The sequence below is a fragment of the Corvus cornix genome, chromosome 13 (genome assembly GCF_000738735.6).
Source record: "Corvus cornix cornix isolate S_Up_H32 chromosome 13, ASM73873v5, whole genome shotgun sequence".
Lineage (NCBI taxonomy): Eukaryota > Metazoa > Chordata > Aves > Passeriformes > Corvidae > Corvus > Corvus cornix.
Window position 1 is genome coordinate 4,784,122 of NC_046343.1, and position 129,409 is coordinate 4,913,530.

General features: G+C 42.1%; 1 protein-coding gene across 1 annotated transcript; it reads left to right on the top strand.

Annotated features, from left to right (window-relative positions):
- The first annotated feature begins 73,270 nt into the window (after positions 1-73,270).
- On the top strand, positions 73,271-120,838 carry CLINT1 (clathrin interactor 1). Its single transcript, XM_039559641.1, has 12 exons — positions 73,271-73,371; positions 98,641-98,745; positions 99,422-99,518; positions 100,964-101,072; positions 101,931-102,095; positions 104,614-104,788; positions 109,625-109,868; positions 110,361-110,442; positions 114,533-114,610; positions 117,239-117,534; positions 118,239-118,443; positions 119,143-120,838. The coding sequence occupies exons 1-12, from the start codon at positions 73,331-73,333 to the stop codon at positions 119,481-119,483; spliced, it is 1,938 nt and encodes a 645-aa protein (XP_039415575.1). The 5' UTR covers positions 73,271-73,330; the 3' UTR covers positions 119,484-120,838.
- The last annotated feature ends 8,571 nt before the right edge of the window (positions 120,839-129,409 follow it).

The following is a 129,409-nucleotide window of genomic DNA, read 5'->3' on the forward strand; positions in this document are numbered from 1 at the left end:
CTGCGACTATGTGAAAAACAAGATCCAGCACCAAAGCCATATGAAAAGTCTGGACCAAGCTGCAGGAGGATCAGTGAATTAACCAGGGCTTGAAAATTTTCTTTGAAAGGTTAAAAAGTTTATGAAGCTTGAAAATCAAAAGTTTAAAAAATGCTCCTTAATATAAAGCCCTGTCCATTATGTTAAAAAACCTGTACCAATAAAAGCTTAGCTGCAACATGCCCAAGACCTAATTTACATTTTAAATTGCTTTTCACTGCATTTAAAGCTCTCTTCTTCTTTGCTGCTGTATTATTACTATTTGCAAATCATTAAATGTTGACTGCAAGGGAAGCAGGCGTGCAGGGTGTAACTTCTATTTCAACTCAAGGCCCTTGTTGTTCCTCCTTTGAGAATGAGGGCATTAACTACATCTGGACATAAATAGTGCTGGAGTTTTGCCACCAAAAAACACTAAGGAAGATTTTAAATTGTGTAAAAAAACAGGAAAAAAGAGTCCCTCCTCCAGAAACTTCTTGGGTGGGAAGTGACATCAGTCATACTACAAGGACAGGAGGAGCAAGCACATTTTATTGGAAAATAAAGATGTGAGTAAATCTACGATGATGAATATAAAATGCCTCTTTTGGATTTAATTAGGAGTCACCTTTTTAGGGCACTGCTTTGTACCTGAGTTTTCACACAGCAAAGCATATGGCAAAAGAGCAGGAAGTGGGATTAAGGTACATTTTAACGGGCAGCATGTTCAACCAGATGGCCTATTCCCTGCCCCTCAAGATCTGCATGCTTTTTCCCCCTCCAGAGTTATTTTGATTGAATTCCACCCCGAATAAAAAAATTTAAAAAGCCCATACTTTATGCTATTTTATTGCATACTTCTCAGTCCAAGTCACACACTTCCCCATGCACAGGCTTTTTAAACAGAAATCATGGTGTAAAGGTGGGCAAGGGTCCTTCTGGTTTTGAGGACAACAGGACCTCAAGACTTAAGAGTCTTTTTCAGGAGCACCCTCTACCTTTCCCTCTTTCTCTAAGTAGCAGCAATAGCACCATGATGCCATTATATCCATGGTGACAGCACCAAGGGAGGGCAACAAGGGGCTGGAGCTGGTGAAGTGCAGCACAAGTGTCCTCCTGCCCTGGACATGGAGTTTCCAGAAAGTTTGAAGCATGGTACAAATCTGGAGGGATTTTTCTCCTTCACTCTGCTGTTCCTCATTGCTGGCCCCAACAACGCAGAGCTGTCTGAAAAGACCCTGCCCACTCAACAGACTGGTCAGAACCAGGAATTCCCATGGCCAAGCCATCACTGATGGCACCACTGAGTGATCAGAAAAACATAAAGATGAGATAAAAGAACCATTGCTTGTTGAATGAGGAGAAATATATTGCAGTCAAACAATCTGGATGCTCTCAAGAATGTTCAGCCAGAGAAGAAATCTAGCTCACACAGTAGCTATGTCAAGGCACTTAAAACTATCCACCATTCCTTTTCAAATCCAAGAAATAAACATGGGATAAAAAGGCCTCCAGACTATGGTGAAACTAATTGTCAGCAGAGAAGATTACAGAGATAACTTGGGAAGAGGAGAACAAAGGAGCCCACATTAGGTGGTGAGGTTTGAAGAGTCCTCTGTTCAGGGATCTGGCTGACCAATGCCCCACGATGGCAAGGATCAGGCCTTGGTGCTGTTGGACAGCTTTCAGCAGCCTGGTGAACCTGTCCAGTTTCACTGAAGCATTAAAAAGGCACGTACCCAGGTCACCAGAAAGCGAGGGCTGGAGGCCCCAGCCTCCTGTCACGCTGCACTGGAGCTGCTCTGGAGCCTTTGGACAGGTGGAGAGAGGCAGATGGAACAACTGAAACCTCTCTAGTGCCCACCAGCAACAGCCCAGGGGCAGCAGAGAATGAAACAGAGCAATGCCCACATCCAATGAAGCACACATCACAGCGATTGTCATATATACCTATGCTTCTGTATACACACACGCACTCTTATGTGCCTGATAAAATACAAAGCAAGCAAGCAAGCCCATTTTAAGAGAAATACGCTATTTTTATGGCATAAAGAAAACGGTAATGATGATTGCACTTCCTCAGTGGAAACCTTCATGAATACAGTGTAAATTGTATGACACAAATACAAGAATAAGGCTTCAAAATCCTGAAAAATAGCTACTGGAGAAATTTGGATGAGACATCGAGGAGGGAGTAGTGGGGAACTTCCTGTGGCTTCAGCTGGACAGTGTGTAATGTGCAAAATTCATTATCTTAAACTTTTGGCTATGATGTGTAATTGTTAACCTCTGCTGTTAGTTCAAGGCTCCTTTCAGTAAAATATATGGGTTGCCATCAAAGCTGATTTGGATTAGGAGGCAAGCATGTGCCCTCACTTTTAGGTTATATTAATACACCAAAATCAATAACATGCCATGGCTTTCAGAAGTAGTAATAAAACACCCTAAAATATTCCCAGAATACTTCTATAAATTATTTGTTCAATGTACTTATGTTAAAAAGGTTGTCATTTACAGTGCTCTGAAAGACTCTAAAATTACAAGTCATCGTATTTGTATTTGATAAACCCCCTGCTGTTTTGGGTCAAAGAAGGCTCCAGAATGGTGGGGGAAAAAATCATTATTTTGCCTAATAAATAAATTACTTGCCTATATTTCATGTATCACTAAAGTCTGCCAGTATCGAGGGCTTAAATAATAAATAGCAAATAGCTCCATTCATTTATTAATAATAATGCATCTTTTCTTCCTCTTACCATATTTAAGGGCAATGGATTGAACAGTAGTCAGGTGGAAGGACAAATAGTCAGGCCACTGGGAACACTTAAAATTTTCCAGTTTAAGGTGAACTTGTCAGCACTGACAGCCCTTTTCCCTTCATCCTGGGCTGTGTGCTGTCAGTGGTAGAAGCTTTTGGGCTTCAAAACTGCAAAACCCCTTGGAAAGCTGATTAGTTAATGGAGTTTGTACGTGTGAGTGTTCCTCAAATGAAACCCCCATTTTCAATTAGTCATCACAATTACCTGTTCAGCAGAGCATGGAGGGACCTCACTGCCCTTGGCAGGTTTGATGTTTGTTGACACCTCTGGTGGGGCAGCCCCGCCCTGGGCTGGGCAGGTGGCAAACAAAGGCATTGGGCAGGCAAGGTGCAACAAGTAGGAGGCTGATCCAGATACAAGTCTCTCTTACCTTCCGCAAACCGAAGAGATATGTTTTATTTGTGGCTGTTCTCAGCACCAACCGCTCATTCCCTTTCTGACATAATCCCCATCTATGTCAACCTGACTATTTTTAACAGTCATTCCTTTTCATGGCTCTTCGATTTAAGTGAAAATAAAAACACAAGCAGTTTGCCAGAGAGGTGTGGGTTTCTCGAGCTCTGACACCACCAGACAAATGCCCTTCTCCCAGAAGGAGGTTATTGCAGATGACTGCCAGTGCAAGGAGTGGCATGAGTGTGTACATGAGTCTTAGAGATTAAAGCCCCTGACACCACCAGCCTGGAGGGATAGATGGATGAGCACAGATTTCACCATCATACCTTAATCCAACAACCTCCACGGAGAGTTAAGAGAACTCAAGCACAGGCCCACAGATGACCACACCCACCACTGTTCCTCCAGAAGAAAAAGAGAGCTGGAACCTCTGTATTCATGTAGGTCATGGCATCATCAGGCCTGGTGATGGAAAATGAACTCCTTTCTTTGTCCAAACTCCCAGTGGGATGGACAGGATGTAAGCAGCCTCACAATAACCACAAAGTGGCCTTTGTCACTTAACTGGAGGGTTACTCTTTCTTAAGGGCCAGGAAGAAGGCACTCTGAATTCTCAGTATCCCTTGACCAACACACACCCGTTTCTGACAAAATAAAAAGCCAAGAAAAGAGAAAATTGTCTCACATGCCACCACATGTATCAGACATCAGACCATGCTGAAATCTGGGAGCTTACAGCCTTGGATAGGAGTGCAACCAGTATTTCAGTTGTCACTGTTAAGAAAATAAAGTGTGGTGGCACTCAGTCAGGATGCAGTGTCTTCACAAACGTGCCCTGCTACCCTCCAAAGGAATTTAATCACATAGCCAGCTACAGGAACTTCACTTCCAACTGCCTACAGAGTGCAGGCTTGTGTTTAAAGCAGATTATTTCTTACAGCCTAACCCACTGTGAAGTGCAGTTATGTTTTTCTACAAGATTTAGCTACAGGGCAAAAGACTTCAAGCATCTAAAACTACAGATGAGAGATCCGGCATGATACTGCTGACCCAGTCTAATAGGACCCTTGATAGCCAGATGAGTTGGGTCACATCCTACCTCTTGTTTCCTTAAGCTTGAAGTGTCACTGGCTCTTTTCAGACCTAAGTAAATTGCTTCTTTTCTTTTGGCTACTCCTTAAGCTACCCTAGGCACCAAGCAAAGAAAGTAAACACATGGCAAAGGCACAATAGGCAGAACGGACTTGATCTTTGTTTAAAGCACAGGGTCAGCTCCTCGCTGTGAGCAGATTTTCCTCTTTGGAAACAGGTTCATGTTTATGTTTTAAGTTCCAGCAACATGCTCTGGATTTTCAACATGTGCAGCACATCTGCTCCAGCCCAGATTTATGAACAAATCTGCATATAATTGTGCTGGGCTAGGGTGTTGTTGTTGTTGTATTCCTCCACACTCACCCCCCCCCCTTATACCCACCCTTTAAATAAAATGGTTTTGTCCAGAGCTGTATAAACCCCCTGATTCCAAGCCATATAATTTTATGGACAGGGAAAAAAAAAAAAGTTATTTTGTATTGCACCTGAGCTCATTAAAACCCCCAAATTCCATAATTTTACACTACCATGTGCTGCATATCGCATTTAGTACCTAGCAGAGTAATTGCTTACAGTCCTCAGAGTGAGTGCACATAAGGTGGAGAAATGATGGAGCAGGTGGGAGAGCCACCCTGGCAACTGCAGGTTTACATCCCTGCCCAGCTGACGTGAAGCTGTGTGGATGAACAGTTCAGAAGCCCAGAATTAGGGTCCTTTGTTAGCCCTGTGGTGGGGCCAAGGCCCAGACGTCAGCTCCCAGTGAATGCTGTGGCTTCTGTAACAGACCAGGCAAAACAAATAAGTCTGTGGGATACAGACTGGGAAGAGGGAGAAACCAAGGATAAGGGGGTCAAGGTGAAAAGTCCAAGGTGTCACAGGAACCGGCAGCTTAAACAACTTAACTGGACGTCCCAAGGGAAAATAAGCCTGGAATAATTTAAGAGAAAGTGAGCTGCCCAAGAACTCTTCTGTGGTGACATTCAAGGTTTCCTAATTTGTTCTTGAAAGTAAACCAAAACCTTTTGTGCATCTTTGCAAAGGAAATTGTGTTAAAACAGCTGTTTCTAAATAAAAAAGGGTTTGCACTCTCCCTGTCTCTGTGAGCAAAGACTCTGTGAAACTGCTTTTGCCACCATGTCTTGGCTGCATGAGGATCTTCTGGGATGGGAAGAGGAGAGGAAGGTGCAAGTAGATTTATTGTGTGGTCACACACACTCTATTCTGGTGGCTGTACTATTTGGAGACCAAATTCTCCTTATTTAACATTAAGGGCTTGCTCAAGCAATCCAGTCACAAAGGTCACCGTGCTCAGTGCTCCAAGGGCACATCCCAGTGATGTTTGTCTCAGTCTATAGGCTACCCACCCTGATGTCTCAGGACAGATTTAGGCCTCCAGCCTGTAAGAGAGAAAGTTTTCCAAAAAATTGTTCATGCATGGGTTGCTCAAGGGCACATAGGAAAAGTGTAGCAGAGCAACTCATTTTAGCCATGGCTCCCAAGTCCCACCCATGTGCCCTAATCACTAGGCTGGTATCAGAGCTGCTGATAAGCTCTGAGTGATTTCCTTGTGCCTGGAACTGCAAGTGTGCTCTGCTTGAGATTCTCCAGTGTCTTATCTGCAGCCTCTTAGATAGTTAAGATTAGGAAGCCAGAAAAAGACAGAGAAAACAGTGTTCACAAAAAAATTGTGAGCAGGGGCTGATTGAAACAGGCAATGTGCCAATGTACCCCTACACAGACAGGGAATGCTTACAGGTTGTGCTTAGTAGCCTGGTTTCCTAAGGAAGCAAAAAAACAAAACAAAACAAAACAAAAATCTCTGGAAATCATTGAAACCAAAAAGTAGTTTTGCAATGCTCAGAGAAGACTAATATTTTGGTAACACATAACTATGCGCAGCATTAAATGGTGGGAAAAGTGGAAGGCTCTAACCTTGACATTAGGAAACTTCTGACATTTAGAGTTTCAGAAGTCTCTCAGCTAGGAACAACTTGTTTCCTTTTTTTTTTTACTGTAGTCCCTCCTCATTTAAAACATATAATGAATGTGAACAGTCATCAGTCTGTAAATACTGGGTTTAAGTTCACTAGAGCTTTGTTGAGATATCCCTCCTAGGTAACAAGTCTGTGGCTCATTAGTCCCTCATTAGCAAGATAGAAATAAAGACGCAAAAGGAAAAAAAACCATTCTCCGAAGATATTGTAGCAGTCTAATTGCCTGCAAGGAATTCTTAATAATGTTTACTAATGCCTTTTCAGCATTGCCAATTTTATAATGTTCCAGATGTGACGTTGCTGTTCCCTGCTGTGATATTACCAAGTCTGCTAAGGCACTACTAAGTTTGCAAAGATTTTAGCCCCATCTTATGTCACTGCCTTGAAACAACATCCGTTGGGGCTTTCCAGCATCATATTTGTACTTTTGAAAAAAAGGATCAGAAAACCCCTGTCTGATCCACTGTTTATACAGAACTAAGTAAATTCAATCCCAACCCGCACTGGCTGGAGCCAACAGCCTGGGCATCACAGCACTATCAGATACTCACAGTTCAGCCACATTTGCTTTTCTTTTTAGTTGTTTTTCTTTTAATATATTGGTTTAGACTTTTTGACATTAATTGGTTCCTTATTTGTAGAGAAATATCTTTTGTTTGGGATATGATTTTATATTGTAAGCAGCATTTGGAATATAAAACAAGCAGATGTTTGCAAGGATCTGAAAGAAAAGCTCACAGCATCCCTGTGTTATGCTTTACAGACAAGCAAAGGAACAAAGCAGGCAGAAAATATGCAATTTTGAAACAAATGAGTTTTAACCTAAATTTCACTGAAGTTTCTTGGTGTTCTGGGAACAAGCAGGCTCTCCACCTGAGTCAGATTTGTATGCCATTGGGAATATGTAAATAAATATCTTTTTTGGCTGAATTTACTAAGGAAAGAAAGCTTGTGAGATTATCATGTTTGTCATTCTTCCCATGTAACAACTTGTGTACCTGCTGAACAGCTACAGCCAAACTGAAAACAGGGTGGAATTCTCCATGATTTCAAATTCCTGGAAAGAACTTGGTAGAGAAAAGAGCCAGTATTAATGCTTCTAGGATGTGTGTGTGGTGTGAGCAATCTGTCCATATTCAAGGAGGAATCACAGAATCATTAAGGTTGGAAAAGAGCTCCAAGATCATTGAGTCCAACCTGTGACCCATCCCCACCATGACAACCAGCCCAGAGCACTGAGTGCCACGCCCAGTCATTTACGGAACACTTCCAGGGATGGTGACTCCACCACCTCCCTGGGCAGCCCCTTCCAATGCTTAACAATCCTTCCAGTGAAAAATTCTTCCTGATGTCCAATCTGAACTTCTCGTGGTGCAGTTTGACACCATTTCCTCTTGTCTTGTTACTAATTGCCTGAGAGAAGAGTCCAACCCCCACCTCCTTTTCTCCAGGTTAAACATCCCCAGATCCCTCAGCTGCTCCTCACAGGAATTGTTCCCTTCACCAGCTTCATTGCTGTTACCCACATTACCATATGTGCCCTTCTCTGGACATGAGAAGGAAGGAAATTTTATTTTGGAAAGAAACAGCAAGAACACCCCAACCGGAGGGAAAGCCTCTCTAGGACAGAGAATCCTGTCATGACACAAAATTCATAAAAAAGCATGTTTTCTTGTTGTTATTCACCAGGGACCAAGTTGTGTTTCTAAATTTTTTTTATTCTGGTTTCCCACATGGGTTGCTTATCTCCCACGTTCCCAGGCTCTGGAATGTTCTTCAGGGTCATGTTGGCCATAACCTGCATGGCCACTGTTGCACACCTTCAGAGTTGGCTGCACCTGCTGGCACTGTCCAGCCTGTCTCTGTCAAAATGATCCAGATGAGCTACACTTTTCCTGATAGTTTGGAGAAGGAGTAGCCAGGATCCTTTCACCAGAACTGGGTTAGGGAGGAAATGTACAGGTATTCCACCAGATTTAAGGGATATGGCTTTGGGGCAGTGAGAAGCACCTGTGTAGCAGCCTCAGCTCTAACTGAAATGGTAATTATGGTCATATCCTAATGCACAATCTCAGGATCAAAGTAAGGTCTGATTGTGAACAGTGAGGGAGACAAGAGTCTCATTATACTTTACAGTTCTATGGCATCAAACCCTAAAAGATCAGTAAGAACAATCTGCTTTCTGAGTATCTCTCCACCTGCTCATTCAAAAAGCTTTGACACAAAAAAGTATATATAGGCTTATTGTGACCTGTTTCATTAATTAAGCAATGCAAAACTCTTCTGTTTTTCTTAAATTTATCACCCTGCTCCTAAAATATTGGCTCTGTCAATTAATGCTAAGTTCCTTATGCCTGTCAGACCATGGTAATACTATCCAGGAGGGTACCCTGTCCTCTTCTCTCTTCCCACATCCACACAAGGGGGACATGCAGCAGTCTAGTCCCCTTGGCTGGTGATGTTAAAAAGTTCCCGTTTCCAGCTCTGAAGGTCCCCCGTTAATTTTCCCAGTATATCAGCCAAGATGGTGGTCCTCACATTTGCACTCTTTTTAGTAGTTCCAAGCTGACATCACATTCCCCTCTATTTACTCTTTTTCCAAGTTATATATATATCCTTAGCCTAAACCAGTGTTGAGCCAAGGTTCCTCCAAGCAGACCCAAATCAAGTGATCTGTGGAGCCAATGGGAATCTTTCTGCAGACTCCAGCCAACTCAGGATCATAAAGTACTGAACCCACCAACATCTGCAAGATCTGGAGGCATTCCAATATGGATTCAGATTGGACATCAGCCACTCAGGCCCATCTTAATTCATAAATCAACATACCCAGATTTCTCTTCTCTGGATCCCCTCCAGTTTGTTAATGCGGTTCTGTTAACGAGGTGCTTAGAACTAAGCACAATATCCCCAGTGCAGTCACATGAGAGCTGTTACATTCCTACTTCATAATGTTATGTCTCCACATCTCCCAGCCAGAACTGCACTGACTTCACCAGCTACCATGTTTTGTTGCAGCCTTGAAACCCTTACCCTGTCACTCTCATTCACTGAGGGCTGTACTTTGCTCCACAGGTTATTGTGGCACAGTCAGCACGGCTCCTCGCTCAGGACTGGCAATGCAAGCAAGGAAAGCAGAAACTGATCCCAGGGAAAGAATTCATATCTAGATTTTTGAACTGATAAACTGAGACAGCAGAATAATTGTAAATGTCATCGCTGCTGCTTTCCTGAGCAATAATCTATTTTCCTCATTGGGATAAATGATTTGGCCATCAGTCTCCCGGTTTAGCCATTTGGGAACTGGATTATTGCTTCATAAACTGTGCAACTCATTCCTATTACTGTTTAATTGCATTGGGCAGAGAAAGGGGGAAAAAGATTTTGCAATTTCTAATGGAAATCTCCCAGAAGCACTCTCTTCTTGTTACTTTCCTCAATAGTTAAGGCATTCCAATCCAAAATTTTCCTCTGAACAAAGAACATAATTTCTCTTAATACACTTCTGCCAGTGCAGCTCCTCCTTCCAGCACACTGCTCCTTTCCTGGACCTGGATGCTCAGTGTTCCTTACCACCTCCTGTAGTGAGATTACACTGTCTCCTAGGCAAACATTTGCTGTAAAATCTCAGCTATATATTTTGGTCTGAGTTTACATCTCGATTTCCTATCACTAGCAGCAGAAGCTGTGCTTGAAACGCTTCGTTCTTTCCATCCTTTTTTTTGTCGTTGTTGCCTGCAAGCTCTTCAGACCAGTCACTCCCTCCTGTTCTTCAGGGAACCTCCGTCCAGCACTTCAGTGGCTGCAGTCGTGGAATTATGACATATTCTGTCTCCCAAAGCAAGAGATGTAGCTGAGGGGGGAAAAATGGCTTGGTCTACAGTTTTTTCATTCTTAAACAGTGCAGAATTCACTCCTGTCTGTAGCATGTTTTCCAGCACTAATCTCCTCCTCTGACACAGCACTGAGAAGTCAAGATGAGTTCAAAGAAGCTCTGTTCAGTTGTTTGAGAAAAGGCTGAGTCCCTGGTTTCTAATTATCTAACACCGACACTTGTTTCCCTTTAGGAAACTTGGACAAATATCTTTTAATAATATTTCTTTCTAATTCCAGGAGGTGGTTGAAGTGTTTTCATCAGAATGATTCTCAGGAAAAATACCTTTTCAACAAACATGGAAATTTTTGCTAGCCAAAGCATTTAACCTGGTTAGTGCTTTTTACAGGTTTTATGAAAACCCAACAAAGGAAATGAACAAGGAGTTTCTTCGTGAAATGTTTTCCCTTACGATATTCAGTGTTTGCTTTTCAAAATGTGACTTTGTAATAAGTCTAAAAACCTGTACCAAAAGATACATTTTAAAATTTTGATCACTGTAATTTTCATAGGAAATATGAAACAAATAAAAATGAAGTTAGGAAACATTTCTGAGCAGAAATGAGAAGGAATTTGGTAGAATGAAATACCAGTGTTTTAAAAATAAAGCTATTTTTTACCTCTGCAGGAAAAAAAACTGAGAACTTCCTGGGCTTACTGTGTCCCAGACAAGCCTGAGAAGCTGCAAGCCAACTTCTCCCTTAAGCATTGCCATGTGTTCTCCCACACTGCTCCACCCACTTGTGCCAAAAACCTGTCCAATTACCTATCCTCTGGTAAACCATCTTATTGTTTCCTCATGCTTAGTGCTTACAGACTGCTCCTATCGCTGTCTATCAATCCAGCAGCCAGCTGACCTTTCTGTCAAACTCTGGGTATCCCACTGCAGTAAGATTTCCCCAAACCACGTCTGCCCAATTTCTCCAATTTCTCTAATTCATCCATTGCTGTGGGGTTCATCCCTGGCCCATGAGCTCTCTGGGGCTGGACCTGCCTTCTACAGCACCTGGCCAGGGAGCTCCTGTCCCCACAGGGCTGCAGGTCTTACCTGGGATTCCCAGGTGCTCTTCTTATATCAGTTAAAAAACAACCAACAAATAGGAGGAATCTGTGACAATGGAGAGCTTGAGCATAACTGGAGACAACTCATATTCTGATTTTCAAAGCGGGCAGTTCCCTTCTACAGAATATCAACGCTGTTATCACAAAGGAAGAGGGAATATTTGGCACTGGAGTTAATTGTTGATTAGTAGGTGTTGATTTTAACATGCTGCTGTGCATGTCCTAGTAAGGGAGGCAGTTGCAATAAGATATTGATAGAAAACTACCTACTTGAACTTAAATAAATAGAGAGGTGAAGAGAAAATAAGGTGAAGAGCATCTTCTGCATTAAGATTAGCTTGAGAAAAAAACCCTCCAGCACACAGTATCTTTAATCATAGATAGGGTTGGACTCGATCATCTTGGAGGTCTTTCCAACCTAAATGGTTCTGTGATGATGTGGGGAAGCAGATGCCTCTAAAGAAGCCCTGAGGTTGAAGGCTGAATTTCTGCCTGTCCAGCTGGCGCTGCGTTAGGGTGACAGCCCCTGTGGCAGCAGGGCTCTCCGAGAGTTTCAGCTCCCTGGGATACCAAAGCTCGCTGGCAGGATGTCCGGCCAGCAAGGAAACACGCTGGTATTTTAACAGGAGGTTACAGGGGTGACAGGCTGGGACAGCAGCAGGTCAGATGAAAGGCTCGGCAGGCCAAGTTATCAGACATGGTTTCCTCCGGTGAAATTCCGGCTGGAGATCTCCTATCAGGCTCTCCTCGCTCTGTTTCTGGGACACACACACTCCTGCCTCCCGCACAAGTTTGCAGTTTCCAAGGAGACCACACGCTGCTCACCCCAGAGCCCGGCCCCGATGACCGGGTGACTTCACTCGGTCAGGGAGCCCATAAAACAGCGCAGCCAAAGCGATAGCGCTGAGCCTGACTCACTGCCATATTACTGAATCCTAGAGGACATATGAACCTAATGATGGGTTGTTCGCTTTGCTTTTTCATTAGGGCTGTTACGATGAGACCTAGACATGGTGTCACTGCTTGGAGACAGCCCGAAGAAAAAACACTCCTGTGGAATCGCGGGCTTCAAAGAACTGATCCCAATAATTGTGTTACTCGGTTTCCTGGAGGAAGATAAATATGAGAAGTCAATTTCATAATTGTAACGGTATAAAAATACACTAAAAATTCAACATTTATAACATCAAGCAAGTTCACACCAAGATCAAAGATTAAACATTGGCTACATTCCTACAAGTATGAAATGTATCAATTAGGTAGTGTGGCTAGGTGTCAGGACATGGGAATCTGGTGCCTTTCTTAGTTGCTGACTTCCTGAAGGACTTTGGAAAACTCATACAGGACATAGATTTCATAGGGGGTTTTTGTAAGGCAATACGTATCTCCACCTGAAAATTAGGCTCTGGAAATAGCTTTTTCAAACTCCAAGCCATAAAAAGACATCAACATGTAAATTTTCCCTAGGAACCAAATAGAAATTAGAGTTCTGGATGCCTTTGTGTGTGTAACCTTCACTATTTCTGTGGCCTTAATTCCCTATGTCTTGAGTAAGAACACTGGAGTTTATCTGACTGGAGTGGAGTCAAAATAAGAATTTTAAACTAATTATGAAGCACATATAGTAGTGTGGAAAACTAGATAATAGTTTCTGTTGCAGCAGTGTTGGAAGAAGGCCCAATTCAGGACCATGAGAGAAGGAAGCAGAAATAATGCATATGGCAGGATAATTCACAGGTGCCAGTTGCAACCCAGCTGATAAAGAGTGCTGTACAGTTGGCAGCATTCAGTTTTCTCATGACATTGTATCAGCCATGGCTGTAGCAAGGAAAGGAGCAAAGGATGCTATTTACCCCAAGTAAAATATTCAGCTGTTTAGGAATTAAGTATTTCAACATTTCTTCTGAAGAGTGTATTAAAAAAAAAAACCCCTTCATGCATCCAGCACAGGAAAACTGAACATTTGTATTCATTCATTAGACATATGCTGCTTTCCATCCATTCAGGTTTTGTCTATACCAACATTTGTAGGGAATTTTGAGGTCATCTTGCACTTTCACCATATTCCTTGTCTATGGAATAGCTCACAGCCTTTGCCAAAATCATTCTCATGGTGCTTCTTGTCTAAAAATCTGGGCTGGTTTGGGTACAGGGCTATGAGCTACTTCTAGGCACGTCTTGATGGGGTGTCTGCTATCACCCAGCACACTTGGACATGTCCCAGACCAAGAGATAAAATGAAAGCAGCATGGGGCAGAAATTTGACAGAATTGCCATGAACCTGCCTGAAAAGAAACCCAGTAAGTTCAGGGTAATTTTGCAGTGGGTCCCAGCTGTTAATGTAGGACTGAAGCTGTGTTGATTGGCTAAATAAGCAAAAACAACACAATTTTGGAGTAAGTGATTGCAAGAGGCAGGTCTCGAGTGCTTCCACTGGGTCAGAGACATTTGCTCCCAAGTCTTGCCCAAACACCAACCCTAAATGAATGCTTCCCAAGCAAGTTCAGTCCTGACTGACTTATAGTTTATAACACTTTAATATTTTGATTGCTGGACAATTGCAACAACTCACAGTGGACAAACAGCTGAACAAAGCATGTCTACAACAATCACATCAATATCCCTTAACTGTCCTAGTAAAGAAGGCAGTTACAATGAGATATTGAAGGAAACCTATCTACTTGAACTTAAATAAATAAGAGAGTTGCAGAGAAAGTAAGGTGAAGAGAATCTACTGCATTGACATAAAGATTAGACTTGGAAAAAGAAAACTCCGAAGTATTAATTTATTCCTTCCTTCAGAAAGGATCCACTTTAAAAACCTATATCCTACACTAAAAGTAATGAAGAGGAAAATCCACTTCACTCTTCTGCCATTAAGGAAACAGTTAATGGGTTCAGCAAAAGGTGGCAGCCTGAGACCTGTGGAGCTCTGTTTGCTTTGTTAGTGACTGACAGTGTCCCTCTCAATTTGTTGTATGAATTGTTTTTTTGAAGATAAAATGCTTCTCTTTCCACTCTTCCAAATGTTGCTCCAGGAGTAGAGATTACCCAAAAAAATGTGCTGCATGCATTAGAAATTGCAGCCCCAGGAAAACAGCCCTTGATAGAGCAGATTTTCTCTCTTACTGTTGAGTTTCCCACGCTTCCCAGCCAGACTCTGCTGGCCAGGGCTCAGAGCCTGACTCTCGCTGTGAAAGTACGGGAAGCTGTTTCATCCTTGCAGCTGACTGACCCTGGGTGTCCGAGCTGTAGGGGCTGCACTGGACATCAGAAGACAGAGCTTGTCTCAGAACAGCCCTCCCTAACAGGCACTGTTAAGGTCTCCAGTCCCCTGGCACCGTGGCCACTTGACAACCCTGTAACACATCCCTGTGTGAGGAGAGGAGAAACCTCACTGTCCGGGTGGGGAACAAACACAAGGCTCCAGTGGAGAGGGCAGAAAAGGAAGCCCTGTGGCTTTCAATCCCAGGCTGTATCCAGCTCCTTCTTTTGTACATCAATTTGCTCCTCCTCTTCCATCCACACAAAATGACAAGGCAACTCAAAGGCTTTGTCCGTAGGAGTCTTTCTGCTATGGCAACCAGAGGTAGCACACAATGTGCTGGGTTGTCTGCTTATTCAGCTCACACTGGCTCTGGAATCTGTTATAACCTGGTGGAAGAAACATGTATTTTTGGGGACAGGGAGATGCTTGGGTGCCTACCAGCCAGGAGTGCAGGGTATGGGATCCCTTGTCCTTCCTTCTCCCTCTCTTTTAAAGCCAGCAACTCATCCTTAATTTTAGGTCTTCACTTCTCTACTTGCAAGATACAATTCTGCCTATTCAGTGGAGCCCTGTGAAATTTATCACCTAGCTAATATCTTGCAAATTATTCTGGGCATTCCTAATGTTATCTGTATAAGGCAGAACTGTCTGAGCTCTTATCACGAATCGGGATCCCATTGTGTTCAGAACAAATAAGACCCTATAAACAGCAGCACAATGGAACAAACACTGGCACATCTGCAGATGCAGCAGTGGATACCATTTGAACCTCACTTTTTTCTTAAGTCTCCCACACCACATTCAAAATATTCTGCAAAATCCCACTTCCTGTCCTGACCCTGCGGCAAGAAGGAACACGGAAACCAGGGAGAGCAGGAAATTCCACTCAAATTCCAGCTGCAATCATTTCTGTGAACAGGAGGGACAAAATGCAGCAGAGATTGTGGCAGATAAATGTCATGTCTCAAAGAGGCAACCAGTAAAGAATAAGGTCTGGGATAGGGTGCAGGTCACACATGGCAGTGGAAGTAGACAGCCCAAATCATTGCCTTACAGGTTCTACATCAATATTAATTAAGAATTTACTTTACATAAATAAGACTAATATTGCTAAAGGTGTCTGGTTGAATTTCTTTTTCCCAATGACAGCTGGATAGAACTTCACCTCAGCTTTTAGGAGGTGGGAGGAGAGACTGGAAATCATTCAAAGGCTTTTTAAATCATTACTGTAGATCTTACTGTTATAGTTACCAGAATGAAATTAAGAGTGCAACCCACATACCCTTCTTGAACAAAGAAAAGGAAGTATCACAGTTTTGCTTAATGTCTTTGCTGGGCCTCTCTTGGCCCATGAATCTGTCCTGGAATATGTCAAAAGCAGGAAAAGTAAGACCAGGAGCTTGAAATCAGTGCCAGCAGAAGACGTGGATCTCCTGACGTTATGAGAATTAACTTGGTGTATTTCTCTCCAATATTTTAAACCTAGACTTAAAAATATTTAGCTTCTGTTGGTGAGCATGAGTGTGCAAGGCAGAAAGAGAACTGCATAACTCTTGAGGTGGGGTCTGCATAGGGATTTGCCATGTTAGAAATGGGTCCTTTACTTAAATCATCACATGGGAATGGTGCAAACTCAACACACAGACAGGTCTGAGAGGGAGCAACCACCCTGACTGCACTGGAGATAACAAAAACTATCTCTTCCCAACTCTTCCAAGGCTTTGCAAATGGAATCACCACCACCCCATAGTCTATTTGCCTGCTAGAAGGCAGCCTTTTCCATCTGGCAGGGGATGTTGCCAGATCTTCCTCTGCCCTTTCCATTTGCCATCTTCCCAAAGGACTTGCCAAAACAATACAAAAAAAGGAGTCAACATCACTGTGACAAGTTGTCTCCTGCTACTATGCCAATAAAAATTGCCTTCCTTACACCACACTTCCCTGAACCTGACATCTGTCCTAAATCTCAAGTCATACATCCCACTCTTCCATTAACATGAGTCATCCTACAGACGCCCTTCTGCTACTCTTAGAGTTGTGTCAGAAAGAATCATTGACTTATTGTCAGCAGATTCAGCCTACCATGTTAATGGTGTCTGCAGAGCCCTCTTCCCTGATCATCTTGTTCTTACATCCCCAAAAATGCTGGAAAATACTTGCTGAGCTGTAGGATGTCAGAAGCAAGGAAAGAATTGCCTGTCCTATACTGCTACTCTGCCTGCAGCAGAAAGGGTAATTTGCCACATTTTGGAGTTCTCTACCTTGAAGCAGAGCAGATAAAGAGCCTTTTCTCAGGAATTCTCACAGCTTCAAGCTGCCTAAATAAAAGACCTGGTGCTAGGTATACTTTTGAGAATTTCAGGAAACATAGATGAATTTCTCTACAGAGATTATGGGCATTATATACAGGAATCCTAGCTCCAGATGTTTAAGAGTAAAATACCAGGACTTCAGAGTGGACAGTTGCATAAGAATAGAAAAGACAATGAATGTCTTATGCCTTCAACCATAAGCTATTTACAGCCCTTCTGTTTTTAAAGCAGAGACCAAATGGGGAAGAGGCTTCCTTTAAGGGGCAGGGGCCATGGCAAGTCCTGGTAGTTGTTTTCATTATTCCATCAACTTGGTGTCTTGAAAGATTTATTAACTCATTCTCTTTCTTGGTCTTTTATTTCTATTTTTAAGTCTCTGATGTTGCCTCTATTCTCATGCACTTCACAATGCCCTTTCTGCAAAGTCAGTGGAGATCAGTCTCAGCCTTCATCTTTTCCACAAATGGGAACCTAAATATTTGCAGAGCTGGGGGTGTCTGTGGTTGTGCTAAGATCCAGGAAGTCAAGCAATTAAGACAAATGTTTGCCTAGTGTAAATCAGCACTGAGACTTTACCTAATTTCTGATGGGAATAAGAAAATCCTTACAAGATCAGACTGCAGGTTAATATTGCCCTTTTCAGCAGGGAACTAATGCTGTGAGGGAGGTGCAAAAAACCTTTCAAAGCCTGATTTCCCTTAGAATCACAGAATCACTCAGGTTGGAAAAGGTCTTTAAGATCACCAACTCCAGCCACTAACCCAGCACCGCCAAACCCACCACTAAACCACGTCCCAGAGTGCCACATCTATGTCTTTTAAATATCTCCAGAGACAGTGACTTCACCACGTTGCTGAACAGCTTTGCCCAGTGCATGACAACCCTTTTAGTGAAGAAATTTTTCCTAATGTCCAATCTAAACCTTCTCTGGTGTAACTTAAGGCCATTTCCTCCTGACCAGTATGCCCATAGCTCCTTTCAGCCACAGGAATCTAAACACCATAAGGCTTCCATGCTTTCTGCCCTCCCCAACATCAGTGACTTCTGTCTAGAGTGTTACCTGGGGTAATGCAGTGCAGCCACACTGGTAGAAAGGGCAGTAGGGACCCCTCTGCCCTGACTTGGCACGCACAACATGAAAAGCAGCTGCCTGGCATCTCAGGGAAGCACTCAGACTTGGCAGAAGAGGACCCCACTCCAGCAAGGCTGAAGATGGATTGCAGGAAGGAGATCTGCTCTGTGACTGCTGGGGAAGGAATCCTAGCACACCTCTGTTCCCCGTGGCTCATCTGTGATCCCTCACAGTCCCATCCCCAAGACAAAAGCACAGGGTGTGGGCAATCAGTGCAGCTAATTGCACACACACAGAGAGCTCAGTGCTCCAGGACATTCCCACATGTCCCCCACCAGCAGCCAGTTGGGGACTTCGGTGTCAGCGAGGTTCAGATGAACCAGTTCATTCCAAACCCTCTCAGCAGTGGCCAGCAGGCTGCCATGGAACAACCCCGTCTCTGAGACAGGCAACCACCTTGGCTATAATTAAAGATAATTATTCAAAGGTACCCTGTTCATGTAGCTCAGAAGCTCCCTGCATGAGCATGTAGGCAGCAGGGCTGTTTTTCTTCATAAAAACTTATGAGGAACGCTGCGCAGATTAACAGCTTTAATGACAAAAATTACCGCTTACAACACTGACTTCAAATCAAAGAACAATATCTGCAGACAGATATTTTCATGGTTTTCATAACAATTCATTATAGGTGGCACCAAGGGATTATATTTTTATTTCCCTTGTGTCATTTCTCTCAGACTCAGGTTCATTTCTCTTAATGAGGCAGCAGAAGATAAAGGGCAGTGAAGGCTCCTCCAATGCCTCTGCAGAATGTGAGTTTAGGGGCAAAGTGATAACTGATCCTCTAAAGGAAGAGGGAGGGCTTCGAGAGGGGGGGAAGAGGGAGAGTGATGGGTTGGGATGCTCTCTGCCATAATGAACTAAAATTAAGACATAAATTCTCCTACCTTTGTTCCGACCAGATCTAACAAAAGGGATTCAGCTTTTTAATGAAGAATGGATCAGTAGCAAAATTATTAGCTAATTAATTGTAGAGGGAAGGGAAAGAAAGAGGAAAGAAAAAAATCTTTGGCTGAAAGGACAGGACTGAAAAATCTTCTAGTAGGCTCTCAGAATAGGAAGGAAGACCTTGAATTCTGGAAGATTTTGCTCAGACAGCAAGGCCCCTCTTCACACAGAGCTTGGGATGGCAAGGCAAAGGTTGAAGCAAGAAGGAGTAAGAATTAACCAGAGCTCAAAGTGGGGTCCAGGATTCCCCTGGTAGTACCAGCCTTGTCAGGACTGAGTAGAGGTTCCCAGTGAAACTGGATGGAAATTCTCCTGTGAAATACTTTTCTGTTGGAAAATAATGTGGAGACAGCACAAAAGGGTTCCTGGGAGTGTGGACTCCTGGCACAGACTCAGGAGGCCAGGCAGCTGTTTTGTTTCTAAAACCAAAAACATCAACTCAAATGCTTCAAAGTCTTCTGAGAACTAAACAAACTGAGAACTGGCATTTCCAATCCATGGAAAGCCTTCTCATTCCTGAGTTTTGTTCCAGCATTTGTTTGAACAATTTTGGTTTCCTGTGAGTGGGGCAATCTGTGTTTCAACAAGTTCTGCCCATCAGTTAGGGCCACAGGGCTCCCAGCATTTGTGGCTCAAAGGGGGGAAAAAAAAAAAAAAAGATTATTCAGGGTTTCCTCTATTTTCAGGATTCCATTGGCAGAAAAGATGCTATTTGAACTCACCCCTTTGTACTCAAAGGGGAACAAAACTGAAATTGGGGCTATCACAAAAACCCAGTAAAGGGAATTGCTTTCTTTGGGTTAATCCTAATTCAGATCCTCCTTCTGTCTGCTCTAAGTAGTGCTTTCCTGAAAACCAGTATTTTAAATGCTGCTAGAGTTGGGCAAGAGCCTGGGAGCCTGGATGGGTAAATATATCTGACAAGGCATAGACACAGGAGACAAAGGGGCTAGACAGGGAAAGGGGAAACCAAGGATAAATGAGATACAGTCAGTGGCATTTGTATGTGTTTGGCTGTGGGGAAGACAATCTTGAGAAAGAGGAAAGATGTATTTTTATCATAACCCCTTTCCCTCTACTTATTCTTGGCTCCCAACTTTTCACCCTCTAAATGCAAAGGGAATAGCCATCCTTTTGAGATGGGTAGGCTAGACTGAAACTGAGCCTCACTTCATGAAGTAATTATTTAAGGAGTATTTAGCCCACACTCTTTCTGCCTCCTTCAGATTATGAGGAATCCTTCCTGCCTTGGCAGGGCCCTGAGTCACACAAAAAGCTGTTTCATACCTGCCTTCCTGCCCTGCACCAGCACTAGAGAGCACAGGCTCAGGAATGGAAAAACACAGGACTAAGGACTTCTAAGGTCCCCTCCTGCCCTGTCTCCAGTGAGCTCCAGGAAACTACAAAGATGACCTTCCAAAAAAAATTTTTAAATAATACCTATATCTATATCTATTTAATCTCTATATATCTCACATGGGTAATTATTTGCCTTCTGCTTCCCATATTTTTCAGACTTTTCAGTTGAAATCAACAGGGCTTGAATCATGTCTCTCGTTTAATGAAGGCTGAGCTTCTTGTGGACTCACATGACAGCAGGAGGTGCTGCTCACTGAAAAGCCCAGGATGGTGGGAGACTTTGATAATATCACGAGAGTTGGTAACATGGGCAGAGGACTTTGAATAAAGCTGTCTGACCTCCTTGGCCCAAGTGCTTTTACAGCCAAGCAAAACAATTTCTCTGGACTCTAATGAATAGACTTCTGTCATTGTTCATCATAATAATGCCCCGATCCTGGCAAGATTACCTAGATGCTACCATAATCCTGCTAATAAGTGATGATTATAAAACACACACTTGAGGAAAAGGAAAGGTAGAATCTGGATCTTTTGCCCCAGTCTCCTCCCAAAGGAAAGCAGGATAATAAATGACTTCTGACTGTGATATATGACAAAGAGCCTTTACCACATCAGAGTCTGCTACAGCAAAATCCAGCCAGCTCACTCAGTTTTGTCCATAAAAATACTGCTCTATTCAGTGCGAGAGGCCTGATAAATGGGGGGGACCATACTGAAGACATGTCTAGTGACATTTTTTTTCTTTCTGGGAGAAACAGCTGGAGACAGAAAAAAAAAGATTAATTGTGTTTTTGTGAAACAAGCATTTTTTCAAGCCACAAAACTTCCTCATGGTACTATGGAAATATATGATTCTCTTATTATGTGTGACTTCCTATCCATTTTCAGCTAGTGACTTCTGTTCTCTGGCAGAGGCCAGCACCAAATATTTTACCCACTGGCAAAACTAAGTTGCATAAGAGAGAAAGTGTGACTGAGATGACTAGAAAAACCAATCAATCAATCAATCAATCAGGTGGGCTAATTCTGACAATTTTGTTCCTAGAACAGAGCTCCTGCTGTCCCACATCAACTAAGCTGCTGTCTCCTGACCGTGGAAGGTACTAGAGGCTCCTTATCTCAGGGCAGAGTTGCTGTTGAAAACATGAACATGGGAGTTTTTGCTTCAGAATTTGGTCCATCATAGCTGATGGGGGATGCACACAGCAGAGTTTTCCATGCTTGCTCTACTTCTTGTTTAAGTGTAACTACTGCTTCCAATGCTAACATAAAGGGACTGCTTCATTCAGAAGCAGCATCAGGCAGGTAAAATTCTTGCTGTATTCTGTAGCCTCAAAAGACCTTGGTATATGCAATAAATAAAGGAGAGTTAAGATAGTCCAAGTGGAAGACCTCCACAGGTACAGCATAAGGAGATCTGGGCTAATTCCATCCCGGAAAATATTTAGATACTCACACAAGAAATGTGGTTTTGTTATTATTCATTCCGGCTAACAACATGTGTGTCACCCCATTTGCACACCAGAAGTAGCTGGTGTGCAAGCCTGCATGAATTTAGAAAGCTCAATATATAGTTTGAAAAATCATCTTGCTTTCACAATTAAGTTATCAGCAGCTCAGCTACCGCCCAAGCTGCAAAAGCCTTTGTCTTAAGAGGAGAGCCTTTCTCTTCCCACTGGATTAGGTTTCAGCGGGAGCTAGGCCAGGAAATTGCTTTTATTTATATTCTCCACCCCTGGCAAAGTCAATGGCCTCATTAATCCACTGATGGGCCAGCACCACGATGGAAACTAGAGATGCAGAGGGGAAGGGTGCCAGAGGAATTGCTGCTTTTCTTCTCTCCCGAGCCTTCACCTTCTCCACACCCCAGCTTCACCTTCAGATCCCTCCTGCCAGCGTGCAGAGCTTTTATCACCACCTCCTCCTTTCCACCTGGATCTCCACCCTTCTTGGAGATACAAGGAAGAATATAGCCCCAAATTTCATGGACGCATCACATCTGCTAGGATGAATTGGAAAAGGTTGAAACTAGCACATTGCCTCTGGGACCAGGACCAAATAAACCTTCACTTTTTAAAATATGCAACAAAATAGTAACACAGCCTGTAGAAAATTAACTGTGGCACCAACTACAGTGAATCCAGGGAGCACTGTCTCTCTTTTAGACCACAGCTTAAATTCTGGCTGAACACCTTTTGGAGGGGCTGTTACCCTCTTCCTTCTTTTCAGCACATCTTTTTATGTTAAAAGTATTTTTAACCATGGACTTTGACACTGTGACTGGCTGTGCTTTGACTTTTATTTTCCATGTAATCTATCTTGCAGTGGAGGGACCATTAACCAGTCAAACAATGTTCTATCCCAATAACATTATCACTTAAAGGGAGCACCGCAAGAATTTCTTCTAACTAGTGGGCAGTAAATTTACTCTTCTAATAGGTTCATCTTTTATTAGGTATTTATTTCAGGAGGTTAAACCATAATTAGATTGCATTAGGAAGCTGAAAAAGAAAGGAATGGAGATTCCAGCCTGAGAATTTTATTTGCTCCTCGGACGTCCAGAGAAATTCTCAGGGCAATCTGTATTCCTCCAGATAGGGGGTTGCACAACTAAACAGCTCCAATATTTCTGCCAGGAGTTTGCATTTGTCTTTCCTGTACAAAAGTTATTGCTAAACTGTAATCCTTCCCTGAAATACAGTGTGTGGAGCCAAGGCTGAACCCAATTTACTGTGGCAGATGAATATAGCCAAGGTGGTGGTCTGAATGTTTGGCCTAAGGGCACAATCCAATTTTCAACTGTTTCAAAGCTATTATGTCAAAGGCTGTTTGCATAAACATAACAATAGGAGCGAGCCCAGGCAGAGGCGGCAGCAGAGGGGACGCTGCCCTCTCGTGTCTTCTGCCTGCATGTGCCCGGAGCATCCGCTGCGTGCTGCTCCCGGTGGGAAGAGCCGGAATTCCGGCAGAAAAGCAGGGGGGTGCGTGCGCTGCTCTACACACAGCCCATCCTGCGAGGGCAGAGAGACCCTGCACAGCGACCCAGACAAATCAGAGGGCTGGGCGATCATCAGCTGTTTGAGATTTAACAAGAGCAAGCACCGGATTCTGCACCTGGGACGGGGCAACCCTGGATGTCGGAACAGAGTGAGGGATGAGAGGCTGGAGAGCAGCGCCAAGGGAAGGGACCTGGGGGTCCTGGCCGATGGGAAGTTGAATTTGAGTCAGCAGTGCCCTGGCAGCCAGGAGGGACATCCCTGTCCTGGGGGGACATCGAGCACAGCATCGGCGCCGGGCCCGGGAGGGATTGTCCCGCTCTGCGCTGCGCTGGGGCGGCCTCGCCTCGAGTGCTGGGGCAGTTTTGGGCACTGCAATGTAAGAATGATACCGAAATGTTAGAGAGCGTCCAAAGGAGGCTGTGGAGATGGTGAAGGGCCTAGAGAAGAAGCTGTGTGGGGAGTGGCTGTTCAGTCTGGAGGAGACTGAGACTGAAGGTCTCACCAGGGGCTGCAGCTTCCTCAGGAGGGGCAGTGGAGGGGCAGCTCCGAGCTCTGCTCTGCGTGACAGTGACAGAACCCAAGGGAATGGCTGGGGCTGTGTTAGGGGAGGGTCAGGCTGGATTTCAGGGAAAGGTTCTTTCCCCAGAGGGTGCTGGGGCGCTGACCAGGCTCCCCAGGGAATGGTCACAGTCCCAAGGCTGCTAAAGCTCCAGGAGAGTTCGGGCAACACTCTCAGGCACAGGGTGGGATTGTTGGGGTGTCTGTAGGGCCAGGAGTTGGACTGGATGATCCTTGTGGGTGTCTTCCAACTCAGGATATTCTCTGACCCTATGATCCATCCCTGTGTCCGTGCCTGCAGGTGGTGGCTGTGTGCCTGTGCAGAAGTCGCTGCTGTCTGTCTGTGTGGGAGTGCACACAATCACACACACTCACTTCAGCTGCAGGCACACACACAAACACACACAGACAAGTTTTTCACATGCACACGTGTCTACACTGCCAGGATTCTGATTAAAAGAAAAAAAAAAAAAAAAAAAAAGTGGATTCTGCCAATGGTGGAAACAGGAGAATGTTAATGACTTTTTAAACTTTTCTCAAGCTTGAGAAACAGATGTGATTATTCAATTCATCACAAAAAAAAAGTCTTGCAGCAGCATGCATGTGATGAGCTGACTGATGATGTGGGAACCTATGAGAAAGCTGTTTCCCTTATTAGAACTGGAGCATTTTCAAGCCAATGTACAATTTCTCTTTCCTGTTACGTACACACATAGATGCTTTCTTAAATAATAGAAATATAGGCTAAACCTTTATATCTATTTCATTTGAATGATGAAAAACAAAACAGCAGACCCAAAGATTCTGTAACCTGGACTGGAAATTTCCCCAGACCTGCCATGCTCAGACAGTGTTTGGACTTAGGCCAAACGTATAGACTGGACCCAGTCCTGATGCTCATCTCTAAATTTGAAAGATGGGAAGAGGATACACTTATCAGTTTTCTGGAGGGTAGCTGGAGCAGGAAAATCCTTAAAGACAGAAGCTGCCAAAAATAAACATCCGCTGCTTTAAAAAATCCTCCTTATATAGAACTATAAATGCACAAGGCTTATTAAGACATCTGGCAAATTATTTTTTCTGATGGAGAGAATTCTCAAGGCCTCAAACACAGAACAATAGAGGATTTCACAGAGAAACAGATTCGCAGAGTCAACGTTGCACATTTGTGGGAGCCTGAGCGCACTGGGGTCCAGCAGTTCCGATGGGGCTGAAGCCAACACCAAGGGACACAACCCCACAGCCACCCTTGCACAGAGTCCTTCTCATCCAATATCTGATTTCCAGTCAAAGCTGGCATTGGATAACACTGATGAATATGATAGTGTGAAGCTGGATGTGTGTGACAGATACTGAATAACCGGGTTCCAAAATTAAAATTCTTTCTCAACTCAGATGTCTAGAATCTCAGACCAAGTAAGATTTTCCATTGTTCCAAATTTCCATTTTTGCACTGACTCCTGTTAGAAGCACACATTAGCTACAGCTGTGACTGAACATTTCTATCACCTTTCTACAACATGGCCTAAAAACCTACCTTAATTTTGACAAATTAACAAAATGTGTGTGATAGAAGCGAACCCTTTGCCATCAAAATATCAGCAATCTGAATGAAAAAAAATGCAACTCATCATTATGATACCTCTTTTAAACAACCCAGTGATTATACAAATAAAAAACAAGCAAACAAAACACCCCACAACGCCAAAGTATTTATCCAGTCAAAAATAATAGATAATGCAGAAGGTAAAGGGCCTGCCAGGGTTAGAGTGGGTGTTCAAACTCAGGATCTAATCAGCTAACAGACGGCAGCCCTTACACTATGAAGCCAGGTGCCTCAAGAAGATGAAGCAGATCAAAGCAAAGCAACAAAAAAACAAGTAAGCATTAAGTTAGAAATGTGAAAATCGTTGTTCTTCTTCTCTGTAAGTTAAAGCACATGATAAATTTCATCATATATTTCCTTCCAGAACCAAGGTAAGATTTGTAAACCCTGTCTTGGGCTTAAGAGGCACCCAGGCTCCCTGGGATCAACAAAGCACTGCTACAATACAGCAAGATGTCCCCAGGGTTTTCCTTGCCTATGAAATGGGACAGTGACAACTGAGATAATTACATTTTTCATAGGACATCATGATGATTAATTAGTTATGGAAGGAGCACGGCATACAGAAATTAAGGAGTAGATATTTTTATATGATTGAAAAATATTTTTATATCTCTGTAAACACTGCCTGATATTCAGAAAAGAGAGCAGAGACGCTTTGAGCTGTGCCCTGAGCAGTCTCCTCAAAGAGAGCATCTGCCTGCAAGATCTACTCTCTGCCTGCCCCCACGATCCTCCCAAGCCCTTCCACACACATGGAAACCCATCAACCACAGCTGCTGTGATTCATGTACATGAAACTAAGCATGAACTCGGGCCTTTGGGAGGTCGGGGTGATAAGAATCACGGGACAGGCACTGAAAAGGAAACGTGACACTGCTTTTGCCCAACTCAGTAGCAAAATTAAGTCTCCCAACTCCCAGCCTGTTGCTTCACCCACAAAAGCATCTGCCTTCCAGGGAAGGGCTGTAGGAGCAGACAGAACTTGGATGCACTGAAGCAGCAGTGGGAACGGCTGAGAGAGACAGCTGAGAAAGAGTCTAATGAAGACCAGCTTTGTTGGATATTTTTCTGCATCTTGTTGTTTTAAATGTATTCCTGTTTACATTGTTTCAGTTGCTGCTCTGTCCTTGGCTTTCCTGGGACCACTGTTAGATCCTCTTGCAGAGATCAGGATGTTTGGAATTGCAGTTGTGCTGCCATGACTCGGATGTTAGAAACCACTTAGGCATAAACAAAGCCTACAACCTTCGGAGTCACTCCCCCAGAAAGGGCTGTGACAGCCCCAGAAAGACATCCAAAGGCAGCTCTCAGCTCCATAACGATGCTCTGGGTGCACCAACTCCAAACAGGGCACGTGTATATCCTCAGAGGCATTCTCTGAAGAGTTTTTTGCAGACAGAGGTTTCAGTGCTTTGCTGAGTAAGGAGGGCTCATGCATAAGTGTTTCATTGAACTGCTGATGGATTAAATGCAAAGAAACAAGAAATAACTCACTGCAGGAGGGAAAACACACAGAGTTGTATGTTGTAAGGCTGGCATGTTGCATTAGGGACTCGTCAGTGAGACCCCACAGACAGCTCCTGCTCTCACACATGTTCCTTGGATGCCAGTTCAGCTCTGAGGGACAACTCCAGTGAAAGCAGAACTGGAAGGATGTGGGTAAAGCCACAGAGCCAGGACTGGTTCTGTGTAATCAATAGTTCTGCTACAATTTGCTTCACACTCTCTGTCATGTCAATTCACTCTACATTTTTAACACTCTCCTGGCTATCAGGACCCAATTCCTAGCTTTCTGAAGCACATGTCCAAAATGGAGGAAGCAAGAATATCCTTGAGCTCCTTTATCTGTATGGGCTCTGCTCCAGTCATACTCCCACACCCTGATTTTCAAGAGCATGAGTCAAGCAGGATTTAAGACAAAAAGAAACAGACTCCTGTCCTAGACAGGAGTGGAAGAAGCAGCCCCCAAAAACAGTTGCCAGCACCAGAAGATCAATTTAACAGTGACCAGAAACTCTGGAATAGAGAAAAGGGGAAATTAGTAGAAAGTCAAGGATCCTGTAATCCCATGATATAAGCCACTGTAAAATGAGGATAACATCTGCCAAAGATGTGCAGACACCTTTGCAAAGAGGTGCAGCATCCTACGTGAAGCCAGCAAGCCCTCACTATGTCTCCTGCTGGTCTTACAAAGCTTCCCTGATATTCATGAAATGCTGGGAGAGTCTCAGAGGAAAGATGATACTGGACTGCAAAGCAGCATTGTTCATCAGTGTTAGAATTAAGGCTGCGTGCTGACAGCAAAGTAGATGGAACGAAAAATGTCAAAGGCTCAAAAAAACTGCAAACTTCAAGATGCGTAAAGGGAGCAGCTGCTTTTCCCCTTCCCCCTTCTTCCCATCACGCTCAGATGTAATAACTTTCCCCGGTTCCGTGGCTCTCACATAGCTAATGCTGTGTTCAGTTGCTGGAGTCTTTACAGATGCAATGCATTAGCAAAGCCTGCCAGTCGGCATCCTGTTTTTCCAATCACTCTTCTGAAACTCCTCCACTTTTCTCAGAGGTTTTATCAGAAAGATGTTCCTCTGAAACATTTCAGCGAGGGGATCTGACAGCTCTTCAAACACCAGCTGAAATTCATTTGTTTTCCACTGCTTCCTGTTTTTACAAGTTCATTAGTGTTTCACCAAGATAGACTAAAGATTAGGGACTTTCACCAGCCATGCTGGATCCCTGACATATAAAGCCATGGGAGACTGTCTGAACCTACACTGCATACATAGACACAGAAACACATGGCCTGCATGCAGAGGTGTAAACATACAGACAGGCACATAGGAAAAACCTGTGTGTGAGCTCTGGGCATTTAGAAATGCCCTCGACTGTCCGAGATACGGAGGAACGCGCGCAGCCGTGACGTGCGCACGCAAACGCATCCACACACATCCCTAGGAAAAGCAAAGGCCCCATTGTGGGCAGCCTGACACTGAGCCTTTCTTTTTTAGTGGAATTTCTGAGGCCAACAAAGTAAATAAGCGCCTAAAGTATCTCAGCTGTGGTCCATAGGTCAGGGCTGCTCTCAGGACAAGCAGGAGGCAGAGCATGTACAGATACATTCCTGAGAACTTACAGGGGCTGAGTGTTGCAGCTCCATGAAGAAGGCACTGTGTGTGCTCAAGCATCCAGGCTTTTAGCGTTATCTGTCTGGCACATTAATATGCTAATTGTAAGAGAAGAAACGTGGAACTAATTCCATGTATCATTCATGGAAAAGCATATAGGTAGCAGTAAGACAGGGTTGTATCAAAAGAGACATAATCACATTATTTTTGATGTATTCTAGAACAGGAGTACAGAGTATGTTCTCCTATTTAAATAGGTTAACAGGCTGTTTAGTTACAACAGCAGCAAGAAAATTGAAATCTATTTTTAATTTACACACAGAAGCTGCTTTCTCCTGTATCCCTGAAATGCAGCCGGACAGCTTCTTCTTGTAAATTGCACTTGTGAAGAAAAGACTAAGGAGCAAGAGAGACAGCTTTCAGATTAGTAAATTTGTTTATTCCAAAGTCATAAAACACCATTTTGTTGCTAATAATGATGATTTAACAGTTAGCTCTTAAAATGTCTGTCTTCTGTTTCATTTTTATTACTACTTTCTCAAAATCTCCTATAACTGATCAATTCAGAAATTATGAGAAAAGGCAAAAAAAAAGGTGAAGGGAAGCATGTCTGCTTTGGTCTAATGATTTTAAACAAGCCTGATGTGTCAGCCAACAGAAAGTGCTGTTGATATAATCATGAAAGGTACTGGGTAACTTACTGTACTCCTACATTAAACTAAATCTGTATGATCCAGGAGCGGGAGCTTTCTGCTTGACTGCTAAGAAAATGTCAAATAACTTCATATTGTTTTTAAGTGGATTCTGAGGCTAGTGGTGATTTACAGCCAAATGTTTATGATAGAATCAAAAAGCTTTTGTTTGTTTGTTTGTTTTTGTTGCAGGTCAACTTCTATGATTTCAGGGCTTCATCACGTGAATAAGACCAGCCTCACTTTAAAAATGGTTCCCTGGATGACCAAAATATCAAATTCCTTTAAAATTGTGCTGAGCCCTTAACACCACAGAACCATTATTAACTTATTGCCAGAGACTATAAACCAGAATATTATTGCTTGGTTACACATTGTATTTGTTGTTTTATCTTCTGTTTATAAGGGAAGTACAGCAATTGCTGCATATCTTTCCACTTTGAAACTATATACCACCTCATGCTATTGTTAAATTTATTACTAATTTTTAATGACAAATGAATACTCTATTATTATGTAGCTGAAGATTACTACAGTGCTTGGTGCCTCTTTGTGTTCCCTCTAAGGTCTTTTGAGCTGCCAAACAGAGCTGAAAACGTAGCTGAAAACGTAGTCAGGTGTTTTCATGCTATTTTCATTACTGCTCTCCCCCTGGCTGAACCAGCACTGCCGCAAGAGTATTTTATTTGATATGTTTCACCTTCACCTTTCAAGGTTTTGCTGGGACCACCACAAAAGGACACTGGAGGGAGAAGTATTAAGTAAACTAGCAGAGGTTTCCTAGGCTGTGGGGAGAAGGCTTACAGTCAGCTCAAGCAATGGGGAAAGGTGCAGATCATCACCAAGCTTTATGATAAAAGATAAGAACCACCACCATCATGGGTCAGTGGGAAAGTTTTTCATCTGACATCACTGAAAATTTTACCCTGACAGCACAGCCACATAGCAAAGAGACAAAGGGCTCTTTGGCACCCAACAAGCCTTACCAGAGTACGGTGTTTTTGTTGGTCATCTGTGCTGTAAAAAACCTGCCAGTGTCTGCAAAGGAAATAGCAAACCTGACCCTCCTACCTGTTGCCTTTGTTTAGCTCCAGCCAAAATACTTTATTATTCATGACCTACATAATAAAAGTAGCATGTTAGAATCTATACAGGCAGGTGGAGAAGAAAGTAATACCGGAGGAAACCAAGATCACTGTTTACCTCTTCCTGGCTTTTTAGGAAGGTCTTTACAGAAACAGCAGGTTCCCCATTAGCACAAAGGATCAGATGTGCTGCCTTTTGCCGAACTACCAGCATGGGTACTAATGCCTTCAGTGCTGAGCAGGGAGATCAAAAACAGTTCTCAAGTCAGGTTGCTAAGACAAAACTCTACCTGGTGGGTTTAATCCATTCATTAGCTGTTGTAAATGAGCAATGTATCATATTTACTTGAATATAATCTTTTTCAGTCTTCCAGACTCTTAAGAAATAAGTGTCACCTTGGGGCTGGTATCCTTGAATCTGAGTAAAACCAATAGAAACATGGGGGAAGGGGAGGGAGAAAGGTAGAACTAGAAATGATAGCAAAGTTAGCATGTTTGGAAATGATTTCTACTGTTTCCCTTTGAAAATCCCCAGATATTTAATGTGGAGTCTTATGAGTGTATAAATTACCTTTTGGAAGGAATGAGTTTTAATGATGTGCTTGACAGAGGGGAAGCACAGGGGCACAGGAGAAGCCACCCGGGACCAGAGCACAGCATGACTTCAAAGAAAAAAGCCAAGAGCTGAAAGTAGGAAAATTCATCAGGCAACTTGGCCAAGGCAGCGGAAGGCAGTGGAAAGAGATGAGAGAATGGAGACAAGCTCCAGTAGATCTTCCTTCCTCATTGTTTTTCTGCTGCTACTGACCCCTCCATCTCCTTTCCCTCCTAGCAGCCAAGGCAAGGTGAGACCGTCTGGCGTCTGCAGCCCAATTTCCCCCCCCCTTCTCTCAACACCATCTGGGAATCCACACTCCTAATGGAGTTTCCAGATGTTCATGTCATTCTGGTATCTGTGTCATTCTGGATCTGCTCCTTCAGTTCTGATCTCCTGTGTCTCAGCCGTGGCTTTGGACATGCATCAAAACTTCGCACTCCACAGCAGAAAGCACCAGAATCTCAGCTAGAGGAAAGCCTGATGAAGGCAGGGATGACTGAGCCTTCATTACTGGTGTTCACACCAGTAGAACTATCTTGCAGACAGTCACAGATGTGCAGAAGTATTTAAGGAGTGCATCACCCCCGTTCCATACAGCCTTTATTTAACACTGGTCAACTTTGTGTGTACACACCTCAGTTATCACTACTGGGATGCGCATTGCCAGGAAAAGTTTCACAACAAATAGAGGTAAATCAACACATGAAATACCAGAAGGAATAATTTACCACTTTGTTGGAGAAAATTCCATCAATGGGTCATTTGCACCTACACCTTCCATGCTGTAATAGCAAAGTTATTCCACAACATGATATTGTAGGGATCCTTCCTCACTTTGCACCTGCACTGCTTAAGCCAGAGCTTCTCCAAGACAGATCATACCCCTGACATGGGTCTAATTAACATTTACTAGGTTTAAAAACAGAATGATTACAGATTTGTTTCTTCAGACTTACAAATATTTCCTGCAAGTGTCATTCAGGTGGATGTTCCCATCAAGATCTTTTCAGGATTGCTTTGAGCATCCTTCCTACTTTCAAGGTACTGCTTTGACAACAGGTTTGCAGTAGATGCTGCCCACAAGGGAGGGTTTTTTGAAGCCTGGGAACCGTGCAATACCTCTCTATCTACTAAAAGAGAATAATGTATCAACATTATTCTGGCCTACTAAAAGAGAAAAAAATACAATATGGTTCTCTGCAGTTACTCTAAAAAGACTCAATGTTGCTCTAGTAAAGACCTGACCATATAGCAAAGGAGCACTAAATAAATGAGGATTGAAATCTAAAACACAGTAGCCATTTCACAAACTCCTGAGCCACAAATGCCATTTCTGTAGTTTAAATTAATCCCCTTGGAAAGTGGATCAAGCCAAGTTGCACAAAGGCACTTTAGTAGAGGAACATCCGCTCTGGGATTTAACACAGAACAGTTACAGTGCCTAAAACATACCCCCAAACTTATTCTGTACTAACTTCCTGCTCAGATAAGCCCCAAGAGTTGAACTTTTTGCTCCTGATTTCCCCTGTGAAGCTGTGCAAAACCCAGAGTGGTGGAAGCATGTGCCTTGGAGAGCAGGGGTCAGAACTATTCCATTGTTTCCTCGCTTATACGACAAAAAAAAAAAAAAAGTTCCCTTAAATTCCCAGCCAAGGAGGAAAGTAACTTGGCAAACAGACTTCTTCTGAGTTCTTTTGCTGGAAAGATTTATATTTTGCTCACCACAAATATATGGAGCAGACGTATAGCACACTGCGTACATGCCTGTGCTCCTTGTAGCAGAAGGTTTTGGCAGTCCTTTCTAGTGCGAGGCTTAGAAAAACTCACGCTGCTGAGGGCAACCTGGCCATTGTGAAAGCCAAACCCAGCTTTTAACTAGATATATTAGAGACTTAGGCAGTTGTGATTTTAGGCCAGAAGGTACTACTGATCACCCAATCTAATCTCCTGCACAACATGGGCCATAGGGCTTCTCTAAATTAAATTCCACACTGAGTCCAATAGCTGCAGCTGAGTTCAACTATCTTTCAGAAAGCCATCCAATTGCAATAGGAAAGTTTCCAGTAATGGAGAACATACCACATCACAGAATACCATCTGTCCAGGATTTCTTGGACAACCTCACTATATGTGTGGTGTTTGCACCCCCGTACAGCAATCCAGACACTTCCAGAAAGCTCCAAGCCTGCTGTTCCCATGAAGTTATTGCAGCCCATAGCCCTTAAGAAGTTAACCTGCCTTTGGATAAGAGCTCCTACCTATCTAGAATCCTTAGACAAATGCAGCCACCCCCCAGATCAAAAAGAATTAGGGGAAATTCCCTCTCTGTGCTCTGTAGAGGACCCTCAGAAGAACAGAGGTACACAGTACCCAAATCACAGCCCCCAGTGCTTCTGAAAGGAAATTATCCTTAGCATCTTAGACATACCTTGAGGAAAGGCAAGTAAAATCAGAAAGAGAAACAAAACCCTTGCCACGGTAAAAGAGTTCTGACAAAGCCCCTGACCCCTTTTGTTCATTTTTTTTTAGGCTGTTTCTCTCACAAAGAGTCTCATCTGCATCAGGCAAATCAGGCCCTACAGCTGCCCTACCCTCTTCCCACCTGTGAGCAGACTCTCTCCCCAGAGGAACAGTGTTAACCTTTTCTCTACTGACTTACTGGGCTAATTTATTCTTTGGGGTCTGGCGCACATAGAAAGTGTCATAAAGACTTGCAAGAAGTCAGTTGAAAGCAGAAAGAAAATCACTGCTTCTTGAGGCCATGTCAAAATTGCTGGTTGCAATTGCTGGTGGCAATACATTTTGCAAATTAAGGTGCATTTGTGTGTATTGTGGGTTACTGAGAGGAGGGAATTCCAACTGCATAATGATGATTTAATTTGTTCTGCACTTTGTCATGCCAAATTCTAGTGCCTCTCCTGAGACTTCATGTTCTGTCTTGAAAGCAAAGACCTAATTATTGTTGAGCTTTACCTGTTTCATATAGTTCCTCAAAAGTTTGACAGCACAACAATCACCAGTCTTTTCAAAATGCCTGGTGATCATGAGGACTTTTATTCTGAGGGCTCAAACCACTCAATGAGTTTTCAAGCAGAGTCCAGCACCCACTTACTGAAATGTAGGCATTTTTCAAGTATTTCCAGCTGGTCAAGGAAGTCACTTTGGATGTCTCTCCCTGAGTGCCTGTCCTCAAGGTATTGAGTTCAGGGAGGGGTGGTTCCAATGCTGCTGGCATTGGCATAAATCTGCCTTCTGTGGGAATGGTTCTGAGCTCTCAGTGAGGGCAGAGTGACAGCAGTCAGCTTTTGAAGAGGGGCCACACAATTGCACAGCCCCTTTCCCCTTCATATCCTGCCTGCACCCACCCCAGCGAACCCTCCTGGGTTGTTAATTCTGGACTTTTAGAGCACTCTTGATGGTTACCAGGCTGCAAGTGTTTTAGCTGGTGTAAAGAAGTAACATACCTAATTTAACTAACACAAACATAAATGCAGAGCCCTACCATACAGAATGACTATGCTTTGGCCTAATGAACTTGGAAAAATCTTCTAAAAACATTGCTTGGTAAAAGTTACATTTTATACCTTAGAGTGAAGCAGTATTAGGGATATGGACAGGAGAGCAAGGGGTTTTTTTTGTCTCTCCTTTTATCCTGTGTTTAGAAACAGAATTTTACAGGCCAACCAGCCAGCTGGTGCAACATCCATTATTTACTCTTGTTGGACTGGGAATCTCAACAAGACCCAGCACCAGCGACCTGACACTGGCAGCACAGAGAGTGGAGGCAAGAAAGATGCTCCCCAATGTCCCCAGCAGACTGTTCCTGCTGTCTCAGACAGATGAAGAGCACTGCATGTTGCTCTTGTTTGGAAAGTAAGAAAAAAGAAAGTCTATTTATTTATTTATCCAGCAGCATCTTAGAAGATTCAGTCCCTGCTCAGTGGGCCTGATTTTCCATTGCTGCCCTGTAAGATGCAGTTTCTTACACCCACGTTGCACTATTTTGTACTGTTTCAAATGTTATTTTATATAATAGAATCATAGAATCCTTTAGGCTGCAAAAGACCTTTAAGATCATCAAGTCCAACTGCAAAAAAAATGAAGCAGCATAAAACTCACCAAGAACAAAGACATCAAATTTCTCCATAGGCATACAAGCTTTTCCAGTTTTAGCTAAGAATTCATCTCCACCCCTCCTCAAATATTTGCCATGTACATGTCAACTTTTAGGACTCAGGGATTTTTGCCATTGATTTTCCTGAGCTCACTTGCATGTACAACTTCCATTATAACAGCACAAACTGCACAGCCTTCAAGGATAAGATAAATGAAGCAAAGTAAAAGGAGAAGATGGTATAAAAAAAGAAGTTGCTTGTGCACAGAACAGTGTTGTTTGTTTTCTTGACTGGTTTTCTTTTTTCCTAAGAGAGAGAGATGTCTGGGCAGGGAGAAGCTGAGTCCATCTGGTACCATAGCACTGGTTTAAACTCCCATTTACACATTCCTGATGCAGGAGCAGAGAGGTGAGCATACAGTATGCTCCAAGCCTGTGGAAATCATGGACCTCTCTTTTAAGCTTGCCATAGGCAGGCCTGGCCCTGCAGCTGTGCAGGAATCACAGTGCAGGAGCTGCATCCTACAGCATAATTTGTGTGTGAGCTGCAAGAGAGCGTTGCTGGCACCAGGAGTCCAAGGACCCAAACATGCTGCCCAAATTCTTCCTCTGACTCCTAGTTCCAAGCCCACCCCATCCATTCAAGGTCCAAACTATTGCTGGTTACAACCACACTTAGGTGTTTTCATTTCTGAAATGCAGAGGTTTTATTTAGCAGCAGAATTAGCCTGAGAAGAGAGGGAAATTCAGCTTCAAGTCAAAACCCTTTCATTTGCTCACCTAGGTGAGTCCTAAGGGATCCTCAAAAGTTAACAACCAAAATTCCACTCTCCATATACTAAATTCATATGTGGGTGTTGGCACTTCTGAAAAAATGAATAGGATCATGATTCCAAAAGCATCTAAACCATGCTGCTTTGGGAAGATGACTGTAAGAAGCAGAAAGCACAAACCACAGGCATATCCTTCCAATGTATAGAATGTTAACAAACATAGACATCCAATGAGCTCCAGAGTAAAGATTCTCTTTTTTTCATTTTTTTTACCCTAGATATTTTGCCTCCCAGCCCCCACCTCACACAGGTTTTCTTGAAGAATGTGTCATTTGTGACCAGCTTTGGGTATTTAAAACATTTATAGGGGGAGAAAGACAGATTGATGCCTTTAGTTCAGCCTGCACTCATCAGGTCTAAAGACAGGTCAGGGAGATGACAGGAATACTAAGCTTAAGGTGACGGGCTTGGCGCCACGCTACATTTAAGCCGAGACTGAGAGTCCAGAATTTCTGGACATCATAAAGAATCTATTATCATTGTGGTCACTTTCAGCAACGCTGGTTTCATTACCATCTGTCTTCATCCACCGATGCTTAGGGAATAAATATTAAATATGGAACTTTTCCTGGACTCAAGTCACAGAAGGCAGAAGGCGAAGCCATTCTCTGGTAATACGATCTCGGACCACCTTGGAGTAGGTGGAGGAAGATAAAGAAATCAGATAAGATCATTAGCTCTGTCGAGTTGAAAATAAGGGTTCAGTTTTCAGTTGAGCAATAATTCTCTTTTCAAGGTGGGCAATATTTAAGCAATCATCCCTAGAAAATTGGTCATTACCACTGGCTAATAACCGATTTGTTAGTTAATAGCCCAAGGTGAAACCAAGGGCACTAAATGCTCTGGCAAGCCACCACTGACTGCAGTATTAACAGATTTCAAGGGCATCATTGCTATTATAAACCATGTTCATTGATTTATAACAACACTAATAAGTTTTATAAAAGAGCGGTGCAGTGTTCTGGAAAAATGAATCATTTCTTGCCAACCCACAGCTGACTGTCCACTGCTCTCAGTCCTGCAGTGAACTGGATACCATCACGTTTTGTTCTTAGGATGAGGAGCAAAAGAAATGGACTGGAGGAAGATGGGGAAAGGAAGGATTCTTTTCCAGACATGGAGACATATGACTGCCCAGTCTCCTCATCCACAATTGAGTTTTTTTCCCTTGGTCTTCCTGGTGTCACACTCGCATCCATTTCTTCCACACCACCCAAGAGCTGTTCATAGGTGGCATCTCCTCCAAAAGCTTTCACAATCATCCCTCAAAAACCAAAGCAGACAAGAGGCTCAGATATACATTCACACCACAAATTACTGCGTTCTGCTGAACTACGAGCCCAGCACACATGAGCTCCAGGCAGCATCATCTGCGACCTAATTTGACCTCACCTGACCTTAGGGAAAGGCACTGACACTAAACTGGCCTCCTTTGCTGCTGGAGCAAGGCAGGAGTGCACACAGGGATATTACTGGAGCTGAGCTGATGGGTTGTATTTCATTAAGTGACCACAGCTCTGGCACGTCAATGAATCCAAAGACTCTGCAACTGAAGATGGCAGCTATCACAGAGCTAATCAGATCAGAGCAAAACCCAAGCACACCCACACACCACACAGGGCTGGAAGGAAAAACCTACAGCTTCTACTTGACCTGTGTAGCAGTTCCCCGCAGCATCCTTCCCACACTGCCCCACAGGGCTGAGGGTGTCATACATGTGCATGTACTGCATATTATTTACTATTCTTTACCAGCAGCTGAAAGGGATCTACAGACCTGTGCAAACATCCTGCCTGTGTGCTCTTGACTCTAGTGAGAAAGGTGGGGAACTCCAAGAAAAACACTTTGTAGGAGTTTTACATCTTAGTATTACCACCTGGCATGCTGGGAATTCCAAGTGCTGTTGCAGGCCTGGTTGAGTCTTGACAGGACTCACTTGGAAAGAAGAGCGGTTAAAAGAAAAAACAAACAACTTTCTGTTAATCATCCCTTGTTGGCAAAAAGCAAGGTTTTCCTAATTGCTGTAGTACTTGAACTGAAGCTAGGCAGCTCACATAAGAAAACTTTGGGCAGGGCTATTCCTCATTTAGAAGGATGCTGAGAGTTCATTCATCCCTTCTGTTTGTAAATCTGCTCTTCTTGCCAGCAATGCCCCTCAAGCCTGAAGGAACCTCCATGCTTTCAAGGGCAGGACATGGCAGCTCATGCAAGCTTTCCCAAGCTGTAGCATGAAAGCCTCAAAGAGAAAAACTTGCAGGTGCTGGAGCTCAGCTTCCAGATGGCCAAGAAAACTCCTATGATCTCCAGTGATGTGGCACTCTTTAAGTAGCTGAAGTTCTTGAAGCTTTCCTAGAGCTGAAGCTGGGATGCCCAGCTCCTCAGTGCACTTAGATACTCCTAATACTTCAGTGGGAAGTTGGTGCCTAAATCCCATTAAACTCTGGAGTAAAGTCTTCAAGCAGGGAAGGACTTCACAATCTCTGCCTGTTCCCCAAAGGAAATTTGAATCTGAACCCAGCTTGGCCAAAAGAGATGGATAGATGAGTTAGAGCTACTATATGTACATACCTGCCTGTCTATATATTAATCATAATAAGGATCTGGTGTGGACATTTCAACCCAGTAATTTTAATGGAAATGAGGCTCTAAATCTGTATTATCGCACCAAGAAAAATGGAGTTATTTTCACATCTCAGTTGCCTAATGGACTAGACACACATTTTCCTTTGTCTTGGGGAATGAGCTGCAAGTGACAGGCTCTCCCTGAATTGTTAATGATGTTTTCTTCTGTTGCCTGGCCCATGACAGCCTGCTTGGTACAGCTGCTGTGAGAAGCACCATTTTCCACCCCAAAGCAGGTGGTGCACACGTGGGCAATGTGCAAGGACAGATGCACATCTTGGTGAGCAACCCCTTCTACTTCTGAAACGAAAATTCCTGGTGAGCTGAAACTTCAGTTAAATGCAGCTGTGAACATTTACCTCATGCAACAGTTAAGGACCCCATGACTTTTCCAGAGGTGAGTTTTTCCACAGAAAGGGGAACCTTTGATCACCCTGTTGATCCCATAGTAAAGACTGAGCAGAAACCAAGTCAGAGTTTTGGGATCTGCCCCAGTTTCACCAGGCACTGGAAATGTGTTTCCATGTATTACATTCTAAGATATGTTCTGAAGCTGGCCCTGCCCAACAGACCCAATAAAGATTGTCGACTGCAATAAAACTTCTTTGACAAGTTAGGAAGAACAATTGGAAACATAAATTCCTGCTGTGGATCCAGCACCTCGGCAAACATTTACTGCTTCTTTTTTTTTTCTTTCCCACGGAATGTTTCTTAAAAAAAAAAAAAAAAGGAAAGAAAGAATGAAAAATGACAAAGAATTAGCTGTACGTTTGTGGTTTATTGGTTTTCCTAGAATTTATTGCGATGCCAGAAATTAATTTATGAATAATAGCAAGCATGGGATCACAACGATCTTCATGCGAAGAAAAAAAACACCTAAAGAATGTTCCAGTTGGCAGGAAAAAGCCCCTGTGTCAATTTGAATGCCAAAAAAGGAGGGTAAATCTCACATACCAGCTTTGGAAATCATTAGGGGTTTGTAAATTATGAGACAATGTTACATTGTCTTCCCAAACATTTTTTCCCATTTACTTCTCTGTGTGCCTAAGCTCACAGTGTCCTGGAATTTTACTGCTTTATGGCCACCGATATGCAGAGATTTGGGGAAATGTCACTTTTTTTTTTCCCCCAACAGTTGTTCTTTCTTTTTCTTTGAATGGAGATTGCTATGTATTACTCATTCTCGTGTCTCTTTGACAAGGCTCATTACTTATGTTTATCATAAAAAGATGCTCCATATTACTGTCATATGGTTTCAGGATTTGTTATTAAAATGTTGCAGAGTCCGGAAATGGCACAAAACAAAGACCAGTTTTATTTGGCATTTTTGGGATAGTCTTTTACAGCCAAGCTCCTCCCTCGTTGCTTCAATACAAGCATCTCTAAGGTCTAAAATAGAAGAATTAGTTTTGCATAGGAGAATAAAAAATGGGCCAATTCTCATCTTGGAAAAGCAGGTAAAAATTCAGAAGAGACAAACAGGAGGTTACATGAGTTTGTAGCACAGTTCACGCTAGCATTGGCTAATACACAAAATTGTCGAGGCCTTAGAGCTGGGTAAATCCCACAAGCTCCAGGAGGAGTGTTTCTTCATCAGGAAGAGGGACCTTAGGACTGGTGTCCTTGACAGGCAGCTAAGCAGAGAGAGGAGCAGCAGGAAAGTGTTGCTTTAACCAGTTTAGAGAACAGAGGTAAATCAGTGACACCTGGGGGAGCAGGACTGGAAGTTATGTGCATGAAGGACTTTGCAGATATATGGACAAGCCTCCATCCCACAGCCAGAAAAATGCCAATGCACTGTGAGATCCTAAAGGAAGAGGGAATGCAGTCTCCTTTATTTTTCCTTCAACCTAGCAAATTCCTCCCAGACAAAAACTCTCCCATAGACGTGTAGTCACAGAAGCACTGGAAGCTGCCAGTGTGTTGCACAACAATGTACTCGAGAAAAATTTGGGGAAGATACAAGAATTTCCCAAGTGCGGATGTCTAAGTTCTGGGGAAGTGGAGAAGGAAAGGCTGGCTGGCCAGACAGAGTCCACAATCAGTTCCTGCATGTTCAAGTATCCACTCCAATTTCACCTGGTCAGGACTCATGATACTGGCACAGACACTGGGGCGACACGAGACCGTTTTTTACAACAGGTTCTCTTCCCGTTAAATTAATATAATATTTTCCTCACCTGAATTTTAGTCAGCCAGTGTTTATGGGGATTTTCACTATCACCAATCAATGTTATAATCCATTTATTAAAATAGAGCTTTCTCAAGAATTCACAGATATGGCTACATGCCAATAAATGCAATATTAATATTATTTTAAAGACAATCGTGGTCCTACTCTCTAGGAAAAACTGAAGTAGCAACATCTTGAGCATGTAGATGCCAGTATGGTAAACGTCTGCAGCTCTTGGAGAAAATTTAAATTTTTCTAAACATAAAAATGTGAAAAGGAAAATCAACATTTTTGAAGTTGTGTTTCATTCTGAATATGGAAGAAAACTAAGAACTTCAGACTTTCTGTTGAAACAGTCCTCATTTATGCTGCAAAACCAAGTTTTCCGTCAGAAAGGTCAAAATGTGTTCACACTGTATTTCTTTTTAATTTAATTCATACATTATAAGAAATTATATTGAAATTGAAAGGAAACATTTTGACCCTTTTGGAATTAAAGGTCCTTTCTTATCAAATGAAGCATTTCAGTCTTATCTCAGTGAATTTTGAAATATCTTCCCATAGTAAAGTTGATGAAGCTGTTACACTTCTGAAAATACTTGAGTTTTGTTAAATGGATATTTTCCAGTGGACTAATTCTAGTGCATTTGCCACACAGAAATATCTTTCAGAGTAAGACAGACCTAATATTGAAGTTCTTCTTTTATAAAAGCAAAAAGTACCCAGTGCCTCTGATAACTGTTAATTTGAGAGATGTTTGATTATATTCAGCAAAGCAACAAGATTTCTACTAGACAGCAGAACAGAAAACTAGTGAGATTCTGCAGAAGTCTGGAGCGACCTCCAAATTACAGCACACAAAAACCATCTTGTCAAGCTCCCATACTGCAAAACATCTCCAGCAATAGATCTCAGATGATTTCTGCAAAATCTTCTTAATATGGACAAATATTGGCTCAGCAAGCATGAGGCCAGGTAAAACCCAGCTAGATTTGGATCTCCACAAGGGCTGTGCTAGAGAGATTCCAGCTCATGAATCAAAATTAGGTTTCAGAGGCTCGCAGTCGGTGAATCCTGCAGCAGCTCTCTGGATGGCTGCTCGGGAAGCTGGGAGTGCTAATGAACAGAGAGCACAGTTAAGACTTCCTGCATTGGAAGTAAATGACAGAGGTGGTTTATCTTATTGTTTCCAATGGGTGCATTTGACAGGAGTTCAGCTGGAGCAGAGAACGAAAAGAAAAAAAAAAAAAAGAAAAATGTTAAGTCTGGACCAAAATAATAATGACTGAGAATCACAGCGCTTTCCTTTCAAGTAGCTCCAAAGAAACTGTCATCTTAAACAGGGATACATCTTATCAGGAATGGAGTGACAGCTATATAGGTGGCTGTAGTTATAAATGCTGGCTATAGAGTCACTGGAGTATAAAAAACACATTGAGAGGATGTTTTCATTACACATTTGCTTTTGTCTTCCTTTGTCAGGTTAGTGTTGCATTTGCTCTGTTGTGTAGTGGCAGTGACTTTCATTGATTTGTGTTTTTTCTACTGTAAACACTCCTGGTCAGGGACTGTCATCATTGCTTGGCATGACTACTTTCTGTATCGTACTTAGCATGAAATATATCAATAAAAATGGGGGAGCCCCTAGGGGATTCAGCTGTGGAGTGCTGAGCATGTCCCTGACACATCTCACCTCAGGATCCACAAAATAAGGACTCACAAAGGAATTCAAGAAGAGCATTTTGTTCTGTGTTCCTTTCTGAATGTATCTGCTCCTCTGTGCATATGGACAGGCACTGGCATTTGGGAAAATGGAGTCATGATTATATCAGCTTTTTTTTTAACCTTCGACTCTAAGAATTATAAGTTTTTTAAAGATAGAGATAGAGATAGATAGAGATGCAGAAATAGAGAGGTTTCTAAAATCCCAGGACCCTAGAGATTAATTGTTAAGAAAAAAGATCCATTAGCACAAGAGTCCTACTGACATAATGGAAGCCAGCAATGATCTGTTCGGGGCTTCCCTTATGAATCCTCCTCAGAGAAACTTTTCATCTTTACTATTTCCTCATGACCCAGTTCAGGATTTTCGCTGTGATCCTCTGGGGGCTTTTACACCACTGCTACTTGTCTAATTTGGGTCCTGAGTCAGCAAGATACTTTACATCTCTGCCTGGTAGCCCCACTGGCTGTACTGGGATTACTCCCATCTTTAAAAGTAATATCTTGCTAAATTGAAATAACATGCCCTACTTAAAATCCCATAAACCAGAATGTGCTGGGTCCAAACCCCAAAACCATCAGGTGTCTTTAAGCAACTGCTACTACCTAAGATCACTCATGTGATCAGCCAGAAATCAAGAATCTTGTGTCACCAGCTGGATGCAAGACAAGAAATGTATATCTTTTAGTCTATCAGTTTTCACTTTCAGGTCCTCGGGGTACAGAGGATGACAATATTTCTCTGCCAAAAAGAAGAAAAGGTCTTAACTGCTTTTAATTTAAGAGATTTCAATCCAGTTATTTGTTAGAGTGATGGAAGGGTAATGGAGCAATCCTGTTTTACCCAGATGAATTTCCCATGACAAATGATATTGGCTCATCATCTGTGGTCCTGATTGAATTCCAGCATTTTCCTTGCTCCAAAGCATGGATAGGGCTGTAAAGAGCTCTTGTTTTCCTTGGGACATTTGTTTCCAATTTTGCAAACACTGAGAATGTGGTTATTTTTGTAGTGCTGTTATGAAAGCCTGGCATTTTCTTCTTCATGTTGGAGTTAATTATAAATCATCAGAGTTGCACTGCCCACAACAAAGTTCTCAGACCCAGAAACCGAATCACTGCTGATCACTGCTCTCCCACCCCTGATCTCTCTCTCACTGTCAGTTGCTCTTTGAGGAAGGGAGGGGGCGTTATTTTAAGATGTTTTTATTGGCTTTGGAATATAAAGTGTCAGTTCCAAGGTCTTTTTTTCCCAGAGCAAGATAAACTCCTCTGGGCCATATATCACGGGGCTTTCGCATAACTTGACAGGACCTCACATTTAAATGCCTTTACAATACCATATCTGATGACTTATGGGACGACTGTAGTTTTTCAGGGGATGTATCATCAAAAGCCCCTTTCAGTAGCATTGGGCTTAGTCCCAGGTTTGCTTCTTTAACACTTTCAATAGCCACTTTTCTTCCTTAAAAAAAAAAAAAGCAAGAAAAAGAAGCACACAGGAGCCCACAAGCACACTCATACACACACTTGCACAAGTTAAATCAGCACAGGCTGACTGTGCCCAGTCCTAGGCTGGGGTTCTGTGTTTGTTTGGGGGGTTGTTATCGCTGTGGTGGTGTTGTTTTACATTAACAACTTAGCTCTTTTGTGAGTTTTGCTGTTGGTTTAGGTTCAAGCATGTTCTTTAAAGCAGATTAAGCCTGAAAATTCAGGTCAGAGGATCACATCAAGTTCTGTTAAAGGAAATTCGTTAAAGCTCCCCTCCCACTAACCTACTTAGTGTCAGGTCTGATTTGAAAGTAGGGCACTTATAAGTGTAAAGAGTTTAATCAGGTTTTCTTTTTTTATTAGAAAAGATGAAAATCCAGCCTCTCTTTAAAATAAACTGCTCTATTTTCATTTGAGTCTTGGTAAAGGCGTTTGTGTTCATTCCTAAGGATGAATGCATTTGCAGGAGCTGTTTCCTGCAGACTCGTGAAAGGGGATTGTCTCTGGAAACAAAATAATCATATTTAACTTAATTGTGCCCTTGTTCAGCAAAGCACTTAAACACAAGTATAAATCTAATCTTACTCAAGACAAGACTTATACAAGCACTTCAACCTGAAGTGCTTAATTTTCAGTGGAGTCAATGGAGCATTCCAAAATCATGACTCAGGTCCTAGAGTCATTAGACTGGCATGACACCGGGGGGGAAAAAGCATCCCTAGATGTTATTTTTTTCCTGTCACTATGGTGGCTAGAAAATTTTTTTTAAGTAAAGCTTCTTCCTTCAATCTTAGTGGCACACTTAACTTCAAGACTTTTTTCCCAAATTAGAGCCACGAAGCATGTCAGTGCATTGCAGTATAATGTCCCTTCAAAGATCTTTCCAAGGCCTGAGAAATCCATGTGTCACCAGAAGACGAATGCGCTGGCATAAAGAGATGTTGGCAGAAGACTTCGCTGGAGGTGGGGTCAGAGACCAGAACCATTACATGGAGGTTACTGTGTAGCACAATCCCCAGTGGTGATTGTGAAAAGAACACAACCTCTGGCTTTTAGACTGATGTGTAGAGTGGCTGGGGATAATTTACAAATCCTTCCACTGCCTCCTTTGAAATGAAAGGGAATCAGTGTTGAATGCAAATACCTGAACAAAATGCACATCTATAAATGGCGCATTAAGTCCCCTTTCATTTAAATAAACAGCTTTGTGTTTGTGAAGAGGAAAGACAAAAGACATATCTATTTTGCAGTTTCAGGTGTACTGGTACTAAAATATACCTTCTGGGAAATGAGCCTGTCAACTTGCATACATTGTATATTAAGGAAATAATATATTCAGTGTTAAATTACTTCCTGGCATAATGTGTGGAATCCGATTTCTGGCCGTACAGCTACATGCTCATTTACACCAGTGGGCATATTGGCCTTAATTCTACTGTTCAGCAGGCTCAGTTATTCCTATTTTAAAAGCTCAAACTCATGACAATAAACCTGTGGTTGTAGTAGTTATGTCTTTTCCTAACTTTTCCACGAGCCTAAGACATTTAATATTCCAGGCGACTCCAATAAACTGTTTGCATCTGGGGTAAATCAGCCTGATTCCAGGGAAGACAAAAAGGCAGTGGCAAATCCCTCTAGCTGAGAATCTGGCCTACAGTGCCTGCAACTTCTCTAGAGAGGCTAATGGGGAAAATGCCTGTCATTTTGCGGCTTCTTTCTCTCCACAAACACATTTAAGACAAGTTTGGTCAATTATCCCCATGTCTCCTATATCCATTTAGTGTAATTCCTATTAAGTGCAGTTCCACCTACAGCACTAATGGGAGAAATACTGATCAACCACAGGTCCCTCTTTGCTATATTTAGCGAACGCAAACGCTTGTGATTCCAGTGCATTGGCAGGGGAATGAGATCGTTGCAGGCTGCAGCATTTCCACTCGACTTCCCAGGAGGATAGACCAGCATGGGTGAAATCCAGAAACCTGCTTCAACAGACGTACAAATAATAACAGGCCTAAGTGACTGTGGGCTCTGCAGTCACAACACACTGGAAGCCAGGCAGCTGAGCTGAACTAGCACTAAACTAGGCACCAAGAAAGCTCAGTTCGACTTCTGCCACCATCCTGTTGTGTGACCCTAAGCAAGCTACTTCGTCACTTTGTGGCTTTCTACCTTATTTCTTACCATCTTTGTTTTCTCTCTTTGCAGCAAGAACCAGCCCCAGCCTGGAGTGTGTTTTTTGTGAGTCACACCTTGGTCTCCGTGCTCATTTTAGCTTCCCCCTCAGCTTTGCCTGTTAGGCAGTGGTTTCCAGGCTGCCTGTCAGCTGCCACTGTACACTGTGCCCCAGCAGACAGGGAAATGGGTGTTGTTTGCCCTCGGGGCACCTTACTGCCCTGTCTGCAGGCTCTGTATGTGAACCCAGGGAAACGTGGTCCTCTCTCACAGTGCTCTGGGCCATCACCCTTTCTGTAGACACTGGTGCCTGATATTCCCTGCGGCTCTCTGGGCTGAGACACCTTGGGATTACTTCTCTGATGCTGATTGGAGAGCTGTGGGGGCAAACTGATGGAGAGTTTTTGATGAAGAATCAACACACAACTGTGTTTTCTCCTCCTTGGAATGAACTCTGGCATAATCAAAAGCACAGCTTGTGATTTGACCTTACGTGTTTGAGCAGACCTTGGTACAAGTCTCAGACAAGAATCTGCCTGGAGGCTCTGTGGCAGAAAGAAGTATGATCTGGCTGCACCCCACACACCCTCCATAATCAGAAGCCACCCCAGTACTCCTGATACCCAGCTTCATTAGGTCTGCTAGGTTGCAGGGTTCTGCCATAAGTGCAAATAAATAAGAATACTGACTCAAACAACAGCCAATTAAATGTGTGGCTGCAGCTTGGGATATTTAAAAAGCTTTGTAGAGGTCAGCACTCAGGCACATGTGCACATCCGGCTCCAAAAATGGCTTTTTATTGGGCAGGAAGAGGATGTAACAGATAAGCATGCAAAATCAAGCCAGTGAGCAGGAGGGAAAGAGATAAGGAATCAGACCTCTAGAAGGAATGCAATGAACCTTGTTTTCAAAATTTGTCCCTGTATCTTCAGAGCAGTGGAAGGCCTGGGCAGTCTGTTCACACACAGACACCAGGATCCTGCATGCTCGTCCTGCTGCAGAGCCAGAGCACAGAATGGAAACGTGGCAACAAAAAACACCAACCCTGGCACATCTTCTGCTTCCTACCCACTGTGAGCACAGGTAGTATGATTGTCAGGAATCCTGGATGTGCACAGCCACATAACCTTCAATATTTATTCTCCTTCACTCTTCACCATGCTTAAAATTGGCCAATTGGCTCCAAAACTGCTGGAGAGGGGGAGGACAGACAAGCAGAAGGTCTGTACAAGTCCTATTTCTCCAGAAAATCAGTCTCAGATAAGGGCTGGAAAGGATCTCAAAAGATCACCTAGACTGTCTGGCTGCCCCAAGGCAGGAGCAGCTCTGCCTGCCTACATCAGTCTTGACAGATGTTTGTCTGTCTTGTATCAGGCATTAAACACTGGCTTGGGAGCGTGCCCAGAAGATGAGAAAACTAGCAATCTTCAAACTACCTGGCAAGCTTTTCCATGGGCTTGACACAGCATTTCTCAACACCTGGAAACTTGGGAACATCTGCTTTCCACACTGGCAGAGCAGGGCTCAGTTACATCAAATCCTAGCATCCATATTTTCACCTTATGCGGCTGACTACACTGCCATCAGCTCAGGAACACTGGAGCACGAGTGACTCCACACCCCCTGCAAACACCCCTCAGTTCCTGCCAACGTGGCTGTTCTTCCATACACCAATTGCCAGTGAATTCCAGCATTCCAGCAAAGCAGTTCATTGCAGGGTATTGTCCCCTCTCCCCCCACGCTGCTGGAACGGCTCTGCTCAAAGGCATCTACTGGTGCCATTTTGTCCACATACTCTGGCCCCAAATCAGTGCAACACACCACAAGACCAATTCCTGTAATGACCATCAAAGATTCTCTTAAGACACTGCACCTTTCTGTTGCCAGAACAGTAGGGGGTGGGAGTTATAGCCAAAGGAAAGGAGGTTTGGCTGGGCTGTCCCTGGGCTGATGTTGGGTTTTCAGCACACCCAAGGCAGACCACACATGAGGCAGCTCTGAGCTGTCAGATGGAGCTGGCATCAGGATTACAGTAATGTGAGAAGAAGCTTCAAATCCTCCTTTTCCAGATTACTGTTTGCCTTTTATATTTTCTATTCTTTTGCACCCTGAAATACAGCTCAGTTCATTTCAGTGCTTGACAATTAAAAAGAGAGGAGTTCAGCCAGGACAGAGTAGTGACCTCTCTTTTTTTCGTGAACTGCTGGGAGACTGCAGGTCCAAATCCAGTCACATGCTGGGTTAGTTAGGAATCCACTTCAAACCCAAAGTCCTCATTATACGCATGGGTCACTCTGTTGTCAAAAAGTGACCTGCATAACATGAGTAACTCAGTACATGTCAGAAATATTTCTGACCTTATTAAACAATCTCGGTGCTCGGAAAAGAGGTTTTCACTCATCAATCACCGTTTTATTCACGCACTATAACAGCCTCATTAAATCATAAGACAGTTGCAGGAGATTTTATATGCTAATTTAATACCAATGTAACCAATTACACAAACTTCACATAATATCTTTAAATAATCAAGCGGGTACTCAATTAGCATGCAGTGACCATTTATTAAAATCTCAATTAGTTCCTTGTTTAAGACTTGTGCAGTGATCAAACTGTGCAAATTCTAAATAAACCATCCAGGAGAAGCCCTGGCCCTGAGACAGAGGCACTGCCCAGCACATTAACAGCAGAGATGTCCCTGTTCTGCAGGAGCTCTCTGACACTGCCTCTCCCCTGAATTTCATGAAGAATCAAGTAGCAGACTCAAAGAGTACAAAAGCTTTGGCTCTGATTCTACTTCAGCTGTCTCAGATCAGACTTGTAAGGTCCAGACATGCAACCAAAAGCAGTCTAATAAGTTGCCAACAATCAGCACAGCCCAGTAACCAACTCTGTTGGCATTAGAGATGAAGTCAGGTGTGCCTCACAGGCAGAGTCAGATGATGGGCAGTAACTTGCCCCAGGGCCAGTCAGTCACGTGGCCAGGCACCTTGAAATACATCTCTGAGGAGTACTCCAACCTTGGGATAGAAATTCCTGGGGTCATGTAAGGCATTCCTGCCCCTTTCTCTGTGCCCCGGTTGGAAGGATGTAAAAGAATGAGGTTTGGCCTTTGTAAAGATCTGACTTGCACGTGGGAGGGCATGAACCTCTCAGACCCAGCCCCATGCAGGGCTGTCTGGGCATGGGAAACTCAATTTGTCTGTGCTGGTGATCAAGCACCACAAATGCAGAGTCTCTAAATCTTATGAATAAAGATTCCTCTTGTACCTCAACAACAGCTGGTCATCTTTGTTGCCACTGTCACTGTAATGCTTTCAGCTCCTACACAAAATGCATCACAAACATTCAACAACTTTCCAAGAGCAAAAAACCACATTTGGCCTCTCAGCTGCAATGAGGTTTTTATGTATTTCCTTATGAAAGACAATTATGTGCATCACTTCCAGCCGAGCAGTTGAAAAATCTGGTTTATATTGACAAAATGTTCCTGTGCACTGAGAGCTCCTTTCTCACCTGTGAAAACAGAGCAAGGGTTGCATGTGCAAACAGTGGTACTTACGTGTGGCACAGCTGTGTTCTGAGAAGCCGGGTGGAAAATTTAGCCCATAGCAATTTTGCATCTTTCACAGGGTTTATTATGAGCTCCCTGACAGTTTTACCCTATGGTCTCTTGGGATTGTGTCACAGTTGGTTTTCATTTAATGGTGTTAATCAAGAAGTAACTGTGAAACTGATGTTTGTCACTGCTGCAACGAGAAGACCATCCACCTGACAGCAAAAAGAAGTTCAGATTTGGAGGAAAAAGTGAAAACTACTACCCAGAGTGCATCCTCTTTGTTCATGCAGCGACCTCCTCCTTTTTTCCGCAACAAATCCTTTGGCAGTGTTAAGTGCGATAAAAGAAACGACCATACCAACGAATGGTTGCTCCGTCGAGCTTTGCAGGGAAGCAAACCCTGATCTTTCCTGCTCAGCTGGAGGTGCTTTAGAGGAATTGTTCCACTAGATGTCAGGGCCGAGCACGGAGCGACAGCCAGGACCCGGCTCTCCGCTCCGCCGGCTCAGCATCCCGCTGGTTCTTTATCCCACCCCGCTCAGGCAGCCCTGCGGGACTCGAGGGTGGCTCGGAAGCCGAATGGTTCTGTTTGCTGCTGGAGAAAGGCGCAGGAAACAGGAGGGGGTCCTTCCCAATCGGAGTTCTGCCTTCCTTAGTCCGCAGAGGAGATTTGCGTGCGCGGATGGCTTAGGGAGGGGAGCAGAGTTAAAAGTGCCGCTGGAATGTGCTGATGTCTTATTCCACGGTGTGCAACCTGGGGAGGTTTCCAAGCGCCCCTGGGAGGTTACTGAGGGTGCAGCTCTGCAGCAGCTTAAAGCAGATCTAATAACGGAGGGAAGAAACGCTCCTGGGAAAAGCGTACTCGGCATGGTGGAGTGTCAGGAGGGTTCATCCTACTCATCCTACCGCACAGAGCCGCCTGTGCCCTCTCACACGTGGGAATATGCATGTCGTGTATCAGATCTCCAGATCTGGATGGACAGAACTCTCAGCTGTGGTGCACAAAAGTGCCTCTGATGGGGATTATAGGGTGCATAAACTTCACTGCCCTTTCCTGCCCCTGAGCTGCCATTCACATCCTCATCCTCCTGCCATGACCACCAAGGTGTGAGGCTGAGAACCTGCATGGCTGTGAGGACCTGGTACACAGGGTTGTCTGTGGGAGAATATCATGGGGGATTCAGTCACTGGGAGTCCAGAGCTCCAGGTATGAGATTTTGGGAGATCTGTACTGGAAAGTGGCAGCTCTGGGAGTCACAGAGATGTTGGGAGACACCTTGCGAGAGAGGCTGGCTGTGTGTCAGACACCGAGCACTGAAACTCCAAGATGCAGGACAGCGTATTTAGGATTCACACACCTTTTAGCAGAGCTGTCCGCACCCATCTCATGGTGCCTTTAACATCTTGTTACCCTTTTACAACTTGCCCTGGCTAGACTGGGAGTTTCTGGACTCCCAGCTGGAATGAGCAAAGAGCCCACACAAGGGTGTGAGGTTTGTTTCTCCTGCTACCTGGAGTGAACGAGGGGCCTCTAGTATCATCAGAGATCCTTGCATACAATGCCTGGGTCAGGCCTGGGGGTAGGTGTGTCTGCTTAAATACATGAGCTCCCCCTAAAAGAACGGCAGAGCCACTCTGACTGGTTCAGCTCGTTTTTCTCTGGATTTCTGACAAATGCTTTGTATTCAAAAGGTCAGGCTCGCAATGGCACCTCATGCCCTGGAGCAGGGAGTCATTCCTCACTGCTTCGCTCTGCTCACGGCTGGCTGCTCAAGCTTGCCCCATCTCCCTGCATCTGACATCCAAACTCCTCTCAACGCAGGGGAGATGCAGCCAAGTCCTGCTATCAGCTGTCAGCTCAAGTAGAGGGGAACAGCACAGTGACATCAAAAATGTGTTGATGGGTATTAGCCCATTACCCAAGTCCTGCCTGGAACTCCCATGCAAACGAGAGAGTTTTTCTCTTCCAGCAAGAGCCTTAATTCTTTTGCTGCAGCAATCATCTCACAGTCCAGGGTTTGGAGGGGAAACAGGGAGGCTGTACTGTTTTTGTGGACAAATCCTGTAGTAAACAGCTGCAAGTCTTGCAAAAGATACGTGCATATTCGTGTAAGACAGAAAGAAGCGAGCAGAGTGTTCAGAAGGTGGGTATAGTCCTAAAAAGAGACAACTCCCTCCCCTCCAGCATTCTCTTCTCATGGGCTGAACTTCGTGTCAGGAAGTACCCACCATGATTTAACTCTTTTCACTTTCAAGGAGAAATCATTCCCCCCAGAGACCAGTTTTGATGACTCTTCCATTAGTAGGTGTGAAAGCGCCTCTAGCAACCCTCTTCTCTGTGTACTGGCAACCCTGGGGAGTCTGTGAGGACTCGCAGCAGAAGGAAATGCATTGTCAGCTGCCAGAGCAGAGGGCAGACCTGTCCCAGACAAGAAAGAGAGGTGTTTAAACAACGAAAAGCAAATACGAGTGTGTTTGCAAATATACTGGAAAACCAAAGCAGGAAGGTCCTAGCCCAGCTGACTGGATCAGACGTGTTTCTCTTGCTGACAGTCTCATACGCTCTTTGTCAAGTTCTGTCCTAATAGATATTGAACTCCTGTGCACATTCCATTTCGTTCTTGGCACAGGAAAAAGCACTCTTTGGATTCCCTCCTGCATCACCCAGTTCAGGTCACAAAGGTGGCAGAAAATTAACAATACAAAAAGAAAAAAGCCATTAGTTTGTGAACTCTGATCCAACGATGAGCATGGAGGGAATGCACAGCTAGAAGCTGTGCCAGTCCCAGCACAGACTAGCTTAGGTTGTTGTGAAGCCATGCTCCAAATGATCCTTACTTTTCCAAAAGACCAGTCTCCAGACAGAGATAGGAGGGCAGGACCAGTCCTCTTGGCGTTGTGCTGATTTAGGTCAGCTCAAGGTAACTGTGAAACTGCTCCCTGAGTGGTATTCAGCATCTTCATAAAGGTCAGAGCTGGGTGGTTAAAGAGGTACCCAAACACACAGACCAACTGCCCTGGGAACTGGGAAGTGCCCTGTGTCCAAGCAGAGCTTTCAGCACATGGAAGGCTTTCTTTATAAAACCAAATTATTACAGCCCAAGAAATAAAGGAGGTTAACCCAGACTTCAACAAAGAGGAACAAAGCTGCTCACCCTTTCTCCAGAGGATTAAAGCTGATTGCTTAACAGGAATCCAACTTAGGCAGTTTATTTTTCAAAATAGTTGGCAGCTGGTTTTATTACACAAGAGTTTGAGACACAGACTTGTTGAAAGAGGGAACCTTGCACCAAACTGTTCAAATGAAACCTTCAGCATCTTTCAGCATTGGCAATATTTAACACAAACCATCTCATGCCCTTTAAAAATATTTTTAAAGCATTTTTTGGTAAAACAAAGATATCTTCTTGTCTCTGCAACAATACTTATTCTCTGGCTGTTGGGAAGCCAAAATAAGAATAATGTCTTCACCACCATTCTGGTAAAAAAAATTGAAAAATAAGATTTGTGGAGGTGTATGAGAAACAAAAAGAATCTTTTCAAACTCCTTGAAGTGAAGGCTTTCAAATGATAGATTTTTTCCACAAGAATACTTTTGTGAGATGATATAATATGCAGTAAGCCTTTCAGAATTTGGGATCAGGTTCTACTCTCACCTGTACCAGCAAAAATAAAGAATAATAGCTATGTTATATTGATATGTATACACATTCTGTCTGACACTAAAACAAAACAGTGTAAGTATCACTGTTGCTACAAATTAATCTTATTTGATATTGCAATTAAGATGTGTTTTTCTCCAAATTATTATTTTACATTTCTCTGAAGGATTTAAATCAGACTGAGATCTTATTTATAGTTTCTAATAACTTATGCTAAAATTTAATCCATCTGAATACCAAAGACAAGTATAAGGACAATATTATTACAGTGCATAAGAAATTAATCTGGAATGATGAGATCCTTCAGATAAGTTACCACATGGCATTTTAAAATGACCTTAATTTCTCTCTTATTTTTATAATCTTAATTTTTTTGTCATCTCCATTGAGTTAAAAGGGCTATCAAAATGTTGGGTTGTGAAATCACACAAACTTATCACAGAGGGCCTCTAGAAACTGAGTTTACTAATCCTTTAACCTTGCCATATCACAGAAATCCTACCACTACAAACATCTGGGGCCACTCCAATTCTCATTAGTGATAGACCTGTAAAATGAGAGATGCCAAAGGCACTCCAACAGACCCACCCTTTGAGTTGCCATTTCTGCCACTCGCCTCAGGCTCTGTCGTAAATGTGTGACCAGAGCATCCCATTGTTTTGACTGGCTCGGGCTGGAAGTGTTGGCTATAGGCTGTGGGCATCCAACAGGCTGAGCACAGATGCATACAAGGCATTCTTTTCGTAAAAAGTAGCACTGCAAGCCTCATCTTACCTCCTCAAGTGTAGCCTCAGCAGGTTTTAGTAAAGCCAACCTCTGAAGCTTTTACAAATGTAAATGTCATAGAGGGTTGAAAATCATAATTATTGACATTTTTCATCACTGAAAGTAATTAAACAACAAGCTCAGCAGGCCTCCCTTTAATGCTTTAATGGTTTATTATGTTTTCAGGCTGCCAATCTATCCCTTTCCCTCCATACTTCAGTCACTTTTATGTTTGTAGTCCACCTATAAGGCAGTGTACTTGTTTTCTTTTTACAGTGTCTTTCCTTTAACAAGCTGGAGAGCCAGCAGGAACAAGCTGTAAATGAGATATGACATCGCAGTGTGGCCATCCTAGGAGCATATATTCAATAAATATGCAAATCAGTTCAAGTACCTCTCTCCTCAGGTGGGAAAAGGTATGGGAATATGGTCAAGATTCACTTTAAATTATCCTCTCAGTTGAAAACAATAACATTCTAAGGAACCAAAGAGAAGAGGAAGAAAGGAACTAAAATTAAGGGGGTTTCTTCCTTAAAAGGGGAATTTCTTATGCACAAGAACCTCACCTTCAAAATCCAACTGATGCGCTGATTCAGTGTGAATTACACGCATGAGAAGCATAATGAACATCTCATATCTCACTGTTAGAAAAACCCTTGTAAAGCCAGAGCAGCCACAGTGACCCCAGCACTGCCCAGCATGGCTGAAATGAGTCCCTCGCCCAGTGGAGCTGCAGGGGAGCAAATACAGGGAACTTCACTGATGTCCTTTATTCCTTTAATGGGTCAGATCTTGGTATCTTCTCATTGGTTACAGCTATAAATGAAAGGCAGAGTTGTGCCCCAGAATTTATTGGATGCCTCAGATGAACTCGGTAGAACACAAGTAATATTTGGAAGCAGAATACTCACTAATGCTGCTACAGAGTCATGGGGCCAATCCTGCTTTCAGCTACACCACTGTAAACCCAGAGAAAGCTTCACTTGGAGAAATGAATTCGTTCACATTTTATTAGGATAAATGAGGCAACTTCTGACAAATCATTCACCAAGCTGCCACAAAGATGATTTATTCTCCTTGATATTTAAATAAACACATAATAAATGTGCACCACCAATGCATGTGGGAACTGAGTGCAGTGTGGCAGCCAACTGACTTGTTTTCTCCTTGCCATACAGAGAGACAGGGAAGCCACTGGTGGGAATCAGGCTGCAAGGAGATGTGCCAGGTCATTTTGCCTCTGCTCCTAATCTGCTGTATAATTTTAGAAGCAGTTTTTCCCTGCCCTATGCCCCCATCTCCCTTTTTATCATGCCTAGGTAGACTGACAATTATTTGGCATAATAACATGAGGAACTCGATTTTAACTCTGACCCACCAAACTTTAATCTAAGAAGAACCTAAGAAATAAGGTCCCGTTTTAAAAGAGAGAGAGGCTTTTATTCCTGAAAATCTCTCAGCTGTGACACACAGTTTGGAGCACATAATTTTCAGCAATTAACACCACAGATACACCAAGTCTCTAAGCCAGTATAAACCAGCACTGCTGCTGAAGGAAATGGCCTTTCCTTCCCCACACCCGCAGCCCACATTCCTCCTCACTCCCTCTGCTTCTCCCAACCTTGTGCCAGCACAAGTGTTCTTGTGGCCCCGCAGTGAACCAGATCAGGGAACTCATCCAGGTCAAAACTAACCTGGGGAAAAGGAAATTGTTTAGTTCTAAGCTGGCAGAGTTCCCTGGCCTGGTTCACTGCACAATCATGTGTGTGCTGGTGCCAGCATGGGGAAAGGAGCAGCCCTGGGCCAGGAAGGGCCAGGAAGGAGAAGGCAGAGGAATGGGAATGGTGGACTGCCCTCTGAAACGGGTTGCTGCAGAGCTGGCTTATGCACGCAGCACATATTTAAAATCTCTCTCTTCACGGAATATTTGTCTTCAGAGGATTAATGCTTCCCAGGATATTCCAGCCTTGGACATCTGCGGAGCATTGCTTCTCCCTCTCTCCCCCCAGCCCAATATACTGGCATGGAATTAAAGCCTTGAGAAACTTGAAAGCGACAGGCCTGGGGATTTTGTGACAAATGCAAAAATGCTCATATTTGTCAAGCCATTAGCAAAGGGGCACAGCTGTTGTGAGAGCCTTGACCCAGTGCCAAGTGCTCTGGAGCCTGCTGAAGGCTGCGAGCCTGAATCCAACTCACTCTGGCAACTCCCACCGAGATCCCTTCTGCGGATCTGCAGCAGGTGCTCAGACAAGCACAGTGCACTCCAAGATGTCCAGAGGAAGGTTACTGCACATTACCTGAGCCACAGGCATTTCCTAAAACGCAGCTGTTGGCTACAGCACTTCCAAGGACGGTCGGGCTCCAGTGCTGCAGCTGCTTCTGCCCACCACGGAACCCAAGTCCTGCCAGGCACGAGGCAGCTCCTGCAGATCTGAGCAGGAGCTCTGTGCTGTGTGAGAGAGCCCGTGGGGCTGGAAAGCCTAGCACAAGAACAGTGGAGCAGCTCTGGATAGCAACAGCCCAGACCATGCCCAGCCCCAGTGGTGGCCCTGGAACTGGAGGCAGGAGCTGCAATTTCAAATCTGGAAGAAGACAAAATGAAGCCACAGCCTTCACTCCACGGGGCTGGAAATGAGGGAAGAAGGGAGGAAGGAGCAATGTTGAAGGTGTGGAGCAAGAAAAGAAGAGGCAGTGGTTGGTAAATCCCAGGGTGAGGAGCAGATGACAGCAGATACTTCTGTAGCAGCACTGTTTCGGGGTACAATATACTTGGCAGCTTCTTTCACTAACCCCACTGACCCTAAAAAATGGGTAAAGCACAGAATAAGCATCTTGGCCCCAGGTCTGACAGTCTAGGTTGAGTCTGCTACAGACAAGGGCATTAGTCAGGCTTCCTGGGTTTTCATGGAGATGATTGGTGCTCCACTCACAGCACAGAGCTCCAGACAGACACTCTGTTACTAGCTAAGCCCAAAGCATTTCATTTTGACTAATCGTCCAAAGTTCAGGGCTGATCCCAAAGTCCTTGGTCAGCAAAGCTGGCTAGAAATGTCATGCGATTTGGACTCCACCAGATTCCCAGAAATCTTTGGGCTGGAAATGCCATGAGGATTAGGCAAAAGTGAAATCTTTCTCTTAGATTATCTAGATATTATTTGTCCCTGCTCAGCAGAGCAAATATGTTTGCTTTCCATATTTGCCCATCAGTTAAAAGCTTTTTTTGTTACTGCTGCCAATTTTGGGGTACTTTAAAGCCTGACAAATCCTTCCTCTCTTCTGTACCATGTTATGTTTACTGGGAGCACTGATTAATCCCTTTCCACCCTCATTCTTCGAGAGCAACCTTCCCTGTTTGTGTTTAGGAGGAGCGGCTCCAAGGCTACAACAACCCAGACAGAGCAACATTTGAAAACGGAGCTGCCTACTAAAAATAATCAATTCTCATTCTGGTTGGTTTCCCTGTCTCTCTCAGACCTTTGGTCAGACTCTGCCACTTACTCTCAAAAGATGCAAATTTTTGCCTATCTCTAGGATTTGTACTTCCATTGTACTCTGCTGGGTGGGATGAGCACTAAACATTTTGTGTGCATAGACTGAGAGACACTTCCACAAGTTCTGTTTTGTGACGCAGGGAGAGGAATGAGGAAGGTTTGTTATGACTCAAGCCAGGGAGAGATTTCCTCTTTTCTCTGTGGTTGTGCCACTGGGAGACCTTGTCCCCAGCTATGTGACAATGACCTGCCCACCAGACTACAGCACCTTTCCCCCTGAACATGCTGATGGACCAGGCTCATGTGAGTGTGCTATAGTTTGCTTCCTGCAGAATCATTTGGATCAGTTCATCCAATTCACCTGGTACTGCCTGAATTCAGGATCATCCATGGGGTGTTTCACTGGCAGAAGGGCTGGGGCAGTAACCCCTGGCAAGGCAGATGATGAGGATCTCCTGGGAACAGCAACATCTTCTACCAGCACAGCTGCATTTGTTCACAGCTGTGTCAATTTTGACCAGCTAAATCCAGCTAGTCAAAAATAGACTTCCAGATGAATCCCAGGCCCCTTGAGCTCAAGTTGAGTGAAGTCTCCTCTATGCCACACAGCCCTTCAGCTGCTGGGAAGAGCTCCAGCAGTTAAAAACTACTGAGCATCAGACCTTGTTAAGCTTCTCAGTGCTCCCTTCTCCAAAGAGACGAAATTTTCTCTCAGATCAATCTGACTAAAAAGCATTAAAGTCATTGCAGTGCTTTAGGAGAGCAAACATGATCAGGAAATAGTGAGTAAAATTGATAATTACAGGTGGCCACACTGAGATCAAAGACAATGCAGGACTATCAGTGTTATCAAACTCCCCCTCAATCTTTCCAACAGTGGATTTAAGACTACTCTTTACAGCTACAAGTAAGCAAGTTAATAAAATAATTATTGTGTCAATGGAATGCCAGATTTTTCCCCAAATACAGCAACAAATGTTTCAGTTGTTGGTTAATGTGCAGTTCAAACTGCAGAGCCAAGGAAGAGAGATCTTTCATGGACATCCTACTCTCTTCACATGCATGCCCACGTTCTCACAAAGACACAGATCCCTCTCTGGGAATGGGTGAGCAAATAACCACTTTTTCAAGGATATTTTCCAAATAAAATCATGAAAAATCCTCAGGACTGAGAAAACACAGGGAAATAAAACTGTACACACAGGTGTCCCCACCTGTTAGCTAACTTTCTCTCACCAATTAAAGGAGTAAGTGAATTTTAAAATAATAAAATAATTTAGGAGATATCCCAAGTGTGGCACTTAAGAGGTATATTCAGAGGGATGGTTGTAAACCTCTTGTGAGGCAGGAGAATTGGCTCCTTGGTTTGCCAGTCAAGACAGGCAAAAGTCAGGTAGAGTGAAAATCATTGCTGTGATCATTATCAGGAGGGGAAGAGATGAGGTGAAACTAGAACCTGTATCTCCTCTGTGATGTGAATACAGCTCAGTCTTGATGGAGCCACCAGGATGATGTCTGTTCTTGTCAAGGGATGCTGAATCAGACTGACACTGAAAACAGAACATGCAGAGACTGGAAGGCACATGAACCACCCCAAGCAAAACTCATCTGGAGCACACACAGGGACAGCTGAAATTTCAGAGCCTTTTGTTGGAAAATGTCTACTGGAGGAGCAGGGGGCATTTAGTGGGAACTGGCTTTTTCATGACAATGTTCACCCATTATTATGCCAAGGATGATTTCCTTTTATTCAGAAAATGAAAAAGGATCTAAGAAAAATGTTGATGAAATTAAAAAGAAAAACTGTAATTGAAATATTTTCCACTGGAAATAAGGAACTGAGCCATTTGCCTGCTGGCTGTCAGTGTGCTCACTCATCCCACTGGAACTAGCCCTCCACATCCCACCTGATGCCTCTTCCCTCTTCTGCAGACTGGCCTCCCAGAGCTGCAGAGCAGCTCAACCCCCTGCCTGAGATCACAGGCAGAACAACCCAGTCTTTCCAGTCTGCCCCAGCTCCCCAGGTAATTTGGCTCAAGTTCACTGACAGAGGCCTTTTCACTTGCAGAGGGACTCAGAACTGGAAAAACTTGAGATATTTGAGGTCAGAACCGAACATGTCAGCAAAGCTGAGCTGAAAGGAATCTTGCACAATGTCTGTGTAGTCTGTGCCAGCAAGCAGTTAGTCCTAATGCCCCTCCAGTTCATTAGCATCAAATCGACTTACGAGAAAAAAAAAAAAAGGAAAAACAAGAGTAAGCTCACTGTCCTTATTCCTGATCAATTGGTTTCTCAACAAACAAACCCCCTCTCCTCTCTGTAATGGTGTATCCCCTGTGCACCTCAGTGCCAGTGCCTCCGGCAGAGGGTGTCTCTTTCACATGAGGGATTACACTGCCTAAGTGCCCTGAGCTATGGAAACCCAGTGTTCTGCTGGGCTGCACATCTCCTTGAACATCCATCCCAGCGCTCTCTCAAGTGCAGCTGGTGCGTTTCTCAAGAGCCAGTCTGGGCTGATCCCATTCTCTGGAAAAGGACACACATTGTTGCTCAGCAATGGGTGTGCTGGGAAGAAATTCTAGCTGTGGCAAGATTTCAGCAGGCTGTTGCTGTCTGCAGTAAAACTGAATTCAGCTGGCTACAGCCAAGGCTTGTGTGGGTTCCTGGTGCCAGTTCACTCCCAGATCCCAGTGCTGACTGCACCTGGGCACTGACCCATTTTCACAGGACATTCTTCCCTTGTCTTGAGCTCTGTCAGCAGGCATTACAGCCACCTTCAGTGTGTAACCTTTTCTGTCTGATTCAAAAAACCAAACTGAACCTCAAGTGAGGCCATCCTGCACCAAATTGACTGCTCAGCTCTGTGCATGTGCAGATGTGCCAGAACAGTAAGAGTTCTTGCCAGGTGATCAAGAAATTCTGCTAAGAATCACAGAATCATTAAGGTTGGAAAAGACCCCCAAGATCATCGAATCCAACCTGTGAGCAATCCTCACCCAGACCAGAGCACTGAGGGCCACATCCAGGCATTCCTTCAACACTCTAAGGGATGGTGGTTCCACTACTTTTCTGGACAGTCTGTTCCAATGCTTGACAACCTTTCCCATGATGAAATTCCTCTTGGTGTCCAGCTTGAACCTCCCCTGGCACAGCTTGAGGTGATTTCCCCTTGTCTTGTCACTAGTTTTCTAGACGTGGCCAACCCCCACCCTGCTACACCCTCCTGTCAGGGAGTTGTAGAGAGAGATAAGGTCTCCCCTTAGTCTCCTTTTCTCCAAGCTGAGCCCCAGCAGCTCCCTCAGCCTCTTCTCATCAGTCTTATTCTCCAGATCCTTCCCCAGCTCCACTGTCCTTCTCTGGACATGCTCCAGCACCTCAACGTCCTTCCTGAACTGAGGGGCCCAGAACTGAGCACAAGACTCAAGGTGTGCCCTGTACAGAGGGACAATCCCTTCCCTCATACTGCTGGCCACATTATTTTTGATACAGGCCAGGTGCCATCAGGTGCCACCTGGGCACACCTGGCTCATGTTCAGCTGCTGTTCACCAGTACCCCCGGGTCTTCCTCTGGGACACTTTCCAGCCTCTCTGCCCCAAGCCTGGAGCACTTCAGGGGTTGTTGTGGCCAAAGTGCAGGACCCAGCATTTGGCCTTGTTGAACCTCACACCGTTGGCCTCAGCCCATCGATCCAGCCTGTCCAGATCTCTCTGCAGAGCCTTCCTGGCCTCCTGCACATCAATACTCCTGCCCAGCTTGGTGGCATCTGTGATGCCCAGCAAGTCTCACCCAGCAATACATGTGATATTTTTAAAAGAGTTTTGGTTGTTAAAGTTTTCAGTGTCAAATTATTCTTATTGAACACAAAGAGTATTTTCAAATTCCACCAAGCTCAAAGAGCATTTCAACCACCTTGTTTTGTTCATACACATTTATTGAAGCCCTGTAAATAATTAGTAACTTTTTGCAGCTTCAGACAGTGTAGAAACCCATCCCAACTTTTTCCAATCCCAGTATGTCATTCTGACTCTTTTGTATGCTGACTGACTTGCACAACACCATTCCGAGCATGTAAAGTTAAGCAGATAAACAATTACAAGAAGTTCAAGTTGGGTTTAATGAAAAGTACATCACGTAGAAATCCAGGGAAATCAAGCTTTTCACAGCTTTTGCAAAGTTGTATGGATAGGGAAATTCTGGTTATTGTTTGAGTTTGAGCCTGACAAGAAAAAGGGAAAGGAATAGAGTGTTGTTTGGTTAAACTCTGCACTGCAGCCTGTGTCTGGGTTGCCTGAGCAAAAGAGGGTAACCAAAGAGTCCTTGTACTGCCCAAAGCTGTAAATTCTCTCCAGCACCAGATGGGACTTAATTCAATCCATGAAGTGGTGAGAAGATTTCAATGCTGTTCCTTGCAGGAAAAATGAAACCCTTTCAACTGGCTAGTCACAGCCTCTGGGCACTTATGATTTTGTTTTCTTTATTACTTTGCTGTGAATGAGCAGAATTTTCCTTCACCAAGCCACTTGCATTTTTTACATGACACGCATTAGAGCCAAGCTGACCAATACACAACCCCTTGGGAGCTCTCTGGGCTGGTTCCAGATGCAGTGGTGATATGAAGATGGTTTCAGCAGCTCAGTTATTCCTTCCTGACACTTCATATCCATGGCACACATCTATGCTTGGATTCACGCAGTTTTTCACTGAGCCTTCATACCAAGATCAGAGTTTAAGGAAATGAAACCAAGTATAATAATAATTCTATTCATTAAGGCTAAGGCTTGTAATGGTACTTAGCCATGAAAAGATGCAGCCAGTGGGATTTTCAAATTGCCTAAGCAGATTACACATCTAATTCCCATTGACAGCCAATGGGAATTAGGTCCCCAACTCCCTTAGGCACTTTTATAAATCCTATTAGGTGTCTGTCTGCATCTTTGTATGTTTAAATACTTTGTAAACCTGAGCAAGGGTGTGTTCCCATGCTCCTCATGTTGTTTTGCAGGGTTTTGGTAATAGAACAAAGTCAGATCTTCTAACTTATCTTGTAGAAGTAAAATCAGGTGATTTTTTGCTACCTTTGGAACCTCTGATGTTAGAGGACTCCTGCTGAGATGTGTTCAGAGGTTGCTCACTAGTGTTGACTCATTGCTGCTAGAGCAACTCTTTTATCATCAGCTCCCAATCCCTTCAGCACTACCAGAACAGGTCAGGGAGTCCAGAGCAGAGCCAGAAAGCTCAAACCTTGTAGAGTTGAACCTAAACACTCAAAAATGCTTCCTCTTTATTTTCTGGTGCCATAAACACAGATACAGATTACAATGACAGCAGAGTTCACTCGAATTTTGCTGTGGCCACAGCTGGTTTGTGTTCTCCTGGCTGAGGGGCACACGGAATATGTGCAGAGTGCTAATCAGACCAAGCCAATTCCCTGGAAGCACAATGGTGCAATTTTTAAAAGCCCACAGCCATGGTTTTTCTAAGTCTTTGCGAATGCATCCTTTACTGAAATGGCTCTGTCACAATGTGGAACCAGGCAGGCCAAAACGAAAGCAAATATTCCCCCCCTCTGAAAGGCTCCAGTGTCATCACAACAATACCAGTTGAACTCTACTCTAAGCTAGAGCAGTGCTGGTGACTATTTAGAAAATAATTAACTGAACTTTACATGACATTCAGATGTTTCTTGGCTCAAATACCAGCCTATTCCTCTGCTGAATTCTAGGGATTCTGCAAACAATGAGAAATATTTGCCTAATGGTAGACTTGCACACCATGCTCATGTTGTGCTGAGTCACTGTATCAGTGAAGACAAATGCTGAAAAGAATAGATAGAGAAAAAACTTTGCTGAATAGACTTTGAGTGAGATGAAGATTTGTCATAAATATGAAGCAAATATAGGGTGTTTTTATGAAAATGTGTTACTGGGTTGGAAGGCAGTTTTTTTCAGTCCCCCAAGGAGATTCTTCAAAGAATGTGGATTTTTTACTTGTTGAGATAAAACTGCTAATGTCATTGCTAGAAACAAACAGTCTTTGGCTGGAACAAGAGTTAAATCCAGTACCCTGTGCATATCCATTCACAGCATAGGAATAAAATTGTGCTAAACAGTTTTCTCTGAGGCTGGGATGATGCAAGACTTGATGGCTGATGCTCCTTCATCGCTGTTGCTTGACATAATAATGCCTGATAACTCTTGAGAGTGGGCTCAAACTTACATCAGGGTGACAGTATAAACAGATGTGCTACATTTTCCCTGAAAATCTGAATAAGGAGAAGCTTGTTGCTTGGCAGCCCAGAGAATGTTCCAAGACCAAATTGCCAGCTTGTAAAGAGAAAGGCAGACAGATTATGAAATGGTTGAAACAATCAGAGTAAAAAAGAAATAAAGACAAAAATACTGTGCAGCTTAGTCAACAGGACATTTTTCCTCTTATTGATGGGTGGAAGGGCAGATATCTGTGTTCATATCACATATATATGGGTACACAGTGTTGGTACTGGAATATCACATATCTGAGGGAAACTGCATTCTGAATTGTCATGAAAAACTGGATATTCAATTTATTCTAGAGAATGACAACTTCTAAGAAGCACCATGACAGATCTATGAGAACAGACAGACACAGCAGTGAACTAGATGGCTGGTAAAAGAGGGAAAGGTTTCGAATCTGGCCATGGCAACTAAGTAAACTTATGAAACACTTGCACATAATATACATGTTCTTAAAAGCCTCTGTTGTCAGCCACTGTTGCCTGTTTTCCCAAACAACAGTTGCAGTGTTTCAGTTTCACAAAGATGTTTTTGTTAGGAGACAAATATGTGTGCAGGTGCATCCTAAAACAAATGGCTTCGAGGCCAGTCGTGGGGCTGGCTTTCATTTCTGAATCAGAAAATAAAAATTACCCAAAACAGGCTTTTTACTAAGAGGGATTTACTCACAATAATAACTGTGGACCTGCTGAAATCAAGAAGATGGCAAATAAAAAGTACACAGATTGTGCAAAGTATAATGTAATCCCAAAAGAAGAGAGATGGCACCTAGTAAATATTGGTATGGAAAGATAAACTCTGAGCAGCAGATGCACATGAGACACTTCCTCACTCAAAATGGAAGACTGTCTTAATGACTTGCAGCTTGCAAGCTCCTTACTTAATGGATCCTTGACTGGGCTAAACCATTTAACACAATCCTTTAGGCAATAAATAGCTTCTACTCACAGTATTGTAAAAATATCTCCAAACACAAAGGCATCCTTCATATGCACTAAATACAAGCTGCAATTGAAAAAGCTCTGGTGTCAGACAACTCAGAAGGATTTGAGAAATGGTTTTGAGTGGCTTGTGCAGGATGTGTTTGTGCTGCAGAAGAGCTCCCAGTGGCTCAGCACTCCTAACCAGCCAGTCGAGGAGCCAAGCAGGTTTGCAGGGAAGCACACGTCACTTAGAGCAGGGACTCAGTGGCAAAGAGCTAAATAGTTTTTGAAAGATCTGATTACTGAACAGTTCCCTTTTATTGGCCATGTGCTTTCTCCATGGATGGATTCATTGGATGTGCAACAATAATTGAGTTTCATCCCAGGGGTGAAGTCCATTTGGCGACTTAAGTGCAGTCACTTGTCAGGATGGATTTTTCCACAAATGTACATTTTTCAAGTTTGCATGTCTTTTGTCAATACCTCGGCTCTCCAAGGGACAGCATGTCAACTTCCTACACTCTTACATTTGACTGGTACTGAAAATCCGTCTGCTATGGTTCTCTGAAGTCTGTTTGATGGGGAAGGCTTTTTGACAACTCCTGCCTCTCTAGAGCTCTTACCTCTTTGTTTCTGTGGTAGGTTGGTTTTTTTCCCTTTTCCCGGTAACAGAACCTTTTATTCAGTCCAGCAACATTTATGGTGTCTTTTTTCTGTTCCTGTCTGCCAAAACAGCAAGGAGTCCCCACACTGATGAACTCTAATGAACTAGCACCTCAAAGCTTAAGGGCTGCCAATATCTCCTCTCTCAACTCAGCCCTCAGCCTCCATCCAAAGGTACGCATTAAGTTAATGACATGGGGAGAGACAGTAAATAAGTCACACCAATGGGAAGCAGAGGAATTAAAAATATTGTAAATCAAGAAAGCAGTAGAACTATCACAAAATTACCCAGCCACTGTATTATGGCTTGTGCAACATGTTTGTTTTACTGGGTGGTACAGCGTGCAAGGCAAAATTTTAGAGCTGTCTGGCAATTATTCCAGGAGGAGGGGACAGGCAGCTGGAAATGAGCATCATTTTGCTCCCAAAGAGATCCTCAGCATCAGAGAAAGAGTAGATGGTGGCTCTCTCTTGCTTTGATGAGATCCACAAATTGAAGGTCCAGACACAGCACATCTGAATGAAGCTGAAAGAATTGTAAAGAACTTCACAGAAGAAGTTTGCACTGGGAGATGATCAATATGTTCAATCCACTGTCTTTCACGTGATGGTGGCCAAATAATCCTAAGAAAGCAGCTGTAGTAAAAGACTGGACAAGGTTACTCAGTGCTCCAAAAAATGTCCACTTGAATCCCAGTGGAACAGATCTGGTTCTTTTAGACAAGAAATACATGCTGGTAATTTATGATATTTTTTTCCAGCTGAAATTTCTCCCAGCTTGACAATAAACTCATCAGTTCCACCTTTTGAAATTGAGTTTGCTCTTTCAACTTTCCTTTTATTTCATGAAAACCTCAGTAGCTTTTATGCTGGTGATAGTGTTTGCAGTCTGCTTTTGTAAAATACTAATAGCCAACAGCAGCTTTTAAAGCCTTATTTTTGTTAAAGATATGAACAAAAACAACCACATTCCATGCAAGCAATGGAAATAGAGAAGAAGGAATGAGCCAAGCATGGAAGTCAAAGTTGCTGAAACACCATTTCTTCCCCCTAACAGAAGTTACACAGGTGGGAACCCTTCATGACAAGACTTGCATTTGCATTGTTTCCCTGTTGATGCATATAAATTACTATATGAACTGATACAGAGAAAAGAAACTCATTAAACAGCACTTTCTTGATTATTATTTGAATGTAGAAAAATCAGCAGCACTTTTTTCCATTCTTTTCTTTGAAACATGACCTAATTAAAAACTGCGGTGGGTGAAAAAAAAAAAAAAAGGCAGCACTTTAAGGCATTGTCTCCCACTTTGAGATAGAAAGCCAGTTCCTCTGACTAAAACTGGCTGGATAATTCCAGCCTGGAGAGTCCCAGTCTGCCAGTCTGTGAAAATGTCTCCATCTACTGTGTTTCGATCCAAGTTCAGCTAAATATTCTGAAAAAGGGAATTTGAAGACCATCTTATGAAGTGTTACCATGGCAGTTTTAATTTCCAGCCAAAATGAAAATAAGACTAATTTTTGTCTGTTCAAGCACTGCTTTCAGATCTCCCTGGGTTTGTCTGTTTGCTTGCATCCATGAAAACGTGTACTATGACCTTTAGGAGAAAAAGCAGCAGTGATTTCTTCGACCATGTTTCACTGGCTTACCAAAGAGCAGCTGCTCTGGACCACAGCTTGAAGACAACTTTGGTTTGCCATTTCTTTCAGCTGTTTTGGAGCTATTTAGATGCATCATGAAGGAAGACTACAACTCTGTCGTCTCATGTTCACAGCTGATGGAAAGCCATAGTAGGGCTTTATCTGATGGGTTATGTAAGGCATTTATGGCACCAGTTAATCTATATGAGAATAGCCAAAGTGAAATGAGGTCTTCGGAAAGCAGTAAAGGAGACCTGTTTCCCTGTTTGTGTCTTGAGGCTGGATTCTCCTGTATGTGAGACAAACTCCCTCAGGAACACTGGTAAGAACGCCCCCCAAGGGGATCCTTAGTTATCCACTGGAACTCCTACTACATCCTTTCCACTCCTACTACATCCTTACAGAGTATTCCAGTGGCATCTCTCCCCACACAGCTGTGCATTTTCACAAAACACAACTTCAAATCCTTAAGCTGGTCACCCCTGTATCTCATCTGATTGAAATTGGCCCAACAGTAATTGCAAGGGGACTGAAAGACACAAATACAGAGATAGGGAGATCTCATATGATTTGTATCCTTAGGAAATCAGGCAAACAAGACCTTTCTGGCTTGGGGATCTGGCACAAAGCTGAGTGACTTGGACTACGATCAAACTGACAGTGTAATAAATGGGAACACTTACAGGCTGCAACCATCCCCAAGAATTCTGACCTCACTAGTCTGGCATGTGCTTCTGGTTCAGCCCTGTTCTGCTACCAGTTTTCTAACTCTGGCCACTGTCACAGGGATTTTGGAACTTGAAACCCAGACTGCTAACCAAGACAAATCTGTCAGCAGCTGACTGTTACAAAAAGCAGACAGTGACCTGTCCTTTTCTCCTCCTCACGTATAGTTTACATGCCAGAGAGGTGAATTGTTGTCAGTGGACAAAAGGACTTACTGGAACAGCTGCGTAACAGCAACCAGCAACAATCCAGGCTCTAGAGTCTTGGAATATACTGGAGCTGTAACAAAAGACTGAGGAATCTGGACATGAGTTTCTCAGAGAAGAATAAAGATCATGTGTAGTTCATATGAGACAATTCTACTGAGGATCAGTTCTCTCACACAACCTCCTAAATTTCCCATGGAAAGTACCATATCCACTTAAAGGAGGTGTCTAAGGGCATGACAGAGATAGCTGTGACATCAGGACGTAATTCACACGGGGTTTCCTGGTATTTTAAACTTCTAACAGTGGTAACATTTTAAAAACTGTATCTCCAAAGCCTCCCCAAGAACAGTGTCAGATCAGATCACATCATCAGCCTGAAGGAAAGCTCAGAACATCTAATATTATCCATTAATTGGCAATCCCCAAACCCCACATTTCCATCCTAATTTGGAGATATGCACACACTGCCAGTTACTAATGTGGGAGAAAATGAGAAACCAAAAAAACCCCAAGTAGCTCTGTAAAAATTGGAACTAATGAAGATTGCTTCCCTGGGGACATTTGTCTCACAGTTGATTGGTTTGATAATTAAATGGTAATATTTTGGCAGCGGGAATTCACCCCTTTCTAGACATCAGGGAATCCACAACAAAAAAGCAATGCTGTGAATGCCCCAGGCACAGGAAAAGCCAGAATTTACTGCTTACTGGACAATGGAGAACCCTAAGAACTTTGACCTTAAATGCTTTTCATTAAAGGCTAAGCACATCTTTTCAGGAGCAGTAACAATAAGGTCTCTCCTATTCAGTCATTTATTTTGAGGCAGCTCGTAAGAATCCTGCATAAATTTGTAATTCACTTTGAGAGCAAACCACCTCTGCATCATCTAAGTGAACTAGTTCAGCCGTTTCAAAAGATTGTGAGGAGACAGAGTGAAAATCCACAGTATGGAATCCACCTTCACTTCTTCAGGCTAGAAAAAAAAGCAGCACTGGGCTGGATGCAGCCTGATGTTAACATTCAGCACAGCCTCCCTGCAGGGACTTCTGCCCATGTTCTGCTGGCAGAAGAAGCTGTCCAAAGGGCAGGGTTGTCCTCCCAGCTCCTGAGATAAATCACCACCTCTGCCTGGCACTCCCAGTCTTCCACATGCATAACACGGGCAGTTGTAGTCCTGGCTCTAAAGCTTAAAATAGAATCACCTTCACTTCTTAAAAAACTTTGAAGTTTGCTACCTACGTTCCTTTGTAGTGAGTCAGACAGGTCCTGGCCATGCAAAGGCTGCTAGGAAATGGGTGTATCATCTCGGCAGGGCAGTGTGAGGAGAGATGACATGGGAACAACACTCACAGTCTTCTTTTCACTTCCCCCACATCTTCCACAGGGGATATTCCCGGCCAATATTCCCTGTTACTGCCTGCCCCTCAAGATTCTCTCCTGAAATGAGTGTGGGATATGGGCTCAGGTGCGGGGTGGTGGAAGCTTCACAAGCAGTTCTGCATCCGTGGAAGGGACTGGAGGATTTTGCCAGAAGCAAAACCATTCTGTGGCAGAGCAGGAAGACGGGTTCTGAAACAGCCCACCTAGGGACCCTCTGCTTGGAATATGATACGTTTGTGTGTACAGGATGTGTTACAGAAAAACACCTTTGGACTCAGAAAGCTGCAATTTTTCAGAAAAGCCTGGATGGTAACCAGCCTACAGACAGGGAACATTAGTCCACTGTTGCTTCTGCCCTACTGACTAATCCTCAGAACAAACAAACTTTATGAAATTCAGATTTCAGCTGTGTAAGTGGGTAAAAAGTGGAGCTTTATGAAATCATGGAAAAAAATACTGCTTTAAATGAAAAGTTTTTCTCAGTCTGTGCCATCGCTTCCCTACCCTCCCACGATATGGTTTTCCTTGACATTCCTCTTTTCCCCCTTGCATTTTAATTGTGAATTAATCACTGACTTGGACATGTCTCTACTGTGCATTAATATGGTTGATATTAACAACAATATTGCTCTCCAGGCAGTTGGAATGTGCAAGACTTTTTGTGCACCAAATGGCCCATATTAACTTCTGGAATAGCCAGGTGCAAACTCTATTGCAGTGCTCAAATTAGTTCAATTTCTCTAACTGCTTCTCCTGTAATTGATGGCTCAAATTATAATAAAATACAGTTCCTCTACATGATATATGTTACAACTACTACCTGTTATGCTGAATATTGCATTGCTTTGAAACTGCATTACCCTCTCCCTTCACCGATCAGATCTTTTTTTTTAAAGGAATTACTTATGAACCAGAAAGTGTCTTCACATCATTCAGAAATTATACATATGCTCATGCACTTTATCAGCAGCTGACAGAATGGGGATGGCAAAATTACTGTCAGTCATGTTGCATTCAATGTCACATAAAGACCTGCTTTTTACTATACCTTAAAATTGACAATAAATGCCAGTCATCTCTCCTTGCCCCATTACTGCATCCAGACACAGCAAGCAGTGCTTAGAAGATACTCACCTTCATCTTTTAAATCCCTGCTTCAGCCTTTCTTTCTTCTACATATATTGTTGTTCTCCTATGCCTGCACCTAATATACTCTTTACAATTCTCTTTTTTTCCGAAGTGTGCAATTACAATGGGTCGTCATTTTTTTCATGTGGAAACAACAATTTCTATAAAACAAACAAATCAGCCAAATCCTGATGGCTTATTGACCCTTAACTGTTTCAGTTCAAATGTTATCCCTGATGGGAAAATAGTGAGGAATGGGTGCATTTGATTTTGGGGATATGTGCACCTTGAGGAGTGGCAGAGTCTGGACCCTGGAATCTGCCTCTGGTAGCCCCCCATGAGTTGGCAGCTCTGTCCCAGCACTCAGAACTCTGCAGCTGCTCAAGGAAACCAGCTCTAACAAGAACATCAATTTCATTGCACCACAGCAGAATCTGGGGAATTTGCAGCTCATCAGAAATGTATTTAGAAATTTGATCCTGATCCAATATGGACTGAAGCCACACTTACAAATAACAATATTTCCAGCCAATCAGAAAAGGTGTGTTTCTGCAAGCTCCAATTATTATACTTTATGTTATTACTTTCTTAAACAGAGGTTACAAACATCATCTGCTCCTGAAGACAAATGTCAATGTATTCACAGAAAAAACCAAAAGGCTGATATTAAATAGCGAGAGTCCTCTCTCAGCTTGCTTTGCCAGGTGTTACAATATGAAATTAAGGATCTCCCTCCTCCCAGTCCACAATGGCCACGTGCCTCACCATTTGTGGGGGGCACCAAAACTGGTGCTGAGTTCAGTTACACACCAAAGAGTCACCATAGATATTGTGCTGCAGATTAAAATATAATCTCAGGTTCAGTAGCATCCAAAAACAAAAACTCTGTTAAGAACTCTTATGAAGGGAACTGAGAAAAAAAGCCATAAACCATCACTAGGCTGGTCAGCGTCCTCTGCAGAAATTAAGAATATAGCAAGTCTTAGGCAGTAATAAACAGTGCAGTAAGAAATCTACAGATTTCTAAATTTGCAACTGACAAGGAAAGGAGCACTAGGGAATTGTTATGTACTAATTCTCATACTACTTGAACTGGTAATGCTATGAAGCAGACAATTTAAAACACACAAAAGGGACCATTTTGTCATGTGACAGTTAGAACACTGAATTCATTGCCAGGACGTGTAGTGTAAGTTCATCTAAAAAGGCTCAAAAAGCAATCAGCTACATTCATAAAACAAAGGTCCATCCAGTGCTCCTAAAGGGAAAGTTTTAGCATGAGTACTCCAGAACTGAGTCCCTAAGCCACAGAACACTGAAAAATTGAAAGATGTATCTGAGGACTGATCCACCTGCTTCCACCAGCTCTTACATTCATGAACATCTAACACTGTTGTTAGGAAGAGGATGCTGCATTTGATGGTCTGTTCAGGAAGTTCTTGTATTCAAATAGATCTCATGGAGATGTTTAGGGGACAGAAGCCATGAAAGTATCTGTGTGAAATGATACAATGGGATGTCAGAAAGTGGCCAGGTGTTCAGCTGTTTAGCTTTCCTGACAAGTTCAGAGAACCACTAACTTTTAAAAGAAGTGACTTATTTGAGCAGCAAATGCCATTGCAACTGGTCTTTCTCATGCCTTTTTTTTGCTGGCTCTGACGGAATAACTAAAATGAAAATATTTTGCATTTGTCTTTGGGTAGAAGTTTGCAGATGTATATTGTCTTTTGGCAAAACATATTTATTTACGACACAAACAAGAAACATACATCAAAAATGAAACCGAGTCATTTAAAACTCACATTAAATACAATTTGTAAGAAAATAAATGTATGTAATGAAACTGTCTGACAATCCTGATTATAAAATCACTTTGATGACTTCACTGTTTTCATTGTAACTGTGATTCCTGCTCAACACTTGCTTGGACAATATTTGAAGATGGTCTTGTCTGTTGGTAAGAGTGTTAAAAACCAGTCAATATTCTCCTAAGGTGGCTTTAATGTAGGTGATTGTTCCCTGGGTTTTGTCAATCAACTTGGTCTTTCTCAAGAAGTGCAGACAAGGTTCCTGCCTGTGCAGTGCCTCGGTGGACGGTGGGGCAGCCCACATACTGCACCCTTCCATCTGCTTTTCAGAGAGCCACTTCTTTCCGAAATCTGGGTCTTGGGGATCTGGAAATTCCAGCGGCAATTCACTCCACACCGTACCCCACGATCAGCAGATGGACGACCATAGGAGAGAATGCTGCTCTTAAACGAGTTCCTCGCACTGAAAGCGGAGTATAAAACCACATTCTGGTCCGACATGAGTTCTACGCCAGTGTTTTGACTTCAACCAGCTATTTCACAGCCTTTGTCCCTCCTGTGCCTCGCCGGGCTGTGGGCCAAGGCTGGATGCTGCACAGGCGTGAGGGAGGGTGTGAGGGCGGGTTTGAGCCGGGCTGTACCTGCCCCCCAAAACGGGCACAAGCCCTCGGTGCCCCCGCCGTGTGCGATCGCCGTGAAGCCCTCAGGACACAGCCGGGAGAGCCTCATCCCTCTCCCTTCAACTTCATCCCGTCCCGTCCCACCTCCCGCCCCTCAGGCCCGCTCCCAGTAGGCGCCGCGAACTACCACTCCCGGCAGCTCCCGCGGCGCCCCGCAGGCCCCGTGCCCGCCCCGCTTCCCCGGAACTCCATCTCCCAGCAGCCCGCACGGTTGCCCGACCCTTCATTTCCGGGAGCGGCGCCGCGTCCCTGGCTCGGCGGAGGCGGCGGCGGCCGGAGCGCGGCGAGCGGGGCCTCCTGGGGCCGGCGGCGGAGGGAGCGGGGCCGGGCGGGTCTCCGGGTGGTCGGCGCCATGCTGAACATGTGGAAAGTGCGGGAGCTGGTGGACAAGGCGTGAGTACGGCGGGGCGCGCGCAGGGGGCCGGGGGCGGCTCAGCCGTGGCCCCTCAGCCGGGCCCGCGCTCCCCCCGCCCCCCCCAACATGGCCGCGGCCCCTCCCCTGCTGAGGTGGCGGCCTCACACCCCCTCTGTGCCCGGCTGACCCCGGCCCCGTTGTCCCTCCCTGCCTCCGTCCCTGTCCCCCGGTGACTGCCCGGGGTGGCCCCTGAGCGTCCTCCCGGCGTGGCTTTGTGGCCCCTCCGGGGCTGCAGGCAGGCAGGGGTTGCTTTTCAGGTAGTCTGTGGCCTTTCCATTATGGCTGGCTGCTTTCCCGTTCCTCTCGGGCACATCTGGGCCCTTCCAGCTTTTGGTGATCAGCTCTTCTGCTTTGGGTGCCCCCTCCTTTGCCAACGTCCCGGGCTGTGCTTGCCCGTTTTGGTGTATGAGCCCTTGGAATCTGTCTCTGCTGGATTGGCTCCCAGCATGGCCCTTAGGCCCCTGAGGGGGGAACAGACAAGTCTCTCAAAGCAGGAGGGGAGTAAAGAGCCACCTGCACGTTTTCAGAGAGCTGCCAAAGTCACCACATGCTCTCTAAAGTGTTTCCCTCCTTCCTAAGGATAGCTTTGCCTGCAGTTGCCATTGACTCGCCACCCCGGGCCGTTCAGAGGTGGAGCATGGTAGAGAACTGAAATGCTCTTTTGCACCCCTTACACATTTAAATAGCTCCGATATTTACAAGTTTGTTTCCTTGAATAAAGCCTCCTCCCACTGAAGACTTGTCTGTGGACTTGGTTATTGAGATCGCTGTGTTGGCGATGGAGAGCATGACATTATTACGTGTGTCAGCCACTCCTTCAGTTTTGGCATGAGAAAAATTTGATATAATGGAGAACTTAGCAAAGGTTGTTTTGCCTCCTCAAATAATAAATCTTTAGGGAAAAACTTGGAGCACTTCTCCATCACTCATTTCAGTGGTGCCCAGTGACGGGACAAGGGGCAGTGGACACAAACTGGAACAGGCTGTCCAGAGAGGTTGTGGGGGTCTCATTCTCTGGAGATATTCAAAACCTGGCTGGGTGTGATCCTGTGCAACCTGCTCCAGGTGTACCAGCTTTAGCAGGGGGTTGGACTGGATGATCTCCAGAGCTCCTTTCCAACCCAAGCAGTTCTGTGATCAGGTTGAAGATGTCCCTGCTCATGGCAGTGGGTTGGTCTAGATGATCCCTAAAGTTAGTTTCCAATCCAAACCATTCTGTGGTTCTATAAATTGTGGAATGCTAAGAGGAAAAACTGGATGGAGGTCTGTAGATTGGTATATACCAGATGATACGAGTGACAAACAGTTGTACCTGGCCTTTCAAGTCAAAAGACTTTCAAAACTGAGGTTCTGTTTTAAACTTTTTTAATTTTTGTTTCTACAAACAGTTTTTAAAGTGGCCTGTGTGATGTATAGGCTTAAAGATGGCAAACTGAAGAGAAATGTCAGCTTATTCATGATAATCAACTGTTTTGCTCATGGTGCTGTGTGCTAGACTCAGACTTTTCTAGGCCAAGACTTGGATGACATTCAAAAACCACTGTGAATAAGTCTTGTCCTGAGGCAGTTGTTTACTTTTTACAGCTTCTTGTATACAAAGTCAACCCTGGCTTCAAGTAGTTTTAATAATGTGACAAATGAGGTATTTAGGAGTACAACCCAAATAGGCCTGACTTGAGTTCCAGGACCTTTCAGGGAAATCAAGTTTTTCTAAGTTTTACTTCTGTGGGGTTTTTTTTGTGTAGGATTAATGATCACTGTAGCACTATAATACTGTCACTGTTTTTAAAATGTTTACTTCTGAGGATATAAGGTATTAAGTCAAACAGTACATCAAAATCTGAATTGGAAAAGACATTCTATTTCCAGAACAGGTGTAAGAAGTGAACATCTCAAAATAAAAAATGGTTTTTGAATAATCTTCAGTTTTCTGGGAATAACATTATCCAAATAAAGCAGATTGTTTATTAAAAAAAAAAAAAAAAAAAGGGAGGGAGGGGCAGGAGGAAAGTGGAGCCTGCAGAGCAAAGAGTATTTAGAGGCATCAGGATCAATAGTCCCATTGTGTGTGGTGCAGATTTGTCATAATGTCTTCTCTCTTAAGGCCATGACTTAAAAAATTCTCTGCAGAGGAAGCTAAATGATATAATCTGCCTCATAAATAACAGCTGATGCTGCAGCAGCAGCATACTGAAGTTTCACAAGAAACTGCATTTCTTTCCATAAAAAAGGGATATGATTCTATGAGGATTTTGAAAATATGCAAAATGCTTAAAATTTTCCTAGTTCAAACTTTGATAGCTTTGATAGTGGTTTTGAGCTCTGCATCTTGACTCCATATTCAGCTGATACTTATCTTAGAGTTTCAGTTTACTCATCTGGGGTTTATTTTTTTATCCTTATTTATGTTTCAATGGCTGAGAGTGTGGTTAGGTCAGCTATTTCAACATGGAGTGCTTTTCTTACACAATTCTCACATATTTTGGTGTGTAAAGCTTCAGTAAGCAACAATAAATAGCCATGGGCTATTTTAAATGCAAAAACCCAGGTAAAAATGGTAACCTGTTAACATTCATCAAAGTCTTAGAACCAAAAAATAAGTTAGTAACTGCAAAATGCATATAAGAAATTCAAATTTGTATTTAGTATTTTTGAAGTATTTGGTCTCTATATTTCTTCAGTGTGCTTGAAATTGAGCAATGAAGTTCATCAGGTAAATTCTAGTTTGTAATTCTCTTCACACCGCAACCACCTCTTATTTTTATGGTAGCATTTTCTGGTAACTCCAGACTATGGATCTGCAGCCTGTGGTGCATGAGACAGTTATTTTAGATATTGAGTGGTAGTCCTATTGTATTTGAAGTTTAGGAGGAAGACTGTGTGGTAGAGTATTAGATTTACTGTTCTGGGATGTGATGGAATACTTTTTGTTACATGTCTTGTTCTGCCTTTTGTTAACTTCATTGCTTTTCAATGCCAGTGCAACTCCCCTCACTTAAATATTGAGTACCTTGATTAGTTTTGACTGAACAGGAATACCTTGTTTCTGTCTGGGCATTGGGAATAAGGTTGCAGTTTAAATCAAATAATTAATAAAACCTGTCTGTACCTAGTAAGATCTGCTTGTCATAAGGTTTATTCTTGCAATTTCAAAATAACTGTCAAAATTCTTCTGCCTTGCAATTTCTTAATGGGTACTGCAATGTGTTCAACAGGTCTTCAAATGTGTGAAATTATATTGAATTTCTAGTTAGTTTGTAGTTTAAAAGATGCAGGTCTACATATTCTTATTTCTTCTGGAGTAAATTCTGTTTCATAATATTATGTGATTAAGTTAACTTAAGAAGGCAGCTTTTCACCTGTTTCAGTGTTCACTTATATGGGTTCTTTTCCCCCAGTAATTCAAAACTGAATTGGAAAGTAAACTAAACAACTGGAAAATAAATGCAGCCCTCTGTGCTGAGCTCATTGGCTCCAGGACGGTGAACTGTTTAAATGGCAGAGGTTTCTGCTGGCTCAGGGCCAGAGTGGTGCTTGGTGCAAAGTTGGTGAGTCAGGTGGCAGTTCTGAGTCACTCCTGAGGCAGTGTCAGAGATTTCTTGTTCGATTCTCTTTTGTCATAGGCTTAGGTGAGGGCTGCCGTGTAACTCTGTTGCCTCAGCATTCCAGGCAGGAGGTGGCCAGTTCCTGTGAGGGAGCACAGAGGCACATGTCACATACTCGAGCTGGCTGGTGGGAGTGTGAGCTGCAGGAACATTTGACAGGTGGGAAGGATTCTGGTCTCCTGCTCTCCCACTGCTCTGCGGCAGCATGGGATTTGCAGCTTTGTCTCTGGATGCTCTGGTGGGAGCAGTCCCAGATATTGTGGCCCTCATGGCAGAGGGTTCAGGTTACCCCATGCCTGCTCTGAAACAATCCTGTAGTTGTGATGAAACTTGAGGCCAAGTGTTGCATTTACTGCTTGTGAGCTGCAGGAGACTAAAGATCTGGAGGCTGTTTGGTACTGTGTAGAAGCAGCTTGTACAAGAAAAGTCATATTTTTATTTGTATAGGTGTATCAGTACTTTGATAATCAAATCACCAAGGGCCTTAACCAAGTTTTTCCTCAGTGTATGATAACAGAACTGGCAAAAGGTATTGTGGTCACTGAGAGTGAGTTCAGGAGTCCTGGCTGTGGAAATACAGTGTTATGCAACTTGGTAACTTCACTTTTAAGTTTTATTGGACAAGTACATGTTGTGCTTTGTGTTCCCTGTGAGATTTCTAGGAGAGCTCTACAAAGGAAACCCCATGGCTTTAAGAAAAAAAAAAAAAACAAGGAATATTAAGAAACCCTGTTAAAACAGGTTTTAACTTATCAGAAGCTTGAAGGTATCAGCTTGGCCTAGCGGCCAAGTTCAAAACCCAGGCCATCATCTCTCTTTAGTTCTGTTGAATTTCCTCTTCTTGAAGCAGAAACTGTTGATTCATATTTTACTTTAACCTGCATGAGGGGGTTCAGCTTAAAGCAGAACACAGTGTTTGTGTGTATATAGGTAGCTCATTGGACTCCTCATTGCAATAATTTCTCTCTTAATATAACATGTCATGTTAACATTTTTGCTGTCTAGTTTCTGTCACAGACACGTAGGGCATGCAGTAAGCAGGCTGGAAGACCTTTGGACCCATTGAGATCAGATTGCTGCCTGTGTAACAGTGTGGTGAGACTTTACAGCCACTTTCTTTAAAATTCCATTAACATTCTTAGCTTTTGTGATCTTCTGCACGCATGACCTTAATGTGAGAGAGCTCCTTTTAAGCACCTTTCCATATATCAAAGGATAAGAAACAGTCTCATGAAAAAAAGGGATGAAGGTGACAGGTCTGAATGTAGTTAGGAGTAGTATTACCCAGATGTTCATTTGCATTAGTTAAGGGGAGTGAGGTAGTTGTCACTGACTTTTACTTAAAAATTAAAGGAGAGAAGTGCCTGTGAGTTTCTTGCCAGTAATAGGAATATGACAGTTGCCATGCTCCTGTTTGGTCCACCCTCCTTCCGGTTCAGTTCTGTTCATCTAGCTGTGCCCTAACTGCTTTGCTAGTACTGCTCTTAGCCACACCTTTCTGCTGGCCCAGCAGGAATGTGCTTGCAGTCCCTTATGTTGTAGAGTGGGAGGTGAAGCGTTACAGAGCTGTTTCCATACACTTCACAAGTTTGATGAATTGCCCCAGTATGTAATAGTTTAATTTCTTTTTAAATGGAGAGCAAATAGTCTTGTTTAGAATTGATTGTAATAGGGAAGCATTATAACACCTTAAAATTTATTTTAGAGGTAGGCACTTGGGTCCTCTCTTACCTATCCTGATGCTACATCTATGCAAAGAGAAAGGATTTTTAGTGTTTGTGGAAAAGGAAGGATTAAAGGTGCTGTTGTCATGAGCTCCAATAGAACTAGGCAGGGGAGAAGTTCTTCTGGTTGAAAAACAGCATGTTTTCTTTAGTGCTTCTAAATGTACAGTCTGTAAAGAGGAGGGTAAATTATTGGTAAAATAGAGTGAATTACTGCTTTGATTGTCATTGCAATTTCTCGCTGTTGTAGCCTAAAGCATGTAATGAGACCTTGCGCTTCACTCCCAGGTCACAGATTAGGGAAGCCAGTAAGATAATTCTGTCAAGTAAACCAAGTCACATTATGCTGGTAACAGTTAAAATTCTGAATTTGTTGACTTCCAGTCTCATATTGTTGTCTGCTACCTCATTCTCTGTCTGCAAGATACTAATGTGATAAATGCACACCAGTCATTTACCCTACAATTACAGACCTTACAGTTGACTTCTGGTTGCTCGTTGCCTGTAGAATGCTCATGTTTGCCCAGCATGTAAGCAGGATCCCATGTATCCTTAGCTGGGGGTTTTCAATCCTCCAGCCTAACTGCCTTCTCTTTCTAATGTGCCTGTAATTGCTCTTATTTATGGGTGATTTTCTTGTGGTTCATGGATTTATCCACCCAGACTACTGAGCTCTTTAATGAAATGCTGTTTGCTGGTTCAGTAATAGCAAGTATTGTTGTAAATGATCCATCATATATCCAGCAAAAGGGTAAATGACTGTCTAACATTTGTCCATTGCTATCTGAATCTCCTGTAAACTCCTTTGCTTCAGTTCCAGGATCATTTAGTTTTCTCTATATTTAAGATTTATTTTGGTTAGCGTAAGCGAGATCTTCAGGGCAGTGAACACTTCCATAGTTTTATGTAAGGGACAGTTAACCCTCACTGCATGAGTTATCCTCCTATTGCTGCTAAAGAGGTGTCCTGCTGATAACTGCTTTAAGAACAGCATTTTGTATTATTATTACAAGCAAGATGATGATGATTATCTTCAGCCCTGTAAGGGCTTGTCCTCTGCCTGGTTTCTAGAGAGCTGAGAGAAGAAAGTCTTGGCAATACAAAGGAAGACTGGATTTGAGCATAGCATTTGGTGCTGCAGCCAGGCGTGCCTGTGTCTGCCAAGCACTTGTAACAGCAAGTTACTTCTTAGGACTTTCCTCCTTCCCTTACAAAACTTCCAGAAAGTTGCTGGTATTAATAAGGAATAAAAAGGCTTCTAGTCTTTGGGCCGTGTAATTGAGTGTAATGGGAGATAAGCATCTGTGAAAGTATTATGCTCTGTACACGTACATAGATACCATGTTCTCTTGTTTGAATATTCAGCTGGTGGAGTAATCCCTCAAATAGGCAAATATGACAAGCTGATGGATTTATTAAGAGTTGGGATAAGGTAGTTGTGGCCAAGCACACGGGTTTCGTCAGCACACACCAAGTGGTGCTTTTGTTAGTGCTCTTTCAAATGTGTTATTGCCATTTTACACCCTGTGGTAGCTGACAATAGTTTGTATTATGTTGTGTAAGGCTAGCTAAGGTGTTGGCTTTATGTATTTTCAGGGAGTCTAACTGATGTATGTGTGAAATGTTGCTAAAGCAGAGCTTTGTGTGTCCTTGCCAAACAGGACTGGGCTTCTGCTTGGGGAGTGCATGAAGCTGGTCAAAGATAAGAGCCTTACGTACATCACTGCATGCAGCTGTGGTCAAAAGGATCGAGGTGCTTAACTCAGTTCTATGCTTATTCCTCTTGGTTGTGTTGCCAGTTAGTGTATTACAAAATATTAGCTGATTTGCATAATTATTTCATATACAAGGTATAATTACTTCCAAAGCATTGGGCAAAGGTTGGACACACTACTGCTTTCTCTCCTCAGACTTTGCTATTTCAGTGTGCTAAGCTGTTGCAGTTGGCCTGAAATACAATCTTGAAGTGCTATCTGATTCTTCTGTATCAAGTGTTAAACTAATTTCTGTATTTATATTAAAATGATAATTTTCTCTGAAAACAGAGACAAGCCATTGGAGAATGAGTGAAGCATTGCTTCAAAGCATGGTAGGTTAAGAACACAAAAATGTCATGGTTGAGAGTTGTGTGCTTCATTTTGGAGTATTTGGAATTTCTCTCATTGATTTATTCTGAAGTTTGGGTCCAGCTTGTCCAAAGTCCTAATACAAGACTTCCAATTTGAACTCATCTCCAACATGCAGAGTGTGACTGACTTGTTGACCTGTTGCTTCAAATATGTTTCAAATACTTTACAGGCATGTGCTTGATGAGGAACTTCAGCTTCCAAATTATCACTGTGTGCTCTGGACTTAAATTGAGACTATTTAAAGAAGAGGGCCAGGAAATTGAAACTCCTTGAGAAGAGCTGTTCCCTTTTATAGTTCTTTTACTGATACAAAGATGTACAGTAGCATACCATTTTGTTGAAAGTTGGCTGTTTCACAGACTTTGTTTAAATGCTTATCTGAATTTTTTGTATTCATAAGGCAAAACTAATGTAGGACAAGCGAATGAAAAGCTGAATTAGTAGCAAATGTAGCAAGTGAATGAAGTAGTCAGATTTGCACTTGGTTTTTTCCAGCTCCTGGTAGTTTTTTGCATCTTAGTGACAAGGGTCAAATATGGACTCAGTCAGAAACAAGGATTGACAGCCTCTGTTGTGTTTCAGTTTGGAGCAGGAGCTTTATTTACCCCTTCCATTTGGAAGGAAGAGCTGTTACACAGCTAAAGCTTAAAGGATGCTTGGTAGCCTCCTTAGAAAGAGCAGTTGTGTAGAAGAGCATAAACTCTCCAGGACAAAATGGTCCTTCTATTCTGCCTCTCTGCAAAACAAGATCTGATTCTAACTGGGGTGTACTCACTATTTTTTTAAGGTATGCTAAGGTAAGGTCATGTGAAGTTGTTACAAGTTGGTGCCTTTTTTCCAGAAAGCTGTGTAGGCTGTGGTGCTCTGAGTACTCTTGAGTATTTTTTCAGTAACAGTTAGGAAGAGTGTTCATTACTTATTCTTGCATTGTGTGCTGTGTAATGATGGTGTTTGGGTTGCTGTGCGAGGAACTGGATAGAGGAACAGACCCAACTGGAAGCTTTTTCTCTCCCAAAAGGACTTTATAGATTACCGGGTTTTGAGTTAGTTGCCTAAGCTCATTTGCCATTCAACAGTGTTGCACATTTGAGGAAGCAGTGTTGAGATGGGAGGGGAGAGGAGAGGGACCCTTAAAGTTATGTAAGTGGAGGACATTGGACACAACTCCCTTTGTAGTTGCCCTGAAATCTCAAACACAATCAGCACTTTCACCAATAAGAAAACATAACCTAAGCTGTGAAATCTGAGTTTGTAGTTTCACAGTCATTGTAAGCGTAGGCTGATGGTAAAAGAGGTTTCACAGCCTCCCGTCTGCCACAGTCTGCACACTTCTCTCCCTTTTGCTGGCACTTGCAGACCTTCTGCTTGATGAGAGAATCTCTGACTAACCAGTTGTTTTTGCCAATTTAGTTCTCCACTGGATTGGTTCCCTGGTATAATTAACTCCATGGTCGCACAAGTATTTGTATTGGCATAAAGGAAGGAATGGTGTTTGGGCAAGAATAAGTGGCTGGGGGCAAAGTACAAGTTGAGTGCTCACGGTACACCCTTAGCATGTGATTTCACAAGCAGGTTGAAGAGCTCTAAGATTATTCTTCTACCAACAGAAAATGTCTCATTTTTATACCTGGCCATTCCCTGTCTTTGCCTTCATTGTGCTGCTGCTGTGTGGTTCAGTATTTGCTGATGCTCTCTTGCTGATAAAGCCAAAAAAGCCCTCAAGGTTTTAGGGTTCATAACTGATTTGGCCACGTGTTGTACAAACAGCTGCTCATGGCACCACAAACACTTGTGGTGATGGGGAGAGGACAGGAAGGTCGGCTGTGGGAGCCTTTTTCCTTCATAAGGCATTTTTACATATTTTTGTTATTTAAAACTGCACTGTTAGTGGTTTGTTAGCTGCAAGTTTAAATTTGTTTAAGGTTGTTCTTCCATCTCATATATCACAACTTGAAGCTCCCAAGCCAGAGTTTCTGTTTGTATCACTGTTTTGATGGAGAGGATCATATTTTGGTTCCACTCTTGGGTCACGAACTTCCGAGAAAGGATGTAAATTGAAATACAGTTTTATGTCTTGTATGGTGCTACTTTGAGTGATTCAGGCTGGAATTGGTCTTCACGTGAGAAACTTTCAATTCAATTTCTGCAGCTTATTGTATTAGAAATACTGATGTATATTTGGGTTATATCAGAGTGGTGAAGTGGGTATTCTATGTGGACTGTTACTTTAAATAGATTAAATCTTTCTAGAGGTATTTGGTTTGCCACAAAGAATGAAAATACCGTGACAACACCATTATTGTCACTGTCTAGTTATGGGTTATAAGGAAACTACCTCAAAGCTGTTGTACTTTTCCCACCCTCATTCAAATAGTGCTTCCTATCCTGACCAGTTAAATATTGACTGCATTCTTAATAGATATTAACTGGTTCATTTGGGATACAATTAGAAATATTAGTGTATATTCAACTTACTTAATGAGACTGGCCTGCATTTTTTTTAATCTGTTGTAATAATAATGAGACCTATTGGGAGTTAGGGAGGAGTTTTTTCTCTACTCTGTTCTGAGTCAGAGCAATAGATGTTTTTCTTGGTGGTTACTCTCCCCATCCTGTCAAGCTGTTTAGAATCATCCTAGTGTAGGTAACAGACTGTGCTCAGGGTTTCCTCTCAAGACATTACTTTATACTTAGTAAACAAATACCTCCCTGTGTGATTTTTTGGAGGTGTGTGTTTTGTATCCTACAAGACTACTCAGTTGAAGGGTTCTCTAAGATCATTTTGGTTGTGAGAGAGAAAAAAGGGTTTTGATAACGTTAGATAATTTTATTGGAGTTGCAGGAGGTGAATGCATCTTCTGAAAAATAAATTAGTCTTGGTAACTTACATCTACAAATAGAGCTGATATATTAAAGATTGCTGTCACTTTTAATTATTCTTTGTTTTGACAATTACCTAATTATTTAAACTGTTTCTCTGTATGATCATGTGAAGTGGGGGGGAAACTCTCTGTTCAGAGGTATTTATTATCTAAATGAGTTAACTTCTATCAGTGTTCTGGCTCTCCTTGCAGCAAACAGATGAATTTCTTGAGACAGCTTGAAAACGTAGTGCTAATAGACTCCTAATTGGCAAGTGCAGTCTCAGCCTTTAAACTGCCAGTGTTGTTTTTTTGTTAATTCCACAGTAACTCTTGTAACTACAGACATCAGCTCAGAAAAATCCAGTAATCTTACCATTAGTGAGTAAATAAATAAATAGTGCCTGTGTTGAGCCGTTGTGAAATTTGTTTGTTGCAAATACAGTGTCATTTGAAATTATCATCCCTGTGTGGACGGGAACCAGAAACTGGGTCTCTGAGGCAAAGGGAATGGCTCCTGTTACCTTTTTAGGACACGAGTTACTTGATCTCCTGGAGGAACCAGTTTAACAAAGGGATACCTAACAAAGGAGAGGAAACATCATTATCCACCACAAATAAACATGGCTTGGAATTTTGAAAGTTAATTTGTCTGTAATTGACCAGACTCATTTCACAAAAGAACACTTGCTTTCAGTCAAAATGCGTGCTTGTGATCTTGTGGGGTTTTTGTTTGCCGAGCTACACTTTCTAGTTAATTTGAGATACCATCCTGAAAATTTTAATGAAATAATGTTAATATAACATTGCTGTTGCAATACTTATTCTGAAAGGTGTGTTCTTACTGCTTGTGCCCGTTTTTGGATACTCAGCTGTGAATAGCTCTGGAAGGACACTTTGTCATTAACTATTAACTAGAGTTTCTTTGTCCAGCTGCTTAATACAGCAGCAAAAGGACTGCTAGGTTGTCACCTGCCTTCATGGAAAATGGCATGACTAAAGACAATTGGTATTTGAGCAGGTTTAGTCTATTTAGGATTATGGTGACTACTTTTTTATTCTTGGATAAACTTGTAGCAGAGAAGAAATGTGGTAATTCAGGCTTATTAATGGATGAAGGATCTGAAGTAGGAAAGTGTTCAATTTTTTTATTTTATTAATTTACTGGATAAAAACTGAGTAATTGTGCCATTCCTAGGAACTGGCAATTCAGGACTAAAGGCCTGAAGACAGGGCAAGTTCAGGAAGAGGACTGTATTTTGTCTCTACCTGTAAAATCTTGGATGCTCCCACCTTATTCTGCAGAATTATCACTGCATACTTGCCTTTACTCTTTACACAATATAATGGGCATCTTTTGACATTGTCAGATTATGAAGGTGAATAGGTTTCCTCTTGCACAGTCCTGCTTATGCTGAAGGTGTACAAAGTACTTGCTGCGAGACTCCAAAGTCTTAATTGCAAATTAATTACAAGATGTTGAATTTCTTGTTCTTTCTTGTTAGCAAGGTAAGATGGAAGGAAAGGTTTGGTGTTTTGAATGGCATCCTTGTTGGGAAGAGGCAGAGGATAGTTTTGGAGACACTGAAACAGAAGTTTAAAGGAGCTTGGTTGTGTGTTCTCTGTCTGTGTGCAGTGGAGTCAAGAATTAAGTTTCTTGCATCCAGACATATTCCATGTAATCTTACATAAAGACAGCATCTTCCTTAAATTGTCTGGTAATGGTCTTCTGGATTGGATTTCAGTACTGGATATGAAAAGAAATTCTGCAGGTGCATTAGAGCTATTGAGTGTAGCAGGTATTGTAGCTCTTCTTGGAATAATGGAATAATTCATGCTTTCAGCTTCAAATAGCAAACAAGCAGACTGAAAGTAACTGATTTTGAGAGGAGAGGCTGATCAGCTTCTCTGTAGTGACATCAGTATTCATTTTCTGATTTTATTTTGATTATTTTCCAGAAATAAAAGATCTGAAATCTGTTGTTGAGGTGGTGCATTTTGGGTTTTTTTGCAGACAATAGCAACTGTAGAATTAATTCCTGTAAGCTTAGAAATAAGCTTTGTAAATGATACTGCACTTCACTTTATAATAGCCAGGATAAAGGTAGTTGATCTCAAGTATTTCTCACTCCTCCTGAATACTTCCTGCCTAGCAATTCCACTGTAAGACATTTGCATAAATAAAGGAAAACAACTGCTTGTGAACCTGCAATTGGATTGCTTTGTATAAACTCTTGTTTCCTCTTCCTTTCTCCTGCTCAGAAGTGCAGTTCAGCTTCTGCCTCAGCTTTAGGACATTTTCCAGGGCACAAGGCCATATTAAAAGTGCAGTTGAAGGTTTTCTGGTTTAGTTGCTTTACCTGCTACTTGGACCATACTTTGTTGATGAGATACATGTCCCAGGCTTTCCTAGGTAATGTGATGATAATACTTTGCTACCACACAGATGGAATGGGGAGCTCTACAGAGTCACAGCTCCGTAGTTAAAGGCTGGAGGAAGCTGCAAGCCCTTCACAGGCAGTCTGGGTGTTAGGGATGGAGAGCAGCTTGTGTTACAGAAGGTTGGGTGTGTTCAGTGTGTGTGATTTATGTGCAGTTGGCATGCTGTTGTTTGACCCTGGCTGCCTTGAGCCTGAAGGGTCAGGGAGGGGAGCTGGTGGGAATTGGAGTTCTAGAGGCAACAAGGGTAGCACGTCCAGAGTGGGACTCCAGACAGATCTGTTCATCTTACCTGTACTTTGCCCCTGAATCTGATCAGAGAAGAGCTTGTAACAGCTGTTTACTGTTGGCTTAGAGGAGCTACCTGTACTCAGGTTTATTCCTCAAAAATGATCACAGAAGGTGATTGATATTGCAAAGTATGGGGGTGCATGGGGTGTCATGGTGCCAAAGTGATGATACGGCAGCAGAGAATGATCAGTCTTTGTGTTAAAAGGTTCAGTGTTTGCATTGTTTAAACTTTAATCAGCCATCCCTGGTGGAACAGCAAGCATGTGTTTAGAGTAATGCTTAATTTGTAATAAATTTGGTATTAGGGCAATGTTTTAATAGTACTCAGCTTGCAATGAAGGGATAGCTGAAACTAAAGGTCATTAAGCATGGCCCATTAATGTTGGGGTATGTGGTTTTTGGCAATATTAAACTCCATGTAACTGCATGTGCATTCTTCTGTCCTCACCAAAGACACTGTCAACTGAAAAATAATTGAAATAGTTCTTTGAGTAGGAAAAGTTTGGATTATTTAGAATTAAATCAGTATGATTACTTGCACTGAATAGATCTGTCCTGTTCACAAGTGTACTGACTCCCAGGCAACGTTCCTGCTTTTCTAAGTAAAATTTCTTACCTGTAACTATTCAGCTAATACATTTCAAGCATGTATGGCATCGGAGGTTTCCTTGGCCAGTTGGTGCATTACTGTAAGCTTAGAACTGTTACAAGCTCTTCATGGTGACAGAAAGCTCTGGTATGAAGTTTTTTGGTGAACACATTTCACATGAGTAGTGAGTGACCAGTTACAAATAGCACACAATTGAGGGAGCTTTAGAGGTGAGTGGGGCCTATCAAAGCACTGGTACCTTTTGGGGATCATCCTAAAGCACTAATGCCACCTCTTCTGAAATTCTGAAAACCTGAGATATTAGGAGATACTTCTTAAATACAGAGGTCAATACAGAACATTTGGGAGAGTGTGAAGTGTCATACCTACTGTTAGTATTATTTTTACTGTGAGGTTAGTTTTTTGGTTTCTTTTTGTTTTTCTCCCTATCTTCTGCCTCCATTCAAGGTCACACTCAAAATTTTTTGTGGTCAGAAATAGGAAGTCTGAGGTACACTAGTGGGTTGAAGTTGCACAGCTTCAAAGCTCACTGTTGCCTCATGCTGAGTGTAGCTACAACTTCCTTGTCCTCTGAAAATTTCTACCCCTTTTGTTTGTTGTTTTGAAAGAAGGATAAAACCTTATCCTTCTTGTAAATATTTCTCTCTCAGCATTAAACTACAGTGCCCTAATCCTGAAAACTCAGTGGCTGGGAGTACTTGCAAGTCTCTTTATCTATCAAAGATTTCTTTAAATACTTGAGCTGTGGACTTGAATGTGGTCTCTTAATTCTGTGTTCGTACAAGGAAGGAAGTAGCACTTGATACTTACTTGGAAGAGGATTTATGCCACCTTGTGAACATCTGAAACCTGCTTTTTTTTTTTTTTTTTTTTTTTTATCTTCAGGGAAAGCTACTCTTGCAGTTACAGGAATGCTACGAAGTCCAAAGGAGCACAGTTCATTGGAGGGTGTAAGCTATGGCGAGAAGTGCCTCTCTCTCCCTCAAAATAATGTATTTAAATTTTAGTTTCTTGTTGCAATTGTCTACCAGGTTGTATTGGGATTGACATTTTTGTGCTGGTATTTTATTTATATAGAAAGCATTCTACAGAAGTGTGGGTTTGATTAGATTTCACTTACACTTTGTCCTACTTGGTCAAACCTTTGTTTCCAGTAGGAGTTGTGTTACCTGACTGGACCACAAATAGGGAAAAATTAAAGATAAAGCACGTGATGGAAAATTTGCAGCAGCTCTTACTGACTCCTGAAGGTTGAAGTGCAATCTGAATTCTATAACGAGATGTAGTTAAGTCTAAAGAAAAAAAAAGGCAAAAATTGTTGCAGCTTGTTTGTTACAGAAGAGAAAAGAACTGAAGTGTAAGAAGCAGAGTAGCAAAATAAGTGTGAAGATTGAGCAATAGTAAATTGAGTCATGTGATTACAGCGTGCATCTGGAAGTCTCTTTAGTTCTGCAGTTACAAAAGATTACACAAATTTCGTATGTCCACTTCTTTTTTGACTATACAGCTGCTGTTGTGTGACCATAGCATGTCGAACTTTGAAAGAGATGGCATCCACAGAAATAGGAGCTGCAAAGCAGTGACTCCAATCTGATGTGCCAGATGGAAGCTTGCATGAGGCAAGGAGAATGAAAACCTGCACAGGACAGTAGCAGCATCATTTTTATGTCTGAATCAAAACCAGAGCTGCTATTTAGTGTGTAACTGTCCCACCAAAGTGTCAAGTGTGGCCTCAATGGCAGCTTTTTTCCACTTGTTTGTGAAATTGGTTTTCATGCTTAAGTTTAATCAGATGTGTCACAAGAATGCTTTAAGTGTAATTGTCCTCTAATTTCAACTAAAAATGTGACCTAGAAACTAATATTGAAAACCAGTGGAAATACTAATTCTTACTATGTAAGTTAAAAGGAAATATTTTGATTCGTTCTACTTGCTGGAGTGTAGCATTTACTTTCGTAAGTTACCTTTTAAAGAATGCTGTTTGAATTAAGTATAATAAAATGACAACACTATTAAGCCTTTAAAAATGGAACTGCAGAAATGTGCATTTGAAGGGAAGATAGTCTATAATTGATGAAGTTTAGGGGATGGTAACTGAAGAATGTGAGGGTGGGTGTTTGGAATGAAAATTTCCCATAAGAAATGGGGAAATAGAGAAGTGGGTCTGGACTTTAAATGAAGATACACTTTGTATAGAGGTGGTACAAATCCACAATCAATAGTATCAACAGAATTCTTGATGAGTTTGAGAAGTTATTTACTACCACATATTAAGATACATAAAGCAGCCATGTATCTGTTGGTGAACCACAAGGGATTGTTTTATATAAGAGTATGAGAGTATTAACACTGACATACTGCAGGGAATCTGCAGTAGGAGAGGTGAAATCAGTCTTACATCAAGTGGGGGAGGAAGTGTTTGTTCCTTGCACAAATACGCTTTAAAACTGCCATATTCCCATGCTTCATGTTTGTAACATCTGCAAAAAATAATTCAGCTGTAGCAAGCGATTACAAAACCATTGAGGATATAGCATTCTGCAGCTGGGGGACTTCTGAGAAGGGGAAACTGAAAGGGAGGACTTCAGTAAGGTGCAGCATTGGTTTCTGTAAGTGAGAGATCTGAGTTCTCCAACAGGCTGCAGTTTAATTTTTAAAGTCACTGTTCTTTTTGACAGCGTGTATGGTGGATTTTGGGCTATTTTGTTTACTTGGTAGTCTTTTGTGATTAGAAGTTGTAAGGCACAGGAAATAGCTTTATAGTTCCTTCCTCCCACAAGTTGTAATTCATTTGTGGCCATCAGGATGTTTTTCTTGGCTTATCTCTTTCTGTTCAGTTTGCCTTGCACATCTGCCACATAAATTATGAAACTGAACTTGAAAAGCTGAAAATGTATTTCAAATCCTACCATACATAATGAAGATTGTATCATTGGTCAGGAGTATGACTGCTCCTTGCATAGAAGATCTGGAATAATACCTGGCATTCATGGACTAAATTGACTGGTGTCATATTTGTAATGGTTCTGAGGAGTGGCTGAAAAATAAACAACTTCGAATGGTCAAGTATCACTAATGTTGTGCTGTTACCTCTCTGTAACCTGAGGTATTTCACCAGGCATTTTGGCAGATGGGTCCCCATCTGTTTCTTTGTTGAATGCGGACTGCTGGCTTCGTATTTGGTATCCATATGTTTTATCTGTAAGGCTCTAAATCTAAGCTGCATGTTTTATAACAAAAGTGACATTACTGACAGGAGCAAAATGAAAATGCATTAAGTTTGTTACATGTTTTTTAGTTAGTTTGTCTTCACCCAGCAAGAAGAAAGAGGCTGGCTGAGAGTAAATATATGAGTTCACTGAAGGGAGGAGCAGCACCATCTTTATTTGGAAGGCGATTAATGTCTTCTTCTCTGAATACTTGTTAATAGCATTAGGTGCATAGATGCCTAATATCCATTGTATTGTTTGGGATAACAGGTGGATAAATAATGTCCTGTGTCTGTGAACCAGTCTGCACATTGAGCTGACAGAGTGTCATAGCGTAGAGAAATCTCATCCTGAAATGCATTTTTCTCTTTGACTTTGTATTAAATCCTTTTGGTTTCTTGGAACACAGGTTTGACTAGTGATCATCCGAAATCCCTCAGAGCCTGAAGGAAGGGATGCTCACAGAAACAAGTGGAGTTAATAGATGCTGCCCCTGGTTCTGGAGTGCTGCTTGCTCTGTGTCCCAGCCTCTGGTGGTTTGGGAGGCAGCGCTGTGCGGATCGGGATCGATTCTTTTTTAGCTCAGCAATTCAAATGCTCTGTTGAAAGTATTTGATGCCCAGATGGATAAGTATTAAATGATTTTTTTAATTGGCAAAAGTGTTTCTGGAAACTAATTAACAATTTAATAGATGCCAAGATTCCCACATCTGGGAGTGGGGGAAATAATGTATTCTGTACTCACGCAAGTTGTGTAGCTTTTTTATTTACAGTATGTTCTCAGTAGTTGAAACTAACTTCTGCACACAGTTTAAAAAAGGATCATTTAATATTAAAGCAACTTCTTTGCATTCTCAGAAAGCTTTCCCTCTATTTCCACCCCTCCTTTACAGGAACCTTTTAATCTAGATACTAAAAATAGTTCAGATGCATGACTCATAGGAGTTGAATGGTGAGGATGAGATGGTGTTCACTCTCGTCTTTCACTGCTCTCTCTGAGGGCTTCATCTTAAATGCGTGTGTGTCTGTGGGTGGGGGTCTCCTAGATAACTGTATTGTGAAAATATTGCCAGGGCCTGCCTTGTCTCTTCTCCAGATGTTGAGTGTTCACTTGGCTCATTATATATAGTGCATTCAGTCCTTCACTCTTCCAAAAAACAAATGCAGCTACAATCTCAAATGTCTAGAAGCAGCTCTACATTATACATTAGTCTCATTTTGCCTTAAGTTCTCAGCCCCTCTACTGATTTTTGGGAAATCTGAAAACAAATTGCTACTGTTGTGTTTGGATAATATTCCTAAAACATGCACCGTGGATCATGTGAGCAGTAGCTCGTGGGTCCCTATCTTGTCTTAGTCGGTGACTGCAGCTTCTCAGCTGAGGGGGAACAGCAGCTGAGCTGTTGGCAAAATCAGCTGCTTGAAGACAAAGGCGGCACTCGAACTGCAGGGGTAGGGAAGTGGCTCAGCCTCCAGGTGTGAGTTACTGCTGCCTTCGTTCAGAGCTGTACTTGGAGCTACCACCGTGCTGGTGACACCATCTCTGAGAGAAAGCACTCTAGTTATCACCTGTGTGCCTTTCCATAGAAGTAGTGGGGATGTTTAGATGGAGATAGGAAAGGTGAATAAATGAACCATGTGCCTGTGTTCTTCCTTATTCAGTTCAAGCCAACTTTCCTTGTGCTGTACTTCAATGTTTTCTTAACTATTTTATGCCATTCATGATCCTTTCTGGTTGCATAATGCAATCCATTCAGTTTTAGATCCGAGAAGCACCAGCACAGAGCTGTGGGATTGTTTCTTTACTGGGGTTTGTCCATGTGGAATGCAAGCACTGTTAACTGTAATGGTCTCCTTTGCTATGTCACCAAGTGAGGTGATGAGATTTGATTCAGAGTCGGTAACATCTGTTCTGTCATGACCAAGTTTAAAGCGTGCTTTGCCTTTGTTCACTGTGAAAGTCACAGGAAACATAGAAAACTTTCTAAAAATAAGGAAACTACTAACAAAATTACTAAAAGAATGAGATTAAAGTATTAGTATGTGAGACTGCCTTTTGAAAGGATAATGTTAAACATTCAGAAGATAAAATCATGTTTTGTCTGTTTTGGCACATTAAATAACAAAAGGTTAAAGTATTTGCTTCTTGTAAGACTTTGGCACCACACTTCATAGTGCTGTGTAGTAACAGAGCTTCTCTTGTCCTCTGTTTATCCAGACCCTGCCTGCTCTACCAGACTAATTTCTTTATTTTAAAAAAAAAAATTCTTAAGTGTTGCTGTTTGTTTGAATAGCATTAATGTTCATACTGGATGTATGGTACATACATGTGAGTAAAGCTTGAATTTTTTTTCTTCTGTGCTTAGTCCTTAAGCAGATATTTGCAGAATGGTGTTTCATTGGAAACTGTTAATGGTGGTAAAATGTACAAAGTTTCTCATGTCAGCTTTTAGTATTTTAGTGTTCCCAGTTGTAAAATTAAAAAAAAAAAGGAAAACAGAAGGTGCATAATCCAGTGGTGTCCTTGGAGTAATAGTTAAAGGCATAATATTATGCACATAGGAGTCCCATGTATACATGATAATGTAATTGGTTTGAAATATACATTGAAAAAAATTTAACTGTGTAGCCAGGTTTCTTGTTCCTACGGCCGAGTCCCTCAGCACAGTGGGCGGCTTCCCAGAGGCTTGAGAAGTGTTTCTAATTAGGCTCACCCTGTCCAATCCAATACCTTTATCATCACTATAAAGAAATTGTTGTAATGTCCCCTCTCTGTGGCTTCTGGTTATTTTAGTTGTCATAAGATTAGACCTGGCATTTCACAAATCTTCTGTGGATCTGATGTCCAGAGTTGTGCTTGTGTCCTCGGTGACACCACCCACATCAATAGCAGCTCTAATCCTGATGGTGCTTTTAATGGAGTGCTCTGACTCTTGCCCCAGGGCATATTCAAGGCTTTTACATTTGTGCAGAAACACTGACAAAGATCTGTTAGGCTTTCTGATTCTTTAATATGTTTTCAAGTAAGTTGCATTCGGAATGGATGGATATTTATTATTCTTTTGTTACCTTTAGTGTAAAAATACCTTCTTTTCTCGTGGTACTTATTTTTTTCTAGGCAGGTTTGCTGTGCACATGTTATTGAAAGATTTCTGCATGTTTAAGAAACTGCTGGTATTTGAGCATTCATACAAAATGCTGAGTTTGTGATGTTTGAAGATCTGAAAATTTGAGGTGTAACACTATTCATTTCCTGATAAACGATTATCTTAGGAATAGTTCCTTCAAAAGAACATTGCTCCCAAAATCTGGCCGTGAACTGCAAGCTTCCTTTATGAGTTGTGATTTCATGCACTTTGAATGTATTGTCAGGGTGGTGAGGGAACTGAACACCACTGACCATGGAAAATATGTGGAAAATAGAGGAGATGGGGAGCATGAAGTGGAAATATCTGTGTGATGTTCTTTTTGCAAAACCATGGGCACTGAAGTATTTACTCTTCCTAGTGCTTTATGCTGCATCCAGGGTTCTCACCAAAGTGTTAAATCACATGAACAAAAATTGTTGCATCTTTTCCTTTAGCAGGTTTGCTGGCAGTGTATTTAAATGATTGCTATGAAATGTTGAGGGTTAATTTTAGAGTAGACATCAGCTGAGAAAATACTCTTGTGTTTCTCTTGCTGATTTTATGCAGAGCCTTGTGTCCCCACATCCATGTTTCCAAAGAGTTTCTGGTTCAAGGTATATGGTGTAGAGAGAATTAGGCTGGGATTTTTTTTCAGTGTGGAACCAGCAGTGATTGATGTGGATAATTAGTTCAGGCACAACAAAACTGATTGTAATGTTACCAATTGGAAGCTATTACTACAAGCAGTACAGTTATAGTTGTGTATAAGTGATTGTAATCTCCTAACAGATAATTGAGCTGACTTCAGTTACAGCATATGAATCTGTGGAGAACACCTCATGGTCCTGAACAATGAAAAATCTTCACTCTGAAACAAACATTTCAATTCAGGATGTAGTGTTTATTTAATTTTTTATTAGCATCTTGGGTGGAAGTACAGTGATTTTACTTAGCCAGCATAAAAGTGGTTTTAAAATAATTTCTTAGTCTGGAATAGAAAATAAATTCTTTATCAGTAATTGTTTTGTGGGTATTTTAAGGGGGGGGGGGGAGGAAACCCCAACAGTGATGAAGCACTAATATGTTATGGGGAGCAGAATATACCTCATGGCCGTCAATATTGTCCTTCTGAGCATTACAGCTTGATTCATGTGGTGGTGTGTAAAATCAGAAGCCTGAGCAGAGTAGGCAGATACATCTATTGGAGTCTGTTGAAATCAAACACAGAAGTCTTCTGCAGATATATTTATCACTTACTAGTGGTCATGTGTATTTATGTCCACATTGTGGGTTATGTTCAGTGTCTGCTGATAGGGAGCAGGAAGACGGGGCTGCTCTTAAAGTCTGCCTGTTTTTTGTGTCATCTGTGAAGTGTTCCTGCAGTCTGTAAGGTTTTATTTTCATGCAGGTCATCCACAAGCTGCCTTTCATTTCCCTGTTTCAAAGAATAGTGCTGAGGACAATCTCAGACCTGTAGGATTTTTATCCTCTTCATGCCTGAAAGTTCAAGTGCTTTCAGACTATTGCAGCTATAAAGGTTGAAGTGGCAGATACTTGGTGAATGTTTGGCTGCGCCTTCATAGGTTCTCTGAGCTGAGTTTTACATGGGGAGGTACAGAACTTCCTGTCCCCTCTTGCTGCCTGCTTGTTCTCCCTAATACCAGCTAAACAGCATTTGTACCTCAAATTATACAGCTGAGGTATGTGCTTCCTCTGCTCTTCCCTTCTCGCTTATTTCCTTGGGTTTTAGCACACTGTAGGTTATGACACTTTAATCTCAAAAGTAGCAATCTCAAAATGTAACTTAAAATTTGAAGCAGTTTACGATTGATTGAATTCTTTGAAAAATGCAGACAAAATTGTGGACAAAGTAGGATTTCAGGGATAAGTGGTACAACTATTAATTTTCAATATATGTCAAATGCTAGTTTATAAAATGCATGTAAAACATTTCTTTACAGGGAAATGTCTTATTTTCTGATGCAGTTGGAGATGGTCAGGTATTTACAGCTGTTACCCACTGACTTTCATTAGCCATGTCCATTTATTCACATGGAGGGATTTAGTCTCAGACTTGAGCTACCTGTTCAGTGTTGCTCTAAATTGCAGATGTAGACATTTAAAGTTGCAAGGAAATTAAAAGCATGTTGCTGACTGTCACAGTGTTGCTCATTCCATAGAGATGTGACAGTGCCCTCTCTTGGCTTTTGAAAACAATTTTATTTTTTTAAAAAGAAAATTATACTGAAATAACTTTTTAGGGGTATAATAAAGAGTAAAAATCTGTTGTCATTAATCTCATTTAATAGACTTAAATGTAAGACACAGAAGAATGCAACAGTTTGTGGTGTTCATGTCAACCCCTTTATTGCTGTGCACTTATTTTGAGTGTAACTTTCCAAATGTACTTTCCTGCTTAATGTCTTTGTCCATGTCAAAAGTTTCTGTAAATGTTCTTGTCACGAGATTCCAGTGATGCAGGGTTTCTATGAACGATTTGGGGTGAATCCAGATGCAGTCTGGCAGATAGGAGGGGCTTTTAAGCACTGCTTGAGAAGTTCCTTTCTGTCAGCCCCGAGTGTTGCACGGCCGTTTGTTTGCAGAGCAGCCTGTCCATGCGATCCAGCACGATTCCCTGGAAGCTGCCCAGGATAAACTAATCAGAGAGCCCCCCCTGGTGTCGGAAAGTGTCCTCGGATATTAAATTTATATCAATCACAGGAAGTCTTGGCAATCAAGCTAGTCACTTTTTCCCTTCACATCTGGACATAAATTATTTTTTTCTGCAAAGGTCACAGGAATCATGGGTAGGGCACGGAATGAGGGCCATAGAAAACATGGGAAAGGAAGAATAAAACTGTATTTCCACCTTTTTAGAAATGGTTATTTTTAAGTGACCTGGAATGATGCCAAACTATACAACAGTGAGGGGTTTTTTTTCTCCTTGAAGTTTACATTTGTTGCTGAATTAAATGTGGCTCTAAGATGCTTTAGTTTGGAACGTTTCATTCCATTAGATCTCAGCTTGGCATTTATAAAAAAACAGCTTTCTCTTAGTTGCTGAGAACAATAACTTTTCTGCAGGAGGGGTTTAGAAGTCGAGCATGTTTCTGTACTTAGAGGCTTAACTGCACCATTTTTCTCTTGGCATTACTTAATTTCCCTTGTTTTCCTTCCGTTTCCCCCTTCCAGCCGTGCTGCTGCTTTAGCCACGTGCTCTGAGCTCTTACATAGCCAATGCTGCCATTTGTTTTTGTACACTAAGTTTGCATCTCTTCAGGCATTTTCCATTCTTAAATTCTTTGCTCTAAGAAATTAAGGAAATACTTCATTTTATGCTTCCCCCTCCCAAGTCTCCATCAAGTCTCTCAAACAAATGCTTAAGGAGGGGTTATAAAAACAAGCAGAACCTTTCCATTCAGTTCCCTGCCTTTCCTTGCTTCGGACAAGGGAACCAGTGTGCTGGAAGCTGCAGATTCTGAAGCCTGGAGCTTTGGGGTTGTGTTTTTTCCATGCATGTGGGAAATAAAGATGGGATTGGTTTACATTTGTATGTACAGTAAAGAAAATACCAGAAACAGAAGCTTGAGGTGCATTCAGCATAAATGAATTTGTAAAATCTTAATTGCTGTTGTTCTGAGCTACTGCTGTGTTCTTACATGCTTGCTGTAATATAGATAGGTTCTGTGAGCTTGCTGATTATTTATTCAGTCATGTAGCTTATGCTCTCTTTAGACACAAAGTTGAATAAAATCATACATCAGGATCTGACAGCAGGAATTCTCATGCTGAGAATCCAAGATTAGGTCCAGAAATTTTATTCTGTTTTAACAATTACCTTCTGTATCCCCTTTCAGACTTAAGGGGATCTCATTCTTGTTTCTGCTGTTTATAACTCCCAGTTCCAAGATCTTTGCTATCCTTATGCCAAATAAAATTGAGCAGGAGTTGCTTGAATGCTGCTTTGTGCAAATTCCTGCATGGACAGAGGGATAACTGTTGGAATGACTATTGAGTATCTTGATACTTTTTTTGTTGTTGTTCTTTTAGATCTTTCAGGTTCAGAAGAGGTTTTTAAGCAGCAAATGCTTTCTCCACATTGCATTATAAATCATTAGATCTTTCCTACAGTTTAATTAATTTGTCTTTGTGGGTTGGTTTGTATTGAAAATACTCAGAGGGGTTTTTCTTAGCTTCTGAATCAGTTGTGTGATGTACTTTTAAGTAAACTTTCAAACTTCTGACATGATAGGTGTAAATGTGTTGTTTCAGTACACTGCAGCTATGAAGGGAAAGCAGAGACCACCAGGTCTCCTTTCACTGCTGATTTCACTGCTGTTGTGAGTTCTGGTGCTCCAGAAGCTGAGAGTTATTTTCAGAATTTCTATGAGTGAGGCTTTAGGGCTGCTCGCTCACCTTAGAAGATGAGGGAAATGATTCTGTTATCAAACACATCTGGATGCTTTTAGGGGCACAAAGGAGGTTGCTGGGCTCACATTTTGCTAGTTTGAAGGATTAATTAAAAAAGAAATCACATATTTATTATTTTAATGTTAACAGCATGGAAAAAATTTTTCCAAATAAGGTTTTTCTGTGACTTCTCAGAGACAGCCTGAGCTCCTTGCAGCATTTGCATTGCTGTAATTGTAACTGAGTGCTCTGCAGCTTCTCTTTTGCTGTTTTCCCTTAATTAATTAAGTGCAAGCTAGGAAACAGACTTTCTAGTGAATCTCATCTCACTTACTCTAGTCTACCATGTGATTTTTTTTATTTGTTAGTTTTTCACTAGCACCTGTTTGGTACTGATATTCTTGAATTTCTCTTGTAGCATCACTCAAAAAAAAATTGCTTCTGATTGAGTTATAAAACCTCTTGCAAATAACTTTACTATTACAAACCTGTAAGCAAACCATACGTAGCTGCAGAAGCTATCAGCTTTGACTCTGGTGGTTTGGTTTGGATTTTAATTTGACCCAAAGCCATTTTTACTGGACTGAATTCAGCTGTAATGTAATCCCCAGTTTCTCATCTGTATTCTTGAAGACTAATAGAATAGTAAAACCTTCTTAAAGATAACTTAAATGTGGTGTATAGTGTCCTCAGGGTAACTTGTGCACTAAAGCTGTTTTCTTTCCCACTCTGTAGAGGTATCTCATTAAGTGAGATACGCACTAGTGTCATTATTAAGTTTTCATGTGTTTCTCAGTTTTGATGCTAATCTTCATGTGTGTGAATTTTTTTTCCTTTGCAGCACCAATGTGGTTATGAATTATTCAGAAATAGAGTCTAAGGTTCGAGAAGCAACCAACGATGATCCATGGGGACCTTCAGGGCAACTCATGGGAGAGATTGCCAAGTAAGTGATAATTTGACTCAGTGATGAAGAAAAGAAAGGTACATTTTATATAAGAATGTGAAATTTCATGCTAAATCAACTCTGTGGTATTCAGACTGGTAATGTCAAAAAGTTGCTGTAACTAACGTCTTAAGTTTTTTAATGCATAATCATAGAATGTATTGAAAACTGTCAAACAAAACATGAAGCCCGGGTATTTTTTAATTCTTGATTTTTCATTTATGTATCCTCAGAATTCTTGCAATATAGCTGACTTTTTTTTAATATTTATTTTCAAAGCGCTTTCTTGTAACTTTTCCAAAAACAGCAAAACATGCCAAATTCTTCCTTGAGCTTTTTTTTTTTTGTGTTAAAATCAGTTTGGACGTTGCATGTTTGATTAGTGGCAGCAGTTGTTAGGGTATTATTATTCATATTCAACGTTATTTTCGTTACAAATTAGTGAATGTTCTTTTACTGCCTCAGATTTTTAGAATTACTCTTTTCCTTTGTAGTCCTGGGATGTAAATGACTGATCTAGGAGTTAAAACAGGGACAGCTTTTTCCCTTTAATGTCATCCGATGTTCCTGGGCTTGGATCACTCCTGCCATCTACTGCCAGCCCCGAGTCTGAACAAGCTCTTGTGGCCAACCCCGGAAAACAACATTTCTGTGCCGCTTTTGTTCCGTTCTTTAGGGCTACGTTTATGTACGAGCAGTTTCCAGAACTCATGAATATGCTGTGGACTCGGATGCTGAAAGACAACAAAAAGAACTGGAGGAGAGTTTATAAGGTGTGTAAGGATCAAGGCTTGGTGCTTGTGCAGTGTCCTGGTGGAGTTCTTGTTTAGATAATCCTACAGCACTGTCTTCACTAGCAACTTAGAATTTCTTCCCTGTGTTTTTTAATTCTGCTGGTGAAGTCAAAGTTCAAGTGCTGTATATGAAGAAACCCACAGAATTTCTGGTTTCAGAAGCGTGTTTAAGATGCTACTTAATGAACACAACAGAGCAATTACATTTTGCTGCTATTCAGGTATTAGAGTAGCACTCACAGTTCAAATCTACCCAAAGCAGTTGTTACAGAGCTCCATGAGAAGGAGATGTTAAGTTACGGTGCTATCAGGAAAACATTTTTGAAGGAATTCAGAAATACCTGAAATAAAATGCAAACTAATCTTAATTTTCTGCCAATTTGTAATGCTTTAAAAATTGTAGTTTAACTTCGAGTGGGCCAAATTTCCTTGCAAATCTTACATGACAGTTTTATGTCCTAATTGTGTTTTGGACAAGATCAGAGTCATTTGCATTTTTCTTGTCTTTGGTACAGAAACTTTTTGCTTGAGATTGTGTCGTGCTGCACTTAAAGTGGTGTTCAATGTTCACTGAATTATGCAAATATAACCTCCTTTTTTAGAATTGATGTGTTAGACTAGGTTATATTTTGTTTTTCTTGATGCCAGGATTGTAGCAAGACACAATTAATTCTAAAGCATAGTTTGTGCTTTTCACAGGTGCTTGATGTTTTGTAGTCATAGTAATTGTTTTCCCTGAAGTACAATAGAAATTAATATTTAATGCTATCACACATAGCTACTTAATGTTGTAAAGACTTCTTGGAATTGTTTATCAGGTTTGGATTGGTTGAAATAAAATGATAGTTTTAGCTGATAAAGGCACTACTTCAGAGAAAGTGCGGTTTTTTGTTTTTTTTCTAGGTATAAATCCTCAACATAAGGAACTGAAATTAAAGTATTATTTAAACTTCATTTGTTTTGTCAGTTGTCTAAAATTGTCCTGAAATGCAGTTTTGTATATCCATTGAATCCTGCAGAAGGCTTCTTAAATTCCTGTAGGAGTTACCTTTCAGTGAAAGCCACTGGAAAATTGTGAACAAAAGAGGCGAAAGAAAATGCTTCATTTCACAGGTTAACTTTTTCTCTTAAATTGCTACTGCTTTATCTTAAAACAAGCAGTAGCTGATAAAGGTAACTACTTGTGATTTAGTAGTAACAAGTTAAAGTTTTAAAAATGCAGTTTTGATAGTCGGAAGAGCAAAAAAGCCATGTGAGGAAAATATGTTTTTTTCCATGGGAGCCATATAATAAGCATTTATTTAAAAAGGAAAAGTCTTATTATTTACTAATTTGGGGAGGGGGGGTAGGTTTGGAGTTTTTACAAAAAAAAAAAGGGTAGAGCTTTTGTTCATGCAATCATAAGGTGCTTTGTATTTTTATAGTCTTTGCTGCTCCTAGCTTACCTCATAAGGAATGGATCAGAGCGTGTTGTTACAAGTGCCAGAGAACACATTTATGATTTGCGATCCCTGGAAAATTACCACTTTGTAGGTGAGCAATAGAAAAATCTTATAAGCAAATTAAAACAGTAGTTGGAGTTGTCAGTCACCTGAACCAGCTTAGAAGCTTCCCCAGTCTAATTAAAATGTGACTGTTGCCAGTTGTGTGAAGAGTGCAGAATCCAAGACGTGGGGCCCTAGAGTATTAATTAGTGAAGACAAGAACTTGCAGAAAAGACTGGCTAATAACAACAGAACCAACACAACATGAGTGTTGGGGTTTATATTAAAATATGCACTAGAGACTGGTCCCCTGTGGTGTCCGTAAAGGAATAGCTTTAATCATATGGGAAGAAAAGGTTAGAGCTCCAAAACACACACATCTGTTTGAAGCTGGGGTTTTTTCCTCCCACCAAATAATATTTACAGTGCAAAGGCAGCAAGGCCAGTGTGTGTTTTGAATGTGAAAAAGGCTGGAATGAAGCACATTTAGCTTATAGTACTTCCCAACCGAAAGCAATTTTTCAAAAAATCAGTTTTGCCATGAGACTGAGTTCTTGCAATGACACTTGCAAAAACTGTGCTAAAAATACTGAGGGAGGGTCATGTTTTGAGGGGTTAAAATTGTTCAAGTGGAGAATATGAGTTCTGTCTCAGCCTTTGTTAATCTCTCCTATATTTAAGTACACCATTCAGTGCAAACTCATTTATCTAAATTTTGTGTTAAAGTAATTGGTCCCTTTTAAACAAATTCAGTGGACCTCAGTAGTCATGAAATCTTTTGACTGCTGTGTTTATAGTTCAAATTTTTTTATCAGTTTGATGTTCAGTATTGCTGCCTCTTACTTAGTATTTTGCTTTTTTCCTCCCATCTTCCATCCATCATTTCTATCCTGCATTACCTGCACAGATGAGAATGGCAAAGACCAGGGGATAAACATCCGCCAGAAGGTAAAAGAGATGGTTGAGTTTGCTCAAGACGATGATCGGCTTCGGGAAGAGAGGAAGAAAGCAAAGAAGAACAAAGACAAATACATTGGGGTGTCCTCGGACAGTGTCGGAGGGTTCAGATACAGTGAGTACTGGGCTTCCTTGGGCAAGGATTGACAATCCACTTTTGCTTTCCCAAATAATACTGTTTGGACCCTTGAAGGGTATCTGTGGATTTTCGGTGTGTCTCCTGGGGTCTGTCAGATCTGACTTTGTATTTAGGCACCAAGTACTCTGCTTTCTCCTTGCTCCCAGTCCCTGCCATAGTGTCCAGCAGGGATCTGAGCTTGCACTGGCTTTTCCATCTGCTGTATCCCAGCATGCCATCCATAATACAGCTGCCAGTCTGAGTAATCCTTGGGTGCTTTTAGTAAGGAATGAGTACCAAAGTCCCAATGGCACAAGGCTCTGGTTTGCTAGAATTGGTGAGTTCTTTGAGAGCAGGGTTTGCTGTAAGAGCTCAGTAGCTGTGCAGGGCTTAAACTTCACCTGTTTGTGTCTGATGCTGTCTGGTTTTTTTACTCTTCTTCTCTGTGAGCCTTCAACTTAGATCTGTTCCCTCCTGTTTTTGACAGGTTGTTTCTCCATTCTCCCTTTTTCTCATATGTAGAGCAGTTGAAAACTTCCAAGGCTGGATATTTCTTGGCTTTTTTGTTTCTTTAGGCTTGGAATAGCTATCTGCTTGGAATTCTGCTGATTTTCTTTTTAGGAAATACTTATGAGTCACTGTATTTGTACTTTGAGTAACGTCCCTCTGTTCTTTCACTGAGCTTATCTTTTGACTTCTCTGTGCAGAGTCGTGATCTATCCTTGTAGTCTGGGTAGAAGCCTTTCTCTATGTGCTCTTTAGGTATCATTCAGGTTTTTTAATTTAAAGGATTAGTTTTTGTCTTGTATTTAATTTTTGTGCTAAAGGGTTTTGAATTATTCCTTCATTTGTTGAGTAAAGTTAAAAAAAACCCTCTTTCTAGCAGCACTAAACAAACCCTTTCCCAGGTGAGATTTCTAATAAAAAAGATTCTAGCTATTGAAATACAAAACACTTGTATTCAGATTTTTTCTTAATTTGTTTTGTCCTGAAAATACTGAGCTCTTAGTTGGTGTCTATTTTAATTTTAAAATTGCACAGGAAAACCCCTCTAAAGGAACCTGCATTAAAATGCTTGAGAGCCTGACATAAACTGAAATAAGGCCATTTTATTCTCCTGCAAAATTTAACAGCAGTACATTTCTGAGCAGTGTCTCCTTGTCCAATGATAAAGATCTCACTGAGCATCTCATGGATTTGTAGCAGGTTCTCTGCTGGAAAAGTTTTATGGATCTAAACAAATATCATTGGAGACTTGCACCTATGTCTTTGCTTAAAAAATACACCCTATATGATCTGATGTTATCAGACAGGTATCATTCAAATTTTGCACCTTGTAGTGCTGGAATCCATCATTTTCTTTTTTTATTAAAATGGCTTAATTGAATACACCTTGAACATTACATGAGCTGCAATATCATTTGTATGTAACTTGAAGAAGTGATATTTCACTGTTCTTCCTTTCTGCTACTCAATTTTTCTCAGCCTAAGTAAAAAAAAAATTCACTAGTGTTTCACATTTTTAAAAGATGTGCAAAAAATGGCTTCTTTCATGTGTGTAATAACCCAGAATATAAAATGTTTGCCTAAAAATGTTGCCTAGAAACTGAGCTGGTTTGGTTTCTTTATATACCTATATTCTGAACAGAAGATCTGATATAAGATCACAATACTAAAGTGTGCTGTGCTTCTGATAGTCAAGTCTTTGTTAAATTATTGGGTTTTTTCATTTGAATTAAACTCAAGTTGGCTGTGTGTGTATAAATAAACAAGACTTTAGTGTTTTAGACTTCCTTGATGGGATTGTACAACAAATGTGTATTTCAGGTAAAACTGGCAGCTGTTTATAAATCTAAGATACCAGTATGGAGGTCTGGAATACTAAACCAGAAGAAAAAGGTTTTGATTTCTTGATAATAGTGTTCAGTAAAGATGTTCAGGGTATTCATTGGACCCTGAAAAGATGAGTTGCTTTACCACCTTTTCTTTTTTCGTCTTTTAAAAAAAGTTTTTTTAATTGCTAAGGAAAATGAAAAATTATTATGCACATTCTTTCAATATTTTGGCACTGTGTTTTTGTGTATTAATGTCAGTACATAAAACCCCCAGTGCTTTACCTGTGATCACATGGCTCAGCCAGGAATGGGCTATTGTGCACTGTGGGGCTGTTCCAGAAGTGCCATGTCCCCTTCCTGATCAGCTGCTTCTGCAGCCAGGGCTGGCTGTGCCTCTGGTGCTTCTCCAGCAGAGTCCAACAGCATCCTGATGTGCTGGGCATTGAGATTGTGTCATTGTCATAAACAAAAGTCTTTGAATCTTCATTGCTGCCACTTAATGATGGGCATTCCATGCTGTGTTTGCTGTAATAGTGTTGATTCAGCACTGAGGGAGCTTTCAGTTTGCTTTGTAAACTTGTACAGCTTGTGCATGTAGGGCGGGGGGGCTTGAGAGGGATTCTGGACAGACCATAGGCTTCTTTTTGGGTATCTAATAGTTCTTATCTTTGTCTTACCAGGTGAAAGATATGATCCGGAGCCCAAGTCCAAATGGGATGAAGAATGGGATAAAAAGTCAGCATTCCCATTCAGTGATAAGTTAGGGGAGCTCAGTGACAAGATCGGCAGCACGATCGATGACACCATCAGCAAGTTCCGAAGGAAAGATCGAGAGGACTCTCCAGAAAGGTGCAGGTACTGGAGTTGTTTTAACCCAAATTTATCTGTGAGATTGCTCTAGAAAGCAGTTGGGCATTGCTGGACGTGAGTTACAATGCTCTGCCATTCTTTGTGTCTGTAGGGAGTCATGTTTGGGTTCAGTACCTGCTTCCTGGGCTTCTGCAGGTCTCCCTGGCCTTGGACAGCAGTGTGGCTCTGGCAGTAGTTAACAGCTCTTGGCTGCCTTCCATTACTGCCCCAGCTGCTGGCAAAGCAGGGAATTTGGCTGAAATTTCCTAAGCTTTTCCTTGTCTCAGCAATTCAGTGGTCATGTGCCAGTGTACTGGAGGCTGCCACTTAATGCTACACACATTCTGAATGCTGGAGTGCCAAGGAAGAAAATTGAAATTGCTTAGACCTGCCTTGATACAGTGCTGCTTGTCTGAGCTGATCTCAGGAAGAACAACCTGCAGGTGATTTCTTTTAAAACGAAAAAGTCAATTTCAGTTGAGGCTTTTCAAGAAAATTCTTGTATTTTACATCTGGTCATTAAATTGTGTCAGTAAGGGAGAAAATCTACCCTGCTTTGGCTACAGAGAGAACTTTACATCTGTCACACTTCAACAGGTGCATTGAATTTAATTGTCTGGAGATCAAGTTAGTACTTAACAGAATCTGAAATTGCTGTAGAGAAAGTGCTCAAGTATATTGAAATGATTCCCTTTTGGGAAACAACTTAAAATTCAAATTTGCACTGAGATTTGATTAATGTTTGTTACAAGAATATTTTTAGATAGTCACACATGTGTATGAATATAAAAATACACATGCACACATCTGTGTGTTGTAAAGCAATTTTGTACTGAACCAAAAAATGATAATAATGGTAGCATTTCTGGGGGAAAGCCCATGTGGTCTTCTTGCTGGGGCATTAATAAATCATAAAACTGGTATTCTTTGCACACATCAGGGTTCCCTCTTAGAACTTAATATCAATGGACTACAAAGAGAAGGATCAGAAGAAAAGTAAACAATTTCACATTTAACAATGGTACATTTCTGTGGGCTTTTCTGTACTTACCTTTCAAAAGCAACTTGTCCCATGATGTCTGCAGAGCTCACCAGCCACGTTTCACATAGGGGATGTACAGTAAACATTTTTTTTTTTAATCTTACTTCCTTTTTTTTATTTCTGAATGGCTCCTGTCTCATACTGGATAAAGTCTTGTATTTTTCAGTGGTGTAGACAGTCCTTTCTGAAGTCTCATCTTTATCAGAAGCAGCTTATTTTGATGATTTCTCCACTGTACATCTCTACCCCAAGTTACACTGCTCTTTTTCTCCGGCTAATGTTACATTTTTCATTTTTGCTTTGCTCTTGTAACCCTTGTCTCTTCTGTTTGACTTTCCTCCTATTTTTTTTTTTTTTTTGTGTATGTCAGGTGGGGTATTTGTCTCAACATTTATAAAATTGATGAACTTGGGTCTCGAAGTAAGAGGAGGAATTTTTGGGACATAACATGAGCAAAGCCAGTCTGGTGGTTGCAGGTTATTCTGCTGTAAGAAGGAATCCAGGCTGCAGCATTTCAGCTTCTCTAGCATTGCTTCAAATCCCAACCTGGAATTTCCTTTTCTCTTTTCTTGGCATGGGGATCAGATACCATGGAAGGGATTATATCCAAGGGTTTGAATGAAGGGATTTCTTTCTACAGAAGCCATCAGAGGATCTAAGGAGATTGAACTGAAGGTCATAGAATGTCTGTATTTATCCTTAAAGATACTGTAAATACATGCCTTAGTGCATGCTCTATTAGCAAAACACAGTATTTAAATATTAAAACTGAAGGTGGCATGAAATTTTAATTATCATATAACTTAGGCTCAAAATAACATTCTTTTGTAAATGCCTCATGAAATCTCTGCATTTGTGTTTTCACACTTCAGCAATTTTTTTCTAGAAACAAGTGCCAAAAATATACTGGCTTATTTGTAGCCTGCTGCTGTATAATAACAATTAAGTTGCCATTTCACTTGGAAAAGTGACTAAATGGTGATACTCACTCAGCTGGCAAACATGCTGTTATGTTCTATTGTTTCTACCTTAATAACTTTATAAACCATTATTACTTGAGTACTGTAAAACCAATAAAGGCCTTGAAGCACAAAGAATAAATGTGTCTTACACATCTCACCTGTGGCCAATGAAATGTGGCCAAACTTGTGGATTTCTGACTTTACTTGCAAAGCCAGTAGTTTGCATAAATGGAAAAAAATTCTTGAAGTAACTAAGAACTTTACCAGAGATCTAAGTGATACAAAATGCTGAGTGTACAGTAGATTTCAGTGCAACTGCTTTATACAATGAGCTCTGGAGAAGCAAAGTCTGCTGCTTTTTTTTTTTTAATTTAGGTGAAAAATTTTAGCAGTGTTGTGGGGAAAATGAATTCTTTTTTCCAGTAATATATCCCTGTGAAACTAGTGAAGACCACAGGCAATACCCCAAGGGGTGGGAAAGCCTCTGGTTTTCTTTCTTAGTGCTTGCTAGTTCTTAGGTGAATAAACCATTTGCTGCCCTGAGTCCAGCACTGCACACTGAAATTCTGCTTTCTGAATTACCTGCAGACACACAGAGGTGGTTCTGATACACTGCATTTTTTTCCTAAGAATTCTTAAAACTGTTAATCTTTGTTTCTCCAGTAATCAGAAAGCCTGATACAGGTAACAGAATAGAGAGGAAGCAAAACTTCCAGTACTCCTTTAAAAGGAGGCACCAGCCATGTTTAAAGGCAACTTGTATCTAAAGAATGACTTTTATAGTGGGATGTAATTCAGCTATACTTAGTCTCAGTAAATTATTTTTGTTTTCTTAAAGGTTGTTAAAAAAAGTCTTACTACAAAAAACTTAAGGCAAAGGAAAAGAACATGTGTCCATACTTTGATTTCTCAAAGTTGTACTCGTATACTTTCTTTGCAGAAGTTTTTTAATAGTGCATTGCTATAATTTTTTTGGAGTTCTCTGCAATTCTCAGATGAAGCACTGCAATTTTACTGAGCACAGTAAACATACTTAAAGTGAACAATAATCTGTAAATTTTTTTTTTCTTAATGTGACCATTAAAGAAAAATAAAAAGTGGATCTCCTGAGAGAGTTTGGAAGCAGTACAGGTTGTCATAGAAAATTGAGTGTTTAATATTTATTCTCCTTTCTGGCACATATGTTTGATTTCTTTCCTCAGAGCTTGTAGTCATTTATATTACTGCATATCACCAAAGACTGACTTTTTTCATTCTTGCATTAGTGAGGTTGATCTATGGCAGTTCTGTATCAATCCCTCCATTGATCAGACTTTGCTTGTCAGCTGTTTCCTCGGCCACAGAACATTCTTGGACTCTGTAGTGTGGACAAGAAATGTACTGCAGGTATTATATACCATACATTAAGAGACTGAGCCTTAGCTGTGTTGTCCTGGTCTTGGATGCTTTCAGCAGCATCCTTCAGCCTCCTCCAAGGCTTTTGGGATGGATGCACCGATGATAATGTGTGGTTCCCTCTGCTCTGGGGGCCCCTGTTAAAATCCCGATGTCACAAATGAAGTGTGGTTGTAGTGCCCTCTGGGGTGTTAGTGCACCCAGGTGGGGCAGCAGGGCTGTGCTCACATGGCAGGCTTGAAGTGCTTTGGAAAATAAAGTTAAATGATGCCATTTGAGCTCCCTTATCTGTGAAAGACTGGCTCAAGCCAATGCCAGGAGCTGCTGGTTGGCCAGCAGCTGTGAAATTTATCTTTTTAACGGTAAAAGAATTGCAAAAGGGAGTGAGCATTTACTGAGCCATCCCCAGTGGTGAGCAGGTAACATGCACAGAGGAAATGACACCTGCAACGTGTTCCCAAAAAGCCCACCATTGTTTGCAGAGAACAAAGGCTCCCCCCCAGAGTATATTGCAGTTACTGTCACATTCCCTCTGACAAAGGGACAGCCTTTCTTAAATTTTTCAGTTTTAGTATTCTAATGCATTACTAAAATATAAAACCCCTTCCACTTGCAACTCTGTTGCTAAGGGAATTACAATTTCAAAATATATCCCAATGTATTTAAGCTTTCTCTACAGCAATTCTCACTGTTATGTACAAATCCTGGTGGTAACAGGCAACATGATGGGGGGGGAGGCCAGTTACTTTCTTTGTGAAAGACTTAAAATACAAAAGTAGAAAATGTAACAAATGAATCAAATAGTATGCAGCAACATCTGAAAAGTTTTTGCCTAAAAGGGTGACATTTTTATTCTTTTACATTTTGAGAACAACTGTGTGTGCTTTGATAATGGTAACACTGCATTGCATAGTTCTGTAAGCATTCCTTTCCCACAAACATCTTAAAGAATATGAAAGCCTGTTTTTCTGGAAAAGGAAATGAGCTGAAACACAAATGGAGTTGTTCAACCCGGAAGACAGTACAGAATTTGGTTCATTGCTTTCTGTCTCTTGGTGCAAGTACTGAACACACCTGCCAACTTAACTTTTCTGTTGCTGAAGTGTTACATAATGTGTGGGGGAGTTCCTGTCAGAAGGTAATTCAATGTACTGGATTTAAACACTGATTTCCTATTATCCTCTGTCGTGGACTTGCAGTTCGTGTTTAACAGAATAACCTGCTTTCCTCCACTGCTTCTGTACAACAGGTGCAATGCTGTGTGATGTGTTATGTAAGGGTGAAACGGTTCCTCTCTCAAATGTAGGAAAAGCAGCATTTTTATTACGAACTGCTGCTACAAGAAACTGCAGTGAGCAAAACTCTTGTGGCTTAAGCCAAACGTCCACTCAAGGAACTGAGAAGTCCATCACAAATGTTGTGCTATCACTTTTGTTTTTCTAGTGACAGTGATGACGAAAAATCAAGAAGAGGCAAATCTCCCAAAGCTGAATTTAAAGATGAAGAGGAGACTGTGACAACAAAACACATTCATATTGCACAAGCTACAGAAATTACCACCATCAGACAGAAACGCTCAGCAAATCCTTCAAAAACCATTGACTTGGGAGCAGCAGCTCATTACACAGGAGATAAAGCAAGCCCAGAACAGAACTCTGCTGCTCATCCTGCACAGCCTACGACAAAGGTGAGACAGCAGGAAAGCACAACATTTTGGAAGCTGTTTTCTTCTATCCTCTAAGACAATTTCTGCTTTAGGGTAGAATTTTTGTTATGCAGCCTTGAAAGGAGCTGTTTTATCAAAAATGTTTAGTTGGACTTATCACAGTCTGTGGAACAGTATAATTGTAATTAATTGTGATTGCTTTAAGGTGTAGAATTTTTTAAATATAGTCTCTTCAGGACAGCAAAGAGAATTTTGGCCTGAAGTGTTAAAGATTCTATGAAGCTGCACATTTACTGAAAACTTACCAAATTCTTCAGTTGTAAAAAACAAAAAAAGCCTTTAGCTTTTCAGTACTTGATTTTACATTTAGCCATATGATTGTTGGCTTTAAAGACAAATCTGTTATCTCTTCAAAGCAAAGGCAAACAAAATCCTTCAAAATCCCAGAAAACTTCTTAATGTCATTTGATTAATGACATCATGAGTTGATATCTGGTGTAATTTCTTCTCCAGGCTGCCGTCCCCTCTGGCAGCAAGTCCTCTAATGACCTGGTGGACCTGTTGTTTGATGGAGCCAGCCAGCCAGCTTCCACAGGTAGGTTTGGGGTCTGTTTCAGTTCTGAGGAGAGCCTTGTTTGTTGCCAGAATAAAAATAAAGTAGATAAATTGAGAAAGGTATACTTGAAAAAAATGTAGAACTGCCTAGAAAGAACATTTTATAGCAAGGTACTGTGTGTGCTATTGCATGGAACTAATAAACGTTACGAGCACAAAGATGGACTGCCAGATCAGTCTGTCAGAAACTGTGTATGTAATGCAGTTATTTATAATTAACTCTGAAAGCAAGTGCAACCATTCATATTCAAGCATTTCTCATTGTGCAATTCAAGGGCTGGGCAGGTGGAGATGGATAATCTTCATCTGAGGTATATGGCAAACTTGGTTTTTTGTCTTATTTTCTCTTGGCACTTGGTTGACCCAAACCCTAGGACCAAAAAGAAATTGCTACCTAAAAGTGAAATTACTCATTTTAAAACACATCCTTCACTCTCCATAAATGTGTAGCTAATCTGTTAATCTTCACATGGACTTACCCTTATGCTCTCAAAATGCAGTATATTTTTAGGTGTTAAATTTCAGTGCATTGTTATGGGCTTGGTAGAGGAGTTCTGAGGATTGGTGCTTTGCTTTTCAAAACATAAGACTTGAAATTTAGATTTGTTTTTGTGCTTACAGGTCCCTGGTATCAATGGGTTTGTGGTGGCGTGGAATAGAAAAAGAACTTCTGTGCACTTGTGGTCTGATGGCACAGTTGGGAGGGAGTGAGCTGTAATCTGAGACCACTTTGAGTAGCAAATAAAACAGCATTTCACAGAGAGAAACCTTTCAGAGACCTTCCCATTGCAAATGAGGAATGTCCCATGCTGGACAGGATCCTGCTGGCACTGCAGAGCAGGGTGTGTGCCTCACTGAGCCCAGGGTCTGCTGGGCCCTTGCTTTAAAGACAAGGCAAAATGACAGAGGCTGCACCAAGAAATGGCAGTTCTGAGTGGCTGGAGGCCACGTGTGTGGCTGCAGGCAGGCGTCTGTAAGGACTGTCCTTACTCACCCCGTTATAACTGGAGTTACACCACTCCTGGGGGTGTTGAAGGGTCACACCAGGGATTTGATTGTCATGTGTGAGCAAAACCAGTACTGTGACCCTTCCTTTCATCACTGCCCTGCTTCTGTGTTTAATACACTATAAAATATATCAGAACTCTACTGCAGGGGAGGGAGACTGTTGTGGTAATTTAGTATCAGACATCTGTCTTAGTATTTTCTTTATTATTTTGAGTGGATCTTTAAAACTTTGCTCACTTTTATTTTTGGGAAAGTAGACAGTCTTTCATGTCTGTTATGAAATGTGTTAATTCCTAGAGATTGAGAAATATGAGTCATTTCATGTGTCTGTTTTTATGCACAAATATGCATAAATTTAAGGAACAACTTAATTTCGTTCAATTTCTTACTTTATTAACTTCACATAACAGAGCTGTTCATTGTATATTGGAGTTACTACAGTTCCATGAAAGTTTAAGATCCTGGATCAGAACCACTATCCCAAGTCAATACTGATTTTTTTTTTTTCCATCTAATTCTTACGGCAGAAGAGATTGGAGTATTTTTTATTTGTATACAATGCGTATGTTTTTATTTTTATAAAAATAAGATCTCATTGAGAATAGATTGTTTCCACTTCAAAGTGAACCTGCCCATATTTCAAACAGAACTATGGCAGCTGCTGTATTACAGTGTACTTAAATCTTTCATCAGTTTGGCTCTTTGCTGTAGTCAGCCTTTTTTCTTTTCTTTTTTTAATCTTTTCTTCTCCTTTTTCCAAAGCAGCATTTAGAAATGGTGCTGAGAAGAGGCACATTACCAGCTGGTCCTGCTAAATAACCTTTGCTGACCTGAGCAGGCAGATGGAAAGGGTTCATTTGTAGTGACAGATCTCGCATGGGAATCTTTGAGGCTTGCTCATGTTGAGAAGATTAGCTCTGTCCTTCACGTGCAGGTCACTTGTTATGACCACTGCTCCTTGCAGCACAGGGTGTGGGAACATTCCCAGTGTCAGGCAAGGCAGAGGGAAAGGGTCAAATGCAGCCTTTGATGTGTCCTGTGAAGGAACTGGCAGGGAAGTGATGTGAATTCAGGGACCTCGGGGTTTGCTTATCTGTGTATTTTCAGGTGCAGAGATGTGAAAGGGTTGATTGGGCTCAGTGTTACTCTTTACTGGAGCAACACAGTTTGTATGTGAGGGGGTGCTTGGTTGCCATAAAGGGGAAGATGTAAAATCCCTGGTTAGACCTGCTGTGGGAGTATTTTTTGGTGTTGCTGGAGCTGAGGTTCCTTAACCTTTCTTTAGAGAGTTACTGCATCCAGCTTAATCTCTGTCACCTCTCTCTGAAACTCAGTTTCACTTGAAAACAGGCAAGAGAGGGGGAGGAAAAGTTAACTTGACTGAAAATGTTACGGGGTTATTTTGGGTATGAACCTAGTTCTGTTTTTAAAATTAAATTAATCCCTAGGCGCTGTCAGGCAGCCCAAGGATAATGGGTGTAGCAAGGGAGCATTGATTTTTATTTTTTCCTTTGAGTGTGTGGTCAGGAGTGTGTCATCTGTGTTGCTCATTCAGCATATAAACTCTCAAACCATTAACCTGTTCTGAACTCTAGAAGCACATCTGTGGGGAAAAAATTACTTGAAAATGTTCATTGCAGTACACAGAGTAAACAGGATCAGATTTTTAGTTTGATATTTCCTCGTCCCTTTTTTATTCTCGGGTGTCTTAACTTGCTATGAAGTCCTCTCCCTCTTGAAAAGGTGTTAAAAGGGTTTCAGTAGTGCTATGTCTGAAATTCAGGGACCATCCTTGCATTCTCTGCTCATGTTTTATATCCTGCACTACATGCTCAGCAAGAAGACATTTGCCTTCCTGGCAATGTCTACAGTAAAATAACATTAAAAAGAAATACAAGTACACATGTATTAGGAAGTGAGTGGTTCCTTTTATTACTGCTGGCCATTTATTAAAAAGGAGATGGTTCTGGTTTAATTAACCCAGTTGAGAGTAGCAGATGGAGCAGAATGTCTTGCAGCGATAAGACAATTCCGAAATGGCACCAGATGTTGGAAGCTGTCCCTGGTGGTGTTTGAGTGCAGCACAGATGTTCCAGTCCCACCTGGCTGCCTCCTAAGCACTGCAGGCTAAGCAGCTGTGATGTAACCTATATAATGTACGCATAACACTAAAAGCAAAATAATTGAACTGCTGCAGCTTCTTCTGAGGGTGGGACTGCTTGGAGGTGAAATCTTTGAGGACAAACAAATAAGGGCAACTTCTTGGCTTCCTCAGGTCAGTGGAATTCCTGCTTAAAAGCAGTACCAACCATAACTAGGTGATTTTTGTAACTTTTCTGAGTATTTCAAAAATCAGCTGTACAATATGGTTCTTAAATCTGCTGCTTTTATACCTTTGCTGTATCTTTTTAGTGAAAAATTGTTACTATGCTGTATTCAGAAGTTAATAATTTATGTGCTGTATATGAATGTCTAGTTGGAAAACTTAATGTTCTTGCTGTAGAAAGGAAGCAAACTTATAAAAAAATGAACACAAATGCAAGCTCTGTCCTTGAAATCCCAATTCAAGATCATTGCAGAATCATTCATGCTTTAAGTAACACAAAAACTAAATATAAAGTGACATGTAATTTTTCATAGGAAGCCTAATAAATTAACTTTTATACAATAAGAATGTTTGGCCTTTTTCATATTATGCTTCCAAATTTTTAATTTTATAAGGTGCTAAACTGGTAGCATCACTCCCTAGTTAAAAACTTGTTAATCTTCTTAATATCTCTGAATTTATTTTTAGAGGTGACAAAAACTTGCATGTTCTAGTTCCTCCGTAGGAAAACAAAACTGCAAGATGTGCAAGGCAGTTGGAAATAATCCAGTTTATTGTTGCTCAGGCTTGTATAAACATAGTGTGGGGGTGAACAGGAAAACAGAGCCAACTTAGGGAGCAGAATCAATAAATCCATCGTGTCAAGTACAGAAAGCTTTTCTTCATAAATCCCACATGCAGTGGTTGCAAAGTTTGCACAATCCTGTAACAGCTTTTGGCTTCCCTCTGTTTCTAGGTGGATCAAGTGACCCCTTTGGAGGATTTGCTGATTTTAGTTCACCTGCTGCTTCAGCAAGTTTCCCATCGTCGCAAGGTAGGACTGATTTAGGGATTGCAGTGCTGTTGCAGGGTGGAAGGAGGGCAAGAGATGCCGTGTGGCATTATTTAAAGTCCCTTCCCTTTCCAGGGTAAACTGTGTGTGTAACTGGACCACAAGTGCTCTGGGAGGAAGGAAGATGCAGCCTGGCTCACTGCATGTGCAGACATTTTACCTGCAGACAGACAAGCTTATCATGAGATGGCCACCATCTGAAAAGGTTTCCCTTAAAATTGGATTGGAAAAGAATAAAATATGCTTGGAAACCACCTAAAGTGATCCATTTTCCTTTGGTGGAATGTTTGTGGGATCCTACAAGGGCTGCAGACAGCCCTGGAGTGGGGAGAGCTGGCTGGCTGTCCTTTGTGAGGTTAATTTGAGCAGAAGTGTTGTTTGTGACTGGGGCTTCTCAGCCAGGGTGCAAGATCAAGTACAAAATGAGAAAACAGCAAAGAGGCTGAGCAGCCAATCTACCTGGGAGCCAGCTTTTAGTCAGCACGCTTGCATCTCTTCCCTTATTTTGCTGTGTTGGGAAGGCTCTACTGGACCTGGGTTAGTTAATACACCTTCAGTTTACTGGGTAGGAAAGAACTGCTCTAGTTTCTTACAGGCTTTCGCAGTCAAACCCAAGTTGTTTCGCAAACACAAAGCCGCCTACTATGCAAATAACTCCTGTGTTAATACAGTCTAAATTGATACAATCCTTTATCTGCATTAACGTGATTAATCTATTCCAATCACCATTATGCAAGGGACAAGGAGTTCTGTGAAATGATTAATCATTCCTGAACAGTGTAAGCCCCTCTAGAAATCTTTTCCTTCTTGATTAATCATCTTTGAAGTCCTACTGAAGGGGCAAAACCTTCTCCCTTTTACCCCCACTTCCATTATTGGTCCTCAGTGCACAGGTTTGAACATAGAAGGAGCACACTCAGCATTTACTTATCTATCAAGAATATTTAAAGTAGGTTTTAATTTTTAATACGTAATACTAATTGAAACATTCTAATATAGTGCCTCTTTGTGAGGAAGATCAAAGCAAATGTTCTAGTGAGGCCCTAAGCTAATGAATATTAGCCCACTTCATGCACTGAAGTTGTTGGCAATACTTGGATTTTGTGAACAAATTTACTGTTCCACTATATTTTAAATTGTAATGTGTTGGTAAAGAGACATGACTAAAGGTTGAAGGTGTATGTTGATAAATATTTACACGAAGTGTAAAAGACTGCTGCAGTTAGCCATGAGTGGGTGGAATATATTATGGAAGCAGCCATTGGATAGGGCAGGAAATAGAAACTGGCACTGGATTCATCTATCCCAGCTCTACATATTTGAGTCTTTGTTTACGCAGCTAAAGAAATCCAAGAGATGATTTAAATGTTCACCAGCCCTCAAAGTTCATTTCATATGGCAGTGCTGTTGTTTGTAACATAGCTGAAGTACCAAAAGTGAATCAGTGAGAGAATCAAAAAGCTGAGCTGGCCAGTGGCCCAAGCTCTGAATGTGATTCACTGTGTAGCCTGTGAGCTGTTTAAATGGTATTGCTTTATATTCTGCATTTTCTGCAAATGTTTTTAAGCTTTTCTTCCCCCATCAGTGCTGTGAAGCAGCACTTTCCCTGTTAATAGGGAAACACGTGTTTTAAGGGAGGTAACATCTCCTCCTGTTTGACTCCAAGGTTTGACAAGCTCTCAGTTCACTGGTTTGTGTCACAACATCTGTGATGCTGAAGAGGTGCCCTTGCAGGTGTCTACAAACAGCTCGTGCTGTTGGCTCTACCTTCACAGTGAGATACAGAGAGAGCTCCGAGTTCTGTGTTCTTATTTAAACACTTGTCTCCAAAAACCTCATCTATTGAAATGGAACGGTGTTTAAGTGGTGAGCTACAAGAGTTCAGCAGAGCTGCTGTTGAGAGAAATGATTGATCCAAGATTGAACTTCTGCTTTAAATCAAGGCATTTAGTTCAGGAATCAAATTTAGAAAACCTGATGTGTTTTACATGAGCACTTGATGGGATGGGAAGTGCTTATTCCTTATGACCTCAAATAAGCATTCTCTGGCAGCCTGCTTTCAAAATTCTGGGGTTTATTCCCCTCAGCATGGTTTTATACAAATACCTACAATGGTATACAACCAAATTTGGATGTAGTTGTCTGTATCATGGTGGAATTTGCTTTATCCGGTGGCTTGTTCCTGACAACTGCTCTCTCTGCGAATGCCAGAATGCCAAGATAAAAAGTTGATAAGTGTTATCCAAGTTCTCAGTGTTGTTCTGACTGTGGTCTCCAGTCTACGCCAAGTTATCTTCCAGTTGTACTTCAACTGAAGCAAGCCTGTCCCTGCTTGCCTGGCATCCACAGGTGACACATTATCAAACATCTTCTACTTTGTGTACGGGTGTTTCATATTTCCTTTCGTACCTTGTTAAAATTGTTGGAATATTCATGAGAGGGAATGATGTCCAGATGGAGGTTCTACCTGCAGATGTTAATGTGGACGGACACAGATCAGCTCACATTTGTTTCAGTTCATGGACTATGGCATTTGCTCAGTGCCTTTCTCTAAGTCTTCTTTCTTCTCTGTCTTCCTTCCTCCCTCCCACACTGTTGCCTTTTCTTCAGGTACAGCAACAAGTGGAAATGGAGACTTTGGTGACTGGAGTGCCTTCAACCAAGCTTCTCCTTGTGCCAGTGCTTCGTCTGGAGAGCTCTTCAGCAGCACAGCACAGCAGCCAGCTCTAGAGCTCTTCAGTGGCTCTCAGCCAGCTCCGGGCCAACCTCCAGCTGCTTCCAATTCTATGGATCTTTTTGATTTGATGGGACCCTCTCAGACAACCATGACCTCCTCACAAAGCATGAATTTCTCCATGATGAGTTCCAATTCTGTGGGCGTCAGTTTACCCATGTCCAGGTCACAGGTAGGCTGCTATTGGTACAATTTGCTAATGACCTTCTCCTTAATCACAGCATTGAAAATGAATCCATTCCTCTCCTGGAGTGCATTAGATCTGCTCATTCAGATGTGATCAGCATTTTGTCAAAAATGTTTCAATTGCCTCCTAAACAGAGAAGTCCTTTTATAAGCCAGTCTTCTCGGAGGTGGGCTTCATTGCTCTAGGAGGTGTAGCTGCTTTTTTGGAGAAGTTGAGGTTGATATTTTAAGACCGTTCTCCACAGAAGGTTACAGATTTCCAGCCTCAAGGAGAGATGAAGGTCACAACTGGCCTGTTCTCCAAAAGACAGAAGTGCCTGCTGCAGTGGAGGGTGGTTTGGAAACTGGAATGGATCAGCTTGGTGTTAGGAGGAAAGAATCAGCGTGCTTGAGTTGAAAGCTTGGCTGCTACTGGTCACTGTCACTCCACATTGATACGGGACTTGATCTCTGCTTACAAATACTCTTTTAATCTAACTGTGGAGCAGCACCTGGCAGCACTGCTTTGGAAGAGCTAAAGTTCATGGCATCCTGGGTTTTTATTGTCTGATATAAATACTTGTTTATAATAAATAAATAATAAATAAATAAATAAATACTTTATTGTCTTATCTAAATACTTGTTGTTTAGTCCTGTTTCCTACTGGTAAATTGTTTCAAGTGAATCCCAACCAACTTTTCTTTTTTTAGCCTCTGCAAAGCGTGAACCCAATGATGCCTAAGCCTAACTCACTTTATAATGCAAGGACAGAGATGGTCCAGAAAAATGCAAGCAAAACTCTACCCTCAACTTGGTCAGATCCCAGTGTAAATATCAGTTTGGACAATTTAGTACCTGGGATGCAGCCTTCCAAACCCCAACAGCCATCGCTTAATACCATGATGCAGCAACAAAGTAAGTGATCATTGCACTGTTTTGCACACACTGAGCCCTGTCTGTGTTCCATAGTCTGTCCCTGAGATCCAGTCTTCTGTCCACTACTGTTTTCCCACCTTTAGTCACACTTGTTTCATAAACTACTGTGACATTGTGACACAAGTGATGTTTTCTAAATGGAGATTGGTGTGCCAGGAGGCTGAGTCTGTGCAGGTTCTACTGTTGAGCTTGCACCATTGCTGTATCTTGACTTTAGGCATCCTAATCCTTAGAACTTCTCTGGAATATTTATTGTTGTAAAATGATATTCAAAACTTCTGTAGAGAAGTTTTCTGAGTCTTCACGCAGAAAATAGGGAAACAAGTGCAGTGGAATCATAGAATCATTAAGGCTGGAAAATACCTCAGGGATCAATGAGTCCAACCCGTGACCCATCCCCACCTTGTCAAGTGGCCCAGAGCACTGAGGGCCACATCCAGTCCTTTCTTGGACACCTCCAGGGATGGGCACTCCAAACCTCCCTGGGCAGCCCCTTCCAATGCCTGATCACCCTTTCAATGAAGAAATTCCTGCTGATGTCCAAATCAGGAAATAGCTGCAGGTCTGGCCATTGTATTCATGTTCACAGCAGTGACACACAACTTTCTTAAAATACATGAGCTCCTTCAGTGTCCAGGTTGCACTCAGTGATTTTTGTGCACTTTGTCTTTGCTGCAGATATGCAACAACCGATGAATGTCATAACCCAGAACTTTGCAGCTGTGAACCTCAGCCCTCAGCCCAACATGATGCCTGTGCGACCCCAGACAAACACGTTGATGGGAGGGCCCCTGGGGATGGGAATGCCCGGTGTGATGTCAGGTACGATGGGAATGGCCTCCATGGCACCCACGCCCATGATGAACCAGGGAATGATGGGAATGAACGTGGGAGTGCCGGCCACAGGAATGGGCACAATAGGAATGGGGGTACCCAATATGGCTATGACCTCTCTGACTCCTGGGACTGTACAACCCAAGCAAGATGCCTTTGCAAATTTTGCCAATTTTAGCAAATAAAGATTGTAAAATAAATAAATGAGATTAAAATAAAATAAAATAAATGGGCAGACTGAATGAAGGATTTTTAGCTGCACAAATATAGCTGGGGAAGGGATGGGAAACACTGATCAATACTTTTTTTTTCTTTATCAGTTAAAGTGTCTACATAAAGAACCAAATGCTATTTTCTAAGTGTTGAAATAACTAGTGTTCAAATTCTGGAGAGGTGAGAGATTCTTCTAAGGAATGTGTTGGATGATTTTGCAAAATAATTTGTATTAAGACCATCAAAAAACCTTTCCTACATAGAAGAACCAATTTTAACTTTGAGACTTGATGGAAGACTGGATTGGGGACTGGGTAAAAATGTTTGACTCTAATTTTATACTTTTCTTTTTTCTTGAAGAGCTTTGACTTTCTTTTCCCCCTCTCCCTGATCGCTTTGTCATAATTGGATCATTCCTTTTACTACCACTGAGTCCACAATTGTGAAGTCACTCAAGTACTATGATCAGTTTTTTATAAGAATATATATTTTTGTCCAAAAATGGCTTACATATGTGACTATGGCTAATTCAAAGGGACCTGGAATGTATATATACTTTTGCTAATGTTCCAGCCACACTGCTGTATTACCCAAATTTTTATTGTAAAAATCCTCTCTCAGCAATTTGGTGATCAACAGATTTTTGGGGTCTTAACCTGCTTCTAATGTTACAACCAATATCGTGTGCAAGTCTTGGGAGCAGCTTTATCCAAGACTGCTGGAAGGTTTCCTTTCAGAAAACTCCAGAAAACGCACTTTCTTGGAGTTCTTGTCCAGTGGCACTTGGCATCCTTTGCAGCACCAATGTCCCTAAGGAGCCACTGGTTTAGGGCATCAGCAGCAGGTGAATCACACTTCAGTGATGTAAATCTAGAACCTAACTTAATCCCATGGCATTGGATCCTGACTTTTATACAACACTTGGTGATTCTTTTGTGTAAATATGGCATTAGCATCTGTGGAATCCAATAGAGGAGTAAAAAAAATATATATATTAATAAAGGAGACCTGTAGCAGTCAAAGATTTTACTGATTTACTGAAAGCAAAAGAACGAATTAAGGTTTTGGGGGGGTCTTGTTTTTTCTTCTGTAATTCTGCATTTAAGTTCACATGGATCAAGATTTTAGAATCTGGAACACAAAGTCATTGTTATATTCACAAGCTGGGAATATTGTTAAGAATAAGCACTATACTATAGGTATGAAATTTATTGCCTCCCTTTTCTTATGTTGGATTTCTTTTTTATTACTAAATTGATAAAACTTTGTTTCCATTGTATTCATAATGTTCTGTTATACATAACATTAAAATGTTCATTAAAATCAATGTTGGGCTGCTTTTCCTTTCATTCCATTTGACGTTTATGAGAGCATTTGGGAAAAAAAAATAATTATAATTTGGGCAAAGTAATTTTTATAAATAATTTAAAATTGTTTAATGACTTCTTATCTGAAGCCTTTCCTATCTGGCTCTACTGTTAGGAATTAAAAATGAAGCAGGCAAGATATCCTGACCCGCTCCAGCCTTGCTAATGCTCCATCTACAACATTTCTAATTAGGCAGAAATTCATGTACTTCAGCTAAGTGGTAATGAAAAGTGATTCATTTGCTGAATAAGAGATGAGAGTGAGTGTAATTAGCTGACTGCGGTTTTTAATCTTTCAACAATTCAATGTGTTTAAATTAGTTTCAAAGAATAGGAGCTTTCAAGTGTTGTTACATCAAAGTAATCAAGGCAGGCTTCAACAGCGGAGTAGGAGAGATGGCTCTGGTTCCTGTTCTGAAACCTTTACACTTATTTGGAATAATCATCTTCAACCCCTCTCTTTGGAACAGATGGGAAGCCTCAGACTGGTTCAATGTATGCAGAATTGTGGTGGGAAGGAAGCTCCTTCCAGGAGTGGGAGATGGGGGCCGAGGAAAGCTAAACCTGTAGTCAGTGTTGTTATGCTGTCGTGCTGGAGGGTGCAGTGCTTCTCAATCCTCCTTGGAAGGTTTTGGGATGAGTCTCATGCTGTCCTTCAAGGTGGGTTGTGCCAGTGAAACAGTCAGCTTTGAGCTGAAGGATCATGTCCCTGTTCAGGCTGTTCACATCACTTCAGAGGTACCCTTGGTTTCGCTTCTAATTGACAGTAGTTCTAAGGAAGCAGATTTGTCAGGGGTTGGAGTAACTGCAGTGGAAAACGTGGTCACTTTGGGGTGGGTCTTTGTGGTTGTGCCAATTACACCTTATTCAAGGGTGCGCTGGCTTGGGGAGCAGCTGTAGTGCTGAACTGATCCCAGTTCATCCCATGGATCAATAGCCTCCTTATGAAGCCGGGTGTGTGGAGTGTGAGAAGCGGCTTTGTCAGCCAGCCAGGTCCTCTGCAGGTGGATGAGAACAAGATCCTTTGAACCAAAATAAACATCAGAAAAGAAACCCTGGAAAGATTCCTTCAGAACGTGGGCCAGGTGCATCCCTGTGTATCTTTTCTGCAGTGATGAGAGCCTGGAAGTTTTTTCCCCATTGTCTCCCTCAGTTCAAGCACATGGATCACAGGTAGCAGTGCTTAGCAGAATGTGGTTTACGTCTTTATTTAAAGACCAAATATAAAATGGGTATTCAATTAAAGCAATATTGAACTTGTTTAAGATAAATACCATAAAATGTTTCCATCTCTGATATTTCAGGTATGAACAAAATAGTATCTTTAACTAAAAATTACATTTCCAGGTGAAAATACTAATGAGCTACTGTGTGAATGGGAACAGATGTACCATTTATGAGCTACTGCATTATAGAATTTGAATATAACCAAAATCATGCTGCTGTGTTAGTACAACTCCTTTCTTCATTTTTGAAGTCCAGCTTGTACCTGTGATCTCTCCAGAAGAGTTTGGCTGACTGGGTGTTGTATGTGTGTATAGAGAAACATAGAATTTCAGAGAATTACATGATTCTATAAATTAACTGCTTGTCTGGTCCTAAGAGTCAAACTTTTACCACCTCTGGAGTCTGTAGCTTCTAAACTTTAAAAGAGTTCAATTAAAATGAGTGAAATCTTTTGTAAAGGTTGTCTCTACTTCAGAAGGGAAGAAAAGGGCAGCAGAATCCAACTCTGTGTTTGGGGGTTTTATTGAATCATTAAAAAAAAATGCATCTTGATGTGTACAAAGGAGTAGTAAATTCCAGCACAGGTGCAAGTTCAGTGATAACTAGAGCAACCACCATGTTCTAAAGAAATTATTTTCAAAACAGCTAAACAAGGGTATTTATAGCAGCATCTGTTTCAGCTCTATCTGTCAGCTAAGAACAGTCTGACACAGCTTAGGGGAGGTGGGGAAGGGATTTATCAATGAAGTGTTTACATAATGCAGGCAGGCATTGTATACTCAAGGTGATACCAGCTATAACAGGATAACAAATATCTAAAGACACTTTTATTCTCAGAGGCCTCTGCTCCAGGAGTCACTCTACAAAATTGCCTCCATGTTCCTCTGTGCTCGACTGTAAACACTCTCATAGCAGATGACATTTTATAGTGCCATCGCTGCCTTCTGATGAAGGCTTTTAATGCTGAGGACATTTTTGTTTTTAATTTTCTTTCTTCCTCCCAGGTTTTATTCCAAGATGTCACTGACTTAAATTTAGAATTGTTTCAGGATTTCAATTGTTTTCAGGGTTTCAACCTCTTCTTCCTCTCCTGGTGATGGAAGTGCAGCTCCTTGGGACAGAGCAGGGCTGTTGCTGTGGGGTGTGAAGGACCAAGTGGCCGCGCAGTTCCTTCCCGTTAGCCAGAAACCACAATCCCCAGGAACTTTTTTTGCCTGGATCACATGGACTTGGAGCTGACTTTAATCTTTTAAACATTCCCGTGGGCAGAGGGCTTCCTGGAGGTGGTGGTGGGAGGATGGAGGTGGTAGCCCTGCTTCTGGGAGCTGCTTTTAGCGCTCTGAGGAAAGAAGTGGCAAAGACATCTTGGTGAGCTTGGGTTAATGTGAGACTGAGAAGGATGGCCCCTGGAATTTGTAGGTCAGTCTGTACAGCTTGTTCAATGATCTGGTCACAGTTTTATCTAGCTGGAATGCTGTGGAATTTTTCTATTCTGTGAAATGACCTTTAAAAACTGAGATGTGTCTCATTTTCATTTTTTATGTGTTTCTGCATCCACCATTCACCTAAGGAATGATAAGAGGTAAGAGAAAATCTGCAGAATGGGGAAAATGAAGAAAGGTGCCTTTAAAGAACTCAGTGTATTCCCTGGATTCTGCAGCTGGGGGTTCTTTACATGGAGTAATCCAATCTCTACATAAATTCTGTGTGTGTACAGCACAGTGAAGGCTCAGCTCATCTCTTTAAAAATGTCTTTGCTCCTCGCAAATTTGCAGGTTTGGTTTTTTTTTTTTTTAAATCATGCCATAAGGTACTGGCTTAGTAATTAACTGGTTCTTTAATCGAGCTACAATTACTTTGTTTCATGAGAAGGGAAAAAAAAGAATGTATACCAAGACAGAGCTACTTTCGACATCTGGGAACCTCCTAACAGCTGGCTATCTAATGAATATGCATCTGCTTAAGAGGCTGTAGGCCATTAATAAACCAATAGATATAAAACAGAAACAATCTTTGTCAGCTTCAAATGAGATTGGATGCAATGTGCTGTGAAGTGTCACTGTCACATTGAATCCAGCCGCGGAGGTTAACGGCGGCTCTTCGCTGCCGGCGGCTCCGCGGCAGAAAAGGCGGAGCGGCGGCTCCAGCGCTGCTGCCGGGACGGAGCTGCGCCCGCCGAGCTCTGCGGGCGGCTGCTGCTGCTGCCTTTCGTCCCCTCGTTTCTCCGGCTACCAGTTGGGTTTGAGGCACTGGTGACTTTTTATTTGCCACTCCAGCAGTTGTGTCTTTTTGGGTCTGACAGAGGAGGATGTGGGGTTTCCCACACAAACGATTTGAGCGACATGAGAATTGCTCAAGTGAATAAACGACTGGGGAGAAGTTACAGGAATGTGATAAAAATGCACCTATTTGACTGAGACCTCAGGCTTCGTAAGGAGGCTCAGAACAGCCCCTGAGCCGTGTTGTACAACAGGATTGTTGTAGGGTGAAATAAATCCCCCTAAAACACTGACAGTGACCTCATGTGACTACAGATATCTCTGACCCCTTAAGAGTTGTATCTGTGCTTGTTCGAAGGTGGGAAGCATCATATGTTGTCCCAAGCTGTACCAGCGTTTGGTACCTTAGGGTTGTTGTGCAGCTGTTTCCTGTGGCAGCTCCCGTAAAATGTGAAATGGATTTATTTTAGGGTTCCCTATCCTTTCTGCACAGCCTGGGATAGTCCAGTGTGCCCTTCCTTTCAAGGGATGGTTGCCCCACACAGTGGCCTCTCGCAGCAGTGAGGAATGTCACCTAGGTGGTATTTTCCTAAGAGAAAATCCATTATTTCAGCTCAAGCCCCTGTACTGGAACAGGGCACTGTCAGCTGCAGTAGAGGTGGGCTGCAGACGCCCGTGGGATGTGGGCAGGGGCAGCTTTTATTTTTGGTTTTGGGCACCTGGAGCAACAGTCTGGTACCTCACCCAGACTGCTTTAGAGCCAGACTTACCCCACGTATGCTTCAGTTCCCAGGAAACTCTACAAACTGAGATTTGGAGTAGTTTTCTTTGCAGCTCAGTTGTAAAGGGCTGTCTTGCATTTAGCAGAAATTGTAACATTAAGCTTTTTGCCCCTGGATTTACAGTTTGTCATTACAAGAGAATGGAAGCAAGAGAAGTTAAAATGGGAAGATGAGTTCTCTGCAATTACTGCAGATCTTCTCTAACAGCTTCTCAAGAAAGAAAACTTCCACTTTGTATCATCACATCAATATAATTTAAACCAAAATCTGCTAATAAGATCGACTTAATTTCTAGAATAGTGGTTGTCTTGCCCTTAGTTTTAAGACAGAAGATTATTCAAAGTCTCTTTCAGAGTTGCAGCCACACTGGTGACAAATTTAACTTCTGAGACTTGAAGTTTTACTTCAAGGCTTGGTGTAAAGGGGAGGTGTAAACCTCTGTGCTACAGCTGAGCATCTTCCTGGCTTCTGCAGGGCTGGAATTTTGTCTCCTTGCTTTGCTGCTGCCCTGCCACAGCCCCTGGGCAGCAGCAAGTGCTGCCCACGGTGAGGGGAGCAGGTTGGTCAGTGAGAGCCGCCCACCTGCCCTCCCTGGAGCTCTCCCTTCCAGCCCAGCATCAGCAGCACTCTCAGATGCCAGAGTTTTATCTTTTCTGAGGCAGACAAAAGAGCACGAGGCAAAGGAGGGCTGTCCTTTTAAGTACTTTCCCTTTTCAAGGTCATTTGTGGAGCTTTTATCAATCAGAAAGCTAAATCCATACAAAAAGCATCTATAATGAACTGAGTGTATCTTGAACCTTATCCCTTCAGCTGAATACGAATTATCCAGGAAGGTGCTTCAATGGCCATGTTCACCAAGTTCAGCATCTCTGTGAACATTTATAAAGTAAGCAGAGAAGCCACTACTATTGTGATTTGGCATCTATCAATTTCTTGTCTTTTTTTTCTGTAATTGATTTATTAATTACAGCATCTTAATGATCTATTTAAAATAAATAAACCATTTACACCATTTCAAAGGTATTTTGTGATGTTCAGCTGATACTAAAATAGCACCAGCCTTATGTGCTTTTTCAGCAAGTGACCTAATTAGTTAATAAAGTAATTGAATATTAAAAAGGATGTTGCAAGTGATTAAAATTTAAGAGCCTTCAGAACATTATTAAAGCTATAAATCATACATCACTGTTTTAATTTGCATAGCTACAGAATTACTAATGGTCCCACATGCATAAGCTACTTGGCAATTAGTCTTTTAACAAACTGTTGGTGATACTATAAGGTTACCAAAATCTTTCCCCATTTTTGATTTGCAAACAAAATCCAGTATTGAAGAACACTAAGGGTTAAATTCTTAAAAGTCAGGAAATTTGGTTCTTTCAGTTGTCTCTCTACCTGCCTCTGTTTGCCCTTTGTCCTTCCACGTTCAGGACAGGAGAGCACATCCTCCCAAGTCCCCCTAAGGTGTGTAAAGGAGATGAGGAAGTGTCTGCTCCAACCTTGGGCTTCCTGAACTGGCCTCCAAGTGGTTTTTTTGTGCATATATTTCCCTACCTGGTGCTGGGCCATTTTGCATCTTTCTCTCATATACACGCAACTGTCACAGTGCCACTTTCCTTCCCCTGGACTCCCGGTCCATATTGGCACTGGGCAGACAAAGGGAGTTGCTGACTGCCAGCAGTTGCGCCTGAGCTTTGTCCCATGGACATTGCCTTTGGGATGTGGAAGAACCACACCAGGTGCTCATCACCTTCCATTCCCTGTGCTGGGGCTTGCAGCTCATGGGAAACCTCAAATATCTGCAAACAAAAAAGAGTTGGAAAAATGTTGGGAGCTTCCTGCCCCGCACCACGGGGCAGCCAAGGCGATGAGGGTCAGCTGCCCATGGCCCCTGGTCGAGGCCTCGGGCTGTCTGCAGGCAGGAGGAGAGACAGGATGACAGTTTCCAACTTAATTAGACACAAACTGCACCAGCTGGATGCGTTGCCCCAGTCTCCCCTCTCACCAGCATCCCGCATCTCTGCAGCAGCAGTTCCCGGTCTCGGGAATGACGTCCAGCGGAGCACGGTCCAGCGCACAGGCAGAGAGTGGGTCTGTCTCTGCCTACAGCACTCGCAGCCTGACAGGAGGCAAACAATGCTGGGGGCAAAGGGAATGACCTGGTGTGCAACGGAGCACAACCCACATGGGCACCGGCAGCTCCAGCCAGAGCACCCAGAGCTAGAGAGGGAAACGGCCGGAGCTCCAGCACAGCCACTGTGTCAGCTCCGCAGCCTCTTCCCTGGAGCAGTCCTGTGGATTGGAGCGCATTGTCACCTCCTCCCCGGGCTCCCCCGGGGCCCTTGGACAGGTTTCTTTGCTCCTGTTCCAGGGCCAGACTCACAGAAAACGTGGGTGCCTGAGCAGTTGCTGATTTTCCCATTGGTTTTTTTGAGACAGGGTCTTCACAGAATCACAGGATCATGGAATGGTTTGGGTTGTAAGGGACATTAAATATCATCTAAATCCAACCCTTCTGCCAACCAATCCACTTTCCACTAGACCAGGTTGCTCACAGTCCCATCCAGTCTGGCCTTGAACACTTCCAGGGATGGGGCACCCACAACTTCTCTGGACAACCTGTGCCAAGACTTCAACACCCTCACAGCCAAGAATTTACCTCTAATATCTCTCAACTTACTCACTTTCAGTGTGGAGCCATTCTCCCCTTGTCCTGTCATTACATGCTCTTGTCCTCCCTCTCTTTAGGAGCTGGGATTTCAGCATCCCAGCCCATCACAGGGACTGATGCCTGTGTGGCTCTTGCTCCCTGCCCCTGCCCTCACACTCTGCCCAGATGGGTCTCTGCAGGTGGCTGCCTAAGCTGGTACCTTCATCTTGTAAGCTTCAAGTCCTTTATTTTAAATGGAACAAAAAAAGACATTACAGAACAGCATTTATATGCGACACAAAGACGTTGTTTCACCCAGTTAGCTGAAGCTTTGGTGTAGTTTTAGCTATTAAAGTGCTACATTACCAGAAGAATTTCCTTTTTCGGCAGCAAAAACTTTTCAGGAGTTTCCTTTGGAGCCTTTATTGGGGTCAGGGGCTGCAGTCTTTTGTAATCTCTCCAAGTCAGCCTACAGCAGTTTTGGAAAGCCCTTACACTGGATATTGTGACAAACACCAGCTCTTTGTTCGTTCATTTACAGTTGGTAATAGATGTGAGGCCAGGGTGGAGGATGCTCTCGCGAGTGATTCACACTCTGCTGCACTAAGGCTTGCCATGACTGCAATAGCTGGAGACAGAACCACCCTCTTTTAAGGGTCTGTGTTTTTAATTAAAACACCGAGATGAGGAATGGGTGACTTCAGAGCATTTTGACCCAATGAGGAATGACAAGCACATGGCTGCTTTTAAAATAAACTAATTAATAGCCACTATCTTATCAGTATAAAACTGTCAGCACATGAGGAGGGTGGGCAAACCCAGATGCAAAGCATTTGTAAATGAGCCTACACACGCACACAAATGTTACTGCAGTACCAGCAACACACCAAGGAACACACTTTGGAATATCCTGCTCCAAAGGCGAACTGGAGGGGTCTGGAGTTGATTCCAAGTCACACCTCTGGGCTGATTTTAGGACAAGTTACATCAACAATCTGTTTCAGTTCACCTTGACTCCACCACCCAGTTTCACTTCAATGTTGCCACATCACCTGCCAGCCTTCACAATGTGGGAAGGGGACCAGGAGCCGACCTGGGGTGACACACCTGCCTTTGGACCAGCATATTCTGCCCAGCTGAGATATTTACTTTTTAAACACCTGGGTTTACAAAACACTACAAACACAGGCAATTTCAGAAGCAAACACAACCAGTGCTCCTCACCCGCACACCCTTTCCTGCCGCATGGTCAGTAACTGTCCCACGTACACTAACTGCTCCCTATTCCATATGGGATCCCTTCCCTGTGAGACACTCCTCCAGAGGAAGAAAACTAAAAGCCGTTTTCTTGCTCTCAGATTTATGCTCTGGATACAAGGAGGTCCTGCCAAGAGTATACCCCCACCCCTTTTTTCAGCTTCCCACTGCTCTCATTTCCAAGCCTCCAAGAAAGGCTTTTTCTCCAGTTAGTTTTTCCATCAACTTCGGGATGTTTCCTAACAATTGCTAACTTTTCCCCAAAAGAATCAGCAAGGAGCCCTTGTTCCCAGCAGAGAAGTGTAAGATCAGGAATGTTCTGCTTTCTGGTCCAGCTTGTCCCAGCTCACAGAACAGACCCTGGCTGACTCCAACCCTGCAGCCCCAGCATCGCTC

Coding starts and splice junctions, on each gene's coding strand:
- CLINT1 (XM_039559641.1), top strand. CDS start 73,331: ATGCTGAACATGTGGAAAGTGCGGGAGCTGGTGGACAAGGC. Junction 101,073..101,930: donor GGAAAATTACCACTTTGTAG/GTGAGCAATAGA, acceptor TTACCTGCACAG/ATGAGAATGGCAAAGACCAG. Junction 104,789..109,624: donor GACTCTCCAGAAAGGTGCAG/GTACTGGAGTTG, acceptor TTGTTTTTCTAG/TGACAGTGATGACGAAAAAT.